The 144,179-nt window shown below is 41.2% G+C and overlaps 1 protein-coding gene across 2 annotated transcripts; it reads left to right on the top strand.

The window, feature by feature from the left end:
- The first annotated feature begins 52,548 nt into the window (after window positions 1-52,548).
- TMEM260 (transmembrane protein 260) lies at window positions 52,549-121,071 on the top strand. Of its 2 annotated transcripts, XM_044232456.1 has the most exons (16): window positions 52,549-52,782; window positions 57,624-57,655; window positions 58,378-58,529; window positions 75,401-75,578; window positions 76,659-76,772; window positions 88,719-88,898; window positions 90,879-90,919; window positions 94,962-95,045; window positions 96,902-97,016; window positions 98,322-98,491; window positions 100,864-101,035; window positions 105,266-105,414; window positions 112,388-112,564; window positions 114,045-114,098; window positions 116,028-116,118; window positions 120,110-121,071. In XM_044232456.1, the coding sequence occupies exons 1-16, from the start codon at window positions 52,623-52,625 to the stop codon at window positions 120,362-120,364; spliced, it is 2,124 nt and encodes a 707-aa protein (XP_044088391.1). In that variant the 5' UTR covers window positions 52,549-52,622; the 3' UTR covers window positions 120,365-121,071. The 2 variants fall into 2 exon arrangements, with proteins under 2 accessions (XP_044088391.1, XP_044088392.1); XM_044232457.1 differs by lacking the exons at window positions 96,902-97,016; window positions 98,322-98,491.
- Window positions 121,072-144,179: the final 23,108 nt, after the last annotated feature.

The following is a 144,179-nucleotide window of genomic DNA, read 5'->3' as shown; positions in this document are numbered from 1 at the left end:
TCTCAACTTAGTGAATTAATAGAGATTTGCGGGTGGCATTAAATACCCAAAGATGATGATGAGTCATTGCTGCAAATGGATTGGCAAATGGGATTAAATGATTTCCAGTGATACAAAAACCAAATGAAATGAAAACATTGAGTTCCGCACAAATGATGACCTTCTCTGCCACTTCTACCATAAAATGAACACTTTTCCCATATTTACAGAGAATCACTAGAGAACAGTGGTTAAGAACATGGTCTTAGGAGACAGACCACATGAGTCTGAATTCTAGTTCTGCAACTTCAAGCTGTCAATCCTCGGGTATGTCAACAAAACACTGTGTACCTTGGTTTCCTCATCTGTAAAATAGGGCAGTGTGTGAGTATTCATGTAAGAGCTTTGAGTAGGGCCCAGCACTATGTGTTAGCTACTTCTATCTGTTACGCATGCCTTCTTTGGTTGTTGGGTAGCTGTGTCTTTGCTCCAGGTCTCTTTGGGATTGTGAGCTGTGGAGGAACTTCATCCTTCAGCCTGCATGCTGTGGTGGTCCTCACAGTGGTATGCTCATATCCCATTATTCCTCACCATCCTTGGAATGTGGAGGAAATCGTGCGTGTTTATGCCGGGGGAGGAAGAACATCTTCTCATCTTACCCCCACTGCTTAGGATGTTCCTGCCTGTGTGAAGGGGGCCAGTGGCCACCTGTTCCTCCCCTCAAGACTCTACCAACAAAGATTTATTGAGCACCTTTTATGGGCCAGCCCTGGTGAGGTGTTAACTGAGACTGATAGGCACGGCAAACAGAGGAAGAAGGCACAAGGGCCATGAGAGCCCCTGGGATGCACCAACTGGGCTTTGGAGGGATCAGCAAAGATGCCATCCAGAAGGTGACATATTTAATTAAATGTTAAAGAATTGATAGGATTCTCCAGATAGACAAGAAGGAATGAGGTAGACAAAATCAAGCACTAAAATGCCCAGAATGTGACTAGTTTGAGGACTAGTAGGTAGGTCATGTCTTATGGATCGTATCCTGGTATTGGGCTAACCATCTGGCAAGGATGTGGCTAGTCCATATGGCCTCTTTCTAGGTAAGAAGACAAAGTTAGTTCAAGCTTGGTGAGTGGGCCAGACTGGATCAGTACCTAATGCTCCCAGGCTAGGCTTCATATGCCTTAGTTCTACAATCTAGCTCCCACAGCTTTGTTACAACATGCTATTGACTTTCTCCTTAAGAACTGCATGTAACTCCACTCTCGAAATACTCTGAAACTGCATCTCAAGTTGGGGTTCTCAGACCACCTACATCAGAATCATATAGAGTGTATTTAAAAATGCAGATTCCAACGAGCGGTCCAAGATGGCAGCATAGGAAAATCCTGAACTCACCTCCTTCTGTGGCATAAAAATAGACACATTGATCAGTGAAAGAGAATAGAGACCCCAGAAATAAATCCATGCATATATGGTCAATTAATTTACAACAAAGTAGGCAAGAACATACAATGGGGAAAGGATGGTCTTCTCAATAAATGGTGTTTGTTAAACTGAACAGCCACATGTGAAAAATGAAACTGAACTATTAACCCTACATCATACATAAAAATGAACTTAATCTGGGTTAAAAACTTGAAGGAAGACCACACACCATAAAACCCCTAGAAGAATTCATAGGTGTTAAGCTCCTTATCATCAATCTTCATGATGATTTTTAAAATCTGTCTCCAAAAGAAATGGAAACAAAAGCAAAAATAAACGAGTGGGATCATATAAAACTAAAAATCTTCTATACAGCCAAGGAAACCATTAACAGAAAGAAAAGGCAACTTATTGAATAGGAGAAAATAATATATGTGATAACAGTATTACCTGATAAGGGGTTAATATCTAAAACACATAAAGAACTTACACAACTCAATAGCAAAACCCAAACAATTTGATTTAAAAATGGGCAGAGGATCTGAATAGATATGTTTTCCAAAGAAGACATACAGATGGTCAATAAGCACATGAAAAGATGCTCAACATCACTCATCAACAGGAAAATACAAATAAAACTACAATGAGATATCATTTCCCATCTGTCAGAATGGCTAATATCAAAAAGACAAGAAATAAAGTGTTGGTGAGGATGTGATGAAAAGGGAACCCTCACGTGCAGTTGCTGGGAATGTAAACTGGGGCAGCCACTATGGGAAACAGTATGGGGTTTTCTTAAAAAATTAAAAATAGAACTACGAACTGGTCCAATTCTACCTCTCGGTATTTATCTGAAGAAAACAAAAACACTAATCCAAAAAGATGCATGCACAGTTATGTTCATTGCAGCATTATTTATAACAGCCAAGATACAGAAACAACCTAAGTGTCCATTGACGAATGAGTGAATAAAGAAAATGTGGTACACACACACACACACACACACAGAAATACTTCTCAGTCCTAAAAAAGAACAAAATATAGGACATCTGGGTGGCTCAGTCCATTAAGTGTCTGCTTTTAGCTCAGTTCATGATCCCAGTGTTTGGGAATCTAGCCCCGAATCGGGCTCCCTGCTCAGTGAGGAGCCTGTTTCTCCCTCTCCCTCTGCCACTCCCTCTGCTTGTGCGCTCTCTATCAAATAAATACAATCTTAGGAAAAAAAAGAAATTTTATTTGTGACACTATAGATGGACCTTGAGGGTATTATGCTAAGTGAAATACATCAGACAGAGAAAGACAAATGCCATATGATTTCATTTATATACAGATTCTAAAAAACAAAACAAATGAACAAACAAAGCTAAACTAAATTCACTGATATAAAGAACAGACTATGGTGGTCAGAGGGAAGGGGGGGTTGGAAGACAAGTGAAATGGGAGAAAGTGATCTACAGGTACAAATGCCCAGTTATAAAATAAGTAAGTCTTGGGGAGGTAATGTACATTATGGTGACTATAGTTAACAGTATCGTACTGCACATTTCAAAAGTTGCTAAGACAGAAAATCTTAAAAATTCTTATCACAAGAAAAAAATTTTTTGTAACTTTGTATGGTGACAGACGGTAACTAGGCTTATGGTGATGATAGTTCCATAGTGTGTATAAACATTGAGTCCTGTTCTACCCTGAAACTAATATAATTTTACATGTCAATTACACCTCCATTAAAATATTGTTTTAAATGCAGATTTCCACCCCTTACCACCTCTGTGAAATCAAATGCACTGAGATGAACGCTAGAAATCTTCATCTGTAATAAGAAAAGGGCCAAGGTCGAAATACACTGTTAAAAGCCTATTTCCTGGTTAATTCTGATGCACTTTACAATAGGAGAACCACTGCCATAGAGCCTCATAGAGAGCCCGGCATATTGTTTATATTCAATAAAACTTGCAGACATAGTGCGTCTGCAGGAGGGGAATGTGGTAGAGACAGGGCAGGGCAGAGGAATGGAAAGGCCCTCCGTAGGACCACGGGCAGCTGCTTCCACTAAAAAGAGGACTGAGGTCCTGTGGTGGGGAGGGACAGGGGTACATGGGCCATTGTGAGTCTTCTCTCCAATGCAGAGTAGGTGAAATCCTTGACTCAGAGACCTCTTCTGCTGCTTGTCCCACCTCCCTTCCCTGCTCTTGCTTTCCACAACAGAGCTTTTCCTCAGGGAAGGCTAACCATCCCTTCACCTTTGTGGCTCCTGAGAGCACATGGCCCCGGTGGCTATAGGCTCAAGCTCTCTTGTGGTTAGCTACACCTCGCTTCCCCAGACTTTCCCCTGCTCTTTGAAAAAAAAAAAAAAAAAAAAAAAAAAAAAAAAATATATATATATATATATATATATATATATATATATATTTCTTCAGACCTCCCCAGACCAGCGGATAAATCAGCCAAATTTTTAATAGGCGACAGATGAATATATCACAAATTCCAGTTGATAGACTAGTAAGCATGGACCTTCCAAAGCCTTGGTTTTCGACCTTGGCTGCATCTTGGAATCGCCTGGGGAGCTTTTTAAAAGAACTGCCTGGTCTCACACCTAGAGATCCTGAGGTATTGGTCTGGAGTACGTCATGAGTTTGGGGGATATAGAGAAGCTTCTCAGGGGATTCTGATGTGCCTCAGAGTTGAGAACAACTGCTCCAGCAACATCATCATTTGAGAAATTCTAGAGTCTTCAAGCATTCTTCCAAGTCAGTCCATTAAAGTGTAGTTGGAAGCAAGGGATCATCAAACCATTTAATTTTAATTTGGTCCTGGGCCAAATTAAAGGAAACTCAACAAAACACACACTCAAGACCTTGCTAAATTGTCTCTAGAAACAGAAGGAGCTAGAGAAAACTGCACTTACTAGGACACGTTTCAGGGACAGAACTGCGACAGGTTGGAAGGAATTCTCTGACAGTATAATGATTCAAACCCCAAAAGGCATGCTCTGAAGGGCAAACAACGGTTACCATGCTGTCTTCTATGAAGAATGGGCTCAGTTAATGATAGGAGTTTCGTTTTGCTGGTTGGGAATTAGAACTTTGGGGTCAGAAGAAAAAAGGAAAAAAAGAGAAATTTGGCACTCAAGCTGAACCGTTGACACCAGCAGCCAGTGTTCCCAAACCTTCCCACCTGAAGCCCTAAGGCTTTTTCTACATATTGAATAAAATTGTAAAGAATATCAGCTTGAATGAGGTCCACGTTATAAAGTCCTCTTATCTCGCTCTTGTACCTGCCTCCCTGTAGAAAACCTCTGGTCCAGGTCCTCTGTCTGCAAAGACAGGGGCGTCCAGCCCAGTTCGTCATTTGGTAATGAAGAGGGAAGGTCAAAAGCATTACTTTATTTTGAGACAACATTTTATTACAGCTATTGTAAAACCTCTAGCCAATTTCAATTTTCTAAACTGTGCAGTTATAACATATTTTTGCCATGACTCATTTTTTTAAAAATCTTACTGATTCTGATACTTAAGCATTTTTTAAATTTTAGTTCCTTTTTTTTTTAAGTTAATTCTTAAACTTTCTTAACAGATCCAAAATGAAAGCACGGGTTACCTAAGAAGGAGTCTTGAGTAGAAAGAAGCATCTTTTTGGCAAGTAGTCCAATGACAAGGCAGTAAAGAGCTAAATTCCCCGGTGGAGGGGCATCAGAGAACTTGTAACTAACCGCCATCTGAAGTCAGCCTGGTACCTGGATGCAACCACACAGCTAATGCATTTTCAATTTCATGACCCATGTGTTTGGGCAGCTGCCAAAGGGGTGTCTTATCCTGTAACTGAATGTAACAGGCACTTTAAACCAAGCCCTGGAGTAGGTCTTTGGCAGGTTTGGTCTCACGCCTCCAGGAACTTATAATCCTCATGGGGAGAGAAGACATTTTCCTATACTAAGCAGTTAGATACAAAACTGTATCTCAACATAGATGTTAGAACAGGTACCTATATTTTAACTCAGTCAGTTCACCTGCAAAATGGGATAATAATACTTAACCACAGGGTTGTTGTTGAGTGAAATAACTCTATGCCATTTGAATAAAATATTTAAGCCCCGAGCATACAGTAACAGCTCAAGAAATGTTATTTCTTTTCCATCTATTCATCAAGGGAAGAGAGAACTTAAAGATCACCAAGACTCGTAGCTTCATTTTTTTTTTTTTTTTTTTAAGATTTATCTACTTATTGGCGGGGAGGCAGAGGGAAAGAGTTTTAAGCTGACTTTGTGCTAAGCGTTGAACATGGACCCCAACGCTGGACTCCATCCCATGACCCTGAGACCAAGACCTGAGCCAAAACCAAGAATTGGGCACTCAATTGACTGAGCCACCCAGGTGCCCCAGTATCTTCGTTTTAACAGTAAAACTCGGAAAGGTAAAATGAACTGCCCAAAGTCTCACAGTTAAAAAGAGGCAGAGCTAATAACCAAGGAAACAAACTGTATTTCTCTTCGAATTTCTCAGAAAGCGGCCAGGGTTCTTCAAAATTCCACATTGCTCCCTAAAAGGAGTGCCCCAGAGCAATAACCTGGGGTCCTTTAAATGACAAAATACAAGTCCCCCATCTAGGTTTAAAGCCACAGTCATCTGTTTTCAGTTGAGAAAGCTGCTAATGGCTCTTACCATGCCTTTCCCAGTTGAAGCACAGAACCAAAACATTTGCAGCCTGAGGATTCCCTCCCACTGCTTGTAGATCAAACACAAACAGAAGCAGTGGGAGGCCGGGCCATCTCTAACTGAGAGAATCAATATCAATGAAACAGACAAAATCCCAAAATCTCAAAATAATGAAAACAAAGATATCCAAGTAATAAAATCTGCTAGAATCACAAAGACAACACAACTCCGATCTCAGCTGGCTCAAAGAAAGTGTCCATTAACAAGGGATTAACACAAGGGAAGTACACAACCAGTCAATAGGAAATGAAAACATTTCACACAGTCTGGTCGCATTTGAGCCCACCCTAGGATTATGGATGAGGGTGTGTTGAGATGGTGGTCCAGACCAGAGAAAGACAGTCTCCAGAAACCATCAGCCAGATGCCAACTTAAACACCCCAAACTGGACTGAAAATTTGGGCTGACAAGCCAGCAGATAAGGCAAAACACTGATTAACTGACCTTAATTAGTCTTGTCCATTGTAATTTTCAAATGAAAATTTGAAAGAAAGTCTCCATTAAAAAGGGGGCGGGGAGGGAAAAAAAAACTCAAAAAACCCCCAAAAACTGGAATAAAATTTTATTAGCTTATTATAAAATAAGTAAAATGGCATTCCCATTCCCAGTATGAAGACAACGTGGGCACTTTTCAATATAAAATATTACAGTTTGGATGAAAAAGAAGGCAAATATCAAAATTAAATATAGCTGACCAGTGCACATAAATTAGTATAATAATTATATTCCTCTAATGGCTGTAACATTTTTAGCAGCCACGCAGTCCATAGAATGGACTCAAAAGTATGTTATTTGTATTATAAAATTCAAACATTTCTGCAAGGGTTAACATTTAAAGTAAAATGAATATTTTTTTTTTTGCTCGTTTTATTTGAGGAAAATGCTCTAACTACATTCACTTGATTGGCATATCTGTAACCAGTATATTGATCTCAGATAAACCAGATCTCATGTATTTGTGAATCATTAGCAATTCCAAGAAGGTTGTCAATTTAAAAAACTGCCTGGCCCCATGAGCACACCAAACTCTGTAGTCTGAACCTAAAAATGTGAGTTGGACCCCTGGAAACTTGTTACAAAGAAAAGCAACAGAAAGGAACAGAGAAGAGGGAATGGCCAAAATTTGAATCATTCACAGATGCTCAACTATAGCAGTTCAGACTATTTTAATAGAAAACGAGCCCAATAATCATCAGTCTCTCATGGCTAAAGGGCCAGAGTTCACACATGACAGATCAGGACATGCCATCACACATTCAATCTGCAATGGGATAGATTATCTGAAAGTGGGACTGCCTCAAAAAGTCTGACTCGCCCCTAAGAGTTTCCCTATGATGGCCTCCAGGGTCACTATTCCAGAAGAAAGTCGTATTTACAACGGATTCTCCCATTTCGTCCAGAGCTCAACCATCCAGGGTCAGTCTCAGCAGCTGCTGTCAGAAAAATCTTTCCTCCACATGTTTTATGTCTACACGTGTAGATATAAGCTCATGGAAATCACTCATCTGTTTCCCAGTTACTAACATATTCCTCATTTCATCTACTAAGCATCCCATGTCTCCTAAGGAGAAAACATTTTTAGCAAAAACGTGAAGCTTAGTCCCCAAAGCTTATTCCTTAAATTCAAAGGATTTGAGTCAGGTCTTTGGGGCTATTAGAAAAGGCTTAGATAGGGGCGCCTGGGTGGCTCAGTGGGTTAAGCTGCTGCCTTCGGCTCAGGTCATGATCTCAGGGTCCTGGGATCGAGTCCCGCGTCGGGCTCTCTGCTTGGCAGGGAGCCTGCTTCCTCATCTCTCTCTCTCTCTGCCTGCCTCTCTGCCTACTTGTGATCTCTCTCTGTCAAATAAATAAATAAAATCTTAAAAAAAAAAAAAGGCTTAGATAGAAGAGACAAGAGAAGTTTGGAATTGTTTTTGTATCTAGCTGTTGGGAACATCTTTTCATGTAGATGCTCTCCTAACCTTTAAACACACACACACACACACCACTTAGCGAAGTGGCAAGGGTTTTGAAACTGGGTCACCCTAGAATCCAGTCTCGAAGTGAAGGACAATATATTTACTTGCCTAATTATTCTCTCCTTATCCTTGCTAAAAGAATCCCACTTTGGGATCTTTATTCAGATAAAAATGCAGTTTCCTGGACTTTGTGCAGACTGAGTAGCTGTGAAACACGTCCCAGCCATGAGATGACTGGATGCGGGTATGAATTCTGGAGAAACTTTTAATTGGGAAAGGTGGCCTCAGCTGGCAGGATTCTTGTCTCCCTGTCCTTTTTCCTTCCTCCTGCTAGAGTTCCAGCAGCCATATGGCAATGATGAATCCAAGGACAAAAGTCAACACACTGAATGGCAGAGTGGAAAGACAAAGAGCCTGGGTCCCTGGGAATTTCAGGCCAATGCAGTGACCCTAGACTGTCTCCCCATGACATCTTGCTGCATGAGCCAAACAAGCCAGTCATCTCATGGCTGGGACGTGTTTCACAGCCAGGCCACCTCTGAATGATAAACTGGTGCCTCTGCTTCATCTCCTTACCTGCAAAACGGGAGTGGAACCTTCACCAAGTGTCAAGATTTGCTGTAAAGCCTGGTTGGTAATTATATAATTCCTAGCCCAATGCTCACAATAATAATTGGATGCTATCATTATCATTATTATTATTATTTTTAAAGATTTTATTTATTTATTTGACAGACAGAGATCACAAGTAGGCAGAGAGGCAGACAGAGAGAGAGGAGGAAGCAGGCTCCCTGCTGAGCAGAGAGCCCGATATGGGACTCGATCCCAGGACTCTAGGATCATGACCTGAGCCGAAGGCAGTGGCTTAACCCACTGAGCCACCCAGGCGCCCCTCATTATTATTTTTTATTAATAAGATTGAAGTGAGTATTTCTTTTTCTTTGGGAAAAGAGTCAAGCTTTCCCTGAGATAAAGACTATCTTCTGGGCAAGGTGCTGGGTAGAATCTGCTGACTGCACTCAGCTTTATAAGGACCCTTACCGTACTTAATAGGCAGCCTATATGCAGTCAATATCCAAAGACTGGGTCCCTCTGTCCTTAGTTTAGGAGATTTTTCTGGCTTATTGCTAATGCATACTAGCTATTTTTAACACTTGGAGAGCAAACTGTTGCTTTCTTTATAATGAAACCAAATCCCTTGGCTGCATTTCATTCCTAAGCAACAATCACACCAGCAAACTGTAAAATTAGCATCTAATAGCTCATTTCAATGAAAAACCAGAAAAACGTTCTTCGGGCACCGCGGGTTTTTGCCTCCAAAGATAGCACTTCTTTTTTATTTCCTGAGTATGTGAAATTGCCCTAATTCTGATTTATTTAGTGTGATATGCATTTGGCTTCCTGGTTTCAATTTTGTGGCCAGAATGATCATTGTTGCTCTTTTTTTTTAAGCCTGTATAAATTAGTTTCATTTGAAGCCTGTTGGTATGTTAGTCCAGCACAATCAATAGAAGGGGCTTAAACATAAATCCCGTGTAATGATTTAGAGCATCCTCTGTGATGTACATCCCAGCATCAAGACACTGGGCTGCAGCCCTTTACCAGGCTTTTCCATTGCTTTGCTTCAACTTGGCTTAATAATATCAGCTAAGCAAATTGAGGATGCTGGTCAGTGGTGGTTGAGATTTGGTTAGGGCCAAACCAAACCAAACCAAACCAAAACACCTGTTTGCTAAGAGGCCCATTTGAGGAGTAATAACCAAAATAAATGGCCAAAATGAATCTTATGGCCTGTTAAGTAGGAGTTTTTCCATACCACAGAGATTTCAGTCCATTATTCAAAGGTATTTCAAATTTCTCAGTTGTCTGGAGAATGCTCTGTACCAGCTCTCTCCAACAGTAGCATAATGTGAACCACTAATGTGAGACATACATGTAATTTTAAGTTTTTTATTAGTCACGTTGAAATAAAAGTAAAAAGACCCAAGTAAAATGAATTGCAGTAGTATATTTTACTTAACCTCCATGTATATCCAAAGTACTATCATTGAACCTACGATCAATAATAAAAATTACTAAGATACTTTTACATTCTTTCTTTGTATGAAATCCTTAAAAATCTGTGATGTGTTTTAGACTTACAGCACGTCTCGGTTCAGAACAGCCGCATTTCAGGTGTTCAATAGGCACACGTGGCCAGGGGCTAACATATTCAATAGCTAAATTTTATATTTAGGTAACATTTTATATGCTGCCTTGACATCCTTGAACCTCATGGGGGCCCCCAAGTCCTAACTGTGAGTTCCCCTGCTTTTGCCACCCAGTGGGAAAGGCTCCCTACCCAGCTGGTTTCCCTAGCAGCCAGCTGTGTTCCACCTGGTCCTTAACCTAACGAGCTTCACGTCTCTGCAAGCCTATGGGATTATTCAAACAAGCCAATCACATCCTCCTCTGGGAAGCGGAAGTTACCTCACCCTCTTGTTACTACAAAGCTAGCCTCCCGCTGTCCCTGCTGCTGCGAGGCTCTGCTTGGCGCCTGGTGTCCCCCTCCCCCAGACTGGGAGTGTATGGGACAAATACACTGCGGCCCATCTCCAGTTCTGTCCAAGGTCACGTATTCAGCTCTCCCTAGAACCTAGGCCAGGGCTCTCTCTCCCACCCCTGAAGCCGAGAAGAGGTGAGCAAAACAACAGCCTGCGTCTATACTTCTTATGAGAGCTTTTGAGTCAATTTTTCAAAAACATCTGGAGGAATCTGGACTCCTTTCTCAGCTTTTTGACTTTACATTGTCGGAAAAACCTTAGTCGTAGCTTTGTAGTATGTTTCCTCACTTTGCTAATATTTTTGGTGTTCCACGGTGCTAATGTTTAACTCAGCTTTGTAGCTGCTTATGCTTGGTCCTGTATTCTTTTTTTTTTTTTTTAAAGATTTTTTATTTATTTGACAGAGAGAAATCACAAGTAGGCAGAGAGGCAAGCAGAGAGAGAGAGGGGAGAAAGAAGGTTCTCTGCGGAGCAGAGAGCCCAACGCGGGGCTCGATCCCAGGACCCTGGGATCATGACCTGAGCCGAAGGCAGAGGCTTTAACCCACTGAGCCACCCAAGCGCCCCGGTCCTGTATTCTTTTGTTGTATGTTCTGATCTTTAGCACTTACGCTGAAGGGACTGATGAAATCATCATCATTAGACAAGAACGTGAATTTCTTTCAGAGATAAACGCCTACTCTGTGGCAAGTAGTTTAGTCTCAAAAGGATGACAAATTCCTGGCAAGCACACTGTCCAGCTCTTCCCCGACCTGAGGCAAGATCACTAAACCAGCTCTCCGGCTCAGAATCCTCTTGACATTGGAGATGAAATCTTATTGTCACCTCTGGTCTAGAAAGCCTGAGCTATCCTTGAGCGTTCAGCATCCCCTATCTATAAACAGCAATCAATGGGCCGCCTCCCCTTCCCCCAACACACTACCTCCAAAGCATCCTTTGAATATATATCCCTCTTCACACACATCACACACCCTTTCATCCAGGTTTCCAGTGTGTCTAAGGGGAGCCATTAGGTTGTGTTCCAATGGGGATCCCTGTCTCCAGGCCTTTACTTCCCTCCATCCTCCACTGTGCAGCCTAGGTGGTCCAAAACTCAGAGTTCTCTTCTTCTCTTCTGCTACCAGGTAACCCCCAAATCCCTTAACCTGATAATCAAGACTGTTAACAATCAGGCCCCAGTCTATCTTTTCATTTTGTTTTTTTAAAGATTCTATTTATTAGAGAGCTAGAGGGAGAGTGAGCATGAGCAGGGGGAGGGGCAGAGGAAGAGGGGCTGAGCAGGGAGCCTCAAGAGAACGCAAGGGAGATCCCAGGACCCCGAGATCATGACCTGAGCCAAAGTGAGACACTTAGTCAACTGAGTCCTACCTTTTCTTTTTAATCTTCTGCCACCTTTTCTTAGTTATTCCTACGCCAGATTATTTCCAGAAAAACCCAGGACCTTCATGCTATGGAATCTTTATGGAAGCTGCTCTCCACTGGGCTTGGACGGTCCCTAATTTCTCCCTGAAGGGAAAAAAAAAAGGTAGAGAGATTAGATTGAACATATTAAAGGAAAACCACTCCTTGGAGTGTGGGACATTGCCTCGTAGAACACAAGTTCTCCCTCATAAGTCAAGCACAGACTACTCTGTCAACCATGTTGGACATGAAAGATAGCCCTGAGTCCTCCGCTGCTCCCAACCGATTTATTCATGTGATTAGCATTATCAGGATAAGTAGCTGTAAAGAAAAATTTTACCTATGAACACATCATAAAATAAAAATTATATTTCACTTCATTATAGTTCATCAAGGCTCAGCTTTGTGAGGACGGCTCCTAGAGCGGAAGCGGGTGGAGAACACCGTCACTGCGTTCACTGCGTTCATTCGGAAGGAGCCATAAATCCTGCCTCTAGCAAATAGTTCAAGTGGTTAGCCTCCCCAGCCTGTTTTTTCTCATCTATAGAATGCAGATAGTAAGTTACCTACCTCCTAGAATTTTCAAAGGTTGAGGGGAGAAACATCTGTATCATGTCCTCACACAAGACATAGAAATAGCACCAGTAGTGGGAATATCACATGCTTATTTTAAATTCTTACATTTATCGTAGTAATTAATCTTAGAGAAAAAAAACTATCTCTGATTGGAAACACACTTCAGTAAAAGCCTGCTGTAGGGTAGAGGACCCCAAAGGTTTTTTGTTTGTTTGTTTGAAGGGGTTGCTTGTTTTTTGTTTTCTTTTGTTTTTTGTTTTGTTTTGTCACAAGAATACGCCGTTTACACCAACCCTGCTGGTGGTAAGAGCCAGAGGCGAGTGGTATCTTGGTATCTCCAGTGCCTGGCACTGAAGGAAAAAGCAGCAGGCTCCCCTAGCGTCGGGCAGGTGACTAAACTTTTCTTAGAGTTTCATCCCCCTTATCAGTTATTTACCCACATTTTTCAGTTTGGAGAATTTTCAGATTTTTTTCCCCCAGAATAACTGGTGTTTTAAACAAAAGATGCCGGAGTGTAGGAAGAGGAAGCTTGCCAGGGTGGAATGGGGACACACGGGAGAGAATGTGCCCAAACTAGATTCCTCCCACTTCACCACCACCTGAGGAGAGTGCCGAGAAATTATCATCTTAACTGACAAAGAGGAAGGAACTGAAAATCTACTGAGTGTCTACCTCACACAGGTGCTTTGCTAGGTGAATGATAGAATAATAAAAACAACATTAGCTATCTTTTGCCATGCACCATACTAATTGTCTTACATTTTTTTCAGTTTACTCGCATGATGATGTTGTCAGCATTTAGGGAGGTATCTCCATTTTACAGAGGAGGAAATAGAAGCTCAGAGAGACTAAGTAATTTGTCCAAAGTCACACAGCAAGTTATTTTAATTCCAGCTAGAACTAGACACTGGATCTGTCTGACTCCAGTATATCTGTATGCTCAAGTCCGTGTACTAACAGTAGCTATCAAAAGGCAAAAATCTCCAAGGGAAAGACTACCATTTCCTACTAACACTCGGCTCTAGTAGAACCTCTCACTCATCGTGGGTGCTCAGGTAATGTTTACAGAATAAATAAAAGTAGAGAAAAGACTGGAGCAAAGTAACCGTGGAGTGTTTCTATATTGCAAAGAAGCAAGCGCGGGAAATAAGAGAAGGGACGCGAGGGAGTCCTTCATAATTCAGAGTGACACCCTGTAACACGGGTGTGTTATTGTTGGTCAGCTACATTTAATGATGCCCATAGTCAGAAAGAAAGTCCGCTGCTGCCACCATCGTTTTGCAAGCCCGGTTGGACTCTTTATACCTGCTGATTTCCATTAGATGCTGTTTAGAAAAATAATTGTGTGACCCTGCCCTGTTGTCATTAAGTAGAAATCATTGGTTTGGCTGCTAAAATGGAACTCTTGAGGACTGCAGAGAGATCACCAATTTTTTTTTTTTTTTAAAGATGTTTTCAATGGAAGGCAGAAGATACTAGATGGCTTCCCATTGCAATCGTCCACACGTGCGAGGCTCACTCTGCTGGAGGCCCTGGGCAGCCCAAGTCACAGAGCCGTCGGTCACAGATTACAGCTGCAAGGGGTGCCTGTGCTTAATCTCATTTTTGAATGAATTAATATTATTAGTTTTGACAAATTAATGGTATTAAATGTGCAAGGTGAGTATGAATTATGTCCATATCCACCTATAACTAAATGTGCCTTGTTCTTGAGTAAGAAAGCTTATTGAATCCATTCAGTGGAATCCCCTCTCCTTTCTGTGTTTGAAAATGTCTTCTTAGAAGCCTTAAAGAGATGGGCTTATGCACCTATGGACACATGTTTAATGATACAAATCTGGACTTGAGCAGGCTGAAAGGGGCTACATAATTGAGTCAGTCAACAGAGGAAGACACAACTTTGTGGTGACTTACTGTACATCCTTCCGAAGGTAATTCTATGTATACTCTGAGAAAATCCTATCTTTTAGAAAAACTCTGAGGCTCCCTGCCCGCCCTTCCGCCATCCAATAAGTCAATACATGCTAAGGTATACCCATTTCCTTGGCATTAAAAAAGAAAAGGAAAAAAAATAGCCATATGTTTCTGTGTATCTTTTCACTTTGAAACCATTTTTTCCCCTAACTTAAGTCTAGATGAAATGCATGCTGTTAAGAGTCCTAGGTCAGCAAAACTAAACATGATGTCTGTGGTTGTAGATGCTAATCAATGAGTCCGAATGATTTTCTTAATTGATGCTTTTCATGATTAATTTATAATGTCTATAGTCTATAATGTCAGATACTGTCAACCTGTTCATTTTCTTGACCTGGACATTGTCACAGCAAATGTCACATGTATTCCCTGTATTAAAGACTCAAGACTTTGTTCAGATAATAGGCAAGAGATTCCTTGATTTCAGGAAATGTTGATTCCGTCCCCCCATACACATACATACACCAACTATGGTAATCCCATTATCCTTTGTAGTGATTAGTGACCCAGTTCTGGCCACAGAGATGTAAGCAGAATAAAGCTTTTGAACCCCAGTGTCAAACATAATACCTGCTACTCAATAACTAATTATTGCACTAGTGAGATATATTCAATCTATATGTTCTCAATAGGTATTTAACAAAAAATGTTTTTTTTTTCTTAAAGATTTTTTCTATTCATTTGAGAGAACACAAGCAGTGGGTAGAGGCAGAAGCAGAGGGAGAGGGAGAAGCAGACATTCCACTGAGCAGGGAGCCCAACATAGGGCTGGATCCCAGGACCCTGAGATCATGACCTGAGCTGAAGGCAGATTCTTAACCATCTGAGCCACCCTGGTACCCCAACAAAAATATTTTGTATACCCATACCTTTAGTAAGTCTTACAGACTTTCTCAGAAAATGTACATATATGTACTCAAGTGACCATATCAGTCCCCCCTCCAGATTCCTCCTGTATCTTCTCACTTAAAATTTCCACCATTTTCCATTTATTAAAGCCTTTTGCCAACATTCCATAGAAGTGTTGTCCCATAGAAATATAATGCAAACCACACATATAGTTTTAAGTTCACTGGTAGCTACATTCAAAAAGTCAAAAGAAACAGATGAAATTAATGTTAATGACTTGTTTAAGCCCAAATGTCCAGTATTATTTCAACACTAAGTATAAAAATTATGGAGATATTTTACTTGCTTGTTTTCATTTTAAGCCTTTGTCTCAGTACATATTTTATACTGTAGCTCATCTCAATTCAGAATGGCTTTCTCTTTCTCAATCTAACTTCTCATCCTACTGACCTGGTTCATTCCACATCATGCTCAATGGTTTGAAATGTTCTCTACTCCAATTTATCAAATTTTCATTCATTTTATATCTTTCAATTTGGTGAGTATGTGTTATTTAGTGTCTACTATAAAAAACAAAATATTTCCTGCCTTTGAGCTGTTTACATGGAGCTCTACTCCAAGCTCAGGATTCCTTCTTTGCTGTTCCCACTGTATTTTATATGCATCTCCCTTAGAGCAATTGTTAGGCTTTCTGCATCTAGGGAAAGGCTAAGGAGACAGAAAACAGTGTCTGCTTACAGAGTGGTTTTGCCTGTGTATTAATGATAAGTAGAATTGTATATCATAGGAGTTTGAATTGAAAGAGACTTCAGAAAGTGCAATGCTTCACTTTATGTGACAACTTGACTGGGTCACAGGGTACCCAAATACTTGGTCAGACATTATTGTAGGCATTCCTGTGAGGGAGTTTTGGATGAGATTAACATTTAAATTGGGAGGTTGAGTGAACCAGACTGCTCACCATAATGTGGGTGGGCCTCGTCTAATCAGTTGAAGGCCTGAATGGAATAAGAGGTGGACCCCTCCTCTGAGTAGAGGAATTCATCCTGCCTGAACACTTTTGATGGAGACATCAGCTTTTTTTCTGCATTCAGACTTGAACTAAAACATTAGCTCTTTCTGGGTCTCAAGCTTGAGGACCTTCAGAATGGAGCCACACCATTTGCTCTCTAACTCGCTGACTCACCCTGCAGATGGTGGGACTCCTTGGTACTTTTCCTCTGGGGAAACCTAATACAGAAAGCTTTTTATCCAACCTCTTCATTTTAGAGTTGAATCAACTAAGGACCAGAGAGGTTGCTGATGGCTCAAGGTCACACAGGAAGTTAGGAATGGATCAGGACCAGAAATAAGTCCTTGAATTCTTATATTAGTGCTCTTGCACACTATACCACACTGGTGTGCACTTGTGTGTGGATGTGCACACGCACGTGCGTGCACACACACACACACACACACACCTTTTTAGAAATGAAAATTACCTACTTAAACGAGAATTTCGTTTTTGTACCCAACAGGAAAGGATATTTGGAACTCAAGTAAATCATGGTGAGAAATCCTTCAGGTTACACGGATAGAATTCATTAGCAGGGTGTACAAATAAGGTTGGTGGTAAGGAGATCGAAGAGATGATAGCGATAGCTTTTCAGTAAGGATGGAAAAGTCTGCCAAGGGTTTTGGCCCTGCCAGCAGATCTGAGTTGATGATTTCATGAACAAATGTGAGATTTGAGGTTTCTGTTTGGCACATTTTCTTGCTACAGTGCATTCCAACCCAGCAGTACCAGAACCTTGAGGATCTAGGGGTCAGGCTCAGCTGGAGTGAGCTGGAGGTCCCAGAACACAGCTGCTGAGGCAGCCTCTCATTGCCAAGATGCAGTGAGAACAACAATAACCAACATTTATGGAGTGCAATGGGCCGGACATTCTTCTAAATCTTCTCTGGAGTTAGCTCATATAATCCAACAGGAATTCTATGAGGAGCCGCTGTCATTATCCCCTTTCTGCACTTGGTGAATCTGAGGTAGGGGGAGGTTGGTAAGTGGTGGGTCCGGATGCAGCTCAGGTGTCCAGCTCCAGAGCCTGTGCCCTTAACACTAACCTACCCCTCCCATGTAGATGCCTGAGCATTTCCTCTGGAAACTCAAGCAGTCGTAAGTTCTACAAGTATCTGGGCTGAGAAATCTTCTGACTTCCTAACGCTGCTTCCTGGATGAGGGCGAGGAGATCTGCTTTAGTCCTAGCTCTGTCACTAATTAGCCACCTGCCTTTGGCAAGTCACACAACCACTTCTAGGCCTCCATTTCCTCATCTACAAATTATGTTGCTAGGTGAATTCTGACCATCACATCTAGCTACGAAGTTCTAGGATCCTAACTGCTTTGAGATTATACTTTGAGACAATCATTATACAGATTCTTATTGCAATCTTTTTAGATATACACAGGAAATACCTGTAATAATATATAGATGACTTGCTAACTTGAGAGTAAAAATCTTCAGAGGGCATATGTCTTATCTTTTGGATGTTATTTTTAACATCATGCACCTTCTAGTATTTTCAAATGGGATCAGGAAAGAAAAAAGGGTTTCTGAAGGAATTTTTTTTTTTTTTTTTTAAAGGAGACAAGGCTGAGACGTGCATTAGGGTAAATGTTCTAAATATACATGGACATGTCATGGATGGGGAAAAGCACAACGGTTTCATTCATAGAGTCCCTTGTACGTAGTTTGCATTAGTCGTTGTCCAGTGAAAGAGCATGGTCTAGGCATACTTGAGACAGGGATTCTGGCTCTTGATCTGGCACCACCAACACCTGTGACCTTGGTTGTCTCCTTGCTTCCCCGACCTCAGAATTCAAAGGGAGCTGTTTCTGTTTAGTTCAACTATTTTCCTTGTGGGTCCAATGGTGACGACATGGGCGGGGCCTCCCCAGAGGGTTCGGTTCTGGGGCCACGCCCCTAGTGCCGACAACCCAAGGCAACTGCACTGAAAGGAAGTCTCACTCTTGGCATCTCTCACAGGCTCCATCAGATATAGGGTTAAAGCTGGGAATTTCAAAGTTGTATCAAAATAATGCTGAGAAAAGAACAGAAGGATGAGTGCCCCTTTCCTTCTCCCTGGCTCGGAGGATAGGATCCAGTACCTGCCCCGTGTATCATACCCAGGAGATAGACTCCAAAGCTCATGTTTTCCTCAGAGTGTAATGCAAGGCTACTGTCTCTGTGACTAGTTACCTTAGAAGCAGGGCTCTCAGAAATAATTCTCAATTTTCACCAAATCCTAGCATCGTCCCTATTACATGTGTGTTTTGATTCACTTGGCCCTTTGGCGAGGAGGCCACATTAGATTCCATCTGGATCTTTCCCAGAAAGTCACTTTAATTCGGTTCTGTTCAGTTCCACATAACCTGCCTCTGGATATGCCTCCTGAGGGAGGAGAGGTCTGGCCCCAGCTCTCTCACTCTGTTCTAGTCCTGTGATCTTGGACAAGCCCCATTCCCTGTGACCCACTCTAGGCCCTTCCCAGGAATGCTCTATTCCAATTCCCAAGCTAATCTTACCATGTTTTGTTGGCTGGAGAACTAGTCCATTAACTGCTTTATGAAACGACTGGACAGGTAAAGAGACAACCATTCCTGTCTGTGACCTGTGTGTGTGTGTGTGTGTGTGTGTGTGTGTGTATGTGTGTGTGTTTCCCAAAACTTCTTCCAAACTTGAGTTCTGTTAACCTTAAACACCTTTTTGGTTCTTCCCTGGAGACCCCTGAGTGTTATTTTTGTACCAGTATATTTGGTACCATACTTACCAACCCTCAAGCAGGCACTAATCCCCCACAGTGATTAGCCCTAACCAATATTTAAGTGCTTAATTTTTTTCTGGTTCTGTTTGTTTTGCCCATGACTCTAATTCATGGGTAGGTTATTACAATGGCGACCATTTAGATTGCTAGAGACCTTATTTTGGGGAGAGGAAAAAAAAAAAACCTAAAATGCTGTTTATGTTGTCATTATTTTTGTTTTAAAATTCTGCCAGGATTTTCTCCCCACACCTTCCTTCATTCTAGGTATTTTAGGGATAACTAACAGTGAACTTGTCGGTGTAAAACTGCCCTGAGCTATTCTTTAAGTTAATTATCACTTCTTTTGGTTCTGTGAATGGCTGTTCAATGACACTGTCAGCAAGTGGAATGAACCAAATTACTTTAATTATGGAGTAATTGCACAGAGTGATGGTAATTAAATCTTGATCAGTTTAAGTGAGTGAATTAATTGCTTTAACTTGGAATGCATACCACAGCAAGAGGAGTTGTTTTGTAGTTTAATTAACACCATCCACTAAAGTCTTATCGAATCTAAAATGTAGACAATTAATGAGTTTGATATTATTCTCACCTTCACAAGAACTAGGACAGAATACATGCTGAGAAAGGTAGAGTATTAGGGGAATGAAAGAAAACTTAATATTCTTGTCCCTTGTATAGATGTATTGGTTGCAGTCTCTACTTTGCCTTCTGGAGAAATGTGCAAATAGAAGTATTTCCATATAATTAGCTTCTGGCCCCATTTCATTTCAATATTCCCTGATCTGTGCAACAGTACACATTTCCAAATTTGTTAATGTTTTTCATTTTCACAGCCTGAATTTATCCATCACTTGCTTCCTTTTCGTTTGGGGGCATCTGGGCCTCGTGCAGGTGTGCTTGGGGTCTTCATAGAATTTGATCATTTATCAGTCATCACTTAGTGGTTTTCTGTTTCCATGCCTTCTATTCCCCGGTGCCGGGAAAGGCTTTATGCCCAGATCTACATCAGCAATACTCAGCCTAGACTCTGAATCTGATCTGCAGAACTTTAAAAAATTGCCAACACCCAAACACCCTCCAGAATTTTGAGGGGGTTGGACCTAGGCATGAATATGTTTTAAAAGCTCTTCTGGTGAGTCTAATGTGCATCACAGGTTGAGAACTGCTGCTTTAAGAAGTCTATGGATCCCACCCCATTAAGCCTGAGAGAAAGATGGTATTGTCATGTATTTCCCTACAGAGCCCTTCTGCTTGTTGGAGTGGTTGGGACCTGGATCCAATCCTCAGACTCTCTCCTCCCATGTCTTAAGAGACAATTCCTCATAAATCTATTACAGCCATACTCTAGAATAAATCAAGCTGATAAGTCCTAGTTTGCAAACTAGAGAAGCAAAGAAGCAAAGATTTATTTGGCAGTCTTGGACATTGTCTTATTAAGCTCCAAATAAGGAAAAGATGGATTGTTCTAAGCCCCAGGACTGTTAATATGTGCACAGTTGGTTTCAGGGTCATTTCTTAAGTGTCAGAGAGTCCTGGTGATTAAATAGGATTAGTTGGGGGGATGGCATTGGCCAGCTCGGCCCTGGTTTGAGTTATAAGTAAATTTCTCAAGGTCATACGTTGCCAGAACTTGAATCTGGTCTTCTCTTATTTCAGTGTCCATAGATGGGTGCCTCTACTTTATAGGATCTGGTTCGGAGTTAATCCAAGACAATGGCAACTTGGCCCAAGAAAATGTACAGTTTTTTGGAAGTGTTCACACACATGAGTTGACAGGTGAGCTGGATTCTGAAAGTAAGATAGTTTTCTATGGGCAGAAAGAGAAAAGGTCCTAAAAGCCAAGGTGCTAAAAGTTACGTGTGTGGGAAACTGCATGTGGTCTTGTTCTGGCTACAGACACACTGTGCAGGGTGGAGGTATGTTAAAGTCAATGGCCCCAAACCATCAATAACTCCTCCTTGGCCAGAAAAGCAACTTTATTTAACTTGTTGTAGCAAGAGAGAACCAGCAGCAGAAGGTCCGTGGAGCCTCTCAGTAATAGAGAGTTGGGAGGGGCTAAGGAATGGATGCAGGATCTTGCTGGGCGGTTCTAAGGAGCATCTGAGAAAAGTGCAGAGTGTTCTGAGAAAGTGTTCCATCTGAAGGGCTATTAAGAGCAGGGGCGATTCGGTAATTGGGCGTTTAATCATTTTATCCAGGGGACAGAAGCATCGCACTGTGACTAGCATCATCCCTGGTAAGATCTTCTCTATTAGCTGGGAAAGGGGGATGGTCAGCCATTCTGTGGTCTGTGAGCTCTGCGAGCCAGTTCGTGTTGTGTTGGGCATGTCACAGGCTAGCTGCCAGGGATGCTTTTTCCTTTTGAAGGGTCCAGGCCCTTGATTGTCATTTAAGGAGCTAAGACTAAAATGTTGAAGTGTTTTGCAAAGTGGAATGACATAGCACAGTCTCTCTTTGGGGGCAACCAAAGGTGGCAAGACTGGATTCAGATGGCCAATAGCAGCAGAGGCAAGAAAATGCCCCAGGAGTGGAAATGCAGAGGAAGGGACAGCTAAGAGATGCCACAGGGCAGACAGGGGACACTTGTGTGACATAAGAATTCAAAAAGAAGGGATGATACCAAGCTACGTGGACAAATCAAGCATGCCTCTTTATCTCCAGTGTTTCACTGGGGAAAACCATGACATTTTAAAGAGTTTCCTTTTCTTTGAAAACTAAAAGTCAGTGTTTACTATGTTCCTGCTGGGCGAATACAAATTCTTTGGCATGTGAAACTTGTCACAGCTCTGGTAATGTCACCATAGTAGGCTTTTCTTAGTCAGGATGCTAAGTTTACAGTGTATTTGTCCTGGTACAAGTCAGAGCAAATACACCAAACAAAGGGACTGCTGGTCCCAAGTTTTTTTTGGGGGGGGGGGAGGTGGTGGAAGATGTAATCTATATGTTGGTCTAAGGCCATGAGTCCTGAATCAGCTGCCAAGAGACTGAGCAGCAAAGAGGAAGGACAGGTGGGGAAAATAGGGTCGGATCACCTGGCTCAGACAGTCTCCACCCTCTCCTCATCCCATTATACCCCAATGGGCAAAAAAGAGTAAATGGACTATTCTGGGAAAACAAGAAATCAGTAGAATGTAGTAGAACTCTGGAGATTAGGAGAACAAGAACAACAAAAAAGAAAATTTTCTTTAGGGTAAGGCAGAAGATTGTCAGCCACTGAACATAAAGGAGAGGAGACCATCTTATTTTTTAGAAATAGTGCTAATCATATCGTTGACCTGCTTTTTTTTAATCCATGAAATCGTCATTTACTGTTAAAAAAAAAATCGATGTACAGAGAACACTCAAGTGATAGAATGGAAAATGAACCAAAGGATGAAATCCATCACCGTAAATCATAGAGCATTACAGCTACTAATGGCCATAAGTTAAAGTGGGAGAAAGGATAGGAAGAGACCCAAAAGTCTTTCCTTTTAGTCTTTTTATTTTTTGGGAAATTGCCACAAGTCACTTAATTTTAATCTGTGGCAGCACATTTATATAAATAGCTTTGCACAGAGTGCTTCTTAACATTTACTTCTACTCCATTTAACATAAATGTTTTGAGGAGCAGACATTGGTTTGAGAGCAATATTTCATAAAACTCAGATGTCTTATTTCCCTAGTACTTCTATAAGCCTATCCTGTGGATTAATCTTTTCTAAAACTGGTTTGTTTGTTTTTTTAAAGCCAAATGAAACCCTCAGAAAGTGAGGATTCTATTAGTTCATGACCTTATGTTTTAGTGGAGAAAGAGTGGCTTTGCAACCCATAAAATGTATTAACGTGGGATAGAAATCTTTATCCTTCTACTTATACTAGGTCCAGTCAACAGGATGGATTAGGCCTTACCTAATCTGTCATTAGTATTAAAACAAACATTTAAAAACATATGTATCCATTACTGGAATATTAGGTATGGGGCTTTATTTCTTGGTATTAAGATATATCCTGACCCCAAAAATATTTAGCAGAAATCATGACTATACGTGAAGTTGGGTTGGAAATACAGATTATGACTTACTTACATCACTTTTTCAAGTAAAGATTGATGGCCACTGAAGAACTGATCAGTGAGGCAGCAGGTTAAAAAGATGGTAACTTGGAGTACCTGGATGGCTCAGTCCATTGAGCACCCGGCTCTTGGTTTCAGCTCAGGTCATGGTCTCATAGGTCTGAGATGGAGCCTGTGATGGGTTCTGTGCTCAGTTGGGGGAGTCTTCTTGAAGATTCTCTCCCTCTACCCCTCCCCCCTCTCTAAAATAAATCTTTAAAAAATAAATCAAAAAAATAAAAAGAAGATACTTTGTCACATATTTTGTTTCTCTACCATTGACGGTCCACCTGCAGTGTTGAAGGACGTCTGCCATGAGCAAACACATCAGTGTTCAGACCACACAATGAAACTGTGCTGTTGTTAGCAAAAAAGGCACGTGAAAGTCTTCAAAAACCATAAGCAGTTCAATTATCAACAAATTGGAAGCGGCATTACATACCGCTACAGATGTGGTTAATTTAAATTATTTTCTGAAAATATAATTGTACATATCGTAAAATGCTATCCGATTACCCAGGTTTTTCCAACACCTAATTATCACTCGTTTCATTAACGCATTTTATTTTGAGCTCCTGCTATTTGTTTTCATTCTGACAAAACCCATGGGGTATAGAGATGCATAGTATATTGTTCCTGATCTCATGGAACTTAACATCTACAGGAAGACTCATTAAAGGTTAAATGGTGGCATACTAAAATAACACAAAATCAATGATTGAAGCCACAATATATTCTCTGCTTGTGGCTGGTGGGAATCATTGTGGGGCTGAAGTAGTCAGTTGAAGCTTTATGAGGAAATGGGTATTAACCTGGCTTGTGAAAGACAGATAAGGGCTACAGAGTGCTAAAAACTCCCAGTTCTTGGGCTAGGGGAGCCTGATTTGTAGTTCTTGCAATTTCCCAAAATACTTCCACCGTGTCTGATTTAAAGCTACGGAGCTAACATCAGGGATCATGAAATGGGAGAGAGATGCTCACAACTGGGTCTTGTGAGCCTGTGTAATGAGTCCAGCACCCTGAGCGGGAGAGTTTTAAGTGGTGAATTCATTCAGTTCAACAAGTGCTTTGAAGAAAGAGAGGGGACGGTGTGGTTTTAGGTCCTCCTAGAGACAAAAATAGCATTTTGTCGGGCGCCTGGGTGGCTCAGTGGGTTAAGCCGCTGCCTTCGGCTCAGGTCATGATCTCAGGGTCCTGGGATCGAGTCCCACATCGGGCTCTCTGCTCAGCAGGGAGCCTGCTTCCTCCTCTCTCTCTCTGCCTGCCTCTCTGCCTACTTGTAATCTCTCTCTGTCAAATAAATAAATAAAATCTTTTAAAAAAAAAAAAATAGCATTTTGTCTTATCTTTTCCCCCTGTCAATCCCAAATTCAAGCTCAGTCCTAATTATAAATCCATTATCTTTGAAAACTGTATTCAGGATCTTTCTTATTAAAGGTGACAATAGTGATCTGGCACCAGCAGGGCCTTGGAGGTGCTGTCCCCAGAGGTGGTGACAGTTTCACCCTGATCTATGTACCCCTTCTTTCTCAGCATCTCTTAGGAGAAGGATGCATATTTCCAAGATGATGGGCCCACATAAGAGGCCCAGATTAGAAGCACAGGCTATGTTTCCAAACAGATCAAAGTTACATATAAACACAGAATTATGAGATTTAAAAACTGGTAGAACTTGGCCGATTTGCTCTCTCTCAGCTATACGTTTGAGATGTTCAGTAGGGACACCAAGTCCTGATCTCATCGCTCAAGAAATGTTAAAATGCCTCTAGTGATTCTGACTTGAATTCACCATGACTGCTAGAACAGGAGCTTTGGAGAAGAAAACAGTAGCAAATCTCCTGTGTGAGATCAGAGCTCTGAGGGGGACATTGTGTGGCAGCTTCCTCAGATATATGCGTGTATCCAAAAAAAAATCAACGTGACTTAAGTATTTCTAGCACTTTTCAAACTGCAGATGTAAGATTGGGAGGAGGGGGAGAAAATGTAACTTGCCCATTCAGTCATTCACTTGTTCAACTATAAAGAGACAAAAATAGACCTCATTCTCTCTGCTTCAATCTTCGCCTCCTTTCTCTTTCTTTTTCCCTTTTATTTTCTCTCCCCACGTCCTTTTTTTTCCTATCTCCCCTCCCAGGAACCTTAATTAATGCACAACCTCCAAGCTTACAAAAAAACAGCTTTGGGGAGAACTGTTCTGCCAGTTCCTGGGATGAGACCGATCCAGGGATCTCCCGTAAGAGTCATCGAAACCCAGAGCAGTCTCCAACTCTTGGCCGCACAGCAAATATTGCAGCAGTTAGAGATAAAGAAATTGTAACCTGGGCCAGACCACAAGGTCCCACAGCCTTCCCTTCTCAGCCCGTAAGATCCCAGACTCCATCGTCTTGGAGAGTTAATGTGTCTTCAGATCCAGATTTGCATCAGCTGAATAAAGCCTTTAACCTCTGTTAGAAAGACGAACTATTTCTTTTTCCCTGACACAAGAAACGCTTATGGAGCATTTCCTGGGGCCCCCACACTTACCTCGTTGCTTTAGGAACATCTGTGAAAAGACCCCTGAGCTCATGGGGTCCACATTCCAACTAACCGCCAAACCACGGGCTGACTGATTCTGGATATGGGACAGCAGGCTTACGTAGGGGAGTCATAAATATAAAGGCTGAGGGCAGAAGTCTAGGATTCTAGACCCACTGTCCACTCCTCAGATATTGTTTATGTCCATAATCCCCTCTCTGTTGTCCCATTTTCATTCTAAATTGGATAATGACCTTTTATCGAACACTGTACTTTCCAGAAAGGACCCCCAAAGTACCAGACTCTTAGTACGGTATGAAGTGGGAGACTTAAAATACAAATCTTAATTTATTTGACAGAAGAAATGGAAGTTCAAACACTTAAGACAAAAAGACTATTGATTTCTCTGAAAGTACATAAGAAGCACCCAGCTCAGTGTTTTGTAAGAATTACTAAGGCAATAAAGGACTACAACCAGGATAGTCTTTTATTGTCTAGAATTCCTCATGCACTGTGATAATAAAAAGTGGACTCACTTTTAGTTGATTTTATTGTGTTTAGACTCTCTTCAGATAGTACACTGCCATTCTGCCCGTACACTGGGCTGAACCACCCTGATCGGTTCCTACCCTTGGGGACACCACTGTTCTTCCTTCAAACATTTTCGTAGATTCATCTCATCTGGAGAGTCTTTTTTTAAAAATATTTTTATTTTATTTATTTGACAGAGATAGAGATCACAAGTAGGCAGAGGCAGGCAGGGGGCCGGGGAGCAGAGAGCCCAATGTGGGGCTCGATCCCAGGACCCCGAGATCATGACCCGAGCTGAAGGCAGAGGCTTAACTCACTGAGCCACCCAGGTGCCCCTAGAGAGTCTTTTTGACCCACCTATGTCAAGCTGACTCCTACTATCTGTTTCTTCCATGACCTCTAGCTGTTACAATCCATTTCTTTTAATTGGCCCTTATTTAAACGCAACCTGGAGTGTGTGAATTACTCCTTCCTGCATATCCTGTATCTTCTCAGACTTAACATAACGAGGGCAGGACTGGGTCTGGCATCCATCACCCACCAAATGATAGGTGCGTAGTAACTTTATCAGTTGGTAGCAAAGAGGATGTGGATGGCTTTGGGCAAACCACCGTCCCCCTAAAGGCCTGGTTCCTTTAGGGGGATTTGCATCAGCGGAGCTCATTGGTGTCCCCGCTGGGCCCAGACTTTGCTTCCCCAGGAGACTCAGCTTCGTATCGTGACACAGTGCAGCCAGCCTACTGGGGACAGAGCTCTCCAGCCAGGCAGCTGCCCTAGCAGGGACATTCCAGGAAGAAAGGGTAGAAGGCTGCTGAAGGGCAAGGTGGGGGCTTATGCAGGAGTCAGAAAGAGAAAAGGAAGGTCAGCCAAATCTTAGTGAGACCTTGAGGCCCAAGCAATACTGCCTGGAACCTGGGTAACAGAATGTGTCTCCAGCAGGACAGGAGTCTGCCCAAGTTTGCCATCAGTCCCCGTGAGGTCTCCAGACGATGGCAGGAGCTCTGTGGGAGAGCAACGGGATGGGGAAAGAACGGCAGCGTCGGGGAAAGAGCCGTGGTGACTGGCAAGGGTGCCACCTATTCATTATAAAAACCCTAACTTTCAGGGGTGCCTGGGTGGCTCAGTCTGTTAAGCATCTGCCTTTGCCTCGGGTCATGATCCCAGCATTCTGGGATCGAGTCCTGAGTCAGGCTCTCTGCTCAGCGAGAAATCTGCCTCTCCCTTTCCCTCTACTGCTGCTCTCTCTCTCAAATAAATACATGTTTTTAAAAGCCCTAACCTTTATTGAAAACCCACCTTCTTGCAAACACTAGGCTAAGGTGCTTTATGTATATTATTTACTTACTCTTCATAATCCTTTGAGGTCGTTGGATCTCATGGATATGATGTGACAGAACCAGGATTTTGATCAAGAACACACGTGAGACACCTCCCAGGAGACATCAGACACGCTCGTGGGGCGAGCTCTCCAGGGGCTGAATATTGGGGTGAATTTTTCTGGTGGCTATTTTATTTATGTGACCCCATTTGCTGTCACTTCTGGTGAAACCCCAGAAAATACAGGTGACGATAAAAAAATAATCATACCAGCTGAAGAGAAAGTAGATAACCCCAAATTACAGATAAACAAAGTCGTCTGTGCTCCAATATCTGGAGGGCTGGGCTGGGCTGGGCTGGAGGGCACTGCACTGCCCTGATGTCCCCAGGGCAGATCACTAACTAGGAAAAAACCCATTAGCACTGAAGGCTGCCAGATTGCTGTCCCCACAGGAACTTGGAGAGAACAAGCCTTGGGGGGACGCATGGGAGGGAAGTGGGAAGTCTTCCCCTTCCCTCCCCACCACCCTTGGGGGAGGCTAATTAGCCCCTGCCAGTTCCTAGGCCAGAAAGAAGTAACTGCTCGTTACACTGAGACCTGTTTCTCAACCTATGCTGGATGCTGGACCCACCTGGGGACTTTAAAAATGGCCCCACTTACTGGCTCAGAGATTGTCATCCCCTGGGCTGAGGTGTGGCCTGGAGGGGCAGATCAGGGTTTTCAAAGCTCCCCCAGGTGATTTTAATGTGCAGCTGTCTCAGTTGAAAACCATCGGGTTAGGGCAAGCCCAGATGAAGCACCTAATATTTATTGAGCCACTACTATTCCCAGGCACTGTGCTGGAGGCTTACGTGGGTCCTTTCTGATCCTTAAAAGCAGCTCGCAGGTAGGTATATGCTCCTCTCACTTTGAGAGGCGGGTATTCTAAGTCTCACAGCTAAATCGAGGTCCCAGAGGCTCTATCCCATCTGCCCTGGCAGGAAAGCACCGCCATTGCAGACTCTGAGACATGGAAAGAGACAAGAGATTATCTTCTCAAACACTCTTTACGAGAGATTATTAAGACAGGAAGAGAGACCTCGGACACCTCCTCCTCCTGCATCCCATGACTGCCTTTGAGCCTGTGTTCTTCCTCACAGCAGATCTGCCGTCACCTCTGAAAAACGTTTGCCTCTGTTCCGGGTCGTACTTCACCTTTCTCGTTCTGATAGTGGTGCACGCCAGGTGCTAGGGGGGTAATCAGGGAGACAGAAGACGCAGTGCCTGTCTTCAGGAACTCTTTTGTTGAGTCGAGCAACAACTATTAAATGAAACCACTTTGGAACAGTAATCTGCGGTGAGGGGGATTACTTGAAAGGCAGAGAATTGCTCTAGCAATGGGTGGTCCTCTAGGGTGCCTGGGGCTCAGTCAGGTAAGCAGCTGACTCTTGGTTTCGGCTCAGGTCATGATCTCAGGGGCGAGAATCGAGCCCCAAGTTGGATTCCACCCTGGGCGTGGAGCCTGCTTAAGATCCTCTCTCTCCCTCTCCTTCTGGCCCTACCCCCCAAATAAACAAATAAATCTTTAAAAAAAAATAAAAGGAAAAAGCAAAGGTGGTCCTCAGACCAACAGCACAAACAACCTACGGGAGCATTTCAGGCAGAAATGCAGAGTCTCAGGCCCCCCAACCCAGACCTAGTGATTCAGAACTGGCATCTTAAAGAGCCCCCAAGTGACACATTTATACAGTAATGTTTGGAAGCAGTGGTCCTGAGCAATATTGGCATTACCTGGGTCCCATGTTGTTGCTTTAGGAACATCTGTTTTATGCCCTTTCTCCTATGACTTTCCCCCGACACACACTTTTTTTTTTTTTTTTTTTTAAAGTGCATCGTTGCAATCTCCCTGCCCTTCTTAAAGTACATGAAACCGAGATGAACAGGGAATGGGGATCCTGTTCATAACGAAGTCTTTTGTCAGGTTTCCCTCCATGGCCCCAGGTGCCCTGGCACAGCTGCTCATATTTAGTGACGTTCTGCACCAGCAATTCTAGCATTTGGGAAGTGAAATTCATTTTTTTCTCTCTCACTGGCTTATGAAAGCCTGGGGCAAAGGAGGTGGGGAAAGGGGAGCTCAGAGGAAATCAGTATTGCAAGTATCAGGTGTAGCAGCGAGGTCAGCCCATTTTTTATCTTAGGGTCCTGGCGTTTTATTGAGGCCTGGCCAATCTATCCCTTTAAATGCAGATGGGAGAATTTCTTTAATAAGGCCACAGACAAAGGTCTGTAGTTCTAAGAGGCTCGACATCTGACTCACAAGTCCTTATATTGAGTTACACCCTCGACGGGGATCGTGTTCTGCTCTCTGTTTAATTACTCTCAGAAATGATCAGTGAGGTCCTCTCAAGCATGGTCTTCAGGCACTTGTAATATTAATTGTTCTATTTAATAAGCAACCCACAGGCCCATTTAACCTTTCATGGATGTATGATTTTCATCTAGTCAAGTAATAAAGCCAATCACTTTCTTAGGTCCTAGATCTCCTCTTTTACAAACAAACCTGTTCTCCTTGTTTTAGCATTAAGACTAAAGACCTCCCTTCGCTACTGAACGGATTCAAAAACAAAATCTACCCAAAGAGAGGAATGAATTTACGGATATTGGGAAATTTTGGAGTTTCCGGATTACAGGTGACTTTGAAACAAGTTGTATTATTCCTGCAAAATTGCAGAATGATGCTATTTAATGTTTGCATTTGGGAAAATTAATCATGAGCTGAAGTCATGGGTCAGAAATATAATTAAACTGATTAGTGTCATAGGATAAAAATAAAAAGCAAGGCCTGTGACAGCTTCCTGCAAAACCCCCCTACCCAGCTCCCCAGAAAGGCTCTTAAAGGAACATTTAAAACACAAGCCTTTGTTCCCTCAATCTATGGTGCTCAGGTCAGGTGGACCCTGCGGCGTGGCTGAAATATTTCAAACAGTCACTCACAAATGTGTCATTTGACCTGCTGTTCTTCCAAAGAGGTATGAAAAATGTGTTTCTTGCTGAGATAACTTGAAATCAAATAAACATAATCTCTTTAATTCTTTCTAAATAGTTCCATATTTTAAGTCTAAGCACAATAGAACACAAAGCTTCTAGCTTAAAAAAAAAGTTTTTTTGTTTTTTTTTTTTTTACGTGTGTGTTGTTGGATTTTTTTTTTTCCTTCTGGTTTGTGTTAGTTAGATTTTAAGAGTATAATTTACACTTCAAACCAAGCGAATATATTTCCTTCGGTTTAGAGATACATACACAAAAGATGGCAACATTTTTACTTGATTAAATGTATACCTGTGCTTTCACCAGACTGCTATCTTCAAGCAAACACAGACATTCTTAGTTATATTAACCATCACTTGTTAAACCAGAGGAAAGTCTAAACCGAGGCTTGCAACAAAATTGAATGATATTTCCTTATGCAAAATTGGTTCTGGTCCATTGTTTTTATTTATATGCAATAATGGCACTCACTCAAGTTTGTAATAACACTGTCATGGCTGAAGGGAGTTTGTTTTAGGTATTATATCTATTATCTGCTTCCTCTCCCTTCTTTAAACAGAATCTCCAAGGCAAAAGTCTGTATGTGGCATGGATTTAAGAAGAAACAAAAAATCAAAAGCTCTCCTAAAACCTCACTGGGTAGGATGCTATTTTAGATTGTTTTAAGATTTTTAAATAATTCTCGTTTGTTTGCCCTTGGCATTGAACATTGAATAACACAGAACGTGCCTTATTCTTAGTGGAGAATTATAAGGCTTGGAGTCCTCGTATAATGTTCTATTCATTTCCTTTGCTGCCTCCAGGCCAGCCTACCTAACCTTTTGCCCAAACAAGGAGTATTTATCTAGAGCTCCCCGTCCACGGATAAATTGAGTGGTTTGGAAGTGTCTACTTTGCATCACCACCACTAGAGTGTGCTCTAGTGCCATCAGATTCGGAAGGTTTGCTTCAGCTGGTTGGCATGGTACATGGTTGAAAGGCCTGGAAAAATTCTTTCCATCTAATTGCGTAAGTGTCCCTTGAAGTGTCTTGGTAAGACTGGATTATGTTCATGGATTTGATTAAGGTAGAACTGAAGACTTTACCTTGAATATGAACACATGACAGTATTAGGCAGAGTGCATTTTTGGATTTGAATGAGCTCCACTTAGCTCCAGTGGGATGGCAAGACATAGTAATTCCCCCTCCAGCCACAAGCTCTATCTTCAGGCAATAACACTGTCAATTTACTTATAAAATCGTGTTGCTGTGGCCCCAGGGCCTGGATGTACAGTGGGGTGACCTGGGAGGAATGGACTCCTGTGTGTCAGTGGTCCTTGTTGCAAATCCCCGGCTGAAGCCCCTGGAAGCACCTTGGCCGCAGGGTCATGACGAGAGCATAGTCTCCTCGGGTGTCAGCGCTGGAGGCCGCACGTGCTCCTCCGTGTGCTTCTAGCCCCTATTAGCAGCAGCTCCCCGGCCTTCAGCACTGTCTTTTGCTTTACTTCTCTCCCTGCCCCGCCACTGGGAAAACCAGATCAGTGAGACTCTCTTCAGCCACTGTGGACCCTCAGTTCCCAGTGAGCCACGGTCCTTTTGCTCTTGGTCCTTTCAGGAACTTCAGACCCAATGTCACCTCCTTCTCCTGGGGTCAGCCACCATTGCTCCCCCATGGTCTGCAAGGTCCTTGTAGCTGGGACTGCTTGTCTCCCTGAGACATCTAAGGCTCTTTGCTCAGGCTTCAGGGACCACCAGCTCTGACCAGAAGTACCCTAAGACCGCTCTCGCGGATGTCCCTGGGTCTGCCTGGACAGAGGGAGCTTCAGCCCAGGTCCAACCCAGAGGCCACCCTCTAGGGACCACAGCCCAGGGAGCCATGTGAGGGGGCCAAGTGTGCCTGGCTTCTTTTGCCCCTAGATGGGCCTGGATGGATCCCAGCACCTGTATGGGATTTTGTGCTTCCCTCTCCATACGAACCCAAGTTAGGTCGGGAACAGACAGTATCCCAGCGCTCTTTTCAGCATGGCAGTGGTGGCGCCTCTCTTCAGCTGATGGTTTCTCTTGTACAACAGGAACATGAGAAGGTAGCTTGGGACGTTTCAGGGACACCTCTTCCCCCTGTGCACAGTAATATCCACAAAGCCCCTTTCAAAGACACACCAAATAAAAGTGGAATCTAAATAAAAACAGTGTCCTTGCTATGTAAGTACAACTTTAAGCCAAGTCATGCGATGAGCGGCCTCTCCAGCTTCCAACCAGAGCCCCATCCATAGGGACGTCCAGGAGCCATCTTTGCTCTGATGTGGTTCCTGGGCCGTGAGTCCTGGAAACCCAGGGCAGTCAGTCCCTCCCGGACTCAGCTCCCTGTGGCAAATGAGCACCCTCTGTCCTGCTGCTGACCCCAAGATTCTATCAGGACCAGAAGCCCCAGGAGGCCCCTTTTGGATACTCCACAGGCTTCTAAGAACATTCATGGAGATTTTGCGTGTGACACCAAAGCCTCCAAGCCGACCCTGACTCTTCCCTTGCTCTCTTGAAATTCCTTCAGCCTCCGTGTTTGTATGACTTGCAGACAATCTTTGATCAGAAAACAAAACAAAACAAAACAAAACGCAGAAACCCAGCCACCAAATTCTTTCTTGGGCAGCGGCACAATCCTGTGTATGGGAAGAGTCTGTGCCCTTTCTCCAAATTCTTCAGTGTGTCAGTTGTGCGATCGAGGGAGTTTGCTCCAACTTCCTAGACCTCATTTTCCTTTTTTCTAAAGGAGAGGTGCTCTGGGAACAAGGCTTAGTGCGGTCTACTTCTAACCCCAAGGTGAAAATCGGCACTGCAGCCTCAGGCAGAGAATGGCGCAAGCTGAGTGTGTAACCAATCAGCTCACCGGCGCGCGGTTCCTGGATCACATTTACCCAAACTGCCTTTCAGAAGGAAGTCATCTGTTCTTCCTTCTTGGATTTCTCTTACTTACTGAACAAGCTGTCATTTCAAAGCAATGAAGGTTTGCCAGACTTGAAAAGAGAAAGAGAATTCTGAGAGTGGCACAAAAATAAATATTTTCCTACCACAACATGGCGTTTGCACCACTGATCATGCCATAATATATTGGCTTTTATTTTTTTTTTTTAAGATTTTATTTATTTATTTGACAGAGAGATCACAAGTAGGCAGAGAGTCAAGCAGAGAGAGAAGGGGAAGCAGGCTCCCTGCTGAGCAGAGAGCCTGATGTGGGGCTCGATCCCACGACACTGAGATCATGACCCGAGCTGAAGGCAGTGGCTTAATCCACTGAGCCACCCAGGCGCCCCAATATATTGGCTTTTAAAAAGCCACTTTGATTCTTTAACTGCAGTTTATTCAATGTGCCATGGGAGAAGTTGGAGATGTAAAGGCAAAAAACCAAAACCAGAACCACGGGGGTTCCTATTTCTGAGCTTCTCTCATGCCACGTGGGGACAGACTCACACAACTAGGAACTGTAGAAAGAGATGGTTCAATACAATCCATTGGGGCGCCTGGGTGGCTCAGTGGGTTAAGCTTCTGCCTTCGGCTCGGGTCATGATCTCAGGGTCCTGGGATTGAGTCCCGCATCAGGCTCTCTGCTTGGCAGGGAGCCTGCTTCCCTCTCTCTCTCTCTCTGCCTGCCTCTCTGCCTACTTGTGATCTCTCTCTGTCAAATAAATAAATAAATAAAAATCGTAAAAAAAAAAAAATCCATTGTGCATAATTATAGTTGCAGTCTATGATGACGAACACCAGCTGATAATCTCAGACCAATACACATACACTAATATTTGAGAGTGTTTCCTCCTAAAGCATTTTACCCTTGCAGCATCATGGCAGGAATAGAATATTGTGGAAGAGCATTGGACTATAAAGCCAAGTTCCGGTTCTGCCATCAACCAGCTGGGTGGCTCAGGTGAGACCCTTAACCTTCCAGGTGTCTGCTTCTCTATCAGTCAAATGAGGAGCTGTAACTTTCCATCAGGGAGCCCCAGAGCACGCCGGTCAACGGCGTCATCTGGGGAGCTCTGAAACGTGCGGCTACCCTGGCTCTACCTGGAATTGCTAATTAGAATCTTTGGGGGTGGGTTCAGGAATCCACACTTTTTAAAAAGTCTGTCACATGTTTCTGATGATCCACCAGTTTAAGAAATGCTTCGTTAGGACGCTGGCCACATCGGGCCTTTCTTTATCCCGCCTCTTTTCTCCCCCTGCTTGAAAAGGTGTCTCTCAGTCTCACCTGGTCTCCCTAAAAAAAACCTGCTGCCTGCTCTGGGATTTCATGACAAACCGCTTTGCATCTGTGGCCTTATTAAACATACCTCTGCTCCTTCGGTGTCCTCTGTTCCCTCTTCCCCTGGGAGCCCCACACTGCCCTTACTGCTTGGGTTCCTGTCCCCCGCAGCTGACTGATCCCCATGGGTGAGGTCACCTATCAGGATGAACCCAGCCCCTCTCTCGCCCCCACCCCCACTCCCCACACATCCACACACCCAAGCTCCAGGGCCAACCCTAGCCCAAGGACAAAGGCCTTCCAAATATGAACTCAAGGATTCAGTGTCCAATCAAGGGGTACATACAAGATGGTTTCCCACTGTGGTTAAAGTGGGGGCCCTGCAATGAAATATGGGGGTCTGAAGACTTGTTCCACCACTTACTGGTTGTGTGACGTAGGCAAGTTACCAAACCTCTCCATAACCCCCCTTCCTCACCTGTAAAATGGGAATACGAATGGCTTCAAGCTCACAGGTTGCTGGGAATATAAAATGAGATCAGGTTTCACAGCTAACCTTTTCTGAATGTTTGTTATGGAGCAGGCAGGACTGTAAGCATTGTATGTGCATTAGTACATTTCGCTGGTGGAGGGCAGTCTCAAACCCGGGCAGGGAAGCTCAAAATCCACAGTCTCAGCCACTGCTCTATAATTTATGTAATAGACTGGTTGAAGTGCCTAGCATACGGTAAGAGTTGAATAAACATTTAAAGAAAATTCAGGATCTGGGCTCTTGCTCTGTACACTGACTATTCCTTTATCTTATAGGTCAACTTCAGCCAGACTCTGCATTATTTTTAAATCCCAGATGCCATCTTCCCACTTTGTCTACTTACCCATTGCCCCCAGGACTCAGCCACCTCCTAAGAGCTTCCTTTTATAAGGCCATCCTTCCTGACCTCGTGTCTTTAACCCCACGTGGTTTCTCTGCTCTTCTGCCATTACTGTGAGAAGGACATGACTGTGCCAGCCCAATGGAAGGTGGGAGACCCACAGAAGGGACTTATGTCACACGGGTCTTCCCGGCCAAGGCCGTCCGAGACCAGTTAGGAGTCAGCGGGTCCTCAGACCTGCGAGCAAATTCAGCCTAGATCAGCAGTCACCATGCGGACTCCCCCATGGGCAAATATAAACCCTTATTTTTGTAGGCCGCTGAGGTTTTGTAGTGTTTTCTTGCACAGCCTTACTGAAGCAATAGAGGACTAGTGCGTAGTTGTTGAGTGATATCACATGGATGCAGTAATAAAGGTAGAATGTGGGGAATCCTACAGGATAAATTATCCAGTTTCTTCTTTTGTCCTGTAGAATTCCCCACATTCTGAAGGGAGAAATGTTACAGATTAAAGAGACTTAAGAAACAGATGAGCCAAAGGCAATATCTGGATCTTAGATGAACCTCATTCAAATAAATCTGCTATTATAAAATATTTATGAGACAACCAGGGAAGTTTAAAACTAATAGGATAGTTGATAATATTAAGAAATTATTGTTAAATTTTAGGTGTTATAATGGTAATATAGTTATTTATTTTTTAAGATTTTATTTATTTGACAGAGATAGAGACAGCAAGAGAGGGAACACAAGCAGAGGGAGTGGGAGAGGGAAAAGCAGGCTTCCCACTGAGCAGGGTGCCTGATATGGGGCTCAATCCCAGGACCCTGGGATCATGACCTGAGCTGAAGGCAAACGCTTAACAACTGAGCCACCCAGGTGCCCCATAGTTATCTTTAAAAAAAAAAAAAAAAGAAAAAGAAACCGTATCTCTGAGAGACACATACTGCAACATTTATGGATGAAATTATATAATGTCTGGAATTTTCTTTAAAAATAATCCAGTGAGGCAAAAAGTAGGGGCGAATAATTGGTGAAATAAGATTAACCATATATCGGTAAGTGCTGAACCTGGGTGCTGGGTACTAGAGATTCATTATACTATTCTCCATAGTTCTGTGTATGTTTGAAAATTTCCATTATAGGAGCACCTGGGTGGCACAATGGGTCAGTTGTCTTACTTTTGGTTTTCGCTTGGGTCTTGATCTAGAGTCATGGGGTTGAGCCCCATGTATTCTTCTTCTTCTTCTTCTTCTTTTTTTTTTTAAAAGATTTTATGTATTTATTTGACAGAGAGAAATCACAAGTAGATGGAGAGGCAGGCAGAGAGAGAGAGAGGGAAGCAGGCTCCCTGCTGAGCAGAGAGCCCGATGCGGGACTCGATCCCAGGACCCTGAGATCATGACCTGAGCCGAAGGCAGCGGCTTAACACATTGAGCCACCCAGGTGCCCTGAGCCCCATGTCTTCTTGAGATTTTCTCCATCCCTCTCCTGCTGCCCCTCTCACTCGTGCTCTCTCTCTCAAATAAATAAGTCAATCTTTAAAAAAATAATAAAGAAAATTTCCATTATAAAAAGTAAGGAAAAAAGGAAAGAAAGAAGGGAGGGAGGGAGAGAGAAAGGAAGAGAAGAAAATGAACAAACTGTTAGGGATGAGTGATGAGTCACAAAATAAGATCAGAACTAAAGACCTGTCACCAGTGTCACTTACTGTAGAACCCCAAGCTTAGCTATTAAGACCTAATTCAAAGCTGTGGATACTTTCATGTTAAAGGGGAAGCAAGTATGATATGGTCTTAGATCTATATGAGGAGAAACTCACAATAGAATATGCAAACAATCATCTCAAGGTCAATGAGGGTCTAATAGAGGCAACAGATCCTAGAAGTGGCAGAATCCATATCCAAGGACATAAAAAATAGAGCAAGTCTCAGGACATTAAGAAAAAAAATAGCAAGCATAAAAAAAGAACTGGAAGTTATGAGGAAAAAATCTTATAATTACAAAAAAGGAATAGGACAATAAAGAATAAGAATTAGAAATCATGAAGTGAAAAATATAGTTGATTATATGTACTATTAAAAAATTCATTAGATGAGCTTGTTAGTATAACTGAAGAAATATTTAGTAAGTTGGAAGAAGGAATTGAGTAAATCTCTCAAAATGCAGCTCAGAGAGATATGAAATGGAGAATATAAAATAGATGTAGAAACAAAGAAAAATCCAATTGGAGTTCCAGAAGAAAAGGAAAGATTTTATAATAAAGAGGCAATCTTTGAAAATATAATTGCTAATAATTTTTCAAAACCTAAATAACAAGGGAGTACCAAGAAGAATATGAAAGCTCTATGTAGAAAGTTCTATGTCTGGCTATATCACAGAAAATTTAAAAATAATAAAGGTGAAGAAAACAAAATCCTAAAACTTGCCATGGGGGGGAAAAAAAGGCAAAATAGGTGAAAGAATGACAATTACATCAATGGATTTCTTGGCAGTAGATGACAAGGGAAAAAAAAATAGAGTAATAAAAGTGCTGAGGGGAAAATGATAAATCTAAAATTCAATACCCAGCTAAATCATCATTCAAAATCAGGGTGAAACAAAAAAGATAAGCTAGATCCACAGAGATTCAAAAATTACTAAAAGATACATTATTAAAAAAAAAAAAATGAACCCAGAAGGAAATGTCATAATGAAAGAAGGCATAATATCAAAAAAGTGTTGTTAAATCTAGATATTGCCTGAAAAAGCATTTTTTTTTTTTTTTACAAAGATTTTATTTACTTGTCAGAGAGGGAGAAAGAGAGAGAGAGAGCCAATGCACAAGCAAGGAGCTGATATGGGACTTGATCCAAGGGCTCTGGGATCATGACCTGAGTCACACAGGCATCCTGAAAGCACGTTATTTAAATATAAGTACTATAATGTGTTTGATTATATTTTTCCCTGTCTCCACATTACTCCTTAGGACCGAAGTTAGCTCTCACCTAGATTACTAGTTTGGTTACTGATAACCACTTTCCCTGCCTCTAGTCTTACTTGTCTTTCTTCTCCATTCTGTAGCCAGAGTGAACTCTCTATAGCATAAATCATAAAGCCCTTTGACAATTTCTTAAGAGTTTTAGGAAAGGGGTCTTAGAATTACATACTGTGAGCAGATAAAATACAACACCAGCCTGAGTTTTGTTTTGGCTGCTCTAGATACTTTTTCCTTCTCCATCCCAGAAAAGAAGTTAGATCTCTGTGTTCACTTGGCTCTGTGTTGGAGAACTAAAAAGAGAGGTTACCAGGAAGAAGACAACTCCAGGTTCAGATTTCACTTGTGACATTTGGGCTTATGAGTGTTGGCCTGTCCCAGAGAGGGAGAGGAAGAACAGAAGAGCTAAGGATTTAAGACCCAGAAATAGCCAAACTAGAGGGGTGAGAGAGATTACCAGAGAAAACAGATCAGATTCTTGAAGGTTTCCAAGCAGGTAGAGACCCAGGTTCACTTATTAGCAACACTTGAGACTAAGCACTGATGGAGAATGCCGATAGTCAGGTAAAGGGAACAAGGATGAGGCTACATACACACAGAGATATCTCTTTTGTATCCAAGGGGAATATTTCTGCAGACCCAAACTTGGCACTGGTGTTGATGACATCTGCCTTCAAGGGAGAATATGGCCTTGGACAATGGGCGCACCAGTAGAGGCCACCATACAGACTAAGCCCAGAGTGCCGTGGCTGTATAAGCCTCAAGACTCTCATATGACCTGGATAAAGTGGAAAGGAACCTCAATAAGCACTGACAACCAAGTGGGATAGAGACTCAAAATAAATTAAGTTTGATTTATTGAAATAAAGTCAACGTGCCCTTATGGTGTACATTAAAATTCCTCTGCATTCCACTTGGGTTACCATCTCTGCATGACATAGCTCCCATCCCCCACCTCTAACCTATCTAGCCTCCCCCTTCACAACCTACCCCGTGCTCTGCACTCTAGGCGCCCAGATCTGTTTGCCTGAGTACACCATGCCCTCTTCAACTCCAGGTGTTTGCACACGCCCCATTCACTCATTCCCCCAGGCAGCCCTTATGTGGCAAACTCCAAACTTTTTCTCCACTTCAGGTCTCAGCTTCTTTAAAGCCACCCATGTGATCCGATAATGTCCTGCATGTCCCCTGTATAGCCCTCATCACACGGGGTTGTAATGGCCAGATTATTTACTGTCTTTCACAATAAGATCTGTAAACTCTGGAAAGACAGAAATAATGCCTACCATGCATCTAATTGTTTACCAATACACAAAGCCTGGAACACAGTAGATAGAATCCCAGTTGATATTTTGGAGGTGAATAATAATAATGTTAGTAATATATAATTACTATTAATATAATAAAATTGTTGTTAGAAACATTTGTTGAAGTCTTTACTCTGTGCCAGCCTGGCTGCTGAGCACTTACCCTAGATTATTATTATTTTTTAAATTCTTATAATACTCGCATTTTATAAATGGGAAAAATAAGGTACAAGAAATTAAGCAACTTGCCCAGCCGGTAAGTGATCATGGTGGGACTGACCTCAGGCAGTCTAACACCAAAGCCCATGGAGTTAACTACTGCTTTTTAGTCCTGAAAAGAGCGGGGACCCTGGTAGGCCAGATACCACATGCTCCCAGCCTCCAGCAAGACTACCATTCTGCTGAGAGGCCCATCTCACTGTTTGTGACCACTTCTGGCAACCCGTGCCTGCTGCCTGCTCGCTCCCCGCCCCCACCTCTACCACTCTTGCAACCTTCCCTCATCTCTACAAACGCATACGCTTGTGTACTACCCTCATGTCTAGGATGTTGCCTTCTAAGGTGAAAATCTACTGAACCCCTCTTCTTTCATGCACACGAGGGAGGAAGTTCTCATTTGTCCCTCAGCATATTTGAATCCAAATGATAATGTGAGGACGGATTTAAAGGATAATGTGATAATGTGATGAATGGTGCCTCAACGGACTCCACTCATTTAGTCAGCTTATTGCAAATCCTGAGCCCAATCTCGTGATTCTGTCAAATGATGCACTCGACAAGGTGTATTCCTACAAGAAAACAAAGCCCTTTTACTGGGTTTGTGGAAAAAACAAAAAACAAAAAACAAAAACCCACACTAGGAATGGCATTAACTGCCAGGTCTCCCATATTCCTTCTCCTGAAGTCTGATGGAAGTCTCTTGTGTTCTTCATCTTGGCTTAACTTGGGCTTCCTTTGGACTCGCTGTTACTATCCTTCCAAGGTGGAGATTCAACTCTCAGCATCCTCACCTTTCCCATCTCGGAGAGACAGGAAGTAGAGACAGATCTTGGCTGTCATCTAGCAGGATGTAAAGCCAGCCCCAGGATCCATGGGGCTCAGACTCCACAGCCACCCCCTCTCCCTACTGTACTTTAGTTCTCATCTTTATTGCAGCTCCCATCCTTCAGAGAACAGCCAGTTTCCTATTGGGCTCTGTTAACTGAGAAGTAAGGGGTTTCTCCCTCACCTGTCCCATTTCATTCCTAAGGTCCAAACAGAAGAAAGATGATCCATCTTATCTTACTGAGGCAGACAAATTTAACAAGACACTCTTCCCATGGGTCATGAAACACTAAGCTGTCTTTTGACTCTCAAAACACTTTGAGTCAACGTTTGCTTTCTTCTAAACCCCAACTACTAGTGTGCTGCTATTTATTTAATGGGAAAGAAAAGTATCAGGCTCAGAAAATCATTAAAATACAGTCTGACAACTATTTTACATTTTTTTCCTCCCTAACTTCCAAGGTTAGATCATCACAAGGAAACTGACAATTTTAAAGGCAACATTCCCAACTTTGGTGTTTAGTGTGGCTGAATGACTAATCATAGAACTTCAAGTCAGGGAGGAGTAAAGAACAGGGTCACAGCTTGACTGGTCAATAGGGTCTTGGGTTATTGATCCTTCAAAGGATCTCCACTGCCTACACTCATAGACCACTGCATACTCCGTGATAGGTAGACTTTATTTATTTATTTTTTTAAAAGATTTTATTCAAATTCTAGTTAGTTAACATACATTATAATATTAGCTTCAGATGTACAATTTGGTAATTCAACACTTACATACAACACTGTGCGTTCATCACAACAATCACATGTCCCAATCCCCATTCCCTATTTAACCCCCCACCCAACCTCCTCTCTGGTCTCCATCAATTTGTTCTCTATAGCACAGAGTCTGTTTTACATTTGTCTCTCTCTTTTTACCCCTATGATCATTTGTTTAGTTTCTTAAATTCTTCATATGAGTGAAACCATATGGTACTTGTCTTTCCCTGACTGACTTGTTTCACTTAGCATAACACTTTGTAGTTCCAACCACATCATTACAAATGGCAAGATTTCATTCCTTTTTGTGGCTGAGTAATATTCCATTGTTTATATGTACCACCTCTTCTTTATTCAGTCATTAGTTGATGGACATTTGGGGTCTTTCCATCATTTGGCTATTGTAGACAATGTTGCTATAAATGTTGGGGTGTGTGTTATCCCTTCAAATTAGTATTTTTGTATCCTTTGGGTAAATACCTAGTAGTGCAATTGCTAGGTTGAATGCACCAGTTTGCATTCCTACCCACAGTGCAAGAGGGTGTCCCTTTCTTCACAGCCTCACCAAGATCTGTGCTGTTACTTTTTGCTATTCTGACAGGGGTGAGGTGATATCGCATTGTAGTTTCAATTATATGTGGAATCATGACTTGTATGCATATAATTGAAAATATTTGATTCATTTTATCAACTATGTTGCATTCATCAACATGTTTCATATCTATATTTCAGTAACTTTTCTTTAGATGTGGAAAGCCTCAGTGCTGGAACCCAGAAATAAGAAAATATACTAAGCTGAGAGTCAGGTGCTAGATTATTATTCCTGTGATTCAGAGCTTGCAAACCCTGTCGCATGGAAGCTCCTTTACTGTATTAACTAAATGCCTCTGATGACTTTGGGTATGCTAGTTTGGGTAACCTGACATGTTGTACAGAAAAAGGGGTAAGAACTTGGAGTTTGCAGAGGCTTCTGGGGAGAGAGGAAGATGAGGAGGAGAGCAAGTAGGAAGCGGAGGTGATGGCTGTTGGTGAAATACTTCTTTCCATTCTACTAGAACCAACTCATTTGGCACAAGTGGATTTCCATGGAAACTGGAGAAAGGGCTGAGTTTAGGCTGATGCAGCATGACAGAAGAGCTAGAGGCAGAGGAGAACATGGTGGCAATGTTTTCCACCCTGAAATATTAGGAAGGGGTTTGGACTTCCACTGACCATGGAATTGGGTGTTTATCCAAGTTAGACAGAATTCCCAGGGAGCAAGGATCTTCCAAGATCACATCTAGGTTGCAAACGAATGCTTTGTTTCTTTCACATATTTTCATTTCTTATATATTAACTTTGAAATGGAAGTAGAAAAGTCTAAGTTTTACTTGCCCTATTTTAAAATCACATCCTTGAGTGTTTCTTCCAAATGTTAGACAATAGTAATGATAGGAAATATTTATTGTGGCTCACAATGAGCCAGATTTTGTTCTTTCTATTATTTTATTTATTATTCAGGCCAAACTTATGAGGATGGCACTATTGTCATTCTCATTTTTTATTTATTATTTTATTTGCCATTCTCATTTTTAATCTGAGAACCATAAAAGTTGATAAACTTGTTGAGATTCACAAGGATAACTACTAGAGCTGGGACTATTCACAAGGATAACTACTGGAGCCATCCTTGCCTCTCACAAGCTGCTCCCTGAACTATTATGAAAATGTTTAATGTCACATATGTGCTATAATTTCTTTCTAAATTAGCTATGTAGTTATACGTCTCTTAAATTTGTTTTGTCATTTAATTTATATCTTCTTAAGTCTGGTTTAGGGAAGGATCTTCCTTAGAGTGGGTGGTTTAGATATAATCTCTTCTGAAAACAATTGGTAAAGTTAGATATCCTCTCTATGACATCTCTACTGCCAATCATCGAATACTATTTGAGTACTTATTATGTAGGTACTATGACAGGCACTGGGATAAATCCACAGTTTTAGTATTCAATATCCATATTCAATCTGATAGGTACATTTTAATATCATCTTTACGTAAATCTTTTACATCTAAATGTAAAAAAATTCATTATTTGACTCTGAATTAGAACAAAGATTTAAACAACTCTAGTCATATTATTCAAGTAGAAGTCCACTGGATTTTAGTACCATAATATCTGTTATGAGACTCTTCTGTGTGGGGCCAGATATTTTTCTTAAATGCGTATTGTGTTAATGGTTTGACTTTTCCAGCCATCCTGTGTCAAATGCATTTTCTTTGGTCAGGCAGAAGAACAAAATAATATTTGCCCCATTTATCTTCTTAATTTTTGTATCAAGGGTCTTATTGGAGGGAATATTAAAGATGGCTATAATTTCTTTCCTATTCTCTCTCTTTTTTTAAGATTTTATTTATTTATTTGACAGGCAGAGATCATAAGTAGGCAGAGAGGCAGGCAGTGGGGGTGGGAAGCAGGACCCCTGCTGAGCAGAGAGCCTGATGCCAGGCTCGATCCCAGGACCCTAGGATCATGACCTGAGCTGAAGGCAGAGGTTTTAACCCACTGAGCCACCCAGGCACCCCCCATTCTCTTTTATAGGTAGAGCCTAACTTCCCTTTCCTTGAATCTGAGCTTGTCTTAGTAACTTGTCTGACCAATGGAATACAGCAAAAGCAACATTCTGGGTCTTCTAAAGCCAAGACATTAAACTAAACAGAATAAAACAAATATACCTGCAGCTTCCATCCTTGCCTCTCATAATTCTTTAGGGAACTTGAGCAGCAATAAGGTCAAGTATCTCGAGAATGCGATGCTGGAGAAGCCCTATGTGGCCACTCAAAGCAAGAGTTTCAGCTGAGCCCAGTATTCCGGCCATCCCCACCCAGGCATCAGACATGTAACGAAGGCAGCTTGGACCTTGCGGACAATCGACCTGCTGAATGCCACCAAGTGACCCCACTCACACCACACAGAACAGGAGAAACTTAGAGCTGAGCCCTGTCCACGTTTCTCACTCATGAGATTGTGAAACATAATAAATGGTTTTGCTATATGCCTCTAAGTTTTAGGGTAGTTTTGTTTTTGCTTTACTTTTTATTTCTTTTAAAAGATTTTATTTATTTATTTGACAGAGACGGACACAGTGAGAGAGGGAACACAAGCAGGGGGAGTGGGAGAGGGAGAACAAGCTTCACACTGAGCGGGGAGACCGATGTGGGGCTTGATCCCAGGACTCTGGGATCATGACCTGAGCCAAATGCTCAGATCTCAGATGCTTAATGATTGAGCCACCCAGGCACTCCTTCTTTGCTTTTTTTTTTTTTTTTTAAAGATTTATTTATTTATTTGAGAGAGAGAGAGTGCTTGTACATGTGAATGGGGGAGAGGGAGAGGATCTCAAGCAGACCCCCTACCACATGTCGAGGCCAGAGGGGAGAAGGGGTTTCGATCGATGACCCTGAGATCATGACCTGAGCAGAAACCAAGCTGAATGGACTGAGCCACCTAGGTGTCCCTAGGGTCGTTTTTAACACAAAAGTAAATCACTGGAACGAAGATTTTCAAAATACTTCATGAACAAGTAATTTCTCTAATATGGTTACAATTATATTTGCAAATCAAAGCAGAATGAGTAAATGAGAAAATTTTCAAAATGTCATTTGAACAAAAACAGCATGAGGACAGACATGTATAGGTCTCCTATATTTCAGGCTCTTCACACACATATAAGCTGCAACTCAAGGCAGCTGTGGTTTTGGCCTTTTTTCATTCTTACTTGTTCCCTTACAAATGTTTTCTTATTCTTTATCAGAGTAATACAATGCACACAGCATAATGTATAATAGTACATGACAACTTATAATGAAAGCAGTGCCCTCCATGCTGCTTCTCCCCTTCCACTAGTCTCCTTTTTCAGAATCAACCACTTTCAGTCTTTTCTGGTTTGGGTCCTTCCTGTGACTACTCCCCCAATAATAGACCTCCAAAGCTACCTGTTGATTTATCAGTTTTAAGACATTTTCTCCTGATGAATGAGGAGGGTAGACAGACAGACAGCATGAGCGTGGGGTTCATCATTACGATCTTCCTCTCCACTTCTCATTTTGAGAGTCGTTAGGGTTCCTTGTCTAATTGTTGCTTTTGTGCCTTTAGATAAAATTCCTATTTTAATGCATTATCTTAGAGTTTTGTTTAAAGAAACTGGTTCATCGAAACTTTGAAGACTGCTGATAGACATCACACTATAAAACCAAGTATTTGTTTTTGCCAACGGTCTAGAGAAATTTATGTTCAAAAGTAAATTGGTCTCAGGAGTGAGTTTAGTATGCTATTACAGTAGATCACCAGAAGGGATTCTGAAAGGAAATTTACTTTCATGCTGAAATCTACTTTTTTTTTAGTATAAAACATTTCCCTATAATCTCTTATATTACACCAAACTAAAAAGATGCAGGGACAATCATGAGTTATCACATGCCAACTCAGGGTAATATTCTGCTTAACATTCATTACAAAACTGTCTGCTAGACAACTGAGCCACAATCTCCTTCCTTCCTGTTTTTTCATGGTGAGATGTATCACATATAGATAGGAGAGAGTGTAAAACATTTATAAATAATTTAAAGGATAATTATAAAGAGAATACCCAAATAGCCACTGCCCAGGTCAAATACAGAAACACAGCACAGTAAAACCCACAGGTACCCCTCCTCATCACAGCCCCCCACCAACCCCCAAGGTAACTACCATTTTCCTGACATCGGTGACAATTTTTATTCTTTAAAGCTTAAAACTTTATGGATAGATCTCCAAGCCATTTAGCTTAGTGAAACTTTAACTTTAAATAACTAGAATCATTCTACCTCTACTATTTTACAATTTTTTCTTTTGCTTGGTATTTTTTATGAGAGGCATCCATACTTTTCCAAAGTGGTTAACTGTAGTTGGTTCAATTCTTTTTGTTGCATAGCATGTTATTGTATAAATATACCGGGATTTATCCTCTGTTCCACTACTGAGGGGTGCTTGGGGTTGTTCTTATTTGAGGCTCTTATGAACAACACTCCTATGAACATTTTTTTTTGTAACTGTCTCTGGCTTCTCTAAGAATTGCTAGGATCCAGCCTCCACATATCTTTGTCTGTCCTAGAAAAACATGTGCTTTTTAAAGTGGTTGTACCAATTTACACTCCTGCTAGCATTTCCATTGTTCTACACACTTGCTGACATTAAACATGGTTGGACTTTTATTTTTGCTAAGTTGGTAGGTGTATAGTATCCCACAGGGGCTCTATTTTGCATTTCTCTGATGATTAATGAAGTTGAACACATTTTCATAGTTTCACTGACAACTCTAGGTCAAATAATATAGATATCTTATAGATTTTTGATACATGCAGCTAAACTGCCTTCTAAAATGTTATACCAAACTACTTCATCACTAACATGCTATAGAGTTTAAGTATCTTCAACAATTGGAAAGATCAAAAATGACGTTTGGTATTTATTTCAAATTCTTTTGGTTACTAGTTCATTTGAGTGTTTAAAATTATTTTTCTAAGGCCCTGTACAAGGACATTTATGTCTTCTTGTACCGTCCTATTGTAGAAGGATTATTGGGTGGTATTCCAGGTATCTGATTTCTAATCTAAAGTCCTGAATCTAAAATTTCACAGGTATTAGTAAGATTAAGACACATCTGACTAGTTTATGTGGGGCTTAGTTATAATAATGACTTCTAAATGACAATTTTTAAAGCAGATTTCAGTGCATTAATGTCGGTGAAGATGCTGCAAATGTTCAGAAAGAATAAAACAAAGGAGAGAGACTCCTGCTTCCACAAAGGTAGAATAGACACACTTTTCTCTATTCCTCTTGCTAAGTATAAGTAAACATTATATATAAGACAATGATAAGACGACTAAAGGTGGAGAGAAGAAGCCAGACCAGATAGGAGCATTAGAAGTTGAAGAACAACATGCTAGTGAGTTCCCTGGGTTTTCTTTTTGCCTCATAGATCCTAGATTGAATGCTAGAGAAGCTGACAAGCCAGAGATGCTGATGGGCACAGACCAAAAAAGCCCCAACAAAAACACACTCTTTCTGGTCAAAGAACAGGGAAAATGTCAAGACAGGTGTGTTAAGAAAATAACATCTCAGGCACCTTGATGGCTCAGTGGGTTAAGCCTCTGCCTTCAGCTCAGGTCATGATCTCAGGGTCCTGGGATCGGGCCCCGCATCAGGCTCTCTGCTCAGCAGGGAGCCTGCTTCCTCCTCTCTCTCTCTCTGCTTGCCTCTCTGCCTACTTGTGATCTCTGTCTGCCAAATACATAAATAAATAAAATAACATCTCTACTAGAGCCAAAAAGCAAAGAAAAAACTGTGGCCCCAGCCCCTACCCAGCAAAGGCTCAGTAGGGACCTAAGCTTCCGTCCTCTCCAGTGTCCCCAAATACCCACCAGGGTGATGTTGGAGAAGACGGAGGAAGGAACCAGAACTATCATCCTGGCTGGGTCATAGTGGGGCCCCTCATCTCCACGGTATCAGTGGAGACCACGTGGGGAGCCCAGACTTCCACCCCTACCCAGCAGTAATGATAGGATGGTATCAGATGGGCCTAAAGGAGAGTCAGGATTTTCACCAGCAGCCCCAAAAAAGGAGGTCACCTCTCTGCCCTGCTTCCTCCTCACTGTGGAGTCAGCAGAAGCCACAGGGGAACAGAAATAAGATGCTCCTACCACCCACCCCCCCGGGCTCCCCCAGCTCGGGGGTATCAGTGGAAGCCTAGTGGAGAGCTGGAATGTCCGTGTCTGCCCAGCTGTACCGAGCCATTCCTTTAGGTGTCTACAGAGGCTAGGTGCTGGCCAAAGGTGCCAGGAGACTTGGATTTCCTTGGGGACCTAAGAGGGTAATGATCTTTTTTTCCCTTTTGTTTTGCTTTCAAGAGTCCCAGAGTCAAATCTGGTCTACCATAGACCTACACATTCATGTATTTACTTTCTCTCAATCTGATATTCTATTTCCGATATTCTTTGGATGAGTCACCTTGGCTTGGCTACATTCTTAAGTTTTTCAATCAAACACTAATCTAGATGTTTTTGTGAAGGTATTTTGTAGCTGTGATTAAAGTCTGTGACAGTTGACTTTATGACAGGGAGATTATCCTAAATAATCTGGGGAGACATGATTCAATCAGTTGAAAGGCCTTCAGAGCAGAGCTGAGGATTCCTGGATGAATGAGAAATTCCACCTGTGGATTGCAGCTTCACCCCCCCTCACCCCTTGCCCAAGACTTCCAGCCTGCCCTTCCTGACGACCTGCCCTACAGATTTCATACTTGCCTAGCCAGCCTCCACAAACACAAGAGACAATTTCCTGCAATAAATTTCATAGCACCCATGTATCTCCTTTTGTTCCTCTGGCTGAATCCTAAGTGGTACTCATATTTTCCTAATTTATAGTATGTATTACAGAAGCTGTCTCTAACCCACTGTGGAATGAACCAGAGTATGTATAATAGGTATATGTTCCTTATATATTTCATTAGTCTCCTCAAGGGTCAAGTTCAACTGTTATGCGTTCCATTAATTTCCCTTCTAAACTCTAATGTTTTCATCCTTCCTCTTCTTTCTTCCTTGGTTCCATCCCCTCAAGCCTCCCGTACATCTTTACTTCATTACCATCTCTCTCCAAATATTCTCTTAGATTATAAAAAACTCATTTGACACTTCAATCCCTATGAATTCCCATACCACTTCTCTCTCTCCCTTCACCTCCACACTTCCATTTCCTCATTTCCTAGCCACTACTGCCTGGTTTCCATATCTACAACCCTACTGAAACTTACCCCTGAACTTTCAAGGTTCAAATACTTCCAACTCACCAAATCCAACGACAGCAGCACCTGCTAGTTGCATTCCGATATCCATTCTCCCCTTCCTCCTTGGTAATAGAATCCTGAAAAACCATCTAGCCTCAAAGGTACATTTCTCAACTGCCTTTTTCCCTAAGAGTGGCCTGTTACCCAACTGTGACCAATGAGATGTAGCATTGTTATGCAATGGCATTTCCATAACCCTCTTTAAAAGGATGGGACACTCCCATTGCTTCGCATCCTTTTTCTTTCTCAAATACAGATGAAATGTCTGGAGCATTAGCATCCATCAGGGGTCAAGAGATGACCTTCAGGACATAAGTTGAGAAGGATGGGGCAGAGAGATAATAAGAAGCTCAGTTTCTTCCTTAAGGACATGAAAGAGTTGCCAAATCAATGTTGGACTGACTATTTCAGACCCACATAAGAAAATAAATGCCGGCATGTTGAAGACACTGTAACGGGAGTCTCTGTTACCAGCTGCTAAATGCAATTCCCTAATGGATACACCAGTGGTCTCTCATTGTGCATATATCCATCCATTACACCAACATTTGTTAAGTACTATTTTGTGCCAGTCATCATTTTAGGCATGGCATACAGTGCAAATAAGACAGGCAAAGTTGGCCAGGTTTGAAATGTTGTTTAGATACATAAATAGGGAAATCGCAGTGCAGTTATTTTCTTTTAAAAGCAGCTGCTTTAAGGAAAGGATGGCAGTGTATAGTTTTGAGATTTATTAGACACATTTGCAACTTAAAATTTCAGTAAAATTATTTTGGGAAAGGACGCAGAAAAAGAAAAGTTAGTCTACAAGTGAGCCCTAGCACACTCCAGTGTTTGGAGGTCTGACAGAAGCAAGGTCGGGGCAGAGAGGCCAGTGGTACAAAGAGCCAAAGCAGTATTGTCTCAGGGAAGCCTGGAGGAGATGGTGCTCCAGGTGGGAGGGAAGCATCAGCGCATGTCCTGAGAGACAGAGCCGTGTGCAGACCGAGAACTGGCCCAACATCATCCTCAAAGGAGATCAACTGTGAGGCTAACAAAACTTCAGTTTCATGGCCTGTCACTAGCAGGGGCTCCTTCCAATGCCTGTTCCTAATTTTGTATCTGCAGTTTTGTATTCTTTTGCTCAGATGATTCTCCAAATTGTATGAACTCAAGCCCCACAAAACCTCAATCTGGCCCTCTTCACGTCCTTCACCCCTCTGTGACAACCTGACCACATAGCCTGCACCGACATCTCTTCTTCCCGAGCTTCTTGGGACACGTTACCCTCTGCCACTGTTCTCTCCTCCACGCCTGCCATTCTGGAAATGAAGATAGGGGCTAATACTTGACCTTAACCTTGTTCTTGATACACTGTGCCTGGGTGAACTTATTCATCCCTCTCATCCCTACAGGAGAAATCCCAAATTCCTACTTCCGACACTGATCTCTCCTACCTATACGTGGGCAAAGAATTATGCCCTTTCAAAAATAATTTGCCATGATAAAAATGTATCTTTTCATAAAGCTCAGGAGCAAAAGATGAAATGGACATGCTTGGCTCAGCATGAATCACTGGCATGCTCTTTCAGGAAAGAAATAGAAAGCAGCCTGTGTTAGCACGATGGAAGTCAGGTTTTTAGAACCCTAATCTGCAAAGTGACGACGGTCACTCATGCCTTATGCTCCTGAGCACTCTGGCCCCCACACAGGGAGAGGGTCACATACAGCAATCAATACTCGCAGTCCGGGGATCACTGGGCGCTAATTTAAAAGCTGCCTACCACACGGCCCCTGACCTCCAGGAACCCCCAGTATGGCAGAGAAAGTATTATGTTAAGTACTTGAGAAAGACAAGGGCCTTGCCGGCACAACCACCTATCTCTGTTGGAATATGTCAGTCTACAGTTGAGACATTGTGTTCCCATCAGAGTCCTTGCGACATGCTCCAGATTGTCACTAATCTTCGGTGTATTTGGAGAAGCATTCCGCAGAGGATGCCCTCTTCCCCTCTCACTTCAGAATAATTACTATAATAAAGGAAAACATAAGCTTAAGAATCTTACTAAGAGCCGTGCTATGTGGTTGTCCGACAGTCCCCGTTCTCTGTACAGAGTACAGTGTCTCCGTTTCACTTGTCATGCTGTGTTAAGGCTCCACCGCAACAGCCCTGTTCATTAAAGCAGGAGACAACTTAACAGGATATGAATCACTAGCATTGATCCAGACTCAAGTTTCTCAACTCACCGGTTGAGTTTTCCTCGTGGCATAAGGGAAACAATAGACCAACGAGCGTACTTTCATCTCTCTGGAAGCAACTCGGCGATTTCATAATTCGCACACGGGATCGTCATGAATGGTAGTGAACAGGCGATGGGTGCGACGTACCCGCCTGCTTCGCGTCCAGCGTGCGCCTGCTTTGCGCGGCTCTGGCGCGGTGCGGGCTCGGGCTCCGGACCGCAGCCCCCCCTCGTGTAGTTCCACCCCACACCAGAGGGGGCAGAGGCGGGCCCGGCGCACCCCGGTTTGCGACCCCGCTCTGTCTCTGGCAGACCCGACCAAGTCAGTGTGAGGTGGGGGGGGAGGCCGTACATCGGCACCCCCGGGCCCGGGCTTCCTTTCTTAAAAGAAGGCTCTTGCTCATGGTGGGAGACTGTAAAACTCATTAGAACCCCATGCGTCCCACCGCGTGGCGCGCTACTCAGGAACCCCCAGCCGGCTCGTGCCAGGCGGGCCTTGCCCTCTCCCCGCGCCCGGCGGAGGAAGGTGCGGTCCGGGGAGGGAGCCGACGTCCGACCCGGAAGCCGCTACGCGGGGTGCGCTCGCCTGTCGCTGGGGAACCCCGGGGCTGCCCGAGTCCTTGGGCCGGTCGCGGCCTCCTTCCCTGGGCCTCAGGGGCGCATGGGTCTCCATGGCGACGTCAGGGGCCCGGCCCGGGGGCGGGCAGCCCGGGTGGGGCCGCGGCGCTCTGGGGGCCTACTCGGCGGCGTGGCCGTGTTCGCCGCCGTGGCCGCCGTGTTCACCCTCACGCTGCCCCCCTCGGTGCCGGGGGGAGACTCGGGTAAAGTATCTCAGGGCCGCCCTCCCGCCCCTCTCCCTGGTGGGTCAGCTCGCGCCCCCCGCTCCGCCCGCTCGTGCTCCTTGCCGGGTTCTGCGTGCCAGGACCACCTTCTGTTTTCCATTCCCGTAACTGGTGTCTGTAGTTCTCCGACTTTGAAGAAGGGACTGGCTGGTTTCGCCTGGTGGGACTTAGCGACCTCTGCACCTGGCCAGGTCCTTTTTCGGGACCCGAGTTTTTGCTTTCCATTCCCTTTTAGCCCACCGATGTCACTTACTGAGTCCTCACTGCGTTCCAGACAAAAGGGGTCACAGTGGTGGGGACCGAGTATCGCGGGGAGTGATGTAGGGCGGCTAGAGACCGTCCACACACTACTGATCCAACAGCAACGCACCGTCGGAGGGAAGGTGGGATCGACGGGGGCGTGGTGCCGAGTGCCTCCTGCAGAATGACCAGTAGGAAAAGGCCTCCCAACGCGGTATTTTAGCGGAAACTGCATGTTGAAAAGGAACGGGCCACGCCGAGTATTTGAGGGAGAACCTTTAAGAGTGGAAGCCAGTTGTGGCTTAAAGCAAGCTGCTTCTGTTAAAAAGAAAAGTGCGGACCACTGAGATCACATCAGCAGTTGTTACCTATTTGTTACAGGATCGGTACACGTTTGGGATGAGGAGCGAGAGCCGGGGTTCGTTTTTGGTTTTGTCTTGCTGGCAGGTTAAGTGCCCATCCCGTAATGCCGGTAGTGCTGTAACTTCTCGAGGGGAATCTATAGGTTGAAAGAATGGAGTGGACTAGTTATGTCTTGCTTCATAACAAGATGACCCCAAAGTTAGTGGCTTAAAACAGCAGATGTTTGTTATGTCACCTTTCCTGTGCATCAGGAATCTCGGCACCGGTTACTGGGTGCCTTTCCTCAGGACAGGGTTGTAGTCATGTGGTCTTCCCAGGGCTCATCTTGCGGGGGGGGGATTCAAGCTTCTCACCTCAGTCCCGTTCTTTGCAACGTGGGTCCCTCGGGAAGCCGACTGTTGTGAAGAGAAAGAGATGGCACCTTCATCTCACACGTCTGTCATTTCCTGAGCCGAGTCATGGAAGTGATTGATAGACCACTGCCCGGTTTTATTCTTGGCAGTTCGTTGGTAAATCCAGCCCACGCTCATGGGGGAGAGGATTATATAGCTAGAACTCCAGGAGTTGGGGGTCACTGGGGCCATCTTCCCCGGGCTAACTTCTAACTGAGGCTTCTTGATGTTCCTTTTATAAATCATTGCCATTATTCTTTCTTTCAAATCCTACTGAACAAATAGGAAATGTGTTTCATTAGTATAGTTGGGAATGGAGTTACTATGTTTCCAAGGCTTGCATTAAATAATAGAAATACCTATAGTTTTGAGAGTTTTGACAATGGAGAGCACTACTTAAAGATTGAGTAGTTCTGTACCTTGAGGGAAAGAAAGAAAAAGGGAGGAAGGAAGGAGGAAAACATTGACAGTTGCTTACCATGGTTCTTCCAGCCTGAAGTTTTGGGTGAGATGAATAAAAATAATTAACACTTACTGAGCACTTACTATAGGCCAGGCACAATTCCAGGTGCTTTACATGTATTGTTGTTTTAATCCAGTTCTTAACCTTCTGTGAGGTAGGTACTATCAGTATCTTCCATCCAAAACTGAGGCTAAGCTGTGTCCAGAATCACACAGCTAGAAAGCAGGGGCAGTGGAGGAAAGAACTCCAGTAGATTGACTTTAGAACATACACTCTCTTAACCTCTCTTCTAAGTTCTTTATTAAATCTGTCATCCCATATATAGTGTTATTTTAAATCTATGATTGGTGTCTTTATTAATACTGTTATTTTTTCCCAGTAGAATAAAGTTACTTTTTTACATTAAGTTACCAGACTCTCTAGGTATTTTGATTTGTTTAGTTTGATACTAAATAGTGGTTACATCTAATATTTTGGTGTTCTTTGTTAGGAATGATAAACTTTTCCAAGGATTGCCAGTAAAATTTGTATAATGGTATCTTTGATAATCTTGTTTATATGTTGAAGGTACTGTCCTCCTTGAATGTTGTGTTTTTTTTTAAATCAATAAACAGAACACATCTCAAAACCAATATAAAGTATGTATTTTTCTTCTTGATGAGTCTTAAATTATGCTCCATAAATCTATCACATTGGATAGCCTTGCCAAAATTATTTTTTACATTGTTTGATGCACAGTTTACGGGTGGGAATACTCATGATCCTTTGGAGGAGAGTATAGGAATCTCGCCTCCTCATCTTGTATACTTGGAAAAAATAAAGTAGCCTATTTATGTGTTTATATATTTTAAGGATACTGTCTAACAGACTTGATAGATGAGAATATAGTTATGTAATTAATATTAGAAAAAGTATAACACAGAGGGAGCTGGTTTTTGTAAAGGTGAAGCATCCGCTAACAATTCTGAGCTTGCCACCTACTTGCATCTCAGACAGAAAAACTGTAATTCTCAAACTTGAACGTACCTCGGAATTGCCTGGCAAACTTGACCCTCAGTGCCAGAGGGTCTTAATATAGGTAGGTTTGGTCAAGGAATCTTCATTTTTAAAAAGAATCCAGGTTATTCTGGTGCAGGTTGTAATAAGGACTTATCTTTGAGGAAGCCGTAGGTTAAGGGGTGGGAGCAACCATATCCAGGAGGCTCTTTTCCCCTTCCTAGTCACATTCTCTTTCCTCTTTATCATACTCAATTTTAAGAATAATGTTTCCCCTTTAGCTTTTTTCAGGGATATATTTATATCCCTGAACTGTAGCTATCTTTCCTGTTTAGATTTTAGTTTAACATTTGGTAAGAGGAGGTGATGGAAGTTTGTCACATTCCTGATTTTTACACCTACAGAACTTCGATTTTTTAATGATAAGAAGTTAGAAAGTAGGGTATTTTTCTTAATGTTAAGTGCAATTCTAAATACATTTTACGTGGAGGAGAATAAACGTTGACTTTGAAAATTTGAACTTAACTGTGTTTCCTCATACCAACAGAAATACCAAAAAGCTGATTAAAGCAGTTTGGGACTGAAGACAAGCTAATCCATCCTGAATAAAATGTCTTTGACAGTAGTTCCAAAGGGAAGTTAGTTTAAATATTTTTAGACCGTAAACTATTTCTTTAAAGAAGTCTGTTAAGATACCAAAAGTGCTTTTGGTTTCCAAAATGCTCTTGAACATGTCCAGAAAACTTGAGGGTATCCTTGAGTTATCTAACTGACTTAGATAAGTAGTATCTGTCTTTGGGTGCCCTTATGGGGCTTCCATGACACAAGCAGTCATTCATCCTAAGATAGGGGTGTCTGAGTAGCAAGGATGACAATATGATTTGTCTTAACTGTCAACCTCTGTATGCAGGACTTGAATTAGTTTCTTTGTGGGACCAGAGGAGGGAGAGGTGGTGGTGTCTTCGACAGGCCTCTGAAACGGATAGGATAATATTTTCAACTTAGAAAAGACAGACATGAAAACAACCAACTAGAATATAAAGCAGTCTAAATGAGTGCTAAATAGAGAAGTTAGAGCAGGTTCTATGGAGGAGGAAGAAGTGATTAATTCTAGTGGGGGAGGCTGGGGAGGGGTGTGTATAAGGAAAGGTGTCACTGAGAAGGTGGCAATTGAACTAGGCTTTGAAGGATTTAGGAGAGAATACTGGGTGAGAAAATGAGTGATAAGAGGTGCAAAAGAACCATTCCAGAGTAATCAGATTTGACTGAAGCAAACATAGGTTTCACTGATCTATGCCTTAAAAAGGGACCCTGGAGCCTTTAGAGGGCTAGCATGCTGAGGAATGTGAGCTTCATTTAGGAAGCAGAGAGCAGCCATTGAGAAATTTTGGATTAGTGGTACAATCCAACCTGTTTCGGGGAGATGGCGTGGCAACAGGTGATTTTGTAGGAAGATGAAATAGAAAACTGGCCAAAGCTCTTGCTGTTCTCCAGGCCAGAGGGTAAAGATCTACATTGTGGCTGGGACCTAGAAATTAAAGAAGAGCACTGATAACCCATCGAAGGGCAGAAAATGGACATTAATACATTAACTAATAAATACTAGTAACTCTCAAAAGCCCATGAACATTGATTTCTTAACATTGTCCTGTACTGCAGTGTACAGGAATGAGTCATAAATAGCCCTTGTGCTCTGGATACTTAAAATACTAACAAATAGACATTGAATTACTGCATTGTAATTTTACAAATAATCACGGATGGTGAGGAATTACAAGGACTATGTAAATAGTATGATTTAGTGGTTTGCAAAAATGTATGGTAGTCAGAGCTTACCAAAATAACCTGGAGCTAATAAGTGCTTGGCAATTATTTAAAGATATCAGAGATAATTAATGTAGAGAAGATATTCAAATGCCAGTTTAGGGCCGAATGGTACATGTTATGGAGTGTCCACGCCTCAGAGGTCTGCACATTTTACATTATCATAAAGTTGCATCTTTGTAGACATTTTTATACTAAATTCTTGAGGATCATTACAGCATATTACACTAACATTCTGTGAGAAGTTTCTATGTTTTTGCAAGTGTGCACCACTTTTAGGAAGGAAAATAAGCACTTTTTAAAAACCAGAATTCACCTGTTTCCATTGACCAGTTACTAAAGACTATCAAAGATCATTTGTTCAGTAAGACCTAAGGGAGAAAATATCCTTAGACTATTTCATGCTGTTAAATCTCTACAGATTTACAGTTTTATCCAGTCAAATTAATGCAAAACCCCAGTGCAAGCATTTGGATTTTGAAAACTTTGGAGGAGTGTCATTTTCTAATAGTAATTATTGGTTTTACATTATTTTTTCACAGGGGAACTGATCACAGCCGCACATGAGCTTGGAGTAAGTATTAGTTTTATTGTTTAATCAATGCTCTCATTAACAGTTTTAGGAATTAAGAAAGTTTAATTAAGCATGGAGTAAAGTAGATTAATTTATTTTCAAACCCCAGTTTTTAGTAACTTATAAGTACAGTACGTGACAATTTACTTTAAGTTTTAAATCCAATTAAACTAAATTATAAAGCAAAGCCTTTACTATATATACAGTAGCTAGCTTATTATCACCCCAAATTTTGTATAAGCTATGGAGAATAAAATAAATCGGGTTAACAGTTTTAATAAGTTTATTATTTAATAAACTTTATTATGGTTCATGATCCCTTTAGGCAAGACCTTAGGACTGTCAGCATGCTGGTAATCCGATAGCGGTGTGGTCTTTCAACTTTCTAACCAATACGAAATTTCAGAACCTGCTTTTTTTCAATAGCCTTTTAAATGACCCTAATGTACTGTGAACCCAGAGAACAAACTGCTTAAGAACTGACAATGAAATATGTCACCCTTTCTCTAGGTGACACACCATGTGGTAGACGCTGCCAAATCCGCTAAAGAAAATATTTATTTGTATTGGCACAAAAGGATTACAATAGAAAACCACTATTCAAACATGTTGTTCTTGCCTCTGAGTCTTTATACTTGCCTGAGCAAAGGGCTACTTTGCAATTAAAGGCAGTGTGACTCTTGCGGAGGTGAAAACCTTCTAACTTGCTGATTTTTCCATAGGTTGCCCATCCTCCTGGCTATCCTTTGTTCACGCTGGTGGCTAAACTGGCAATCATACTCCTTCCTTTTGGTTCAGTTGCCTACCGTGTCAATCTCCTGTGTGGCTTCTTTGGAGCAGTAGCCGCGTCATTACTTTTTTTCACCGTTTTCAGGTAAAGTAGTTGATGAGTTAATATTAATCTTGGCTAATTGGAGACCGAGCGTTCTGATGGCCTAGGTACATACATTAAATGAAACCCCAAAAACAAGACTCTTTCATTGCTTGAATAGTTTTTTCCTAATCACTGCTGTGAATTCACTTTCTTAATTTCCAGTAATTTCATACGTACTTGACCCCTCAGATGATTACATAGTTGGATGTGCTTCCTGCAATGGAGTCAGGGTGTCACCAGTTCATTATCACAGTTCTAGAGTTAGGCAAAACTAAAAGGTTTGTCATTTTATGAAGATGCAGATGGGCCAGTTTAATTCAACAGTATGAAGTTCCTGTTTTGGGAAATGGTAAATATCATTTAATTACTCACACTGTTGCTGATGGGCAGCTGCTTACCTGGTCCAGAGTTAATGCCTAATTATATTGTATTCTAAATATATGCATCTTGTATACTCTTTGAAATGAGGCTGTTAACTAAGGAAATCAGTTTGGGATATGGTTTGGGTAAGGTTTCACTTTGTTCCCTTATAGCTGTAGGGGAAGTATGCAAATTAGACCCCACTTATTTCATTGATGGAAGATTTTCTTAGTTTGGAAGGCTACCTTGCTTTTACAAAAATGGGTCATTAACTTAGGACGTTGGTAAATTATCTTTGTCTTTGCTGCTCCTGTCTCCTTCATTCTTAACCAGTCTAACCTATGCCTAAGGAGAGTACAGTAAAAAATACAAGTTATGCTTTTTGCAAAGGGAGAACTAAATTAAAACACTTTTTCAAAAACTACTGCAGTTTTTATTATAAAAACAATTTTTTGTATGCAAATATAATATAATTTGAATAGACAATTTCAAATGCCATTTTTGGAGACTAATGTTTTATTTGCATTAGTCGTAAAATTGCCCTTTGACTAAATTCTTTCTAAATTTCCTTTTAAATTATTTATAAAAGGGTAAAAGTTAACATAATTTTAACCCTAAAGCTTACTTTTAAATTTAATTGTGGAAAGCTTTCAGATTCAAATATTGTAACTGTTCATCATTTACTACATTTGTATCTATATTATTTAATTCATCTTTATTTCAGTCTTACAGGTTTTCAGTGATAGCCAATCTTTCAGTATGAAATGATGAAAATAATATCTCTGCTTGGGTTGATAGTATTATGAATACTTTCTTTTTCTAAGTAATTAGAATAATCTTTAGAATTGTTTCTCCTGAATCGTATAATTAATAATCTGTTGTTATTTCTATGGAGAGAAAAACTGATCTTTAAAAATTTTGAATATATAGGTTGAAATGTAGAACTGCTTGTCTTGTATTGAATGTGTGAATTGATAATCTTCACAAGACATTTACGGCAAAGGCATTTAAAGAAAATTAATACTTGTATTTATTTTGGTAGTTCATCTGTAATTTATTTTTTTTATCTGTGTTTTAGAAGATCATTTCTATAACATATTTAAATGCTATAGGGCTATCAAAAGCTCTTATGCAAATAATTTGTTTTCTGAGAAAACTTTTCCATGCTTTTCAATATATTAATTGGTGATACCATTCTACATGAAAACCACTGTAAAAATCATACATAAAAATCATGATTTTACAGAATCCAAATAACTTTGGACAATAATTTTCCTTTGAGTTGTCTATATTTTAAAGTAGCTTTTATTATCCTCCATGATTGTAATGGGTTTTAGATTAGCACATTTAACCTGCGACCCCCGTTTTTTAAATACAGTCTTAATGGTAAATTTGTATGTTTGCTGGCATAGGCTTTAAATCAAAAACCCTTAATATGACTAAACTGAATATATGAGTGATTTAAGAATGTTTGAGTAATATTGTGCTTGGGAAAGTTGCTTTCTTTCAGAAAAGGGATCTCACAATATTATCTCTTACATACATTTTAATATGAAAATACTTCATTATTTTGAGTACAAATCATTGACAAGGTACACGTCCTCTGGGAACAACCCAGTTCAAGTGGCAAATCTGTTTTGTCAAACAATAGACACCCTTCAGGAAAGAGCAAGCCATCTCTATGGTAATAGGACTAACAGTAGCCTATTGATTGAGTGGAAGAAGACATTATACAATGTCAGCTGGCTTGTTACAATTTCATTTGTTGTATGACCTGAACTTAACCTTTAAAACCTTTCTTCTGTGAATATAAACCCAACAGCAGGACACAGTACCTGTGCAGCCGTTACAGTGACAGCTTTTTTCCAGTCCAGCGTATAGTAAATGTATTCCTTTACAGGTTGCCTCCTTTATTAGAATTTGTTGAGGAGACATTTTACTACTTTATTCATTGACAGGCCAAATCATCATTCCATTTGGTTGTGGAATATTGGAGGGTTTTGATCCAGGAAACAGTTTGATTCTTTCTCTCCCCCATCACTTCAGAGAACATTACTGTACACGTAGGATTAGCGCTGACTGGTGCGCAGTAAATTAATTCTTTTAACAGGTTTAGGTTTTTTTCAGGTAATTGTTCCCATGGCATTCACTATATTTAGCTCTTGGGGTGGACATAAAGACCTTCTGTACCCTTTAAACAAAGATTGTATTTTAAAAGCAAATTTCTGTTTAAATGTGTTGATGTAAAAAGCTCCATTTTTTTCAGTAAACATGACTTAGATTGAAAGAACAATTTATTCGTTGCTTCCAATTACTATGTAATTTTTGCCTTCCTTGCATCTTTCTCTTGCTTTTAAGAGCCATAAGATGTCATTAACACTGCATTTTTTGTCAGTCTTTCCTAATGGTTGACAAGAACTCATGTGTATTTGCTTCGCCCTAATGTAGGAAAGCATAGGAGTAAAACAGCACTTTGAAAGCTGTATGCATCGCTATACTTTATTGAATTAAAAATAGTCAGATTATGGCATTTATTTATATATTGTCTCCTTCAGGGGTATTTTTCAGCATTCACAATGTGAAGGGAGTTTAATACATTTTCATTTATATGAAATAGTATTCATTTTATTAACGTGTACATCTGTGTTTTTAAGACTACCTAACACAAGGATTTGTAGGAACAGGGATTTTTCTCTTTTAAGGCCATTGAAGTAAATGATTTTTTAAGTTTGATGGTACGATACTTTAAGTGTCATTTTGAAATTCACAAATCTTAATAATACGAAATTTTAAAAGTTATAGGTCAGATAAGTCACTGATATGAATGTGATTTAGCATTGCTTAGTACTTGAATTTCAAACTTCTTTTCTAAGCAGCCTCAGACTAAGTCCTATCTACTTAATAAGGGAGGAGCACTGAAATTACTGTCTCGAAACATCAACATGCTTCCATTTCTTATGCTCTGGTATCACTAAAAGAGAATGGAGGATGTTGATAGCATTTTATAAAAAGTCTTTACCTCAGGGAGGATTTAAATTGCTTATGATCTCAGATGAGGGCATATCTTGTATCATTTATTTTGGTAGGTCGAGGGCAGGAAATCTATTCTCAGTAGGCTTGAGAGTCCAAACTATTATGGGCCAAATGGAAGTATGGAAGAATTCATTAACAATGTTTGTTGCGAATCGAAAGTAGAACTATTTTAGTTTTTATAACCAAAATTCAGTGTTTACTTAAATTAAGACAAAGTTACTAACCATTGAATAAACAGTTTTTCAGGTATTTTTTTCTAGAAGTTACTGTTCTAAGAAACTTGCCTTAAAAAACTTTCTAATACCGTTAACATTGTACAGGAAGAAATCAGATCTCTTAATGTCCACCAGGTTACCTAGAATATATGAATGTTAATGATAATTGAAGGTATATTGAAACTATGCCTGCTCACGACAAAAAACCGACAACCAATTTCAGTGATATTTAAATATCTTCTGGCAGATAATTTTGTGCCAGTATTTTACTTATGGGGTAAGTATGAGCTTTACTTTATTTTTTATAAGTTACATAGTTCTAAACATTACGCTGCTGCTAAAAATTAATTTGATTAAACTTTTGGAAGAGGAATATTTGATTCAGAGCGCTGTGTCTGTGATTCTTAGAGCTCCAGCTAAGATTCCATTCAATAAAGAATAGGAAATTAAAATGCCATACCTTAGAGAATGTAGAATCTCCTGCTTAAGGGACATTTGGATTTTCCAGCTCAAAGAGTATTTTAGATTATTGCCATAGAGAATAATGTCAAGCTCTTCCTAATTTCAGAGGTAACTATGAATAAGTAACAAATAGTCACCAAGTTTTTGTAGTTGAAGAAGAATGGAAAGTACTGGAGCATTAATTTCCATTCAGGAGAATATCTGTCTTGATCCCTGGTTAATTGATCACATATTTCTCTCAAACTTGTCTTAAAATTGCATTGACTCAGACTGGTTAAGCATATTAAGAGCTTGGTTCATTTGCATTTTCTTCTAAGTAGAGGGACATATTAGGCTCAAATAGCAGCACTTCATTCTGAAGGGGGGAGAAAAGCAGGGCAAAAACTCTTTTTTAAGACTGTAGAGTCTTTTCTGACAGCTAGTCAGAGTTAGAATTAGTTCAAGGAAATGTTAATAATGCACTGCCTGGCCTAATCCCTTTGATATCACCAGGTATCCTCCTGTTCATGGGTTAATTGCTTTAAAAGCGAAGGCAATATTCTGAGCGGTGGGCCGCTTCACCTTTTCACAGCTGTTACCATTGAGTGACAACTAAATCCCATGTGTAAGATGAGGAAGAGCTCAATCTCCAATTGGGAGAAAATTTATGTAAACCACAATCCCTTCAGAATGTGCGGAAGTCATAGACTTTCTTGATTTACTCTGCTTTTCCCAGAAAGCTCTATTGTTCACTTTCCTAAGTCCCATCAACCCTTTGTAGCAGAATATCACAGCGGCAGCAGATAGCTTGAAATATATAAATGCTATCATAGCTCTGATTAATAGCAGTGCTTATGAGTCAAGTCTGATAACAGTGCAGCTCTCCACTCAATTTCAGATACTGCTAATGGAATCTGTCTTCTCCAATTGTAATATGAGAAGGCCTAATTTGCCATGGAGCTTGGAGCTGTCACCAGTAGGGGATTGTGGGGTCAGATGGGAGCTGCCAGGTTTTTGCCCTGCAGCTTGTATCTCTCACTTTGAATAGAGCAGCCCCCTGCCTGCCAGTTAGCTGATAGGCCGCTGTGGGGTTTATGCCACTGTATACAATAGGAAAGGGCTACATAGGCTGACTTTATAATTGTGAAGCTAGCTCATATTTCCACAGCTACTGTGCTGCATAATTTCTAATAAGTGGTTTTAACAAATGTCAGATTATGAAAAGTTTCCTCAATTACAAAAACTTATAAAACATTCAAATGGCTAAATCTGTTTCCTGCCGAGATTTTGCCACCGGAACTAGGCATCAGTCATTACGGCTATAATATTTCTTCAAATTACAAATAAAATTCTAGATCGTAACTCACCTAGATGGGCTGCCTTGCAGAGCCATAAAAACAGCGGTCTTAAGGAACTGATGCACCAGGACCTGCTTCATAACTTTGCCTGATAAGACTACTTAATATTAAGTCTCTGCTGTTTATCGAGTTGGCTAGTGTTGCTGATGGAAACTGTTCATACCCTCATTCTGCTGATTTTAGTTATTTGGATCTTTTAAGTTTACCGCACCTACATTTAGTATTTTAGTGTTTTAAAAAAGTATGCAGCACCTTATAAGTTTTGAGTGAAAAGGGACTTAGTGTGATGACAAGCCAGGGGCCGGGGCCTCTGTGAAGAATATGCTGGGATATACTTTTTAACCATTCAGGTTAGCCGCTGAACACAGAGTAACACTATCAAGCTTGAGGAACAAGGTTATTTGAGGTCTTCTGTGTTTTTAAACATTTCGAGCAAGATATGAAAGTTTGTAATTTGGGAGTTATTTTAAACCAGCCTGTGCTTTCAGAAGAATTCCCTCTCCTTATACGAGTTATTTGGCATACCTGAGAACTTAGTAGAAAAGTAAAGTGTATGATGGTGAAAAAAGCCCAGCGTTTTTTTCTTTTGGATCATCAGGTAGAAGTTAATGAGATAATATAAGGTATCGTTCTAAACCTTTATGATTTATTGGTTAGTGCATAAATCTGAATTTTAATGGGAATTGTGTGATTATATCTTATTTTCAGATGCTATTCATAATCTTACTCCCTCCCCATCAGTTGTGGGGTTTTTTTTGTGGGTGGTTTTGTGTGTGTGTGTGTGTGTGTGTGTGTGTATGTGTGTGTGTAACTCTACAGTTTTTTCTCCAATTTTATTTAGTGGTTTAAAATCAGGAATAACACTTTGTACTTTAGTGTACTGGTAGTTGGTATTTATGTAGTTGAAAATTCAGGCCAGAACCTGAATTGAATCTCATGAAATAGAACAAACCTTGGGAGGATTTTATCTGGAGTGAAAGTAAATTTTCATAAAACGTGGGAAAAGGGATTATTTGCAAGTTTATTAAAGGTAGAAGTAAGTGTTTTATATCTTTTTAGGTGCAGTGGTGGCGGCTTCCACGATGTTATTTTAATATACCATGCCCTAAATGATTGACTTATGTTAATTAGGTCCAAGCTTTAAAATGAACAGGAAAGTTTAGGTTCTACTGTGTATTACATGGTCACTGGCTATAATTTGCCCACAGAGTGCCTGGAACATATTAGATGCTCATTATGTTTTTGCTGCCACTAGGTTGAGTGAACTAGCATGGAAAGAGAGGCTCAGCAGTAGCTAGCTTCCCAGTTTGACCTTTTTCCCAGTACACAGAAGAGATGAATATATGGGTGTTGATTATGTGATTGAGCCAGAAGGTAACATTTATATATTTTCATAAACAGGACCAGAAAGATAAGCACTCAGGAGGATGGGGGTGGTAGATTTGCTGTACATTGTGTCCTGCTTTACCTTACTTCTCCCCTCTAATCCATTACCTTTTTTTTTTTAGTGAGTTGACACTAATAGTCATTTATTTAATGATCAGTCTTGGAGGCTGCATTGTGGCCTGCCTACTCGATTCTACAGCCTTCCAGCAGGAGTTTGCGGTGTAGAAGGAGGGTGGTGTACCCTCCACGTTGGGTCCTTCGCATGCAAGGAACACTGAAGACAAACACATCCATGAATTTTATGAGGCACATCAAATGTGTGTTCTGAAAGAATTTCAGTTTTCTGTTATTTGCCTTTTGATTGAGGGTTAGACAAACATGTGACTACACATGAAAATCAAATACCACGTAGTAGAAAGAAAAATATACCTTATCATCAATAGCAAACCTGTGTCAATGGTGTAAATTGTAACCTCCTGATTTATCCATTGTGTCAACAGATGAAGAGTATTCCATCAGTGAGAAAACTCCTGCACAATCAGTACCTTTCCTAGGAATCTTATCTAGGTTTCATGGATTTCGTGGACCAAAAAGAAGGCAGTTATGTATTAACCATAGAATTCTGAGCTTCACGTTTGTTAGGATGATCTTAATCCTCACCCTATATTCGTTAACTCAGTGGAGAATTTTTGTTATTTGTGTCATCTGGGTGAGATTTTAAATACTTGACCACCCTTCCCGTACCGTCTGTCATACTCTTGGTGTATCTCTCCCTGTTGAGTAACCACTGCTTTACTAGAATGGGAACTACATGATGTCAGTGTTAACTCAAGCAAAGAGCAATTAGGAAGATTTATTTACTGCAAAAATACTGGAAAACATATTATGTGTCACATAAGAGTGTTTATTTATATAAAATAAACTTCAGTGACTTTTAGGTTATTTGATGTTATCAATCATCTGTATGATTGCTTTACACTGTTAAGATGAGCCCTTATATTTATATTTACTCTTTCACAGTGTAAAAACTTGATTTTGATTGTTAGTAGTAACATGTAGCTCTCTTTTACAATGTAGTGGTTGTGTTATTAAAATTATCACAGTCGGGGCACCTGGGTGGCTCAGTGGGTTAAAGCCTCTGCCTTCGGCTCAGGTCATGATCCCAGGGTCCTGGGATCGAGCCCTGCATCTGGCTCTCTGCTCAGCAGGGAGCCTGCTTCCACCTCTCTCTCTCTGCCTGCCTCTCTGCCTACTTGTGATCTCTGTCTGTCAAATAAATAAATAAAATCTTAAAAAAATAAAATAAAATTATCACAGTAATGGTGGTGTAAGTATGCAGTCATTTCTTCATATAGCCTTGTAAGATGTTACCTCCTAGAAATCAGGTTAGATTCTAAACGTATGTATTTCAGTTGAAGAAATGTCTTTTTTGATCTCTTTCTATGGGGCTTTATGAGAATCAAATTGAGAATGGGAAATACTTTTTCTTACATTGTATCTAATTCATCATAAGTTGTCCTTAAGTTAAAATGGAAAATAGTGGAGACTATTTTGCAATTTATTCTTGAGTTCTGATGAGAAGACTTCTTATTTTTATTTACAACCTCATTCGACTTTCTCTCTTCTTTTTTGTTGAAGTCATTTCATCGATGTCGGTAGAAAAATCTGTATCTTTTAATTTAGGGAGCTCATTTTAAGATGCCACTTTATCACGTTAAATGTAGATAATTAAATTCCCTAACTCCTTAGTTGTTTTGTAAAATAATAAGCATGTTTATTCAAAAGAATAAAATGAAAATGAAAAGTAGGACTCTTTGATTGTCAACTGAAATCACAGTGGTGTTTTTGGTTATGTCAGTTTCATCTGGAAAAAAAAAATCAGACCAAGTCAATGAGTATAGATGATTGTTGTTTTGCCTTATTTTGGTGCTACTTATATTTTTAGCCCGTCTGTACATCTCACCTTATGGATGATACCAAACAGCTCATTTTGTGGGTTCAGAACAACAGTTTCATTCAAAACCCATGCTTTAGGAATAAAATAACATAAATAAATAAATAAACACTGGGAATAATGTCAGATTGGCTATTCTTTCCATATGTTTTTAAAAGAAAGATTACTTAGCCAGAAATTTAGACTACCGATTCATTTAACAGTATTGCATGCAGTAAAGTATATGAATAGTGTTTCCTTCTACTGACATAATTTAACTCTGCATCTCCTCACCTCCCCCCCCCCCAAATTATAAATATTTGTTACAGCCTCTTCAGGGGAAAAAAAAAATTGTGGAGCATGTGTTCTCGTTAGAGTTATTCGCCAAAAGAGGTTACAACTAACTTGGCTAAACATTCACTCTGCAGATAACACCCTTTCCAGAGAGGGATCCTGTTTGGCCAGTCTCATAAACTAACAAAGGCCCCAGCAATCAGAATGGATGATGGATTCATTGGAGGCTCTAGGTTTTCTGTGGATTTGTACAAAAATACTTTTTGAAGATACACATACACAGATAATAAAAGGATTTGTTCAGAATTCTTGTTTGCTTAACAAGTTTAAAAATTAGATTTACCTTCAGCCATATTCACCAGTGTGATTTTTACAGCATCACTTAGGTAAATCATCTGCACATTTAATGTCTTCTGTCTCAGACTTGCAGTGACTTATTGAATTGGGTGGTTCATTAATATTTGGCTCAGTAAGACATAAGATGAAAAATTTGAGGTGTTTTGTTTGAAGTTTCAGAAAAACATGAGAGAACCTAAAGGACTTTATTTACATGTCAGTATGCAAAAAACAATAGGTATGAATAACTATAAACCTGTATTTTCTCATTTCCTTTCAAATATTTTATAGATAAGGAATAAAGTAATATAAAAATTAATTTAAATAAATTATTATTTCTGTGCTCTTGTCAAAAGAATATTTAAACACTTGAATTAAAGTACGGGGTGGAGGGAAGCCTGGGTGGCTAAGTTGGTTAAGCCTCCAACTCTTGGCTCAGATCCTGACCTCTGTGGTAAGATTGAGCCCTACCCTCAGGCTTCACAATTAGCCAGGAGTCTGCTTGAGACTCTCTCTCTCCTTCCACTCCCTCTCCCGCACTCTCTATTTCTTAATCTCAAATCTTAAAAAAAAAAAAGTATGGGGTGGAGAAATTATTATTCCTTAGTTTCTGTAAGATCTATCCATATGGACATCACTTTATTTTTTAAAAAATCAATGTAACAAAAATTGATGTTATAACAAAATCAAAATGAACCCTTTAATTTTCCCCTCAATTTCTTTTGTTACTAAGCCACCACTTTTATAATAGTAAAGCACAGCACCAATAAAGGACTTGGTTGTTAACATTTATCCCAATACCAAACCATCATTTCTTTCAAATTTTTTTTTTGCAATTTAAAAAATAAAGAATAAATTCTAAATAATAGCATAAATAACTTTTTTTTAAAGATTTTATTTATTTGACAGAGATCACAAGTAGGCAGAGAGGCAGACAGAAAGAGAGAGAGAGAGGAGGAGGCAGGCTCCCCACTGAGCAGAGAGCCAGATGTGGGGCTCGATGTAGGACCCTGATATCATAACCTGAGCTGAAGGCAGAGGCTTTAACCCACTGAGCCACCCAGGCATCTCCATAAATAACTTTATAATAAAGCATTATTTGGAAATGCTTGGATATAGGTTGAGATAATTAAATACTTTAGTTATTTCAAGAGCATTAAAAACTAAAAATAGAGTATGTCTGAAATATGTAGGTGGAAAAACATTTAGCTTCCCAAAAATCAAAAGGCTTTTATAGGGACACACACACATAAACATGTGAAGTGAAACAGACTTATTTTTAATATGCACAAATATACTGAAGTGGCTATATCAGTAGTCCAAAAATAATTCTCTTGACTTTGCCATTCATTATTTAGAGGATTTTAAGTTCCCTAAATCTGTTTTCCTTACTTTGTTTAGGTTAGGTTACAGTTAAAAATTTCTATTCCTTAGGTTTGCAAAGTTTTAGAAATACAGAAAAACCTGTCTATTCAGTATCCATTTAATATATTTAATAGACTCTGGAGAAGGGGAATACCCTGGTCTTAGTGAAAATACTTTAGGAAAAACTTCTTGTGGGGCAGCCAAGTTGCTCAGTCAGTTGAGCATCTGCCTTTGGCTCAGGTCATGATCCTGGAGTACTGGGATCGAGCCCTGCATTGGTTCCTTGCTCAGCAGGGAGTCTGCTTCTCCCTCCACCCCTCTCCCTGCTCATGGGCGCGGGTGATCTCCCTCTCTCTCTCATAAATAAGTAAAATCTTAAAAACAAAACAAAACAAAAACAACAAAAAAAACAAAACTTCTTGGAAAGGTATGCCTATGCTGAGTTGGTAAGAGTCCGTGGGAATCAGCCACATAAAGGCAAAACAGCATTCCTCTTCTGCAAAAAAAAATGCAGAGATGGAGGAGAAAGAGCTTGTAAGTACAGGAACTTAAAACTCATTTAGTGTTGTCAGAACACCAACTATGAGATGGGTTATGTCAAAAAATGAAGCTGCCAGTGGACAGATCATAAAAGATCTTCTCTGTTGTAATGAGCTTGTAATATGCTTCTTTTTCTTTTTAAGATTTTATTTATTTGAGAGAAAGAGTATGTGTGTGAGGGGAAGGAGGGGGAAGAGAATCTGAAGCGGACTCTGCAACTGAGCACAGAGCCCTACACGGGGCTTGATCTCACGACCTCGAGATCATGACCTGAGCTGAAACCGAAAGTCAGAAGCTTAACCAACTGATCACCCTGGTGTACCTTTGTGTGTTTTATAATCAAAGAGGAGTCCTTATGGGGTTGGAGGCAGAAAAAGGCAAGATCAAATATGTTTTAGGTCCTTCACTCTGGTGGCAATTGTGGGCCTAGGGCTGGAGGCAGACCACATACAAAGCTGTTGAATTGGGGTGAGCCTGACAGCTGAAGTAGGGCAGTGATGGTATGCATGGAGAGGAGGATGAGTTTTTAAAATGTTTATGAGGTAAAACTGGCAGGATGTGGTATGTATGATGGGGAGAAGGGGACGGAAGCTTTGATGATGACTCTTAGGTTTCTTGGGTAACTAAACTAGGTGGATACTGGAACAGGAATCATTTGGGGAAGAGGATGAGAAATTACCTTTGCACATGTTGATACTAAGGGTCCGTTGGACACTGAGAGTTGGAGTGGCTTTGTGGTGAGGTGTAGAGCAGTCCATTGGAGATGTGTCCCTTTAAGACTTAAGGGGGAGGTAGCGCAAGACAGAGATTTGGTTATCCCAGTTTGTGCTTGGCAGGTGACATCAGGATAGCGGATAAGGCCACCCAGGTGGAGTATGTAAGAGTAAGAGGACTTGCGTCAGAGTGAAAGCTTGGGAACGCCAGCTTTAAAGGAGATGATGGAAGAAGAGGAACCATTCAGAGAAAACAAAGATGGAAGATCCAAAACCCCAGAGGGAACACCTGAGGGACGTGGAGACCAGTCCAGCTCAGTAGAGTGTGCTCGGGGCTGGGATCAATCCAACAGCGAGGTCCTGGGAGCCTGTTCCATGTGGGCAGTTAGATGGCAGCTGGGTGCTATTTTAATAGAATGCTAGGGTGATTACAGAGCATAGAAGCGACAGATGTGGACAGCAGGAAGCTAATTCTGAGCCTCGCCATGATCCTGAACTGTCTTGGTGAAGTCATCTTTGACTTCAGCTGGTCTTTATCATTTATCTCTGTCTTATTAGGGTGAAAGGAAGCAAGCTCAGATAATGTGATATGCCTTGCGCAGTAGAGTGAGATTGCCTACCTACAGAGTCAGTGAATGAATTGAAGACCTCAGGAGTCTTCAGAAAGTCCTCATGGCTTGGGACAACTGGGTGGCTCAGTTGGTGAACTAACAAAGTCTCTTGACTTTGGCTCAGGTTGTGATCTCAGGGTCTTGGGATTGAGCCCCACTTTGGGCTCCTCGTTCAGCCGGGAGTCTGCTTCTCCCTCACCCTCTGCCCCTCCCCTCTGCTTATGCTCTCTCGGTCTCTCTCAAATAAATAAATAAAATCTTAAATAAATCTCAAATAAATAAAATCTTAAAAAAAAAAAGAAAAGTCCTCATGCTGACCCCTGCTGATGTCATCCTTTGCTTGTTAGCAGATGAGACTCTGCTCTCTGCTGACGTGGGCCCTCACCCCTCCCTGATAGCATGCATACAGTGTCATGGCCCTGGGCCACACACCTGTCTTCCTACAAGCACTCACCCTGCATACTTACTAGTGTATGCTGTACTGCTTGTCTTTGGGACAAATACTTAGTTTTACTGAAAATCTTACGATTTTGAAAACAGCTTTATTAAACTATTTTCCATCACAGGCAGCCCTCAACAACAGTCTTGTTTAACTGAAGCCAGTTCCATCCTTTAACGGTTCCAGTGATATTAAGGGTCAACCCACTTTGTACTACCTGGCCTGACTTTAGCTTTCAGTTCACTCTTCTCCCCAGTGCCTCTGCACTTCTCTTCCATTTGACTGAGACCTAGACCCCTTTGCTCTTCCTTTTAATGCCTTCATCAGCACCCTGCTGCTTTGCTTTCTTCCCTATCCAGCCTGCGCCCTCTGGCTTATTTCATACTCCCTTCCCTCTTGTTCTTCTGTCCTACCTGGCTCTCCCCAGCCTTTCCCAGCCAGCTCTGGCTGCTTCAGACCTTCCACAACTGTGCTGACAGATCCCGCCCCTCATTAGCCTTTGCTGAGCCATTACTGCTGCCTACAGATCCTTGTAGGTATCCTTCAACTTGGGAGTTTTTCCGCAACGGGTGTTTTGCATTTTCCTTGTTTTCGTAGTCCCCTCCATGGCCCATAAATGTTAATTGATTCTGACTCTTAGCATAAAGCAAACTTAAAGGCAGTATGTTAAAATACATATGTTTCAATGGACAGTCACAGTTTAGTAAAGTTCAATGAAGTTCATACGAACTTAGCTTATATACAGTAGCCCCATGAAAACTCCACATCGAATAGTAAGATGATGAAGCCTCCGAAGTGTTTCCTTTTTTAAAAAATTTATTTATTTGACAGAGAAATCACAAATAGGCAGAAGTAGGCAGAGAGAGAGGGAGAGGCAGGCTCCCTGCTGAGCAGAGAGCCCGATGTGGGGCTCGATCCCAAGACCCCAGGATCATGACCTGAGCTGAAGGCAGAGGCTCAACCCACTGAGCCACTCAGGTGTCCCTTCAAAATGTTTTCTATACTACATATCCTATATATGGATGCACACACAACTTTATGTTCTCGGACATACTACTCTCTTCTGTTTTTCACAAAGCTATGACCTCCTCAGCATTTATTTTCAGAATTTGCTTATACAGTTTCAAGTTGCCTCAAAACCTTAATAGAAACTGCAAAGAGGGAAGGCAATGTGTTTTAGCCAGGGCTCTTAGGTGCAAGCAAAGGACTCTGGCTGTGTTTAGCAGGAGAGAAATATAGGAAAAGGAAATTGAGAAGAACTCTACAATACAGAGGACAATCTAATTTTTAAGCAGGGAATGGATATGAATAAATTTCTTCAAGGAAGACCTATAGACAGCCAATAAACCCTTGAAAAGATGCTCCATATCACTGGTCACAAACAGTATGTGTGTGTTGTGGTGTTTTTAACCATTTAAGAGTAAGCTGCATAGATGCTATCCTTTACCTTTAAACGCTTCATGGTATGTTTCTTAAAAACAACACATTTTCTTATATATCCACAGTGTAGTTCTCAAAGTCAGGCTATTATCACTGATACAACATTGTTATCTATGGAAGTGATTCAGATTTTGAAAGTTGTTCCAGTAATACTCTGTTTAGCAGAAGAGAATTCGAGATCATGCCTTTTATTCTGTTGTCATTTCCCTTTAGCCTCTTTCATATAGACTCATGGTCTTTTGCTTTTTGTTTTTGTCTTTCAAGACCTTGACATTTTCTTTGATCTATATCGGCCAGTTATTTTGTAGAATGTTCTTCAATTGAGTTTGTAGGTTCAGGTAATACATTTTGGCAAGAATACCATAGAAATGATGCTCTGTTCTTTTCACTGGAATAGATCAGGAAGTATATGAAGTTTGTCCCATTACTGGTCTTTAACTTTGATCATGTGGTTAAGATTGTATCTGCCAAGTTTGCCCCTGTAGAGTTACCATTTTTCCCTCTGTAATTAATCTATTTACAGGGAGATACCTTTAGACTACATACATATTTCTGTAAAACTTTTACTCACTAATATTGGTATCCATTATTACCATAATGGCTGCCAAATTCCATTGTTTCTTCTACAGTTATTAGTTGTTGACTTTCTGTGGACTTTCTCTTACCCTGTTTATTTATTTATATCACTTTAGATTCATAGATTATTTATTCTTTGGGTTATAATCTATTACTGTAACTATTGTTGTTCAGATTATCCCTGACTTGACCCATTTAAGCTGGATCCATGTCCTTTTTGTCATGTCCTCTTTTGAACCCTCCCTTACTTTTTGGTACAAGAGATTTCGGATTCATTTTGTACTTGACCTGCCCCAGATCTGGAGTCAGCCATTTTTCCAAGGAAGCTAATTTATGTTTTAAGTAGAGGAAGGAATCTTGTATCTTATGCTGACTTTCCAAAGTAGTATTGGCAGGTGAAACATAGAAATTCCTTTAAAAATGTTACTCATCCTTTAAGATTAATTCATTCACTCATGAAGTTTCCTTTCTGTGGTTGGAGTGAAAGACTTCCCATATAAATGAAACTTAGTTCCAGTTCACATTTTAAAAACAAAGTTGAAGTAATTATTAAAGGTAACTACATGCTACACCTGTTCCAAGATGTGCTAGAAACCTGGGAATTAGAAAGAAATTTGAGAAAAGAGTAAGGCTTGAATAAGTAGAAGGAATCTGAGAAGACATTCGGTTCATGGGTACACCATGAGCAAAGGTGTGGCGCTGGGAATAGGCATGTCTTCTCAGGGAATTTTGAGGAACCTAACTGGGTGATGGAGATAATAATATTGGTGATTAGTGGCTAGGTACCATTTATTGGGAACTTTAACTTTTTTTTTCTGTGATGCTTGATTAAAAGGCATAGAATGACTCCACAGCTTTTTATCCAAAACAATATGTTTTAGTTTAAAAGTGGTGATTTAGGGCCATATATTATCATTAACTATCAGACATGGTAATACTTGCTGAATCATAACACTTGTTACCTATTTGGTAATAGATATTTAATCATTTTAGATATATGGGGAAATAGGAAGTTATTTTGCTTTGATATGCTCTATCCACCCCATTACTAGTTTCACATCAAATCTTGGAATTGAGATCCAGATTCCTGATTGATTTGATTGATTTGATTGATTTGAAATGTCTGGCTCTCACTGGCGTTGGGGTTGATAAATTTATTTCCAAGTGTGGCTTTTGATTCTTTTTGTGCTATTGAAGTTCACAGTCCCATCCCTATCCTGAAAAAAATACGTCATTTTCAACTACAGCTCTGTGTAAAGAAGAAATCACTAGAAACTAAGGACTTAGCTTTCAAGATCTTAAAATCATCAGATATTGTGACAAAGACATCTTTGCCATATGCTGGGAGATAAACTTTAGTACGGGCGTGTGGAAAGTGCCTAGGCCCAAACATTCCACAGGAAGTGAGAATGAGTATTCCTGAGTAGATGTTTTGCCATTTCATTAATTCTTACAATTCAGCGTAGCTCCATCTTAACCAGACTATCCTTCTAATTTGTGGGTAACAGGTTTGTTATCTCTCTAGCTACTGTCTCTTCAGGCTTTCTGAACTGGCTGGAATCCTAGAGGTTCCATCTAAGAGCTAAACCTCCTTCAGTCCATAGGAGACTGAATGAATTTTGTTCATTTGTTTGTTAATAAGTTAATATATGGACTTCCTAATTAAAATCTGTTGGAAGAAATTATTATACGAAGTCATGTATTAATCGTATAATGTGTTGGGATAGTGCTGGGCGACTGTCATAATTTCTCCTGCTACAGTTTATAAAAAGGGAAAGAAAGTCGGTTCTTTTTGTTGGGAAAGAAGATTTCACGTTATCTGTATTTGCAGGCTTTCTGGCTCACATGCTGGAGGAATTCTTGCTGCGGGGGTGTTTTCGTTTTCTCGTCTAACATGGCAGTGGTCCATTGCAGCCGAGGTTTTTAGCTTAAACAATCTGTTTGTGGGGCTGCTTATGGCTCTTACTGTACATTTTGAGGAGGCAGCAACTGCAAAAGAAAGATCAAAGGTAACCTATTTTGATCAAAGTGAAATCACTTTTTGTTTTAATTTTTAGACAGATGCTGTATTTCTTTTTAACTTTGGGTGCTGTTTATCTGTCCTGATTACTGTTAAGGTAATCTGGGCGCATTGAGAGAGAAAATATTCTGAGTTCTTTTACTGTGCCATGATAGCCTTTATAAAGCATGGGGCTTTTTTTTTTTTTTTCCCCTCTTCTCCCAGAGTTCAGAAGTTTCGTGCATGTGTGGGTATGTGTGTGTTAGTAAGATGCCAGATTTTATTTAGATTGACCACCTTAAATCATATACCATTATGGTACATTGACTTACTCTCTAATTGCAAAAAAAGTCCAAATTTGTACTTTATTTTTTAATTATCAAATGTATAAACGAAGTAGTTTGGAAGAGGTTCCAGTGAATTATAAGGCAAACACTAATATCAAGATCATTAGAATTGTGAGGGAACCCTGTCTTCTAAGAGCTTACAGTCTGTACAATGGGAGGTATCAAACCATCTTAATAAAGATGGCCTTTTGTTGTTAAAGAATATACAAATGGAAGAACACCATGGTTCCCGTAGATGGATCTATGCTGCTATTAAAGTTCATTTTTGGTCTAAAGTAAACTCTTCTGATTATGAAAATCGCACATGTTCAAAGAGAGCAAAAACAGCATCCGTAACCTGGTTTTTAAATCGAAAGTGTTCTATTTTATTTATGTAATTTAATAGGAGAAAAAGTAAAATGGAACGAATGCCCGAGTTTTAGTTATAGACTTTAATAGGAATTACACAATATCCTATTATTGGTAGGACTTACCTAGATATCACGCAGGACTTTCTAAAACTTACTTTGAAGACAGTCATATTAGGTCACATTGCAATGATGTGATGAGAATGGACAATATTATAAAAAAAAATAGCAGTGCTAAATATTAGTGTCTGTGGAAGCGAGACTGTGTCTGAAGTTGACTTGAGCCTGACCTATGGTACAAATGCTTGGTTCTCATATAAAGAATAACTTTTTACTATTGTGCTTACTTAAGAGTTTTAGATAAATTTTTAACTTGGATTTTTTTTTTTTTTTCAGATAGCTAAAATTGGTGCTTTCTGCTGTGGCCTTAGCTTATGTAATCAGCATACAATAGTACTCTATATTTTGTGCATAATACCATGGATTCTCTTCCGACTTTTAAAAGAGAAGGTAGGTTTTTGGATGTTTTTAATGAAAATTCACAATATTTTGTTAAGGCCTGATATTTATGGCATAAAATGTGGGGTTTTCATTTTTTTTTAAGTTTTATATAAAGTGTAAATGACCCGAGGCTCTAACAACATTGACTGAAAAAAAAATAGGATTTACAAAAATTATGCAGTATTGATTGCAGTGACAGCTGGTCTGATTCATAATTTTCTTACTGATTCTGAGCAGCACCTTGATAATAATAGGCTAAAAGGAGTGAAAACGAAATAACGGATTTCCTTGATTGTGTTATTGTATGTCCTAAAACAAAGGATAGTGTATGAATGAGAGTTTATTCATTTATCCCACTGTCTGTTGAGGGTCCGATCAATGCCGATCTAGATGCTAGAGATTGAGCTCTCCCGACTAAACAGACATCATCACTGCTGTCATGAACCAAGTAACAAAATCTCTGGAAAATCACAACCCTGTTTTCTCCTAACAGATTTCTCTAGAATAAAAATGATTATAGTTTTCCTTTTCCCTCTAAAGAAAAAATGATTATTGATTGAAATGGTGGTGCAAAGCAATGTAAGAAAATTACTATACTGTGTAAGTCATTATGAGATGGACCGAAGAAGCAGGGAGCTGAGTTAGACATGAGGTTTTGGAAAGACAGAAGCCCTTTATTCTGTCAGTCTTGCTCCGAGAGGTTAAAACAATCTTAAATACAAAGCCAGTACTGGAGTCATTTTACTTATTATTTCTTTGTATTGTTTGTATTATTATACCTCAGCTGCATGTGTTTGTTTCTCGTTTCATTCTTTGCTGCTATAGACAGAACTATATTAGAAAACACAGGTTTAGTAAAATTATTATACAGAAATAGGGAAATTACGACAAAACTTCAGGTGATTGTATTTACTGTACTCGAATATATTTTGTTTTTAGCTTCTGGCAACAAAACATAAAGGATAATTTGGAGGTTATAAAATTATTACTACATGTTAGAAAAAATGGAAATAACAATTGACAGGGAAGATCAGCTTTTTCTTGGAACTGAGTACTGTGAAGTCAGTCATGTCCAACCTTACATGAAGAATACCCAGCAGCATAACAGGTCGTGTCTAACAGTGGTTTTGTAGAATATACAGAAAGTTCTTTATCTGGTCTTTTATTATATAAACCCTTGATTTTAAATAATGGAGATATAACTTAAACAGTGTAATTCAGTGAAGACTTTCCCATAGAATGCAAACCTAAAGAGGCCCAAATACTTTTCTTGTGGATTGATGGATGGGTAGATGGGGATGCATTAACATCCTGCTGTGAGTTATCTTAGCTGGGCTTTTTAATTTTTTTTTATTCAGTCTTCATTTTTTTCTCTCCTTTTTTTTTTTTTGCCAGCTTATTGATATACAGTTGACATATAACATTGTATAAGTTTAAGGTGTACAACATGACGGTTTGATATATGGAGAGATGGTAAAATGATCACTACAGTGAGATTAGTTAACACATCTATTGCCTCACATAGGTACGCTTGTGTGTATTGAGAACTTCTAAGATCTACTCTCTTAGCATCTTTCAAATATCTGGTACAGTATGGTAGTCCCCATACTGTACATTACATTCCCCAGAACTTATTCGTGTTATAACTGGAAGTTTGCAGACTTTGACCACCTTTTACCCATTTCCCTCACTCCCTACTCCACGCCTCTAGTGATCACCAATCAGCTCTGTGTTTCTGGGAGTTCCATTTTTTTCAGTTCCACTGTAGGTAAGGTCATACAGTATTTGTCTTTCTCTATCTGACTCATTTCATTTAGCATAATACCCTCAAGTTTTATCCATGTTGTTGCAAATGGCAGGATTTTCTTTTTGTGTCTGAATAACACTCCAGTGTGTGTGTGTGTGTGTGTGTGTATGTGTGTGTGTGTGTCTGTTTTCTATGTCTTCTCTTAGGAGTTTGATGGTTTCAGGTCTTAAAATCATGTCTAATCCATTTTGAGTTAATTTTTTTATGCAGTGTAAGACAGTGGTCTATTTTCATTCTTTTGCATGGGACTGTCCAGTTTTTCTAACACCATGTTTTGTTTTCCGCTTGAATATTTTTGCCTCTTTGCCATAAATTAATTAACCATATAAGCATGGGTTTATTTCTGGGCTCTTATGTTCCAGTGATTTATGTATCTGTTTGTTTGTTTGTTTTTTAAGATTTTATTTATTTATTTGACAGACAGAGATCACAAGTAGGCAGAGAGGCAGGCAGAGAGAGAGAGGAGGAAGCAGGCTCCCCACTGAGCAGAGAGCCCGATGCAGGACTCGATCCCAGGACCCTAGGATCATGACCTGAGCTGAAGGCAGAGGCTTTAACCCACTGAGCCACCCAGGCGCCCCTATGTATCTGTTTTATTATTTATTATAAATAAATATATTTAAATATAAATAAATATATTATCTGTTTATCTATTTATTATTCATGCCAGTATCATACTGCCTTGAATACTGTAGCTTTGTAGGATAGTTTGAAATCAGGAAGCATGGTGCCTGCAACTTTGTTGTTCTTTTTTAAAATCGCTTGGACTATTTGGGATCCTTTGTAGTTTCATACAAATGGATTGTTTGTTCTATCTCTAAGATGACTGTGGAATTTTGTTAGAGATTGCATTGAATCTATAGATTGCTTTGGCTGTTTTAACAATACTAATTCTAACAATCCATGAGCATGGAATATTTTTCCATTTATTTATATCTTCTTCAATTTCTATAATCAGTGTCTTATAGCTTTCAGTGTACAGGTCTTTCACTTCCTTGGTTAAATTTATTTATAGCTATTTTATTCTTTCTGATGTACTTATAAACAGAATTGGTTTAATTTCTCTCTGATAGTTCATTGCTAGTGTGTAAAAAAGTCAACAGCACCTGGGTGGCTCCAGTGGGTTAAAGCCTCTGCCTTCAGCTCAGATCATGATCTCAGGGTCCTGGGATTGAGCCCTGCATCAGACTCTCTGCTCAGTGGGGAGCCTGCTTCCTCCTCTCTGTCTACTTGTGATCTCTGTCAAATAAATAAAATCTTAAAAAAAAAAAAAAAAAGCAACAGATTTTTTTTTTATATATATCAATTTTGTACCCAACAACTTTACTGGATTCAGTTCGTCGTTTGAACAGTTTTTTTGTTTTTTTTTTTTTTGGTGGAATCTTTAGGGTTTTCATTATATAAATTCATGTCATTTACAAATAGTGAAAATTTTGCTTCTTCCTTTCCAGTTGTATGCTTTTTATATTTTTTTTCTGCTCCGGCCAGGACTTCCAATACTATGTTGAGTGAGTGGGCATCCTTGTCTTATTCCTGATCTTAGAGGAAAAGCAGCTTTTAGCTTCTCACTGTTGAATATGATGTTAGCTGTGGGCTTGTCACATATGGCCTTTTAATGGCCATATACCTAAATTCGTTGAGAGTTTTTAATCATTATCTGCATTTACTGAGATGATCATGTGATTTTTATCTTTCATTCTGTTAATGTGTATCATATTGATTAATTTGCTGATGTTGAACCACCTTGCATCCCTGGAATTAACTCCACTTAATCATGGTGTATAGTCCTTTTAATGTATTGATGTATTGTCAAATTCATTTACTAATATTTTTTGAGGATTTTTGCATTTATGTTCACCAAGGATATGAAGGATATGGCCTGTAATTTTTTAAAAATTTTTATTTATTTATTTTTATTATTTATTATTTATTTATTTTGGGGTCCTTTTCTGTTTTTTTTTTAAGATTTTATTTATTTATTTGACAGAGAGAGATCACAAGTAGGCAGAGAGGCAGGCAGAGAGAGAGAGAGGAGGAAGCAGGCTCCCTGCTGAGCAGAGAGCCCGATGCGGGGCTCCATCCCAGAACCCTGGGATCATGACCTGAGCCGGAGGCAGAGGCTTTAACCCACTGAGCCACCCAGGCACCCCTCCATTGTCTTTTAAGTCTCTACTTCATTTCTTTTCACTCTGATCTTTATTATTTCCTTTTTTCTACTAATTCGGGCTTTGTCTGTTCATATTTTTCTAGTTCCTTTAGGTGTAAATTAGATTGTTAATTTGAGATTTTTCTTTTTAACTCTCTCTACAGACTTGCCTCTTAGAACTGGTTTTGCTGTATCCCATTGATTTGGTGTGTTGTATTTATTTTCTTTTTCTTTTTCTTTTTTCTTTTTCTTTTTTTTTTTTTTTTTTTTAGTGTGTTGTATTTCCATTTTCATTTGTCTCGAGGTATTTTTTAATTTCTTTTTTGATGTCTTCATTGATCCATTGTCCATTGGTTGTTCAGTAGTATCTTGTTTCATCTTCACATATTTGTGATCTTTTCCTGTTTTCCTCTTGTAATTGATTTCTAGTTTCATATTGTGTTTAGAAAAGAAGCTTGATAGGATTTCAGTCTTTAATTTACTAAGACATGTTTTGTGGCCTAATGTATGATCTGTCCTGGATTGTTCCATGTGCACCTAAAAGAAAGAAGAAAGTGTATTCTGCTGCTTTTGGATAGAATGTTTATAGATACATAAGTATATGTATCTATCTATCTATATATATATATCTCCATTATTCCATCTAATTTCTTGTTTAAGGTTGATGTTTCCTTATTATTTTCTGTCTGGCTGATCTATCCATTGATAAAAGTGAGATATTAAAGTCCCCTAATATTATTTTTATTCCTGTCATTTTCTTCCTTTAGGCCAGTTTGTATTAGCTTTATGCATTTAGGTGTTTCTCCATTGGGTACATAAATATTGATAAATGTTATATCTTTTGCTGGATTGACCTCTTTATCATTATGTAATACTTGTCTTTGTTATTATAGTCTTCTTTTAAAATCTATTTTGTCTGATGTCACGATAGTTAGCCATGCTTTCTTTTGGTTTCCATTTGCTTGAAACATCTTTCCATCCTTCATTTTCAGTCCATGTATATACTTATATCTGAAGTGAGTCTCTTGCAGGCAGCAGATAAATGGTATTAGTTCAGCCACTTTCTGCCTTTTGATTAGAGAATTTAGCCTATTTACATTTAAAGAAATTGATGGCTATGTATTTATTGCCATTTTATTGATTCTTTTAATCTGTTTTGTAATTCCTCACTGTTTCTTTCTTCTCTTGATTTCTTACCTTGCAGTTTGATTATTTTCTGTAGTGTTACACTTAGAGTCCTTTCTCATTATCGTTTGTCCATCTTTACGGTTACCATAAGGCTCGTATATAATGGTCTGTGTATATATATATAACAAGCTATTTTAAGTTGATAACAAGTTATGTTTGAGTGCATTCTAAAACTATATTTTTATTCCTCTTGCCCTGTGGTTTATTGATGTCATACTTTACATCTTTTTATTTTGTGTATCTCAAACTAATTACTATATCTGTAGTTATTTTTACTACTTTTATCTTTTAACCTTCGTACTAGCTTTCTTTCTTTTTTTTTTTTTCTTAAGATTTATTTGTGTGTGTGAGAGAGAGAGAGAGAGAGAAGTGGAGGGTCAGAGGGAGAAGCAGACTCCCTGCTGAGCAGGGAGCCTGATGAGGGCCTCTATTCTGTGACTCCAAGATCATGACCTGAGCGGAAGGCAGTCACTTAACCAACTGAGCCACCCAGACGCCCCACCTTCATACTAGCTTTATAAGTGATTAAACCACAACTGTATGTTTATCTTTACCAGGGATATTTTTTTAATTTTTTTCTTTTTATTTTATTTTTTTTTAAAGATTATTTATTTATTTATTTGACAGAGAGTGAGAGATCACAAGTAGGCAGAGAGGCAGGCAGAGAAAGAGAGGAGGAAGCAGGCTCCCTGCTGAGCAGAGAGCCCGATGTGGGACTCGATCCCAGGACCCTGAGATCATGACCTGAGCCGAAGGCAGCGGCTTAACCCACTGAGCCACCCAGGCGCCTTAATGCACTTTCCTTTTAGCTTAAAAAATTCCTTTAACATTTCTTATAAGGCTAGTTTAGTGTCAGTGAATTCCTTTAGTTTTTGCTTATCTGGAAAGCTCTTTATCTCTCTGAGTGATAACTTTGCTAGGTAGAGTATTCTTGTTTGGAAGTTTTTTCCTTTCAGTGCTTTGGATATATTCTCTTCTGACCTGCAGAGTTTCTGCTGATAGCCTTATGGGGATTTCCTTTTATGTAACAAGTTGTTTTTTCTCTTGTTTCTATCCTTAACTTTTGACATTTTAATTATGTATCTTGGAGTGGGTCTCTTTGGGTTCCTCTTCTTTGGAATTCTGGGCTTCTTGGATCTGGTTGTCTGTTTCCTTACCCAGGTAAGGGAAGTTTTTGGCAATTGTTTCTTCAAATAAGCTTTCTGCCCCATTCTCTCTTCTATTTCTGGAACTCCTATAATACACGTTATTCTGCTTGATATTGTCCCATAAATTTCTTAAGCTGTCTTCAGTTTTTAATTTTTTTTCTTTCTGTTGCTTGGTTTGGATGAGTGTCATTGCCCTGTGTTTTAGTTCATTTGATTCTGTCTGCTCCATTTAGTCTGCTGTTGAACTCCTCTAGTGTATTTTTCAGTTTAGTTATTGTATTCTTCAGTTCTGTGACTTCTGTTTGGTACTGTCTTATGTTTTCTCTGTCTTCATTGAAGCTCTTGCTGTGTTCCTCCATTCTTCTGTGGTGAGCATCTTTCTGACCATTACTTTTAACTCTTGTCAGGCAAATTGCTTATCTCAGTTTCATTAAGATTTTTTTCCCAGGGTTTTATCTTGTTCTTTTGTTTGAAATAAACTCCTCTGTCTCTTCATTTTGCTTGATTCTCTGTGGCTGTTCCTAGGTATTAGGTAAAATAGCTGTCTCTCCCAGTCTTGCAGGAGTGGCCCCACATAGGAGGTGAACCTCACTGTTTAACTTTGCTCTAGCTCTTGCCTGTCTCTCAAACCTTTATGATTGCTTAAGCAGCCTGAGTTTCTCTTGGTAGGTTCCAGTTCTTCTGTCAAGACCTGTGAGGGTTCCAGAAGGAGGGATTTCAGTCAGCACCTAGTTTCAGGCTGATCGGAAACTAGCCCCTCAGTCAGCATCTTCAAGGTATGCAAATATACACAGTCATGGGAGACTGCAGTCATAGACCCTGCTAGCTTCCAGACCAGGTGATCTGGAGGATCTCCCCTTAGGGACTGTTGCAAATTCAGGGTTCCTGAGGAATGTTTGAGCTTCTTTCTGAGAAGTGCCAGCAGGCTGCGGTGAGGCCAGCTGAGAGCTCAAAGATGGTATCCTTCCCCCTGTGTTCACTGAGAGCACTTCTGTAGCCCTTCCATGTGTGGTAAACCTGAAACCTACCCTCAGGCTGAAATTTTTTCATGGGAAAACCAGGGGTGGTTTTAGTCTGTTGTCAGTGCAGTCCCTTGGAGATGGTAGCCTGCCAAGAACTGTCTATCCAGTTGTTTTAGATGCATAGGACTCAAAAATGCAGTTCCCCTTGGCCACCAGATCCAGGCACTTCAGGGGTATCTCCCGTGTAGACTGTGACCCTGGCTGACTTTGGTGGAGCCCTGGTGGAGTGGTATGTGAGGTCGGGCATTTGCGTGGCTGGAGTTGGCAGAGCTGCGATGGAGTGGCACACAGGACTGGGCGCACTCACTGGCACTAGCAAGATAGAGGAAGAACGCCAGAAATGGCACCCTCCAGCATCTCTGTCCCCAGAGAGAGTTCTACCAGGCTTCTGCCCTTACAACAGACATTTTAAGATTAGCAAATGAATCTTCTTCACTTACAGTCTAGCACTTTCCAGACTGCTGCTTCTGTACCAGGTTCTGCGGCGAGTGAGTCTGTCTGTGAGTCCTTAAGAGCACAGTCCCTGTCCCCTACAGCACTATAATTTTCCTGAACATTTGACCTGTAGGCTTTCAAAGCCAGACATTTGGTGGGAGATCATCTCTCTGGTGCAGGACCCAAAGGTTGGGGTGCCTTATTTGGAGGCATAAACCTCTTGCTCCTCAGGGAGAAGTCCTTTATTTATAAGACCCCCTCCTGACTGTGGGTTGCAGCATTGGGGTGGGGCTTCGGTGAGACCGTGTCTGTACTTCGTCCACACATGTTCACGTGGCCCTTTTATTCTTGGTTGTGGAGGCTCTTGTTCAGATAGTCTCCATGTCTTTGTAGATTTGTTGTGTCTGGGGGAGGGAGTTCAGAATCTTTCTACCCTGCCATCTTGAACTCTTGATGACAATAGGTTGACAATGTGCTTTGACATAGGAAGTGTCACGCCTCCAGCTTCAGTCCTCTTTTGCAAGATTAGTTTGGCTATTTGGGGTCTTTTTTGCTCCCATACAAATTTTAGGATTTGATTTTCTATTTCTGTTAGAAATGCCACTGGAGGCTTGATAGGGGTTTCATTGAGTCTATAGATGGCTTTGCATAATACGGACATTTAAAAATAGTGATTCTTCCAGTTCGTGAACAAGGGGTATCTTTCCATTTATTTGTATCTTCGTCATTTTCTTTCATTAGTGCCTTTGTGTTTTCAGTGTACGGATTTTTCACCTCCTTGGTTAAATTTATTATTACATATTTTATTGGTTTTGATGTTATTGTAAATGAGATCATTTTCCTTTTTTTCAGAGTTTATAGTTATATTGTTAGTGTGTGGAAACATGACTAATTTTGGCATTAATAAAATTAATTACTGAATTCCTTTACTAATCTAACAGGTTTTTGGTAGAGTCTAGGATTTTCTCTATATAAGATCATGTCATCTGCAAATAGAGACAGTTTTACTTCTTCTTTTCTGATTTGGATGCCTTTTATTTTTCTTGCCTGAATACTCTGACTAGGATTTCTAGGACTGTGTTGAACAGGACTTGGGCGGGCACCCTTGTCTTATTCCTGATCTTGGGAGGGAAGTTTTCAGTCTTTTACCATTAAGTATGATAGCTATGAACTTGTCACATGTGGACTTTATTATGTTAAAGTATGCCCCAGATCAAGTAAATCAGAATTAGTTGAGGGTGGGATCAGCTCCTGGCTCAGCTCTACAGACAGACTCGGGGCTTGGCTAGGATCTCTGCTTGGCCCAGCTGCAAGCGGGAACCCCGTCCTCCAGATCTGAGCGCTGGTTGCTGAAAACCCTGCTCGCCTTCTGTCCGCATGATCCACAGTAGTTGAGCCCAGCTGACTCCTTTCCACCATGGTAGTCAAGAGGTGAGAACCGAATGAGCCTCTTGGGAAGTGTGCTGCCGTGCTGGGGGAGCTGGATGTCTGCCTTGGACTCCTTTGCCACTAGAAAAACCATTACCCCTGGGGGAGGGCTGTTAGTGCCGAGCTGGGCTGGTGTGGGAGAGGAGTGATTCCGTGATGTCTTGTCTGTAGATAGTCACTAACTGGTCTTTCTGTGAGGAAGACTGAAGTCAGGAATGATCTGTGTTGCCGTCCTGATGTCCTTACTCCTAGACAGGCTTCTGACATCAGAGCAGGTGCATTCGGATAACAGAGAGGTGCAATTGGCTGACTGACAAGAATTTAAAAAGTAAATATTTTGCGTTAGTTAATGGAAAGAAGATCCATGTGCTTTGTATCAAACACGGAAGACTCAGAGTGGACGAGTTAGGAGGCTGGTCTGAGGGCCTGTTTATTTTGTGCTTAGGTCAGCAGCTGATGAATGATGAAATGTGGGCAGGTATGACTCTTCAAAGGACATTTCATGTTCGCTAAATAGCAGAGGCTAAAAAATAAGGCCTACCAATGAAGTGACAGGGTTGGATCTCTCTGGTCAGATGACTTGAGGCAGAGTAAGAAGTCCTGAGTCGGGGGCACCTGGGTGGTTCAGTGGGTTAAGACTCTGCCCTTGGTTTCGGGGTCCTGGGATTGAGCCCCTCATTGGGCTCCTTGTTCAGCGGGGAGCCTGCTTCTCCCTCTCCCACTCCCCCTGCTTGTGTTCCCTCTCTCACTGTGTCTCTCTCTGTCAAATAAAGAAAATCTTTAAAAAAAAAAAAAAAAAAAAGGGAGGAAAAAGGGGCACCTGGGTGGCTCAGTGGGTTAAAGCCTCTGCCTTCAGCTCAGGTCATGATCCCAGCCAGGGTCCTGGGATCGAGCCCCGCATCGGGCTCTCTGCTCAGCGGGGAGCCTGCTTCCCCCCTCTCTCTGCCTGCCTCTCTGTCTACTTGTGATCTCTGTCTGTCAAATAAATAAATAAAATCTTACATACATACATATATCTTTATATATATGTATATTTACGCTGACCCCACTCCAGAATAGTTCCCATTTAATTGGTCTGGGGTGAGGCCCAGACATTTTTATTTTTAAAAAGCTCTGCAGGTGATTCTCATGTATGTACAGCTCAGACTCAGAGCCACTCTCCTTCAGTCTCTGAGAAAGCTCTCATGTAATCTTCTCTCTGTTGATTTCTCGTACAAAAGGAAAATCTCCGGCAGGTGCATCATGCCACTCTAAATCATACTTTAGAACATTCAGAGAATGTCAAAATGTGAACATTTGCTTTTTTCAAAACTACTTTTAAGAAGAGCAAAGCCATATTCCTCGATCAGTTATTTCTTATACTCCCTTCATGCCATTATTTTTATGCATCTCATTACCCCTTTAGAAATAACAAGTGAAATCAGTCCTATAGCAAAAACACTCCACTTTCAATGAAGAGTGTTTATTTGAAAATGTTAATATAAGTCAACTGCTTGTTCTCTCAGGTGAATGTGAACCTTGGTTCTTGTATCATATGAATTTTCCCTTGTATACGTATGAATTTTCCCTTTTTTATAAAGGAAAAGTAAGCAATTTCCAGTTATCATATTTGTAAGAGATCCCTTTTCCCAATTACTAAAGCAACCACTATTTGAAATTGTGGGGGTTTTTTTTGTTGTTTTTTTTTGTTTTGTTTTGTTTTTTGACAGACAGAGATCACAAGTAGCAGAGAGGCAGACAGAGAGAAGGGGAAGCAGGTTCCTTGCCGAGCAGAGAGCCCGACGTGGGGCTCTATCCCAGGACCCCAGGATCATGACCCGAGCCGAAGGCAGAGGCTTTAACCCACTGAGCCACCCAGGTGCCCCAGCAACCACTATTTGAATTTTTTAGTATGCTGGTATTTTTGTGGATGTAATCTTTGTAAGACTCTATCAATATTGTCCTTTGTTTTAGAAGAATGCAGATGAGGGGGTGTCTACGTGGCTCAGTCGGTTAAGTGTCCAGCTCTTGATTTCAGCTTAGATCATGATCTCAGGGTCATGTGATCGAGCCCCGTTTAGGGCTGTGCACTCAGCGGGTAGTCTGCTTGTCTCTCTCCCTCTTCCCCTTCCCCTGTTCTCTCTCTCTCTCTCTCTGAAATAAATTATAAAGCTTAAAACACATACGCAGATGAGAGATACATTCTCTTATGAGGCAACATTGTTACACACAACAAATTTCCGTTGGTATTCCCTCTTGTATGTACACTGAGGGAAAAGAGCATTTGGATGAACTGGGGGGTTAAGTAAAAGCTAGCTTCATTTGTGACAAATACTTCCATGAAATATCCTAAACCCTTGCAGAAAGAATCCTACCGTCAGTGTGTAATCATAATAGAGAATATTTGAAATCTTCTGGTGTCGGTGAGGAAGGGAATTGTATTGGAACAATATCTGGGGTATGTTCAGAATCAGCCAAACAATCACTTGCAAGCGTGTTATCCCAGACTTATAATGCTGCATGTATGACATGGTTTTAAATGTAAATATGATACTCCGGAGTCTTCCCTAATATTATTTGCTTCACTTTGATTTCCCCTGCCATGCAAAGGAGTTCAGGCTGATGCAATTTTCTAGTAATCCACAGCACTCAGAAGGTTTAACATAGTATTCTGTGGTGACTTAATAGAAATTGAGAGATCAGCTCTGAGTAAACATTTTGATGTTTTCCTTGATGTGTTCTTGAAGTTCCAGGGTGAATGGACTAAAAATAAACATTGTTATATGATATGCTTTGCTGCAGGAACTCTCCCTGGGCTCTCTGTTGAAGTTCAGTGTCTACTTTTCTGCTGGTTTATTGCCTTACGCCTACCTTCCTATCTCATCCTACCTCAATCAAGCTCGGTGGACCTGGGGAGACCAGACCACGTTGCTAGGATTTATGACGCATTTTCTCAGGGAAGAATACGGAACATTCAGTCTGGTAAATTTATATTTAAAGCCCTTTTCAGGAAGCTTCAGTGTTCTGCCTGGGCCTTGACTGAAGGAAAACAATGCCTATCAATGACAGTACAGAATTTTCATTTCCATTATTTGTGTAACAAACTTGCTCCTTGGAATGTGGCCTTTAGCGTACATTAGGAAAAGCTTGGAATTATTTAACCTGACATCATAATGTTGTATGTCCTGAATATGTTTTTCAGGATAACAAACATTAAAAAGACTCTGCTGCCAGCATTTGAAGAATTTCATTCTTCTTAGCATTGGGTACCATTTTGGTCCCTTGGTCTGTGATTTAAAATATTTGGAAAAGATTAGAAGGAAAAAAAAAAAAACTCTCGAAATTTTTAATGTACCTTGACCAAAACACTTTCTTTTTTCATATTTGACAAATAGTGTTTATGATAGTATTTAGTATAATACTTGTGTGTAAATACTTTATAAGATATAATTTCACTGTGTTTTTTTAAAGTTACAAAGGCCTTGCTTTCCCTGAAACATAAATTAGGGAAAAAACATTGTGGTTAGAGTAAAGGTTATCTGAAAAATAAAAGGACAAACACTATATATATATATATATATATATATATATATATTACTTTAATAAAAACATTGGATCTTTCTCTCATGGTTGTGCTTTTTGTCTTGGGCAAGAAGGCAGATCTCTGAAGACTACATATTATATGATACCGCTGATACAAAATTCTAAACCAGGCAAAACAATCTATTGCTCAAGGATACATAGGGAAGAAGTAGAACTATGTATTTTTAGGAAGTAGGGAGTAATTAACACGAAAATCAAGGTAATAATTATCACTAGGGGGTGAGAAAAGCGAGGCCTGTGAATGCTTTGTGAGATACTCCACAAAGTGAAGTGTTCACGCATTTCTGGTTCTTAAATGAATGGTGGCTCTATAGATTTTTTAAAACTCTATCCCTGGGACACCTGGGTGGCTCAGTCAGTTAAGCTGCTGCCTTAGGCTCAGGTCACGATCCCAGAGTCCTGGGATCGAGTCAGCCCCAGTCCTTGGGCTCCTTGCTCAGCGGGGAGCCTGCTTCTCTCTCTCTCTCTCTCTCTCTCTGCCTTGTGCCACTCTGCTTGCTTATGCTTGCTCGCTTGCTCGCTCTCTCTCTGACAAATAAATAAAATCTTAAAATAAAACAAAACACCTCTTTATCCCTTAAATGCACGTTATATGTGTTGTTTGTATGGAGGAGCTATTTCATAATAAAATAACTTAATGAAAGGATAATTATTAATTACTTTTTGACTTAGAGAGTCTGATACTTTAAATTTATACTCTGGCTTACTTATATTGGTTATTCCATTACAATATTGCTTGAGGGCCATTCCAGATTTGAAACCTATATAATTCAGACATAATTGTGAAATTATAGACTAACATGTGATAATGAGCTCTAATCAAAGGGCCTTAAAGATGCTCTATAACAAAAGTGTCAAGTCAGTTAATTCATCAGTGTGTTAAATCGTTCCTACTAGAATGATAGTTGGACTGATTTTTAGCCTGTCGTTATTTCTGCAGTTCTTCCTCAAGGATGTGTGCGTTTAGTTTCTAGTGACTTCTCTTCAAAAACTCAGCAAGGCTCTGAAGCAAAGACTGAATGAAGAGAGATGTTGCATTGTCTACTTGGAACATGTATATTCTTTTTTTTTTTTTTAAAGATTTTATTTATTTATTTGACAGACAAGAGATCACAAGTAGGCAGAGAGAGAGAGAGAGAGAGGAGGAAGCAGGCTCCCTGCCGAGCAGAGAACCCCATACGGGGCTCGATCCCAGCACCCTGGGATCATGACCCGAGCCAGAGGCAAAGGCTTTAACCCACTGTGCCACCCAGGCACCCCAGGAAACATGTATATTCTAAATCCAGATAGTTAAAATGCAATAGCTTAACACAGCTGCAGCTGAAGGCTTACGCAAATAAACTTCTCTTTTATGTTTAGGCCAAATCGGAAACAGGATCCAGTATGTCTAAAATTTTGCTGTGAGTATGAAATACTTGAAACTGGTTTTAAGTGAATTCTCTGTTAGTTCCTAGACGAAGTGATTTTGGGGGCTTCTGGACTTGTCTTTTGTGAAGCAGTGTGTGTGAGAAGTGGCTCTCGTGGGTATGTTCACTAGTTGTGTGGACTGTCAAACATTCTAGCATTTCCTTCCATAAAAGAAAGCTGAGAATGAGTGATAAATAGAACAGTTAGTAGTAGACTGTCAACACTAGATTGTTTCCACTTCCACGTGGATATGAAATGACCCAGTGCACTGTTGCTTTACACATCATTTATCCTTTGTTCTGGTTTCTTCTCTTTTTTTCAGGGAGATTTTATAAAATTGTATTTAGCAATTTGATTGTTTTCTTTTTTAGGATTGAGCTGGGTTCTTAAATTCTTTAGAGTTTCATTTGTTTAATGTGTCTTAAGACTTTTTCTTTAGGCTGTCCTTAAGATCTATTTTTTTTTTTAAGATTTTATTTATTTATTTGACAGAGAGAGATCACAAGTAGGCAGAGAGGCAGGCAGAGAGAGAGGAGGAAGCAGGCTCCCTGCTGAGCAGAGAGCCCGATGCGGGACTCGATCCCAGGACCCTGAGATCATGACCTGAGCCGAAGGCAGCGGCTTAACCCACTGAGCCACCCAGGTGCCCTAAGATCTATTTTTGACTTAAATTAATATCCAACCTTTTTAGAGCCAGTTAAGTAAATATATTTCATCTGTATCACCTACTAGGGTTCTTTGAAAAATGGGTTAATAATTGCTTTAAAATCTACACAGATTGGGATGCCTGGGTGGCTCAGTTGATTGGACGACTGCCTTTGGCTCAGGTCATGATCCCGGAGTCCCGGGATGGAGTTCCGCATCAGGCTCCCAGCTCCATGGGGAGTCTTCTTCTCCCTCTGACCTTCTCCTCGCTCATGCTCTCTCTCTCACTGTCTCTCTCTCAAATAAATAAATAAAATCTTTAAAAAAAAAAATCCACACAGATTAAGATAACCTAAAAAATATCCAAACCAGTCCTGTACTATTTTTATAATATTTTCAATATAAAATTATGGAAGAGTAGTCTTCTATAACACTAAAGTGGTCTCCTAACTGATTATTAACCTGTGGAAACCGTTGGAAAACCATTTTTAAAATATGGGGAGAAACAATGAATTTTGGAACACTGAAAAAAAATTTTTTAAAAATCATGAAAAAAAATTAAATGTGGGGAGCATATTTCAACCTTGTATGTGAGGCAATTCATAGATACTCAGTTTCCCTCTTGTTAACTTGCTAGCTTGTTTGCTTCCTTCCATCTGTCCTCCTTTCCTTTTTAAATGTCCCTTTCCCCTGCTCTCAAAATGTGATACATAATAGAAAGTTTATTATTATTATTTCATTATAGAAAGTTTAGAAAACCCAGGTAGGCGAAGGTAAGAAAATTAAAATTACTATAATTCCAACGTATAGAGATAACCACTGTTGTTAACCCATTAACATTTTTGTCTGTGTCCTTTCAATATTTTTATTTTTAAAAATGAGATCATAATGTGCACACTGTTTTATTAGCCCACTCATTTTCATTTTTTACTGTATCTTGAAAATATTTTCCTGCCACCAATTATTTTTATATAACCTTTTGTTGGTTCTCACAACTGATTTTAAATATATTTTTTTAATGTCCGACTGAAACCTTTATGGCTCCTTTTTCTTTTTGATTGGGGAAAGGTAGCAAGAAGCTCAGTTACAAAGACAGCTTCACCAATGTCTGTGGGTTTTTATGGTATTCTGCTTTGCTTCAGGCCGGAAGACTCACTGCCTATTCTTTTCAGCCTACCGTGTAGGGTTGTGATCTCATTTGAGATTGGCAGTATATTTTGCCTTAATAAATCCCACATGAGGGGCGCCTGGGTGGCTCAGTGGGTTAACCCTCTGCCTTCGGCTCAGGTCATGATCTCAGGGTCCTGGGATCGAGCCCCACATGGGGCTCTGCTCAACAAGGAGCCTGCTTCCCCCCTCTCTCTCTCTGGCTGCCTCTCTGCCTACTTGTGATCTCTCTCTCTGTGTCAAATAAATAAATAAAATATTTTAAAAAAATAAAAAATAAATCCCACTGAACTCCAGAGAACTCTCAAGAGTACTGCTAGACTATCCATCCAAGTTTTATTAGTCGCACATAAAACTCATCTATTGGGGATCAGAAAAGCCTCCTTTATATTGAAGAAATAGCAGTTAGGTGATATGCCTAGAAAAAAGCCTTGACAAAAGTGATGAGCACTCACACTATTTGTTCAAACATTATTTGTTCGAACCAAATCAGAATGTAGATTGGAGGCATAATCCTAGCACTCTCTGACTGAGTGAGAGAATGTCTAGTCTTTAATTGTTTCAGGTGGACAAGAGAGTTGAGAAAAGCAACTCATAATTAACTTACTAGAAAATCCTTCAAAATGATGGGACCTAATCATCTCTCCTCTTCCAGTCAAGCAAATTAAATTCTTTCCCCATGCATATCTCTAAGTTGCAATCCTGTACAAGGAAATTATGGAATCTAACCCTAGGCAGTGACCATGTTTTAGAGCTTACATTTAAGCAACAGATCTCCAAGAATTAATTTTGAGACTGACTTCATTTCTTTTGAAGAATGGTTTGAAATGGGCCTCATGCTGGAATCAATTTTTCAAGTGTGTTTGAAAATGAGTAAGAATATCTTCTCATAGTAGATGAGTCTCCATTAGTAAAATACACATTGTGTGGTTTCCATAATTATGGCATCACATTTTCTCCAGTAAAATTGCCAGCAGGGAGAAGAAAGTTCTTTGAGATAGTGTATAGAGTCATTTTTTAAAAAATTGGAGACTGCTAGAGCTATTTCAGAACTCAGATAACACTTGGGAAACGCTTATTAGTTAATGGAAGAATTTAGTTTAATTATAGGAAAAAAATACATTTCTTATGGCTTAAACATTTTTGAACCAAATAATACAGAAAAGAAGGAAGCCTTTTTTTTTTTTTTTTTTTTTTTTTTTTTGAGGACGAGAGAGCTCATGCCTACACACAGTGGGGAGGAAGGGCAGAAGGAGAGGGAGAGAGAGAATCTCAAGCAGGCTGTATTCCAGCATGGAGCCTGAGGTAGGGCTCGATCTCACAACCCTGAGATCATGACCTGAGCCAGAATCAGGAGTTGGACGCTTAACTGACTGAGCTACCCAGGTGCCCCTGGACAACAAGGAAGCCTTTTAAAGAAGAAGAATGATTGGAGATCACCTCTCTTGTCTTTTTTTTTCTTTAATGATCGGATCTCCAGAAAATTATTTGCATTAATTTTATTTTCTTTCTTTCTTTTCATTATTTATTTATTTATTTATTTTAGAGGAGGAGAGTTGGTGGGATAGAGGGGCAGAGAGAGAGGGAGAGTGAGAATCCCAAGCAAGCTCAATCTATGACCATAATATCATGACCTGAGCCAAAATCAAGAGATAATGCTCAACCAGCTAAGCCACCTGGGCACCCCGCATTAATTTTCTTTTCACTTGCTAAATCACAGGAGGCCGTGTCTACACTGTTGACCAAAGTTCAGAAATTCATTTCACATGACTTCTTACCAAACCAGTTGGGGATCTGGATTGGTTTTTTATTATTATTATTATATTGGTTTATTATTATATTATTATACTGGTATATTATTATTATATTGGTTTTTATTATTATTATTTTACTATATTATCAATATAGCATACCAGTATTACAAATACAGAAGAATTACTTGCTCTAATCCTATCCCAAATATTATAAATTGGAACCAAGTATTATAATTAAAAAACATCTTAGAACCATTTAACTCTTTCTTATGGTACTTTTTCTCCCAAATTTGAAAGAAGACAAAATAATTTAACATCTGCCTCCAGCCCTCAAAACTATTCAGTGCAAAAAAACAAACAAACAAAAAAACTACTCAGTGCATAATCAGATGTGTTTTACAAAGAATGTTATATTTGAAACTAACCAACTTCATTTTCTACCCATAATAAATTAGATTGTTTTTTACAGTTCTCAATTAACAAGTATGAGGACCCAACTCTCACTCAACATTCAAGGCCTCGCAGTTTGGGCAAACATATGTTTAGCAAGAAAGTAAGTAATATAATTTATTTTCCTGTTCTTTTTCCCATATTCATGAAGTCAATTCATATTTCAATATGCCCTTGAAGAACATTGCCAGTATTATTTTATATTCCAAATAAATGACTTGAATAATTTCTGTTACAGCAAATATATATTACCTTCTTCCTGGTTTTTTTTTTCTGATAACAAATTAATGATTTTGGAAGATTGAGCAGTAGATTACAATCTAAGTAACCAACTCATTTGATATCTTAAACTTCTGGTTTGATCCCGTACTGTGCCTGTAGCTACTCATTATTGTTGCATTGCAAAAGAAGTAAACAACTATTTGAATTCCTCTGAAGAAAAAAGTAACCTCTGATGATAAAAGAAAACCTAAAAAATAACAGCACTCTGAACCTCCATTATTTTTGTCCATTTACTTTCTAACATGAGTGTTTTATGTAAATTTGTATATGTACACACATCTGTATTTCTGTTTCCTTGACACTTAACATTATATTGTGAGCATTTGCCCTTATGGTAAAAAGACTTAAGGTCATTTAAATGTCTGTATAAAATTCCCTTCTCCGACCTAGGAGAATTAACTTAAGTGTTTTTCTATTTGGGAATCTTCATATTGCTTCCACTTCTAATATAAGTAATGTTAAAGCATTTTTTTAAAAATATTTTATTTATTTATTTGACAGAGATCACAAGCAGGCAGAGAGGCAGGCAGAGAGAGAGGGGGAAGTAGGGTCCCCGCTGAGCAGGGAGCCCGATGCGGGTCTTGATCCCAGGGCCCTGAGATCATGACCTGAGCTGAAGGCAGAGGTTTAACCCACTGAGCCACCCAGGCACCCCTATGTTAAAGCATTTTTTTTTTTTTTTAGATTTTATTTATTTATTTGAGAGAGAGACAGTGAGAGAGAGCATGAGCGAGGAGAAGGTCAGAGAGAGCCCGTGGAGCTGGGAGCCCGATGTGGGACTCGATCCCGGGACTCCAAGATCATGACCTGAGCCGAAGGCAGTCGTCCAACCAACTGAGCCACCCAGGCGTCCCATGTTAAAGCATTTTTATAGTTTAATCTTTATCCACATTTCTGGTTTTGCCTAAAGATTTATGCCCACATGTCAAATTACTGTGTCAGTGAGTGTGATTTTTTTTTTTTTTTAAGATTTTATTTATTTGAGAAAGGGTGCAAGTGGGAGGGGAGAGGAGCAAAGGAAGAGAGAGAATCAGACTCCTCTCTGAGTGGGGAACCTGATGTGGGGCTCGATCCCAGGACCCTGAGATCATGACCTGAGCCAAAGGCAGATGCTTAACTGGCTGAGCCACCCAGGTGCCCCAACTGTGATTATTTTTAAGGCTCTTGATATATGTTATCAAATTAATTTTTCTCAAGGATTGTACTCATATACGTGCTCATTCGGTTGCATTCGTTGCATCCAATACTGAGATTTGCTGTTTTAAAATCGTTATGATTTTGAAGCATGAAATTATTCTTTTGTTTTGCATATGTTTAATTACATCTTTTTTAATTAACATGTGATATATTATTTGTTTCAGGGGTACAGATCTGTTTAATTACATTTTAAATTTAACGAGATTGATCATTTGCATTTCTTCTCTGAACTTGAACTTTGTATGTCTTGCTGCATAGTTCCAAGTGTAGTTGTCTGTAATATGTAATACAGTGTGTAGTTGATTCTTATATTTCAGTTATTTATTCCAGCTCAAATTTTTTTAAACTGAGATCTTTCTTTGTCCACAGTTAAGTATGGGAAGTTTTATAGCTCTAATTCTTTCCTGTAGTTTAAAACTATGTAATATTTTTGATACTCATGCATATAAATAATTTTGGACATATTTAATTTTTTTATAGGGACAGACAAAATCCATCATTGGTATGGCTTTTTACTGGAATGTTTTGCATTTATTCATTGTTCTTTGCTTGGAGAGCGAACTTAGATATATCAAAGCCACTTTTCATGGGTGTGGTAAGTTTTACTTAGATATCTCCTTTGTCCAGAAAGTTGGTGGAGAGTGTACAAATTTATCTTTATGAATCTTGTAGAGGAGCAGCTGATCTCAGAAACAGCTAATTTTTATAGATCGAAAGTCAAATTCTTGAACCAAATAAGACTGAGGCTTTTTTTTAGGGGGGGAAAAATGCAGCAATTAGTTAACACAATAGTTAGGTAGAAAAATAAAGGTAATGTAGTTTTAAGTTAGTTATTTTATGTGTGTGCTTGCAGATATAAGTACTCCTAAAGATCTCCTGGAATTAAAAAAAAAAACAAAAGCAAAAACAAAAAAACCAGCAAAGAAAGAAAGGTTGTAGCTGGGGGCTCTTATGCACACACTCCCATGGTTTTTACCTCATCGGTCTCAGTGCTGTGCAAAAGAGCCTCCACGTTTCTGTTTTCCCCGGCTGCCATTTCTGAGATTGGAGTAATTCTCCTCTTTGTAGTAGAAACTATGAATGGAGACAGCTCCTTTTCAGTGACTCAAGCCAACTCTTTTCTATGTGTGTGTTCAAGAGGCCTCGTAAATAATATCCTTCTTGATCATCTGAGTTCTGAGTCAGTTGAGAAACAAGATAAACCCGGACAACTACAACGAGTGAATCCCCTTTATACTGGGAACACTGAGATGGAAGAAGATAGTTTCTATCTGTGAGCAGGGGGCTTCCTCTTACTGCATTCCAGAATGGACGGACTTACCCCCGCCAACCCTACCGCCCTGCCCTGTCACAGGCACCCCTCACCTGCCCGGCGGGGGCCACGCGGAAAGGGTCTGTCCTGGACACATGTGTCCTGTGGGCAGATCACTTCCCAGAGGAAGAGTGGGGGTGGGGGGTAAAGGGCAGGGCCATGAAGGCCCACTCCCAGCTGGCAGACTCCCCTTCAGCTCAGTGCTTACAGTCTCACAGGGAGAAGTGAGGGCTCTTCTACTAGGGGCGCTTCCCCACTTGGGAGGAGACCTCAGAAGTAAAGCAAAAAAAAGCCTTTCTCCATCTCCTCCACTTCTCAAGTGCCAGGAGTTCAAGGTGCATGCCATAGAATTGAAACGAATATGTAGATCCAAAAAAGGGAGCTTCGTGTGTCCAACTGGAAAGGAGAAATGCTTGGAAAATTGAAAAATAAAGCGACAAGGAATTGCACTGGGGAAGTCCGCAAACAAGACCTGAGTGACCGCGGGCATAAGCAGCTCGGGGTACATAGTGTATTTGTTAAATCTACAATACCTGGCCGATTGCCGTAACCAGTCAGCCAGATGTCCTGTCTGCATGTCTCTGGCAGGTGGAGAGGTTCTGGATGCAGAGCAACGCGGTGGTGGCCGTCCTCGCGGGCCTGGGTTTGGCGGCGCTGGCTTCCGAGAGTAACCGAGTACTGAATGTCAGGGGGCTTCAGTGTCTGGAGTGGCTTTCAGCAGCTCTTTTTATAATTTACCAAATATATTCTAATTTCAGGTAACACGTGCTTATTTTTATGGAAGGAGCACTCAAGCAAGAGACACATAGATATTTAGAGTCTTGGGCTTTATTTCCATTTCACCTCTTCCAGTTCTCAGAGCGAGACAGCGGAGTCTAAAGGCAGTGCTGCTTAAACTTCTGAGCAGAATCTCGGCGTGCGTGCTGTGCGGTGTCAGGGCACTGCAGACAAGGGCTTGGGTGGGTCCCGTAACTAGTCGTACATTTTCCTCTGACGAACCCTAGAGATGCTTGGTTGGATCTGGAGGATATAATAAAAGTCCATGATCTAAAATACCACTTTGATGGAGAGTAAAGACATTGGGGCCTTTTTTATGTCCTAAAGTAACTCCCTTTTATGCTTCGAAGATTTCATCTTTTGAGTAACACCCGGTCCTTATCTAGTTCACTCTGTAGGAGTGAATATTAATTATTTTGAAATAAAGTTCTAAAAGTTTCTTAGCTCTTAGGCATTCAGAGATAGATATATATAGATAGATAGATAGATATATCTATATATATTCAAAATCTGTTGAATAACATTGACAGTGAATATCTCAGTCTGGTATAAAACATATCCAAATTTTAGATCAAAGTTCATTCATTTCCAGTAGTATTTGAGTAAACATTACAACAATGGAAGATGCCACTGGAGTTTTATTGTAGTGAGATTTGATTGGTATTTTATTTTATTTTTAAGATTTTATTTATTTATTTGACAGAGATCACAAGTAGGGAGAGAGTCAGGCAAAGAGAGAGGAGGAAGGAGCGCTCAATCTCAGGACCCTGGGATCATGACCTGAGCCGAAGGCAGAGGCTTTAACGCACTGAGGCACCCAGGCGCCCCTTGATTGGCATCAGTTTCCCCTGCCTTTTTTTTTTTTTTTAAAGATTTATTTATTTATTTATTTGAGGAAGAGAGAGAGCACAAGTGGGAGGAGGGGCAGAGGGAGAAGGAGAGAGAAAATTCCAAGCAGACTCTGCTCTCAATGGGGAACCTGATGCAGGGGCTTGATCTCATGGCCTTGAGGTCATCACCTGAGCAGAAACCAAGATTCAGATACTTAACCTACCGAGCCACCTAGGCGCTTGAATTTCCACTTTCAACTTAACTTTAAAAATTGATGTTCTTTATAATACCAGGGTAGAGCCAGTGTTAGGACTCCTGCGTCACTAGGAGGTCTGGTAGAGAGGGGATGCATGTCCCGGATACAATTCCATAGCTTGCTCAACAAGGGCTTACAAAGCTCGCTGTGTTTCCCAAGTTTGCTTTGTCCCAGTCTTTTCCTGACTTGGGTCTTTAGGGCAACTCAGGTTCAACACCACGGCTACTAACACAAGCTAGGCAGTTTTATTTTGTTTTAATTCTTGCATTTGTCCCAGGGGTATGGAATAGATAGCAACTTTGCTAGCGGGCAAAATGGGAACCATCATCCTGCAAAGTAGAGAATCACAGCGGGGAGCGGGGAGTGGTTGCATCAACTACAAAGGCGAGGGTGAATATTTTGTTTCTAGCAATGTTCATTTGCTACGTAATGCTAGCCCAGTGATTTAACTTTAGGCTGTGTTTCTTAGAACCATTACATGTGACACACCTGATAATAAAACGAAGGACAATGCTTATTCCATTTTTTTGATGCTTTTGCTCTCTGGTTGAGTTTTTCTTTTTTCATGGGAAGCCCTCAGAATTCACGCCAGTTCTCTTTGAAGTTACAGTGTCCACTCTATCACTGAAAGGAGTTATACTGCTGCTGTTGGCAGTAGCAAAAAATACCTGGAGAACAGTAAACAATTCCACCAGCTATTCCTTACCTTCCTTCTCATTGGACTTCTTCGCAAATGATTTTTCTGTCTAGAAGGGAGAGAGGACCACAGGGAGCCTGTGGCTTGGAGAAGTGATGGAAAGGATCACGTTTGCATGCAAGAGAGTTAAACCAATACTACACAAAGTTATGCTGGAAACTGCCAGATTTCCTTTTGCATTTCTGAAAATTTCTTTGGTCTAACTGGAATTGACTTGAAATTACCTTAATTTCCAAGTGAAATCAGAAGCCTTACTTCTTTTTAGTGAAAAAGACTTAGTCTTGAGCACTAACCAATTCCCTTTTTATAGAAATGATTATAAATCCCAGCAGTAAAGCAATACACTAATTTTTATTTAGTTGCACAATTAGTTCCTTCTCTTTTTCTTCCAGGTCACAGCATTCTTTTTTCAAATATATGCATCTTCTTAGAAGATACAAATTAGACTACTTTGAAACACTACGTGTAGAGTGTGTGATGGGAAAGAAATGTAGCAGGAAATAAACCCGCTCTTGTACAAACTGTAGCAGTGTGTTGCTATTTTAATGTTTCATTATCCTTTTATTTAGCATTTGTGACCAAAGGACCAACTACGTGATTGATAAATTTGCAAAGAACCTTCTAGCCTCTATGCCCCGTGATGCAATTATCTTACTCCGAGGAGATTTGCCAGGGAATTCTCTCCGTTACATGCATTATTGTGAGGGACTGAGACCAGATATTTCACTAGTGGATCAGGAAGTAAGTATATAAAGAAGATACTTAGAATATAGTAACAGTAATCACTTTAAAACAAGTATTTTTTAAACTAATTTTTAATGGTAGATGTGTGTAGTTTTCACAATTACTCTTAGGTAGAATATATATCATGTTCTTTTGTTTACTTTCACTAATTGTATATGCATATGAATTGCTTCCTTCTCATCTAAACTGAATGTTTTAAGAATTGATGTTTTTTGTGTTAGAATCAAATAATAATTAGGTCTCTAGTTCACATGACAAACCATGAAAGTACTGTATTGTAAATTTATTTTTTTCATTTTATTTTATTTTATTTCTTTTCAGTGTTCCAGCATTCATTGTTTATGCACCACACCCAGTGCTCCATGCAATACGTGCCCTCCATAATACCCAGCACCAGGCTCACCCAGCCCCTCACCCCTTCCCCTCCAAAACCCTCAGTTTGTCTCTCAGGAGTCCACAGTCTCTCTTGTTTCATCTCCCCCTCCGATTTACCCCAATTCACTTCTCCTCTCCATCTCCCAGTGTCCTGTGTGTTATTCTTTAGGCTCCACAAGTAAGTGAAACCATATGATAATTGACTCTCTCTGCTTGACTTATTTCACTCAGCATAATCTCCTCCAGTCCCGTCCATGTTGATAGAAAAGTTGGGTATTCATCCTTTCCGATGGAGGCATAATACTACATTGTATATATGGACCTTATCTTCTTTATCCATTCATCTGCTGAAGGGCACCTTGGTTCTTTCCACAGTAAATTTATTTTTAAATAGTTCCTTGATTGGGATGACTGGGTGGCTCAGTTGTTGGGTATCTGCCTTTGGCTCAGGTCATGATCCCAGGGTCCTGAGATCAAGCCCCGCCTCCCTCTCCCACTCCCCCTGCTTGTGTTCCCTCTCTAGCTGTCTCTCTCTTTGTCAAATAAATAAATAAAATTTTTAAAAAAATAGTTCTTTGACATTCAGCCAACCCAGCCATTCAAATTAACACTGCCTACTGGTCCCAAAATTAAAGTACGTTAGGTTGAATATAAAATAAGTTAGGGCACCTGGGTGGCTCAGTGGGTTAAGCCGCTGCCTTCCGCTCAGGTCATGATCTCAGGGTCCTGGGATCGAGTCCCGCATTGGGCTCTCTGCTCAGCAGGGAGCCTGCTTCCTCCTCTTTCTCTCTGCCTGCCTCTCTGCCTACTTGTGATCTCTCTCTGTCAAATAAATAAATAAAATCTTTAAAAAAAAAAAGGAATATAAAATAAGTTATACTGTAGGGACGCCTGGGTGGCTCAGTGGGTTAAGCCACTGTCTTCGGCTCAGGTCATGATCCCAGGGTCCTGGGATCAAGTCCCTCATGAGCTCCTTGATCGGCAGGGAGCCCGCTTCTCTTTCCGCCTCTGCCTGCCTCTCTGCCTGCTTGTATGCTCTTTCTCTCTCTCCTTCTCTCTGACAAATAAATAAATAAAATATTTTTTAAAATAAAATAAAACTGCAGATGAGTAAACATTTCACTCAAAATAGAAATAATTAACCACAGTTCTGCTATAGGATTTGTGTGTAAACTTTTGGCCTTATGACAGAAATACGTTTGGAGAGGACTTGTGAAGATTTTCAAGTCTATTAAAACAGTCTTCTGGAACTGAAGAAATGTATTTAAGCTTTATATAAGATTTATAATTTAAACCGTAAATACCTAAAAGGGAATAAATCTATCTCTGGTGTTTTTAGACCAGTCATCAGGGAAAGAGAAATTCCTCATCTTGATACTAATCTTAATACTATGATTAGTTTGATTGAGCAAATTATTAGGCATAATATTTATTAAATTTTATTGAATGAATGAATAATTTGAACTTTTTGAAGAAAACTATATAAACAGATTTGCAAATATAGGGAAATTTTCACATTACACATTTTTGTAAGCAGTTTGCATTTATATCATCTACGCAAGTTGATTATTTTGATCTTCAGTGTAGATTCTGACAAAAGCTAGGCTGTTAGTTCATAATATGGTATCCCACCATTTCAGCAACCATCGTTGAGAAGCCTGGATTTCAAAGTTAATTAGACCTAAATTCAAGTCCTCATTCTGTCACTTCCAGGATGTGTGACACGGGGCTAATGATTTTTTTTTTCCTCTCAGCGCTTCTGTTTCCTGATCTATAAAATGGAAATGATCATCATATAAGTTAGGGTGCTTTTGAATGCAAGAAACAAAATACCTGAGAGTAGCTTAAACTATGCAGTTTTTAATCTCACATAAGAAGTAGTCTGAAGATAGGAGGTTTTAGGATGAATAATATAAGCAGTTCAGTGATGTCAGCGTCCTGGGGCCACTTCTCTCCATCCATCTTGAACCGATGAGTGCCGGTTCCAAACATCACGTCCTAAAATGGAGCAAAGTGCCTCTCCCTTACCCTCCCTTCCTCTCCCTCTCTATCCTTCTCTCTCTCCCCCTGCACCTTCCTCTCTCTCTACTGAGAATAACGTGTGCCCCAGAAGCCCCTAGCAGACCTTCCCTCGGGTCCCCCTAACCAGTAGTGGGTCATATGCCCATTCCTAAACTACTTTCTAGCCGAGGAGAAAGACTAGACCCAAGCATTTAGCTTCACTTGGATAACCTGATCCAAGTCAGGATTGTGTGAGGGAGAAGAGGGCTTTAGCTGTTGAGTGGGCAATCAGCGGTGTCTAATGTAATTATTCTCACAGAATAAGGTTGCCTTGAGAATTATATGAGAACTGTTGAGGTCAAAGCATGTAGAAAGTATAGAATTAATGTTAGTATCCCCAAGAACTGAAACTGTTGGGTAATAAAACCCAATTCAATAAATATATTTTGAGGGGCACCTGGGAGGCTCAGTGGGTTAAGCCTCTGCCTTCAGCTCCAGGTCATGATCTCAGGGGCCTGGATCCAGCCCTGCATCAGGCTCTCTGCTCAGCAGGGAACCTGCTTCCCCCCACTCTCTCTCTGCCTGCCTCTCTGCCTGCTTGTGATCTCTGTCAAATAAATAAATAAAATCTTTAAAAAATAAAATAAATATATTTTGAGTTTTTATAACATATACCTAGATTAAAAGTAATTTGTCATTTCTAGTTAACTTACTTGTATAAAGCAAGTAAAACATAAACAGTTGTTCAAAAGAGGATATCTAAACTATAACAAAGCTTTGAAAGTATAAATAGTCTTTTCTTTAAAAATAAATCTGTACATATAAAAGTATAGATAAGTATAGAATTAAGAGAAAGTGATTTTTCCTGATATCAATGATTTATTTCAATCAAAAGAACATGTGGAGGGTCACCTGGGTGGCTGAGTCGGTTAAGCGTCTGCCTTCGTTCGGCTCAGGTCATGATCCCAGAGTTCTGGGATCAAGCCCTGTGTCGGGCTCCCTGCTCAGGGGGAAGCCTTCTTCTCCCTCTCCCACTCTCCTTGCTTGTGTTCCCTCTTTCACTGTATCTCTCTCTGTCAAATAAATAAATAAAATCCCCAAAGAACATGTGATGATATGTAGTCAATTTGGTTGTACTAGTAAAGTCACATAATTTAGCCAAAAGGGGTTTTGTCTTTGAGGTCTAGATGATCATGCATTGAGCATCTCAAGGGCAGGGATTTTATCTTCTTCACTGTAGGTGAGCAATACTTGTTTCTTGAGTACAGGCATGAATGAAAGAATAAATGACCCATCTCTGTATCTCTGGTCTGGCCACCCTAAACATTTCATTTCAGCAAATAGAATTTGAGAACCAGTCAGTGCCAGGCCCTGTGCTAGGTGGAGAGACACAGAGCCGAAGACAGTCCCTTCCCTCTAGAAGCTCACAGGTGAGCGAGGAGTAGGGTCAGAGCTGTGACAGAGGCAAAGTGCTGTAGGAGCAATCATTCTGCTGTGGAACCTGGGAGTGGGGGGTGCATCACAGAGGAAGTGGTACTTGAGCTTGGCCTGAAAGTTGGGTACACATCCTCTAGCTAGGAGAATGGGGTAAGATCATTCTGGGTAGTCCGACAGATGCACGGAGGTGAGATCAAACCAGGTGCTTATGTTACCAATAATAGTCACAGCTTAAGAAATGAAATCCAAGGTTTAAGTCATTAGAGGAGAAGTCAGTGCCACATATGTGAGTTGTGGTATTAATGTTTAATGAATATATCTGTATCTTTGAACTTTTCCACTATACTTTATAAACTTGATTCTTTTTTAACAAATATATCAAAAATATAACATCATTTGTTATTTTTCTGATAGATGATGACTTATGAGTGGTATTTACCCAAGATGGCAAAGCATTTACCTGGTGTCAACTTTCCTGGAGACCGGTGGAATCCTGTGGAAGGAGTATTACCTAGTGGAATGGTCACGTTTAATCTTTATCATTTTCTTGAAATAAATAAACAGTAAGCATTCTTTTAATATAATAGCTTTTCTAAAATCTTAAGCTTTCCTAAAATTGTTTATGTATCAGCTGTGCCTCATCCAAAAGACCAATTTTCTACATCTATTTTCCTGTCACCGGTGAGATTAGCTTTGTAATTAAATTGAATATCTGTGCATAAATGAGGCCAGGCAGAAATAAATGTTATTGTTCTGGGTAAAGGAAAAATAAAGACAGATTAACAAGAATAGCAAATAAGATCTTAGTACAATTCAGAGAAATTGGAGATGTGCCTGTCTACTTGAAATCATTGCAGGTGGATCGCAAGCAATTATAGCTTTCCCCGATCAACATCATGGCCCCCTTTTAAGTGTAAAGCAAATGTTTTCCAGGAATAATCATTATATAAAAATAGCCTAAGGATTTTTCTTTTTTTTATAAAGGATAAGGCATTTTTGTAAATAAGAAAAACATCTACAGTTATGCTGGCTGAGATAACATATGGGAATTGTGAATTCTATACTTAAGAATATAAAATTATTCATAGTTAAGGTCAAGAATGAATAACTCCTTCAGTGGTACAGTGTTGAACATTTTTCCTAGCCACCAAGTGTTTGGGATTGTCCAGGGTGTGAAGAAGACTTATTGGGTAGTTTCTGTTCTCTTATCAAGGAAACTTGAGAAATTATCTCTAAATTTCCAAGTTAAATTATCCCTTACTAAGAATATGATATGTGATGTTCAGAGCCTGAGTTTACTGTGGCTCATGAAGCAGTAAGTAATTGGTATCAATGTGTTATGAGAGTAACATTTAATTGTTCTATTTTGGAATGAAATAACAGCCATTAACATCCATAAAGAGGAATTTTTCGGGATGAATTTTATTTAATGCAACCCCACAAACTTTTATTGAATCTGCTATGTTCCAGCTCATGTTAGGCCTTGGGCAGTAAAGTGAGATGAGTTCCAGATTCAAAGAGACCACAGTCTAGTTGCATCTATACATGGGTATGCAGGTAACTGTCAGTAATATAATGGGATACGCTCTACACCGGCCAGGCTTTGTGTTTACTGAATGGGTGATTTAACTGGGAGTTGGATGAAGAAGCAATTAATTCTGCCTGGTGGCGTTCCTTCCGCATTTACTTAATAAGCACTGAGTGGCCAAGATGCCCCAAAAACTGTACAAGCTACGGACGCTTGGGCACGGCCCCTGCTCTTGCCGGCTTTCAGGGAGGGTTTCAGGCTGTGCGTGAGGTCTGAAGCAGATAAATTACACGGTCATCTGGGAAGCATGGTAGTGTTGGTATGGACAAAATGTTGGGGACTTAAAGACAAGCTAGGAGTTAGCCAAGCAGGCGGGAGAAGGCTGGTTCAAGGGAAGTGCTTGTGTAAAGTCCTGGAAAGGGCTGGCTGAGCTCTAGGGAAAGTGGGGATGGCCCAGTAAGTGTGGAGCACAGGGCTTAGACAGCTAGGTGAAGGGATGAGTCTAAAGGGAGGGTGGAGTCCAGGTGGTCAAGGGTGTTACCCCATAGCGATGGATGAGGCCTGGCCTCATTATGGAAATGCTGTATGCTCCTTGGAAACTCTAAAAAATACAGATAGGTAAGTGTAAGAGCAGTAACCTCTGTCTTTAAGACAGATGTCATAGTCTTAACATCTTGGTAAACTTTTTGGAATTCGATTCAGTTTTACCATCAATTATGTTCACACAAACGTACCATTCTCACACAGTCATAGTATACTAGCTGGGATCATATTTAGTTGACTGCTCAGTTTCTTTTCACCTGGTATCATGTCAGACACATTTCCCCATGTACTCTAAAAAAATGCCTTGATTACTGTCATTTATTGACTGTTTAATATTCTTATATAGATGCATGATGACTTAACAAATATTCTGTTTTTGGACACTTTTGTTGTTTCTGGACTTTGGCTATTATAATATAACATGGTGATGAACTTTCTGGGCCATCAATTTTTGTTAGTATTTTTGACTAACCAGGGCCTCATGATTAATGGTGCATATTGGTAACATTTTAAAATAAAATTTTTACTTTAAAAAGTAGCATTGTTCATTATAGAAGAAGAAATTATTTTTTAGGGGCACCTGGGTGGCTCGGTCGGCTGGGCAGCTGCCTTCGGCTCAGGTCGTGATCCTGGAGTCCCGGGATCAGGTTCCGCATCGGGCTCCCAGCTCCATGGGTAGTCTGCTTCTTCCCTCTGACTTTCTCCTCTCTCATGCTCTTTCTCACTGTCTCTCTCTCAAATAAATGAACAAAATCTTTAAGAAAAAAAAATTATTTTTTTAAACTAGAAAAAACAGTTCTATCGCTCAGAAATACAAATAAATCAAAAATGCATATTTTCTACATAGTTGAAAGCATAATGCAGAAGAATCCTTTTTTAATAAATACCATAAAACCATTTTTAAATTAATTTATTTATTTTCAGCATAACAGTATTCATTATTTTTTCACCACACCCAGTGCTCCATGCAATCCATAAAACCATTTTTAATGCTTTTTACACACTCTGAATATTTTTAGTAGGTACATGTACTATATTTTAATAATAGAGGAATGGAACTATTAGTAGATATTTAACATGGCCTAATTTTTAACTATGGTAAAATTATAGACTATATTAAATGACTGTGTGTATAGCTTTTCTTTGGAGGGGGTGGAAGTTTGAATTTTTAGGATAGATTGTCAGAAATGAAATTACTAAGTCAGAGGACATGAACAATCAAGAGGCACTTGATAGAGACTTTTTCCCCCAAGCATTGCGCCATCAGTATCATATGAAAGCTCTCTAAATGGGTACTTTTTACAAGGAAGGAAGCTAATATTAACATTTACTATTTTATTTTATTTTAACATGCAGTAAAATTCTATCCTTTTTTTTTTTTTTGACGTAGAGTTCTATGAATTTCAACACGTGTGTACACTTGTGTAAACTCCCACAACAAACAGGATACAGAACAGAGCCATAACCTCAGAAATTCCCTTGTGCTGCTCCTGTGTGGTCACACTGTCCCCAAGGCCTTCACCCCCACCACCATTGGCCTGTTCTCCATTGCTGTCATTATACCTTTTCCAGAATGTCATGTAATGGATTCATGAAGTATGTAACCTTTGAACGCTGATGTATCACACTGAGCATAATGCCTTTGACATCCATCCAAGTTGTGTGTACCAATAGTCTGTTCTTTGTCATTGCTGAGTAGTGTTCCACGGTAGAAGTATATCACAGTGTCTTTATCCATTCACTTGTTGAAAGGCATTTGGGCTGTTTGCAGTTTGGGGATAGAGCTGCTATAAACATTCCTGGACAGGTTTGTGTGTGAATGTGGATGGGATTATTGGATTGTTTCTCTAACTATTGAGTTTTAAGAGTTCTTTATGTATTCTAGGTATAAATTCTTTGTCAAATAATATGATTCATATAGTTTGTAGCTTGACTTTTTATTCTCTTCGAGGTGTCTTTTGCAGATAACAGTTTTTTATTTCAAAGAAATGCAATTATCATTTTTTTCTTTTACAGATTATACTTTTCTCTTTTTTTGGATCATGCTTTTTGGTGTCACATCTAAGAACTTGTTGCCTAATGCTGGGTCACAAAGATTTTCTCATGTTTTCTTTTAGGAGTTTAATAGTTTTATTTTACATTTCAGATCAATGATCTACTTTGAGTGACTTTTCATAAGGGTGGGCAGGGGATTGAGACAGGTTTCTTGGGGGTTTTATATTGTTACTTCTTTTTGGCATATAAATGTCAGATTGTCCTCATATTTGCTGAAAATGCCATTGAAGGGCATTTACATCTTCTCTGTTTTTACAAAAAAAGAATTCTTCTGGGTTTTTTGTTTTAATTTGATTAGTGTTTTCATAGTATTTTTTTATTTTTAATTATAAAATTAATTTTTAATTATTTTTTGAGATTTTTACAGTGTCTTTTGGTAGATTTTTTTAAAAGCAGTTGATCTTGGGAATCACAGTATATGTACCGAACTCTTCACAGTCTACTCAGGATTAATATTTTGCTACTTCAGGTGGAATATAGAAAATTTACTGCCATTTAAGTCCCTTTAACCTCCCCACTTTTGGTTGTGTTGTCATGTATCTTATATCAGACCCGTGATAATTTTTGTTTTTAACTGTCATATGTACATTTTCAAATTTAAGAGAAAAAATAGTCCAAGATATTTATGCAGCTATTTACCAGATATGTTGCCTTTCTTTTGATTCTGATTGTCCAGTTGCCCTTTTGTATCATTTCTCTTTCATCAGAAGATATTCCTGTAGCGTTTCTTTTAGGACAAGATGGTTAACAGTGAACTCTCTTAGTTTTCCTTTACCTGAAAATGTCTTTACTTCTTCCTCATTTTTGAAGAATTCTGGATATGAAGTTCTGAGTTGTTAGTGGGGGGTTTTTTGGTTCCCCCGCTTCCCTCACCAGCATTTCAGAAATGTTATTTTGCATTCTTTTGACCTACATGGTTTCTATTTGGGAAATCCACAGTCATTCAAATTGTTATTCTCTGTGCAATGTATTGTTTTTCTCTGGCTGCTTTGAAGATTATTTGTCTTCAGTTTTTAGCGGTTTGATTATGGTCTGTTGGCATGGATTTGAGTCTAATCTGTTTGGGGTTCACTGAGCTTCTTAAATCTGTAAGAAGGTGTCTTTCACAAAATTTGAGAGCTTTTTAGACATTCTTTCTTTACTTTCTATGCTTTACATTTTTTCTCTTCTCCATCTGGGATTCTGATGATATGAACATCAGACCACAGATACCTGAGACTGTACATTTTTTTTTTTTTTAGTCTTATTGCACTTGGTTTAAATTGTATTATTTCTCTTGATCTGTCTTCAAGTGCCCTACCTGCCAGTTCCCACTTTCTCTCTTTCTCTCTCTTTCTTATCCTCTCTCTCTCTCTCTTCAGACAACATTAAGCCCATCTGGTGAATTTTTAATTTACATCATTGTATTTTTCAGGTCTGTAATTTCCATTTGGTTCCATTTCATATCTTCTATTTCTTTGTTGAGATTTTCTGTTTTTCCATTCATTTCAAGAGTACTTGCCTTTACTTGTTGGTGCATGCTTATAACAGGTGTTTTAAAGGCTTTGTCTGACGATTCTAATATCTGTGTCATCTTGGAAATGACATCTATTGTTTGCATATTCCAATGTGAGTTAAGATTTTCCTGGTTCTTCGTATGCTAAATAATTTTGGGTTGTATCCTAGACATTTTGAATATTTGGGCCTTATTTAAATCCTAAAGAGAATGTTGATTTTGTTTGTTTAGCAGCAGGTAAATCTCAGGCTGCAAGTTCTGACCTGCCTTCTGAGGCCTATAGTTCCAGTGCTGGTTCTGTTTTCAATGTATGTGGAGGGCTATCTAAATCCGTCCCTGTGTATGCTGCCCATTACCCAGTCTGGGACCTGGGTGGCCATCTGACCAGTGGCTCATTTCTCAAAGTCTGTTAACAGTCAGATCCACACATACGGAGCTCAGAGATAAGCCAGGAGTTCATACACAACTTTATGGGATTGCTGTCTTGACCTCCCTCCTTTCTGTCTTGACCCTGGCCCTTCCCCCACCTTGGAGCCTTCTTTCCAGTTCTCTGGTCAGAAAACTGGGACTTTAATTTCCCTCTTCTGCCATGCACTTTCTGTGACTGTCTATGTCTGGGACCAGGCTGCCAGAGAACACAGGGAGGTAAAGAGCAGTGAAGGTTTGCTCCCAGCTTTTGCAACCACAGCTCCTCTGATTAGAGAGACATGTTCCTTTCCCTCTAAATTTTGGGAACCAGAAGGGGAAAGATGGCGAACTCACCACAGGCTTGGTGGAACTTAGAATTCTAGTGTCTCCAAGTCCTCCCATTCCACACATTCTGTCCACGAAGTCTAGTGTGCAGTGGGAGGGACAGGGGAGAGTGTGCTTACTCCGTCTTCCCCAGAACCAGAATTCTCATCTTCGAACACTGTATTTTGTATCAGTTACCTCATTTAATCTTAAATAGCTCTGAAAGGGTTATACCCATTTCACAGATGAGGAGACTAGACAAGGTAGTGAAGTAATGTTCTCCAAATCATAAGGGTCATAAATGGTGGGGAAAAGCCTTAAAATCTATGCCAAAAGTATCTCATTTCAAAGTTCATGAAGTTTTTCCACTTTCAAGTACTTTCTTCTAATATGCTCCCCCGCCCCTCACCATACTTAGTAATAGCTACTCAGGCATACACCATGAATTGGAATGGAGCTATTCAGTTACAGTGAGTTTGAACCAAGCTTATTTAAACCATTTCTATTCCTGATTTTTGCAGGATTCAAAGCTCCTCATACTTTATTCAGTTTAACTAATTTTATTCAGCAAATAATTGTTAAGCATTGTGCTATGTGTGACTCAGAGTTAATTTAGAGATAGAGAGCCTATCCTCAGGTGCTTCTGGGCTACTCGGGGAGATTTGTGAATGCAAACAATAAGTACAATACAGCAATGATAAAAGAGACAAAAAATGAAGGACAGTAGGAATTGAGGAAGGAGACATCTAAGTAGGGAAGTAAATGCAGCTGTATATTTCCACCTGTAAAATGAAAAAAAAAAAAAAAGGTGTCAAAGTGTCTGTTTACTGTGAGACAGGACCACAGAAATGGACACTAACAATGTTTGTCCCCACGTGATTTCTTAATAATGTTATGAACAGATCAGTTTTATCATTTATGTGTGTTAACTTACCCCAGCTCCCCCAGACAGCTTTTTTACACTAATGTAAATTCTAAACAGCCCATATGGGAAAGATTTAAATAAACCAGAATGTTTACACATGGTTTTAACCATGTGTAATGGTTAAATGGTTTTTAACTATTAATGGTTTTTAATGGTTTTTAATGGTTTAAGGAGTCAAAAATCACCCTTCATAAATTATATTTATTAACATTTAGAACTTTGAGTTAAAATGTATGTATATTTTTCTGTTTTCAATAGAAAAAAAACATTTGTTTGCATAGGAATTCATGAAGGTGACCCAACTTGGAAAAAGAACTATTCACTGTGGCCTTGGGGCTCTTGTGACAAATTAGTTCCTTCAGATATTGTATTCAACCCTGAGGAGTGGATTAAACTTACAAGAAATATCTATAACTGGACCGAAGAATATGGAAGGTATGAATGGCAGCTGTGTTTTTCATCAGATCATAGCAGTTTTGTGTGCTTAAAAAACCTACTAAATATTGAGATGCCCATGCACTTTTTAAATTTTTTTAAATTAGTTCTTAATATTGTTATTTGCTGCCCATGCGAATCCTAATAGAGAACGTGTATTTCTTGTCCTCATGTTTAAAGAACAGTAGGGAGATTGGAGGGTAAGGGGGGCTGTGGCTCCCTGACAATTTGGGGCACAGCGTCTTCCACTTCCAGCTCTCATGACGCCATATTGTCTGTCATTCTCTGTCTTGCACCCTCAAAATGGAAGACATCCATTTTAAGGAGTAGAGCTTTGCAAGATACTCTGTGTCCTGTGAGAGTTTGCACAATGCATGAACTTTACTCTGTTTGTTGTTCTTTAGGAATGGCATGTAACTTCTCTCTGGGGGAGATTGGCCCTTGATGAGTAACTTGTTCTTCACAGTTGTTCGTCATTAGCCTCGTTATGTTTTTTGGGGAATGATCTGTCTTCCTGTAAGCATCTCTACAGAACGGACTCTCTCACATGGAAATTGAGTCACCATCGATAGGAATGTGCCTCCCTTGCATATTTTTAAGTTATGAATTATTTAAAGATTTGATAACTATTGCTTATAATTCAGGAACAGGCAAGATGATATGAAAAATGCTACAAAGGGGTTTTGGATCCATTTATGAGCAATCAGACCACATTGCACCAACTAGAGATGGATAAGGAGGTCTCTATCAAAGCACTCAGTGACCATCATGAGGAAAAGTTAGAAAATAATCTATTCTGGGGCACCTGGCTGGTTCAGTCATTGGGGCATATAACTCTTGATCCCAAGGTTGTGAATTTGAGCCCCATGTTGGATATGGAACTCACTTTTTTAAAAAAAGAAAGAATATAACCTTTTCTGCAAACAGCTGGCCAAAGGACAAGTACCCAACACCACTTATGTCCATTCCATCAAAAAAGACACATAATAAGAAAGTTTAATTAAGAGAAAGAAAAATTCAGCAGATGGTTTAGCAAGTGTCCAGTGAGCAGCATCCTGGCTCCAGCAATGATGGTAGCAAAGCCAGGAGTCCCTTCTCTCAGGCTTATCGCCCTGCTTCTCAGCTCTTTGGTTCTTGGCTGCATCCGTAGAGCGACCCAGGCCTCGCCCCGTCCCTGTTGCCCAGCTAGCACTTCTTAAGGAACAGCTGGCTCTTCCGTGCCTCCAGCCTCTTCCCACTAATCCTTAGTCCGCTCCCATGGGGCTCTGGGGCTCATTATGCAGATTAAGAACACATTTACCAAACTTTCAAATTCCTAGCGATCAGATTTTTCTAGGAGAAGTTTATTATTTCCATCCCTATCAGTACTTCAAGATCCAACCTATTGTATTTGCCCTGTGAAATTATAAAACAAAGATTACATGTCCGTAGCAATAAATGTAGCCAGCAGAAAAATGTCACTGTTTTCTTCTAACTGCAGGTTTGATCCATCTTCTTGGGAATCTGTGGCCAACGAAGAGATGTGGCAAGCAAGGTGACTAGCCCACACTTACGTGTTTGCAGTTGGTTTGGGATTCAGTGGTGATAACAAAACAGCATTTGTGAGCATTTTGTTTGAGGCATGGTGCTGATCGCTGTACTTTCATGATCTCATTTTGCCCTCGTAACAACCTATAAAGAGGTTGCTATTATCCCCATTTTACAAAAGGACAAACCAGAGGTTTTACAAAACAGAGGTTTTTGTCCAGAGCCAAATCGCAACATGTGATAGAGTCTGGAACTCCGCTCTGCCTGACTCAGGACTCTGGGCTGCTCCAAGGCTCTCCTGCCTCAACTAAACCAAAGTATAATTGATTGAGGGGAAGTTGGTAAGGCCCTGAATCCCTGGGTAATATGCTAATTATTTAAGCTCTGAGCCAGTACTTCCTAGAGGCCAGACACCATGCCGGGTTTGGAAGCCACACCTGTGAATACAACAGGGTTCTGACCCTCAAGGAGCTCACAGTCCAGTGGAGCAGACGGACTTGTTGAGTGCTGACATGCTGTTGTTCCTCTATGGAGCCCTTCACAGGGACGTTCTGGATGCCGCTGGTTCCTGTCGTTATTTTAAATATTCAGAATACCAGGGCGCCTGGGTGGTGCAATCAATTAGGCATCTGACTCGTGGTTTCAGCTGGGATGGTGATCTCAGGGTGGTGGGATCGAGCCCTAGGTGGGATTCCACCCTCAGTAGGGAATCTGGCTCTCTCCCTCTCCGTCTGCCCCTCCCCACCACTATCTCTCTCTCAGATAAGTAAACCTTTTAAGAAATAAATAAAATACTCAAGATATCTAACACTCACAGACTTTGGCCTAAATACAATATTAAAGTCCTCGGGGTCCCTGGGTGGCTCAATGGTTAAGCCTCTGCCTTTGGCTTAGGTCATGGTCTCAGGGTCCTGGGATCAAGCCCTGAATTGGACTCCCTGCTCAGCTGGGAGCCTATTTCCCTTCTCTCTCTGCCTGCCTCTCTGCCTACTTGTGATCTCTGTCTGTCAAATAAATAAATAAAATCTTTTTTAAAAAGAATTTTTAAAAATATATTAAAAAAATAAAGTCCTCAGTGGAATACCGACAGGGATATCAAGTACATGGGAAGCATTCCTTCAGCAAAGGAAGGGGGCCCTGTCTGAGCCAGAGACTGTGCTTTGCACTGAGGATTGAGTTATGATATTAAGGATTTACATAAGTTTAAAGAGGGTTTTTTTTTTAAAGTCAAGAAATGGAGCTTCAAAATAGCAATTACAAAAATAGTCATACTGCGGTTTAGGCAGCAGTGTTTTTGGAAAAAGTTGGAAGATGGTCTGTTTGCAAGTGATCAGCCTAGTTGTAGGGACAAACACTTGCTTTGAAGAACTGATCAAAGATGCACCGTATGGTTTGCACAATACTTCACTATGACTGAAGGTGGGAAAGCTGGGGAGGAAATCACATAAAAGAAGAAAGCAGGTCATGATCCAGGCAGGTATTGACTTCATGGGTTTGCCAAAGACAGTGTGGATGAAACACATGGTCCAAGAGTCTGACTGCCTTTGAAGAACGAATCACACATGGCATGGGCCCTTGCGATGGGCACTTCGGGGCCGGGCTGACGAACTCACTGCCCCTGTGCCCCTCTTCCCAGCTGCTCTCCCGTGACAGTGATGTACATCTGGGGGAGAATCAATGTATAATCGTGATGAAGAATTTAAGCTTTTTCCTCAAAGCTTTGGCAAGCATTGTGAATGCCGCATGTTGGCAGCGGGGAAAGAAGTTGTTGTTGGTTCTGAGTAAACGTCTGTGACTATGAGAGGAAAAAGTATTCAGTAAAGGGTTTTGTATATTCTCTATCAGTGGGAAGTCAGACAGATGTAGCTTTAAATGTGAAACTTGACAACAGGGTTTTAATGAAGGTTCCTCTCCCTCCCCAAACCCTGACTCCCAGGATGAAAACACCGTTCTTCATCTTTAACCTGGCAGAAACTGCGAACATACCTTCAAGTGTGAAGGCTCAACTCTACACCCACGCGTACAACGTATGTTACACTTTTATGTCCCTAAATATGTTTGGAGGGAAGGTGGTGGTGATTGGAATGGAGAGTTTTTAGTAAAGTTTTTACTTTGTCGTGTCTAGTTTTATTTGATTTGTAAAGCGGTATAAATGGAAAACTACTCGTGTATCACAAATTATGTCTGAAGTAAATGGTGCAGTTGGCCGATGATCCCCCATCCCCAAAGATGTCCGTGTCTTCCTGTGAATGGATGGACCGGCTTACCTGACCGAGGGGACTTTGTACATGTGATTAAGGGTCTTGTGGTGGGAAGATGGTCCTGGATCGTCCAGGTGGACACAGTGTAATCACATGGCCCTTCTAAGAAGGAGGTGAGAAGGTCTGAGGCAGAAAAGGAGAGGTGATAATACAAGTGGAGGGCGGACGGAAAGATTCGAAGGCATCGGGTGGCTGGCCGGGAAGGTGGAGGAAGGGGCCACAAGTCGGGGAGGGCAGGTAGCCTCTGGAAACTACCACGGGCAAAGAAATAGATTCTAGAGCTTCGAGAAAGAACACAGCCCTGCTGGTTTTGGAGAAAACAACAACAACAACAACTTGATTTTATGTATTTTAACCTCCAGAAGTGGAAGATAATACACACATGTTGTTTCAAGCCACTGTGTTGGTGGTGATTTGTTATAACAGCAACAGGAAATACATAGGAAGCAATTGGAACAAGACCCAGCCCCCCGCCAGACAAGTTCTGACAGGTGGCCCTCCATGCAAGCGTCCTGCCCCTCACAGCACTTGAAGCAATAGGTTTGTGGCTGGTTGGGACTTCGTGAGAAAGATAAAGGGTTTTGGAGACTGGCTCTGTGCCGGGACTGTGGCTCCAGGAGGCCAAACTAGCCATCGAGGATGGGGGTCCTTGCTGGTGCGGAACAGGAGGACAGGACTTGCTGTTCCCCAGTCTTAATGAGTCCCTGCTTTTCTGTGATTCATAGCCCTGGGCTCTTGAGACACCGTCAGAGACTGTCTCGGAGCCTACTGTCTAGCAAACAGATGTCCTGGCAAGGGCCAGTGAGACCCAAGCCCTGGAGCCATGTGTGTGAGCAGCCGAGGTGTCTGTGCTACCTCCAGGCTGCTGTGAGGCTGCCCACCCGGCACCAGTTCAGTGCTCGGTCCAAATTGCATGGTGTCCCGTCAGCATGACTCGTTTGACTCCTAAATATTGTGATCATGGGCTCATTGTTTATTTGTGTCCTCATTTACTCACAGAGCTTTTCTTGAGCGCCTAGCCTGTACCCAGTATTGTGGCAAAGATAACCAAGCATTGTCCCTGCTACCCCAAGAGGTAGCAGCCTACAGAGGGAGACAAAAGATAGAGTCCTCAGTTACATTCAGTCTTGCAAGGGACACGCAGGGTTTACAGAGATGCTGTGGGGACAGCAAGCTGTACATGCGTCTCCAGTCCTGGAGCGGGGCTGGTGAGGAAGTGGGGGGAGCCTTCGGAGGAGACGTCCCTGGAGTGTCACCTTGAAAAGGTCAGAAGGAACTGGCCAGACACACGTCAGGTCAGAGTTGTGAGAGGGTAGGTGAGTGAGGACAGTCCACAGGGACAGAGGCAGAACCCTCCGAGGCACCACTCAGGGACAGCAAGGGATGGATTATAGGAGATGACAAGTTAGAGTTCCATCTGGCAGTAGCAAGGTCCAGGTTCAAGGCCAGCTCCACCGTTAAGCTCACCTTTCCAGGCCTCGATTTCTTCTAAAAATGAAGTGGGCTTTAAGCTTTATCAATTATCTCACGTGTCCTTCTCAGGCCATATCCTGTTCATCTCTAATACCCTGTGATTGTGTGAAAAACAAGCAGTATTTAGTGAGGAGAAATCTGAGACTTAACTGTTATTTCATATTCTTATCATTGACCCATCCCATGGTCAATGGCTAGGCCATTCCTGAAGCTAATTCACAGATATATTTTCCCTTTGGGCCTGTAAACTTTACTCTTTTCAGTGGACACAAATCGGTAGGTCTCTTCTGTGTGTATGTCTCCAGATGTGTGACCTTGTTTGCAAGCCAAATAAGGTCAAATACGTGATGGGTCCACACAAATCCACCTCCTGGCACTGGTGTTTCAAGAACATTTTTACTAGGTATAGGACATTTTTGTTGTTTTTTATAGTATTCCACTCAATAGCGTATACAGAACTTTAAGTTTGGGGGACCTAAAGTTCAGGAATAGTGGGGGAGCAGGGAATAGTAGTTATCTTTAGGAATACATTTGATAAATGGGTGTCCCCAGTAAATAGAATAGAGTCTCCCAAGATAAATGTCACAGTAACCCATAGAGGAGGAAATATAATTCCACGGGACGAGAAGTGACCAGCTTCTTAAGATACAGCACATGTGGCTTCATGAGCCACCCCGAATAAGTCGATGGTGTGTCAGTAACAGTGTTCTAGAAACGGGCAGTATGATTGTTCCATAGCTAGAGAATACGTAACGGGGAACACACGACTGAGCCTCTTGTTCTCTTGAGCCACTGGAACAGTGCTCACTGAAGGGCTGGCCTCTGTTTTCAACTCCAGAACCTTGGTAGGTCTTTGAGCACTCGGGAAGGTAAAGAAGCTGCACAGTTCTGAGCTTGTGCTCTGTGCCGGCCAGTGTGCCGTGAGCTTCACACGCGTCCCTCCCCCTTCGAAGGGATGCTTGGGAAGAGAAGCAACAGTAGAGTCAACAGACCGTGAGGAAAGGTAGAGAAATACTGGATATCTGACCAAGAGAATGGAGGCTAGCTTCATAGCTATGATGTCCATCCAAGTTCAAGGTGACTGTTTCCTTTGTTCTGGAGGGAAAGAAGCGAAGGGGAAAACTGCTTTAAAAGCCAGCTTAAAGACCAAAGCTTATTAAATACCAAAATGACACATCGAACATGAATTCTGAGATTTTTCCTGTGGATGCAATTTAAAAGTAGGTTAGGTAGGGATGCATTTATCTGCCCTGGAGTGGAAGTTGGGGCAATAGCTAGTATATTGGGTCCCTTTCCACTGAATGACGTGATGGATACCATTCTAACAGCGGAAGCCTCTGTCCCTGGAGAAAGCATCATTCCTTGTTCCTCGTTCTGTGTGTTCACCGCATCTGTGGCCAACTTCGTGTTCCTGCAGATCCAGCTCCAACTTGCCAATCTCCCAGAAGGCTGTGGAATTTCCAAATAAGCAAGTCTAGTATTCCAATGTGCAGATTTGGATCTACTTTATTTGTTAAATTTTAATGTTCCTCCCTGGAAAACTCAATATCAAAGGCTCAAACTCTGTCCAAATTCCTATGATCTCTGATGTTGCAAAACAAAATTCCTGATTTCTGTGGGCAAAATTTTAACTCTCGAAATTGTAATTATAGGATGCCCTAAAGATTTTTGGTATCTCGCTCTAAGGATGTCTCTTAAATTCTCCTACGCCCAGCCTATTCAATGATGGATTTGTTGGAGCTGGTTTATTGTTGCCATTGTTACTACTGTTGTTTCTAACAAGAGAGAAATTTATGTGAAAGGGAGGGTCAAAATTTAAATTCCTTCCAGTTCTTTTTCTATGCAGTTTTCTTTTCTTTCTTTCTTTTTTTTTTTCTATGCAGTTTTCTAAAGAAAGCTATTTTTTTTCCTCCAACAGCTAAATTTAGAGTTTCAATCTTTCTGCCTGTTGAGTAAATAGCTTTCCATGAATTAGAGCTAAATCCCTTTCCCAGAACATCTTTCTGGAGGAAGAGCATTTTGTCCTGACACAGTGCGTCTTGGGTTCCCTCTGCAACATCCGAAAAACCCCAGAAGCAGTTTCAGATGAAGCACATTTGCCTCCTGCCACCGTAATACTTACAGTCACATTCTTGCATTTTCTGCATGGCCTGGCAATGATTCGATTTTTACTATAGGCTGCTTGGATTTTTCCTCTTGTATGATTAATTACTCTGTGTTTTCTGTGTTTTGAAAAAAAGTCAAGGAATAACGATGGCAAACCAATATCTTTGCTGTTTTTCAGCTTTATAAGGAGATCGTCTCTTTACAAAAGGAACACCCAGTGAATTGGCACAAGAACTACGCCATCGCCTGTGAGCGGATGTTACGTCTTCAGGAAAGAGGTGTAGACCCCGAAGTCTTGTTATCGGAAACCATCAGACACTTCCGTCTCTACACCCAGAAAGCGCGGAATGATCCACAGCTGCCTGATCTTTTCGTTGCTCTAAAGCACCTAAGAAAAGAACTGCAAAGTCTGAGAAATAGGAAAAATGTCTAAGGCAGCAGGATGTGAAAAAGTTGCTCATTGTTCAGCTTTTGGAATTCCAAAGTCCAAAAGGTTTTCCTCTAAGAAAAAAAAGATCTAAAAAAATTTTTTACAAATTCAAGACAGTCATCTCCCAGATCTGGCACAACTGTCCTGTTTCGTTGGGTATTTAAGTGATTGTGATGTGCTATGTATGCAAATTCTGTGTACCCCGTGTCAATTAGCATATCAGTGAGAATCTTCCTGAAAACCTTCCTACTTCCTCAGTCTCTTGCCTAATGACTTTGCTTGATTAGATGCTAGAAGAGAATGGGCTATTTTCACTTACTTTAAATATCGATTGTGAGTCTGTTATTGGGATCAGTGTTGAAAATTGCTTATTGCTTACTGGGATCAGTTTTGAAGATTAAATTCATAAAATAGTAATACCAGACCAAAGACACATTTTTTGTTTCCCAAAAGCGATTTTTTTTTTTTAAAGAGCTAACTTTGCTCTGCTTCAAGTTAAAAATCCTTTTTTTTTTTTTTCCCCTGAGTAGCTATGGTTGTTACATAATCTCACACTTCAAGCTAAACACCAACCCAGTGAACATTCTGAAAAAAGTTGGGAGTTTTATTGTCTTTGACAATTCTCTGAAATGATTAAAAAATAAAGCTAATTTGTTTGCTTTCTTTCGGTTGCATAAAGTGGCAAATAAAAAGGATTTTGTATTTCCTTAGTTAATTTTATATTTATGTTTTACTTCTGTTTGGGCTCGTAAATCCGGGCCCAATAATTAGTAGGCTCCTGCTGCCAAAATGCAAAAAAAAAAGAGAAAAAAGGCGGGGATCAGGGGGGCGGGGGGATGGGGAAGTGGTTCAATAAATTCATTTCTGTTACAAGCATCTTTTATACATATTACTAAAGAGAACATAGTAAGAAATGCAAATAATAGTTCTTTATTTTATTATGACAGTTAATTAATAGCAACCTGTTTTAATGAATAAAGTCACTCCGAGTCCTTCAGCATTTCCTAAGTAGAGGCCAGAATCTGTAGGGATTCTTTTCCCCCCAATTGTATAGCTCCTAGACTCCAAGCGCTATATAGGCCCCTGTATAGAAATGCTCACTAATGAAGAGGGAGGGCTAGAAGCTTGTCTGCATTCAAAGATCACTGGTGAGTCATTCAGCAAGAAAAGGCCCCTTACCAGGAATAGTCACAGTTCCGTGGCATTGTACTAGCAAAAGGGTCTGATCAAAGGTCTCCCGTGGAGCTTGCATGGTTCCCTTTCATACTACGACCATAATTAAAACCACTAATTCTCTTTTAAAATGCTGCAGGATGCCATGTAGGCATCTGTCTGGAGTGTCCTTTGTGATGTCATAAGCTGTTAAGGACCAGTGCCGAGGGCTTTTGAGTGAAATGCCAGTCATGAAGGTGCTTCAAGACAAGGGTGCCTCTCAAAGCTTGACAGGGCCTTGACTGCACAATTCGAGCTGAATTTGCCCCTTGTCAGCTGCCAGTAAATAAATCTCAAAGGGGGAAAAGCTGAAGTTTCATTACCTGATCCATGGGGCTTTGTTGGTTTTGGCATCACACGGGGGAAGCTCTTGCCCCTCCATTCTCTGGATTTGAAGATGTCCATTGGAGCCTGCAGTGCCTGGACAGGGTTCAGAGCGGAACCTTTTGAAGAGTGTCAATAGTTGTAACAGTTCAGCTGTTAGGAAGACAAATAAATGGAGGAGCTCATTAATCCGCTTTTGGCTCTCGGTGCCTTTTGCCCTTTTATCACAGCCTTATTAGGCTCCTACTCATCTTGAACCAGAAAAAAATGAATTGGAGTTGTTGAGTACTAATTGGCAAAGACTTTTCATCATGGGCCAAGAACTTTCACTGACTTGAAAGTAACTTCTCCACAGGGAAGGACCAAAAACCTGGTTTACCTTAAAACAAAAACCTGTTGGATGCGGCGTGGTGGAAAAATGGACGGAAGCCCTGAGAAATCGTCTAAGTTTATCCGTTTGAAAGAAATCGTGTGCGATTCGGATTTCCACTTTTCTTCAAGAGGAAAAGTACGATCAAATTCAAATGAACTTTCCCCGGCCAGGCATTGTTTTTCTCGGTTCAGGAAAGAGATGGCGGGCACCAGTGAGGTGAGGGAGTATCTGGAGATCCGTGGGCATCTGTTCACACGTGGCGTCGGAAGGACCTCACGGAAAGCAACATTGCCTGTTGGTGGCCTTAAGGATGGCAAATGGTGGCCTCTTTCTGAGGATATCTGCCTAGTACGTCTGTGTCTCTGCGGAGGCGCTCCGGACGTCCGTCTGGATGGACGTCCGGTTCCGACTGTGGTCATACAGTGCATAGATTCTTCTGCCTGGTATTTTGTGTGGCAGTGGCTTTGGACCGCTCTCTCTTGAAGAAAGCAATGATATCTATGCGATGGCCCAAAGTAGATAGGGTCATAATTATTCAAATTGCTAAAAACCCTCAGTACCTGCAAAAAACAGCAAGCTGAGCTGAGACTTGGGCACGTCGGGCTTGTTCCCAGATCAACTCTTCTGAAGCATTCTCTCCCTTCTCTTGTGCGCGGTTAAACAAGTTGCTTTCTATTTCTTGCTCTTCCTTTTCCTTGGCTGGTGCACAAGCACCACAAGACCTGACAGAAGGGGGTCTCCTTTAGTCTCACCCCCCGACATGGAAGAGCATGCGAAGGAGGTGACTTCTCATGCAGGATTTGGCCAGGATTTTCCTAGCAATGTCCCCGGAGTGCCACAAGTTGGCAGGACGACAGGAACCCCACAAGGCCAACTTCTGCCTGGACTTTGGCCTGAGAGGCCTTCATGGGCCATTCTTAAGGCCATCAGTAGGCAATCTTGCTTTCTGTGGGAGCCAGCAAAATCACCTGCCTCTCCTGGCGCTGCGGTGCCCTCCTGCCCAGCCCCGAGGCTGGCGCCCGGCCGAGGGTATGCAGGGCAGGACACAGTAGCTCCGTGCCCTCTAACCGCCCCCACCCCCAGCCCCATGCCCACTGATGAGAGCTGGGCTCCCTTCTTATTGTTGAATCCTCTTTTCTTTGTGTTTTTCAGAGGCCCCATTCTTTTAAAAAAATGCTTTTGTCCTATGACCCATAATAAAGCCAAAATAGAAGGGCATCAATTTCTAGTGTACTTTCTTGAGATCGTCTAATAGACAGTGTGAAGTGTTATCTCTGTCCATCTTCCTAGTATCTCCTAATGATAGAACATTGTTTCCTTAGCCTTTCTGATATCTAAATAAAGCCCATTTTGATTGGGTGTTACAATGATTTTTTGATACCCAGCTGATTTCTTCAAGTCATCAGGCTAGGACATATGAAGACTGGTTTTTAAATTTATATTTTAAAAGTTAAACAATGGGAATCCTTAATCATAGTTCCCATCAGTATCCCTTGGAATTTAGAAATGTTAATACTTTAGTATTCAGAAAGAAGAGTTTTAATACCAAAGATTGAAGAAAAAATGGATCCTGTTAGAGCAAATCCTTTTACTCTGTTTTAATGCTAGTATATTTTGTAAATGCACCAACATAGAGTATTACTTGTCTTCTCAGTGGCTCCAAGTCCTGTGGTTAGGTAAAGAAAAGAAATTGCAGCCAAGGAAAAGATTCACACTGCTTTATTCATCCTTTTATTTTGTTGTGGATGCAGAATCATTCTAGAGCTTATACTCACAAACAAATAAGGAACGTTTCCAGGGATTCTGGGAACATCTAAAGGCCAAGATCTTGGCACAGTGTTACCGAGCAAACAGGGAGCTACAGCTTTAGCAGTGATCATATTCGATGAAGACGTCATTGTCAGTACCCTCGAAAGGTCTGTTTGATTTGGATCAGCATAGGACAGTGCAAAAAAAGCCTCAGGAATAACACAATGTGCTTACCTGGATATAGGAAAGCAAACTAATAGGAATATATCTTGAGAAAGGGATTTTTCTGAAAAAAATTCTGATTTGCTCTTCAACACTGTAATGTACATCTGGTGGAAAGGGTATATACGGAAAGGTTAGCTTAGGTCATAGTGCAAAAAGAAAAAAGTTGGGGGTGGAGAAGTGCGTAGAGGTTCCCAAACTATAGATAATAAAAATAATAAAAAATAAAAAATAATTGCGGAATACCACAGTTATTGACCTATAAATGGAAATTTCTGGATCTTTTCCTCAGATCCCAGGTGTTACTGGTTAGGGTTAATTTTCAGTGACATAGGTATTGTGGTGATTTCAGAAAAGTCGAGTTGATAAGGTAGAGAAACTTGCAAGGTGCGGATCAAACACAAAGGCAGATAACTGGCCCGAGTTTCCATCCCAGGGATGGAGCTTCTCCAGTTCCCCAGTAGTCTTGCCTTGTCCATAATTGCTATTAGGTGAGGAGGATGTTAAATAGCATTCTAATGAAAGGTAAATAGAAATCCAAATCTGAGATTTAACCTTCTCATAACTTCAATTGTTATAAACCTGTTTCAGTAATACCAGGGGACAGAAATATAATAGGTGGAGTAGAATCTCTCTATATTCTAGATTACAAACTGATAAATGGATATTATGTCCTGTTTTTGAAAATATGCACACCACAATCATCATCTATGTAGAAGTGTTACCTAAAAAGAGGTAATTTTGTAATGGAACCTGGTAAAGAAGATATTTTGAGATTTTTCTCATCTCAGTGAAATAATCTCAGGATGGTGGAACCATTGGAAATACCCGTCCTACCTGTGCTTGTTGTTTGTTGCCTGTGCAGTGCAAGCCACTGAACCCAAAAAAGAACACTGCTTGGGAAGTGAGACCCAGTTTTCTCATCGTGGGCTAATGGTGGGATGGGACCTACATGGATCACCTGGTACCCTAGATCCTTGAGTATTGTTCGAGACCCAAGAAATCCCAGGGATACCCTGGCATGCCAAGATGCGAACTCAAACACTGCACCAGAGGACCGTCTGGGATCTGAGGACTGGATAAAAGATGCAAGGACTAGAATCTTCTTGCAGTATTGCCCCTCAAAATAGGTTCCGGAAGTGGAAGGAAAACATATAACTCTACCTTTTATTAACAGTGCTTTTAAAAGTTACTATACAAAAAGCAAAGGCTCTTTTAAAATACTCGAGCGAGGGTGCCTGGCTGGCTGGCTCAGTTGGTTAATCATCGGACTTCAGCTCAGGTCATGATCTTGGGGGTGGAGGGATTGAGCCCCGCATTGGGCTCCCTGCTCCATGGGGAGTCTGCTTGTCCCTCTGACTTTCCCCATACTTGTGCTCTCTTGCCCTCTCTCAAATAAATAAATAAATAAACTCTTTAAAAAAAATACTCTTAGCAAAAGCTACAGAAACTTTAAAAGGGGTTGTTTATCAATGGAAGATGATTCATTTATCAAAACACCAGGGTTCGTTCCTATGACTGAAGAGTTAAAATTGACAGTCTAACAGGTGAGAGGAAGTTTCAGAAAGTTTTATTTATAAAAGAATGAAAACCCAAAGTTCAACTATGCAGCACTTAAAACGGGAAAGTTCACTGATGGAAAGCACTTGTACTTAGCAGTTGTTTTTAGTACTGCGTCATAATTTGTTTGCTACACTTAGAATACATTCCTCCAATATTTCTTCCGCTGTGCATCTACCTAGTGTTTATGTTTTTCTTTCAGTGATCAGAATTTATTTTTTAAGATTTTTTAAAATTTATTTACTTGAGAGGGAGGGAGCAGGAGACAGCACAGAGGGAGAGGGAGAAGCAGATTCCCCATTGAGCGGGCTGCCCCACACTATAGGAAACTCGATGGATCCCAGGTCTCCAGGATCACCACCTGAGCCGAAGGCAGACACTTACCCCACCGAGCCACCCAAGAGCCCGTCAGTGACTAGAATTCTACCCCGTCACCTGCATTCCCCTTGAGGCCATTCCTCAGCATACAGGGCTGTGCCTGGTTATGGTGTTTGTCAGCCTGGTCATGGCATCAATTTAGTGGAAACTGGGACCATCTTTTTCTTAATGAAATAGAATAAAACTATGATGATGCATCCAAGGTAACAAGGGTCCATGTTCCTTCATGAAACTTATAGTTTCATTCCTTACATATGGGTGTGTGGTTACTTGTGTAATAGATGTATCAGGCTATGTATTGAGAGAGTGTGTGTGTGTGTGTGTGTGTGTGTGTAAAAAGCACTTGCATATACATATATACATGTATGTGAACTAGGTCATAATATAAAATGTATTTTTTATTGTGGTTCACAGAAAAGAATACCTTGGAAAGCCACTGGCTGAGGGGGATTTATCCAACTTTGTTGGACGTGAATGCCAAAAAGTTAGTAAGGGATCATCTAGTATAACCAGCACGGCAAATTCAGTTTCGTGAATGAGGAAACGGGCCTGCACTCAGTAAGTGACTTGATTGACTTCACACAGCCAGGTTGTAACAGAGCTGGGACCAGAGCATGAACTGTTTGGCTCAGTAAATGTGATTTCCATCACAGCTAAATAAAACCAGCTACACTGCACTGTCCACTTTGTGTCACGTTAAAGATCCCAAATAATGCGACCATCTGAAAATGATGACAGACTTTTCTAGATGTTAATGGTATCTAAAACTGAGAACTATGTTGTAGGATATTGTTTAAAAGTCCATACACTGACCTGCTTTCTTCCCCTTCTCCAAACCTCTGGGATATAATTTCTTTTTTTTTTTTTTCCCTCCCCTTTTAGACAGAGCCTGTGTCCTTAGCCTTTGGCAGAGAATTTTCCTACCCATTCTGGGTTTAGGAACATGTATCCAAATTAAAACACTGTAAGTGTGATAAGAAAATGTCACTTTGAAATCTTGGAGCTTGTTAGTATAGATTATATTCCAGCTGAATCAACTACTGGAAGCTCCATTCGAAAAATGTTGCACTAATTTATATATTCCTTAACCCTTCTGAGCAGGGTTCATAACATAATAGTATTTCTGTGTTTTGCAGAAGGAAATGTGTCCCAGCTCCACTGGAATGTTCACTGAGTTGGGGAATTCTACTTCTGTTCTCAGAAACCAAGGCCATCTAGAGCTAGTGTTCATGATTGTTCTGTTTGCTTCAGCCACTCTATTAAAATTGTTTTAAGTGTCCAAAAAGGCAGATTCCTCTTCAGAGACCTAAATGTCTGGTTTCCTAGTTGTGAACATTACCAGTCCAGTGTTTAGGTAATAGTGATTTCTTTCCACATTTGGCTCTTGAGTCATATGTGTGATTTGTAAAAAAAATGTAGAACAGTGGTAATGTCAGTAACTATGATGGTTGTTGATAAAGCAACTAATTCCATTTAGTGGCCATTAAATGGCTTCTGTGATCTGAAATCCCCCTAAATGTCCTATGTTTCCTGGCAGAGCTAGAAGTAGTTTGACCCTTCATCTTTGGGAAGCAAGTATGTCTGGTGTAATCCTGGAGACAAAGACCACACAAGGCACACTGCAGAACTCTGGGCTAAAGGTAAAGGATCTATTTTGCAGGGTTAGCATTTATGTGACAGTACTTTTCTCCTCCTCCACATCCCCCGTGGACAGTCAGCTGATCTCAGGTCCTGAATCTGTTGACTGTTATGAGCCAATAACAAGGTGATGTGTGAACAAAGCAGAATGTGTGAACCTACGGAAGAATCAAGCAAAACTAGAACCTGGTTTTAGAGTGATTTCTTGAAATTTTAGTAAGATGGAGATTCCATGTTCCTTTTTTATTATAGTGCATGACTGTTACAAGATTAAAGAAATACCCTAACAAAAACCTTCATCTCATTCCTGAAAGTGCCCATCACAGAGCGCAGTCTCCCGCAGGAACTCACAATGGCCCCCCGCGAAGGGCAGGGCCCCTCCCGTGCAGAGTCCCCGGGTGGACAAGAGCACGAAAGGACGTGTGCCTGCCCGGCTCATTTTATCCCTACAAGAGCAAAGAGCAGGAACTTAGTCCTTCCCAACTCTTCCATTCACTCTCCCAGGTTCCAGGCTGTTCCAGAAAGCACGGGCCTTTTGTGGATTGCACCAGAAGTGCTATATAGTATCATGATCAGACCTAGACTCCCAGCTCTGCCGTTTACTAGCTGGATGACGTGGAGCAAGTGTCTCTTGTGCCCTGATTTCCTTTTCTGTAGAGTGGAGATAGGAGAGATTCACTGAAGATACGTCGGTAAGGATGGAGGGGTTGCTCTGTATAAAGTACTCATGGGCTGTATACCAGCTGCTCACAGGGCCAGCTGTTTCCATGAACATGCCAGTAAAACCAGCTCCCATCCATTTTATACACCGAAGTAAAACAAGTCTAAAGAGCCCCCTGATGCCTGCTGCCTTGCCTCTCTCTTCTTTATTTTAAAAAGGCCTCCCTTTTTATCTGGAAAACTTAAAGAGTTCAATTTAGATGATAAATGGTTAATTATTAATTGAATGATAAATAACTTATTTACTTAACTTATATGGAAAACTGGCAGTTATAAGAGAGTAACCAAGAAGCACTGAGCAGACGAAGAATCGGAAGCCGTCCCATTCATAAGGAAAGCATCCGAGCACACGCACAAGGACGAGCCATCCCATGTGACCCCAGTACTGTGACGGTCCTTCCCTCTTCCTGTTGGCTTCCCCAAAGCAGGGTCCACCTGGAAGGTAGCTTCAATATCACTACCATTTGCCTTCTCTCCTCAGACTTAGATTTTGCTATTTCTCCATTGGATCTGGATCTGATTCTACCTTCCCCCAAACAGCCTGGATTCTGTTGGTCCCGGAAACCTCTCCTGCTCTCCGGAATGGTCTCCTTGACACAGATTCCCAGAGCACTTAGAGGACTGGCACGGGGCAGAAGGCTTGGAGTCATGAACTCGGGACTTCTGCTGAGCTTCTGAAACCACACTTGGGCCAGAGTCATGGGTGTCCCGGTGGGGATAAGTGGGGTGCCCGCCAGTATGTTCTGCAGATGAGTACTCACCCACTCACCTATTTTTTTCTTCATTCATTTCATCAAAACCTTTTCTGAGTCCCTACAATGTGCCAGGCCTGGGTACTAGGTCTTCGGAGGGAGAGGGGGAACTAGACAGACAAGGGCCTGTCCCCTGTGGAGCTTCTGTCTGTAAAAGGGGAGAAAGCCAAAATGCAAACCTTACAGATCTGCCCAAGGGTCCTTTTCACCACCGCTGCTACCCTCTCCCCCCACCGAGGTAACCGGCCTGTGTCTTCACTGTTACAAATGCTGATGGGAAACTTGACCACCACTCCCTCACATGAATGAACAAGCTCCCACGCAGGCAGAGGTGTGCATCTCATCCTCCGGTGTTCTAGAGCCCTGCTGAGCCCACAGAGGGCTGCGCTGGACCCACTGCCATGTGGTCCTCCTCTGCCCACGCCGCCTCTTCCACACCATCATCCACCATCCTCTGCCTTCCCTGGCCACCCCTTGTCCTGCAGAGCTCAGAGGCACCGGATTGAAAAATAGCGTGAGTGCTGGGGTGCCTGGCTGAGTCGGTAGCGTGCGACACTGCTGAGTCGGTAGCGTGCGACACTGCTGAGTCGGCAGTGTGCGACACTTGATCTCGGGGCTATGGGTTGGAGCCCCAGGTAGGGTGTCTCTACTTCAAAAAACAAAACCAAACCAAACCCACAGTGCTGTCTGCCAATAGCAAAGAAATGTTCTCACTTCTCCCTTCGTCACCCATAGTAACGAGAAAGGAGGAGGCAGGTGTGAGAAGCCTGTCACGTGCTCTTAGGCTCGTGCTGACCTCCCCTGGGACCCAGCACCCTGGTTGCAGAGGCGGGCTGGTTCATTCAGGCCTTCCACACATGCCCTTGCTTTACTCCACTGCAGGCGAGGACCAGGTCCCACTTCTACAGAGCGGTGAGGACAAATCAGCACTTCTGTAATATTCTTGCCCAAAATGTCTAACCTCACCTTCCTTGTGAGAAAACATCACACAAACCCAAAGAGAGGGACACTTCACCAGTACTCTTCAAAAGGTCATGAAAGGCAAGGAAACACAGAGAATGTCCTAGATTAAAGGAGACCAAGGAGACAGGACAACTAAGTGCAATATGGGATCCTGGCTCGGCTTCAAAACAGAAGAATGGTATCAGTGGGAACACTGGTGAAATTCGAATGGAAGTCTGTATAGTGTAGTCAACACCACTGTACTAAGAGTTTCTTGGTTTGGATCATTGCACTCTCATGGACAATCCTGAATTAGGGAAAGTTCGCTGAAGGGTATTCAAGAGCTCCCGGAACTATTTTTGCAACTTTTCTGTAATTCTAAAATTATTTCATAATAAAACTTTTTTAAAAAACTACTTTAATGGCAAAGTACTCCTCTTCCCTTTTGCTCTTTGTCATTCTGTGTTGCCTGTTTTAAGCCTCAAGATGATTAGTAGTTACAACAGTGGTCTTTACTACTTGGGCACACCACAGATGACAAGAGACAAGTTCCTTAAGGCCAGAGGCCACAGGCCTGCCGCCAGCCCTGCCATCAGGGTAGGTGGCCCTCGTTGGCCCTGGACCTGAGCTCCCTCCTAGCGGCCACCCACTGGGAACTGGGTGAAGACTGGGCATCTCAGGGAGCCTTTGGCTGTGTCTCCAGCATCTTAGGGAGATTCAGCAGGGGTCTGTGAGATTAAGTTCCCTGCAAGCCACTGGACTCACACCCAGTTTAAAGACAGCAGGATCTGGTCTCGGATTATTCCTGTGGCCCCGGTTTCTCTCTTCAGGCAGTCACTACAGGAGAAGAGGGAGTGAAGGAGAAGCCCCCTTAATACCCTAATTCTTTCCGAAGATGATTCAGGTTTTTGTAGCTTCATTAGCATTTGCAGATAGAAATACATTTTAAGTGGCATTATGCTAAGTAATTATTCTTACAGGATGTGAAATTAAACACATTTTACTCAGCATGAAATTATTCCTGCCACGTACTGTGTTTGGTGACAGCTTGAGAGTTTGGACAGAGGGTTGCAGGAAGGGGAGAAGCAATCTACGTATTGAAAAAGAAATCCACCCCAAAATATTCCACCAAAGGTAAGTCCTTGTAGCGAAATAATTTTGGCTGGATGGAATATTAAACCTGCTACTATAAATTTCACGCCTTGCATTCCTAAAGCAGATGCAGTGTGATGATGCCAAAAATTAATTGGAAATAATGCGACTTGCCTTGTGTACTCTATCCAGTAGAGGGCATAGCAGATAAGCGTTGTGTGCGTTGGTGACTTAGCGACTGATAAGGCTTGTTTGTAATTGCTTCTGTAAAGATATGTAGCAACATGCTTGGATGCTTATTTACATTTAGGAATGTGGTTCAGAATAGGAGGTTTAGATTTATAACTTTGTTTTTGTCTGTCAATACATGGGAGACTTTTGGTCGTTGTGAGCATTATATTTACCAATGGGCAATGTTAAATTGCTGGATTTAATTGTTACAGTACAGTGAATTATTCTATTATTTCTTACTTTTTTTATCCTAAGGAAAATTCAAACTTTCCAGGCTTTAGGGCAGGATAAAATGGCTCTGAGCATGTCAGCGTCTCAAGAGCACATTATTTTCTTATTGGATTGTATTAACTTTACAGATGGAAATTTGAAGGAGAATTAGAAGGCTTAGGGATGGGAAATTTGGAGAAGAAAAGAATAATGTCTTAAGATTTCTGGAGGGGTTAACTGGTAAGTCATTTTGAAAGCTGCTGATGCTAATTCTCATAGCAAGAGACATAGCGGACCCTAAAATTATCAGGAACGAGGCACAGAATCGCTAAGAAGGAAGAGAATCTCGTGTCACACTCAGAATTGCCAAAGGATTATTCAGGTTTCCTCTTCTCTTCGCCCTGTTCTCACTACCTGTTATAACTGGCACAGATTTTTCTTGGGTAAACTAATGGGCAACATTCCACAATGGGGGCAGAGGGTGTTCGGCAGCCCCTCTTACTTTAAAACCCAAGCAGCCTTCTGCCTCACATGCACATACTGCGACCCGAAAGCACAATGACATGACATATATAAACACACTCACCACAAGCACCATACCCTGCAGCTGAAGGGAAAGCATCACAGAAGCTGACACAACATGGCGCTAACCGGAAGGGCGTGGACCCACCTCCTGCAGGCGGATCAGCGATCTCCGGAAGGGTGGCCAAGAGCCGGCAAGTGCCCACATCCTGCCCAACGGCGTGATCGGACCCATCCACGACCCGGCCCCAGCCGGTGATTCTGGAATCCTGGTTGCCCCCCACCACAGACTCTTCTCCTTCTGGAGCTCTTCCCTACCATTTTGGAGGTTTCCACACCGCACTCCCACCACCCCCAGAGCAGAGGCGCTCCACGGGGAAAATGGGCTGAGGAAGAAACCCATCGGAGAGCGGGTCCTTGGAGGGGGAACCAGGAGCGTGGGCTTAAGGGTGGCGGGAAACTTGATGTGTATCCTTTTTCGCTGTGAATTTTGTACCTTGAGCAAGTATTGCCTAATCTTAAAATTGTAGCGAAGTGGAACCAACATCTACAGATGTGGAGAGACTTGCCCATTCCTAGGCCTGTGCTTGTTGTCAGCCTCTCCCCCTACCTTGGGAACTACTTTCTCCTTTTTGTGCTTTTCATATAGGAATACTGGCCCCTTCTCCCAGGCATGTGCTCTTCCGCAGATCTTGCCATCATGTCTCCCTTGAAACTTTGGTGTATCATTTACATCACAAGGTTTCTTTGCAAATGGAGTCCCCTGTGTGTGTGCATACGTGTGTGCGTGCGTGTGTGTGTGTGTATCTTGTGCGAAAAGATGGTGACACTGAAGGATTCCTGCAGGAGAGGAGGGAAGGACAGAGAGACAACAGGGAGATAAGAGGAAGAGGGCACTGGTCATTAGAAAGGTTGTGGCAGAAGAATTAGACCTGCAGGCTCATCAATTTATGGTTGAGTTTTAGGACAAGTCCAAGTTAATGTGAAGGTTAGTGTCTCCAGAGCTCTCTGCCTCCCATCTATGCCTCAAAATCCTATTGGTGGTGCTGTCACAAAAGGTCCTAGGCACACCCCAAATTTTAAGAGCCTTAATTTGGCTCCTCTGTAGCTGCAGCTGCCAATAAAAGACCTAAATCTTCCCTTTCAGATAGCTGCTTCTCCCGCCTTGAGATCTTTCTAATCAGAAACTATATTTAATATTGCAAATAAGTACTTCCATGGTATATGGGTCAGGTCCTGTTGCAAAGGACAGTATCCATACCAGGTAGGAAGGCAAGAAAGGGACCATGACAAGGCACTAAATGGCTCTCAGTATTGGAGGGAGGTTTGAAGAGATAGGCTCATTAACCTTCCAGAATGACCTCAGCACTGCTCTGTACCACCTAACTACTGTCAGAGCTAAACACAGCCTTCTGCAACCGGGAAGCTCTGTCAAAATTGGAAGCGACTGCTGCTGCCTTCAACTCTAGAACCTCAGCATCACTGTCATCCTCAGGATGCCACCATGGTCAGGAGATCCCTGCACCTGCTCCATCCAGAGCCACACAAGGGCCCACTGGAATCCCTGCCAGCAAATCGCCGGCCCACCACACTCGCAAAGCTAGTGATCAGACACAGGGAAACTGAATCTACATGACTGAGCTTGCCAGCAAAATGAACAGAAATGAGAGCTATGTCTCGGTCCTGCCTTGCAAATCCCATGGAGTGCATCTGAGTGGGCTGAGCCATGCTCACATCTGAAACTCCAGCTGCAAGGGCATCTGGGAAATGCAGTTTTCATTACCCAGGCTCTACAGTACAGAAAGCCTTCTAGAAGGTAGTGGAGTAAATGTGGAACATTAACACAGTGTATTTGCTATACTTCAAACAATTACAGAGATGAAAACGTGCTTTTTTTAAAAAAAAGAAGTTTATTTATAAACTATAGACAAGAATAGTTTTTTTAAACAAAAAAATGTGCATTTAAAAATGGACAAATTAGTAATATAGGATTGTTCCACCTGGAATTTACAGGTACTGAGTCAACACAGAAAGGGCAAGGGAGGGCGGGTATTACTTTATTTCCTCTGTCGTAGCAGTAGAGGAATTAGCAAAGATCAGTGTATTGTGTCTCTTCCTCCGATTAGGACCTGGTTAGAACACAGCAGAAGGAGAAGAGGCAGGTGATTTTACCTACTAATGACATGGAAGCTGGTGGGAACTTTCTTGCTGTGAAGACTAGAAGTGAGAAAAGGAACAACTACATCACTAATGGAATGGGGAAAGATACAAAGTGGTCATGGCCATTTTTAGGAACTGGGGGTGCTTGCATGAGCAAGGAATCAACATGCTTCCCGAGAGGACAGAGAGCCTGCCCACAGGAAAGCAACACAAAACAGAAATGGGAGCCCCTTCTACTTTCCATTGTCACTTGAGAAGCCATGTTAGGACAACACGGATGTGAGCGGAAGTCCATGCTTGGGAGGTTCCTGGAAGGCAGTGTGGGAAGTGCCCCTCACGTGTCAGAACTGGGACGGTGCTACAGGAAAAGAACAGCTTAAAGAAGGAATTTCTGGGAACCTGAAATCAAATGACCAAGAGACTACAGTACCTACACTGTCCCAAGCCTTCAGAAGCTAGAGGGTCACTTCTAAAGAAAAGCATAACCTACAACTGAATAAAAGAGACCAACGATTGCAGAAGAGACAGGAAGTGGATGGGAGCAGCCAGACACAGCAGAGATTATCCTGGGGTGGGGGGAACCTCACAAAGCTTCTTGCAATTTAAGATGGATAGTTACAAGTCTGACTGAGAACCAGAGCATGAATAGGCAATAGTGTCCCGACGGCCATGCAGAGTGGCGTTCCCTGATGTCACCAGTGCAATGGCATTGTGCCGGGAGGGGAAGCAGGATCAACTGTTCTAAAGCTCTGAGTTAGGGAGCCCGGGTGGCACAGTCAGTTAAGTATCTGCCTTCAGCTCCAGTCATGATGTTACAGAGTCCACTTCTCTCTCTGCCCCTCCCCCTGCTCATGCTCCCCCCGCCCAAATAAATAAAATCTTTAGAGGGAAAAAAAGCTCTGAGTTACTTATGACCTTCAGCATAGACATGAACTGTTTTCCTTATTTGACAGATGTAGGGTTTTTTGTTTGGGGGGAGGTTTGAGCACCTGCTATATGTCAAATAATATGAAAACAAAGGTATGGTCCATTAAGGGGTTAATAGTTTTAGAGAGCCATGGGTCGGCAGAAAAGCAATTACATTACAACACGGTAACTGCTCTAGTAAGGGAAGCATAGAGGATTATGCAGAACCCATAGCCAGACTCAAAGTGGGGGCTGTCCTGGGGAGCAGGCTAGTCTGAGAGGGAAGAGGGGAGAGGGGACTGGGAGAACTAGCAGGAGGAGGAGGGGAAGGGCTCGTGCAGCAGGAGCAAGAGAGTATTGCCAGAAGAGGAAAGAGCAAGTGTAGAGCCTTGGAGGGAAAAGAAAGAATGGTAACTTTAAGGAGCCTAAAAGAATTCTGGCTGGTTGAGAGGTGGAATTGGAAGTGGAAGAGGCAAGAAAGGAAGCCGGAAGGCAGTGTGATGGGCCGGCTCATATGGGGTCTTAGGAGCCACATTCAAGAGTTTGGATTATATCTCTAGGGCAAAGGGACTCTCTGGGAAGTTGCAGAAGCGGTGGGATGCTTTGTGAGTTTGGTGACAGCAGTGGAGGGACTAGCCTGGGAACAGAGCCAGGGCATGCAGAAGAGAAGCCCATGGGAGGTGGCTGCCATCAAGCAGGGGTGCCGGCCTGATGGGGCTGGGTCGCCGTGGGCATGAAGGAAATGGGCCCGTCCTGGAGACCCGCAAGCTCCCCCAGCCACCCCCATGCATGTGGTCTCTCACCCTCAACACAAACCAGCTTGCTTCTCTCCTCTCAACTCCTGCCCCCTTCCCTTACCTCTTAGCTGTCTCCTATGTTTTTGAGAAAACAGAAGCCATTAGAAAGGGGCTCTTTCTCCCTCACCATCAGTCCCACTGACTTCTGTGCCCTTCTTCCCCTTTTGTCCTCCGGAGACCTCATCGCATCACATACCAACGCCATGCTGACCTGAAATTCTGTGCTGGCTGCCTTCTCAAGGACTCCTGTGCTGTGGGCCTCCGCTGCATCACTGGCGTCTCATTCCCTCTCTGTCTCTGTCTCTCTTTTCCTTTCTCTTCTTTCTGGGATCCAGCCCTGCCTTTCTCTCCAAGCTCCCTCTTTTGGGTCCTTTCACATTTCAGCCTCACCGGCTTCAACTGTTCCAAGCCCTTTCCTCCCTGAGGGCCTGTGTGAAGACTGCTCCAGCTGCCTGCAAAAGATCTTGTCATTTGCAACAGGTTGAATAGTGGCTCCCAAATAATCAGGTTCACCCAGAACCTCAGAACCTCAGAACGTGACTGTCTTTGGAAGTAGGATCCTTGTAAATGTAATTAAGATGAGGCCATACTGGACTCAGGAGGGTTCTACATCCAGTGACAGGGATCCTTTTTTTTTTTTTTTTTAGATTTTTTTTTAGATTTAGAGATCGCAAGTAGGCAGAGAGGCAGGTGTTGGAGGGCGGGGGTTGGGAGGCTCCCTGCTGAGCAGAGAGCCTGATGCCGGGCTTGATCCCAGGACCCTGGGATCATGACCTGAGCCTAAGGCAGAGGCTTAACTCACTGAGCCACCCAGGCACCTGACAAGGGTACCTACAAGAAGAGGAGTGAACACACAAAGGTATGGACCCAGAGCAAAGGTGGCCATGTGATGATGGAGGCAGACATTGGAGCAGTGTGTCTCCAAGCCAAGGAGCCAAGGAGTGCCTCACAGCTAGGAGGCGGCAAGGGAAGATTCTTCCCAAGCGCATTCAGAGGGAGCATGGCCCTGCTGACATCTTGATTTCTGACTTCCAGCCTCCAGAACTCTAAGAAAAAAATTCTCTTGTCTTTAGGCACCCCACATGTGGTCACTTGCTATGATAGCCCTAGGAAATGAAGACCCCATTGTCACAAGACCCAGCCCTTCTCAGACCTGTGTCTTCCTCTGGAGGGCCTCCCTGGCCACCTTACTGAAGATTTCTCTCGTGTTTTCTTCTTTGTTGAAACTAGTTCATTTTCTTCATAGCCCTTATTGTGAGAGGAAATCATTTTTTGTTTGTTTTTATTGTCTCTTTCCCACGCTAAGCACCGAGAGGGCAGGGATCGTGTCTGTTCACCTCGCTGATATTGGTCTGAAACCTGGTGGGTCTTCAGTAGTATTTGGTGAATGGGGAAATAATGAATGCAAGGACGGATGAGGTATTCAGACGCTACGAATGGACAGGACTCGTGACTGGCTGGATGTGAGGGAAAGGGGCAGGGACTCTGGGTTTTGGCTGGAGTCAGAAATCTGGGTGCCCTTCATTGTGTCACAGAACATGGGAGTGAGAACAAGTTTGGGAAAAGGTAATGAGTTCAATTTTGAGTCTGAGGTTCCTATAAAGTACTCAAAAGTAGAACCCAATTAATCGGTATCCCTATTTCTGTCTGCCCCCCCACCCCTCCCTTCACCCCATCCCCATGTATTTTTAATACAACAGCCAGCATGAGCTTTTATTTACTTATTTATTTTTTAAGATTTTACTTATTTATTTGAGAGAGAGAGAGAGAGCGCACGAATGAGGGGTAGAGGTAGAGGGACAGGGAGAAATAGACTTCCCGCTGAGCCGGGAGCCTGATCCCGGAACCCTGGGGACCATGACCTGAGCCGAAGGCAGACACTTAACCGACTGAGCCATCTAGGCGCCCCTAGGGTGAGCCTTTAAAAACCTGCACGGATGACATCCCTCCTCTGCTCACCACTTTCCAGCGGCTCTAACATACTATTTGTCTTTCTTGTTTATTTCTTGTCTGACTTCCCCTGCTCTAGTAAAACAGATGCTCCGTGAGGGCAGGGCTATTCATCTGTTTCGTTCACTACTCTATATCCAGCATTTACAACAGTGTCTGGCAGCCAGGAGTCCTCAAGAAAAAGTTTGTTGAATGAATGAATGAGAGTCCATGAGGAGTCCGGGTTTATGAGTCTGGCCCTCAGGAGTGAGTTCTGGGCTGAAGGGGAGGGTTGGAGGCCATGGGCGGATAGGTGATACACGAAGCCTCCAGAGTGCATATGATCTCCCATGGGCAGGGTGGAGAATCGGAGAAAAAGAGGACCCAGGACGGAGCCCCAAGGAACATGAAAGAAGGGCAGAGAAACTAGGGCCCTGGAAGGAGACGAGGAGGCAGCAGCCCATGAGGCATCACACGACTGAGGGGAGAGAACTGGGCGGGGAGAAAGTGGGCCACAGTCAAGTGTGGCAGAGAGGAAGCAGTCCAAGATAGGTGGCTTTAGGAGCCGGCAGAGGCAACTCTCCGATTTCAGGGCAGAGGGATGAGGCAGGGAAGTTGAGCAGCCGGGATGGACCACTTTCCAGAAAATCAGACTGAGTAGGAGAAACAGGCAGATTCCTGGAGGAGGGCTAGGGGTCAAGAGGGAGGTTTTAACGTCACGTTTGGAGAGAGCAGAGCCGGCTTGAGTGCTGATGAGGAGGCAGCTAAGAGAAACATGTGCACACCGCTGAGAGACTGAGGTGCCTGACACAGCAGGGAGAACAGGTAGAGAGAGGGACTCATCCTTCTGTGCAGGAGGAGCCGCAGGAAAATGGGCAGCAGCTTATGACAGCAAGGATTTGTTTCTTGCTTACGCATCTGCGATTAGGTTGGAGTTCTGCTGATCTCCGAACTGGATACCGCTGGCTTCGGTCCCAGGCTGTTCAAAGTACCTCTCGTTTTTCTGGGACCAGCATGAGAGCATGTTCCTCTCATTGGAATGGCCGAAGTCAACAGAGAAAGTCCAACCACACAAGCGCGTCTCTAGCCTTTGCTGACATCCCATATGCTAACATTCCATGGGTGAAAGGGAATCACTTGGCCAAACTCAACGTCAACTCAACTCAACTCAATGTGGGGGACGTATGTTCTGCCCTCATGGCAAGACTGTGAGTGGGTGGGAGTGGGTGAAGAATGGAGGCAAAGATGTAGCCTACCAGAGGTGCTAGCATCACCATTTTTATTACCACCACCCCATCGGGGCTGCCTGTGGTACATCACTATAGCTCCCAACCAGCCTCTGAGAGATCCTGCAAAACACCAAGCTTGGCCTCCTCACATGGCACAGTCACTTTCTAAACCCTGCCTGTAAGAGAAAGCCCAAAGTCCTCTGCCAGGTATCCAAGGCCTCCAAACCTAGCTCTTAAAAGGCCTTCCCATCTCTAGGATGAGCTCTCCACTCTAGCATCTAATTCTACTCCCCTGCCTGCCTCCCCTCCCCCTTCTCAACCCCTTCATCACTTACCTCATGTTCCCTCCTCCATGGTGAGGCTTCCATGATTTCACCCCAAACCAGTCTTCTGAACTCCTATAATTAAATGTCAGTTGAGTTTGTGATCCTCTTTTAAAACGTGATTATATAGGACCTTAAACATAGTGACTTGAATTAGGAATACCTTTTGTTTATATATTTACTGGACAAACTTGTTTCTCTCAGAGGCCACCTGTCAGCCAACTAACGGGGTTGGCCCCACATGGCTGGCCACTAAGTGGAAACCTGGCAGTTTTGCCCCTGAGGGGTTTCCAACTGAGGATTAGAAACAGGTGGGTCAACAGGGCAACCACAGCATAATAAATGCTGCCCTGGGGATGAGCCTGGACCGTCATGGGAGTCCACGGGAGAGCGCCATAATGGATTTAGAGAAAATGGAAGGCTTTCTAGAGAACTGCAAGAGCCGAATGATAAGGGGCTAACCAAGACTAACAAGAGTAAGGTGTCCTGGGTGGGGAGAGCAGCATGGGCAAAGGAAAGGTGATTGAGAGCATGTGGTGTGTCTGGGCAATAAGTAGGCCTGTGTGCCTCATAAGTGGGCGTGGGGACTGAGTCATAGGGAGATGGGGTGGCATGGTAGGTTGAGGCCATCTGCTGAAGGCTCTTGTGTGCCTTCACAACCCTTAGGAGTTGGAACTTTGTAGGGGAAGTGAGGACGGCTTGAGGCCAGAGAAACAGATGTTGAAGGAGTGGAAGGGCCTCCCTTTGACAGTTGTGCTCAGGATCACCGGAGCTAGGATTCAGCTCCCCACATGACAACCAGGTGCCAAAGTATAGTGAGAGCCCTGTGCCATTGCACGGCCTGCTTCCCCCATTAGAATGCTTCAGCCCAGACCTGAATGGGGGTCTTGGAGATGACAGAGCAGTTTCCCATTCGCAGACAGCCCCTGGATTCCTTGTCCGAACCACCTCCCAGTGGACCAAATAGTGACTCCCCAGCTGCCACAGGCTCTCTTCACGCCTGCCCCCGCCAGCCAGGGAGTGGAGTAGCCTCTGAGGCCCTGTTAACTTAGAATTGACCTCCACTTTATCCTTGATTTGAAGGGGCTCTTCTCTATGAACTGAAGTTGGCTTTCTTGTACACTTATCATGGTTTTGCTTCCTGGAGCCGCATTAGGTGAATCCACGGCTCCTCTTCTAATAGCACTTTCCATAGTTTATCAAACACAAGGCCTCCCTCAGTCTTCTCCAGGTTAGACACAACTAATCTCTTCACACACACACACACACCGCCCCCCTCTCAAAAAATTGGTCTCTACAGGTTCATACTGCTCATTGTGGTCACTTCTGGGGCCATGGAGTTAAAGGTCAATTTTCCTCAGGAAAGGCGGCTTCAAGAAATGAGTCCAAAGCCATAGGTACGAGCTGAGCAGCACAGAAGCTAGGTGGGGGTGAATAAGCCCCTCCTTTTGCTGATGCTGCTTCAGATCAGCAACCCTCAGCTGGACCCACAAGCCATGATCATTACCACTATTTAATTCTTATTGAAATAACAGGGAGCCAGGGGCACTTGGGTGGCTCAGTGTGTTAAGCCACTGCCTGCTTGTAATCTCTCTCTGTCAAATAAATAAATAAAATCTTAATAAATAAATAAATGAGAGCCAGTTTCCATTCCAAACAAAATGGACTTATTTTATAGCACCCTTTTGGAGTTTCCTGATTTAGAAAACTGGGAGGTATCTTGGCATCAAATAAAGAAAATTCATGAGTTTCAGAGTTGAAGAGAATTGGGTTTGAATCCAGACTCTGGCACCTATTATCTTTGTGACCTTAGGCAAGCGGTGACCTCCAATGAACCTCAGTTTTCTCATCTCTAAAATGGCAATATTGATATCTAGCCCCCAGGACTGTGTGGACATTAAATTATATAATACATAACAGGTTCTTAGTAAATGTCAGCCTCTTTCCCTTGAGCCGTGCTACTCACTGAGCCTTTGCTTCTTTGAGGACAGCTCTGAGACACAGGGAATGCGCCCTGCCCTGGGCAGGAGGAGCCTTGGATTCTGGTCCTGACTCCTTCATCATAGCATGAGAGCTATGAATTCTGTTTGACATGGTCCATATGGCTAATGTGCACATCAGCTACAGGGTAGATGGAAGTGTCTTTGAAAAGATAAGCACTTAATAAATATTAGAAAATAAAATATTATTTATTTTTATTTGGCCAGCAGATATTTAAAGTGCATCTGTTGAGGGCCAGACACTACACTAGGCAGAGAGGTTGCCGTAGTGTGAAATTTCACAATGCCCTCCTCTGCCACACTGAGGTTTTGAGGAGACTGAGTCCAGTGCCTCTATTTATTCATGGGGTTGGAGAATCTCTTCAGTCCTTCCCTTACAGACCTTACTAGATTTAGCTCGGGTTTTTGGGCAGACCCATCTCCAGTCTGAAATGAACTCCCTACCAGGCTACTTTCTGGGCCATCTGTGATGAAGCCACAAGCAAATGTTAGGAATTTTGTTCTTCTAAAGACCTGAGTTTGAATAGCACCTCCACCATCTTACCTACATTCCTGAATTTCCCTGAGCCTCAAATTGCTACCCTGTAGAATGGGCACACTACTCACATGGAACTGCACACATGGGTAAAATACCAAGGTGCACAATTGCTGAATTGTATGGCAAGACTTTGTTTAGCTTTGTAAGAAACTGCCAAACTGTGTTCCAAAGTGGCTGTACCATTTTGCATTCCCACCAGTAATGAACGAGAGTTCCTGTTGCTCCACATCCTTGCCAGCATTTTATGTTGTCAGTGATTAGCCACTCTAATAGGTGCGTTAGTGGTAGCTCATTTTAATTTGTAATTCTCTGTTGGTATATGATGTTGATCATCTTTTCATGTGCTTATTTGCCTTTCATACACCTTCTTTGGTGAGGTGTCTGTTCAGAACTTTTGCCCATTTTTTAGTCAAGTTGTTTTTTTTGTTGTTGTTGAGTTTTAAGAGCTCTTTGTATAGTTTGGGTACAAGTCCTTGCAAATTTCTCCCAGTCTGCAGCTTGACTTCTCATTCTCTTAACAATGTCTTTGGCAGAGTGGAGGTTTTTAATTTCAATAAAGTTTAACTTAGCAATTTCTTCTTTCATAGTCATGCTTTTGGTATTGTATCTAAAAAGTCATCACCCAATCCAAGGTCACCTTGGTTTTCTCCTGTGTTATCTTCTACAAGTTTCACGGTTTTGCATTTTACACTTAGGACCATAATCTATTTTGAGTTAATTTTTGTGAATGGTGTAAAGTGTCTAGATTCATTTTTTTGCATGTAGATATCCATTTGTTCCTGCATCATTTATTGAAAAGACTATCTTTTCTCCAGTAAATTGCTTCTGCTTTGTCAAAGAAGAATTGATAATATTTGTATGAATCTATTTCTGTGGGTCCATTCTGTTCCATTGATCTACTTGCCTCATCTTTTGCCAATACCATACTGTCTCAATTTACTATAGCTTTATGGTAAATTTAGAAGTCAAGTAGTACCAGTCCTCTAACTTCATTCTTCTTCAATATTGTGTTGGCTTTTCTGGGTCTTTTGCCTTTCATAGAAACTGTATAATCAGTTTGTTAATATTCACAAATTAACTTGCTGGGATTTTGATTGGAATTGCATTAAGTCTATAGATAAGGTTGGGAAGAACTGACAGCTTAACAATATTGAGTCTTCCTATCCATGAGCATAGACTGTCTTTCCATTGATTTAGATCTTATTTGATTTCTTTTATTGGAGTTGTTTTAAGTTCCCTTCTTCTAGATCTTGTGCATATTTATTAAATGTATACCTAAATATTTCATTTTTTGTGCTAATGCAAAGATTGTTTACATTATACTATACTAGAAAGGAAGTGAAATCAGTTGCTAAGGAGGAGAATGGTATTGTACATTTATTTTTAACAAGATTATTCTGCTAACAGCGTGGAAGACAGATTTGATTTGAGTAAACTTGGAAGACCAAGATAGGAAGACCACTTCGGAGGATTTTTTTTTTTTTAACATGTACAAGTAGAATAAAGACCTAAACTGAGGAAGTGGCAAAAGGTATGGGAAATGGTTAGTCTAGCTCAAGAAATAAGGCAAATAGTAAGGATCCTCTTTTCTGGAGGAAGCCAAGCAGACAGACCTTCCAACAGCCTTGATCACTATTCACCTAATCTTGATAACCCAGGGAGGGGACACTGAAAGACCAAATTGGCAGTGTTAGCTGCTTACCTCAACATCCATTTATCCCCTGCCTCTTTTCCTGCCTAACACAATACTAATTTTGCTCAAGCACCCTCCTTTCCCACCTGACCAAGTACTACAGGGGAAGCCAACTCTAACCCAAACTTGAGGGGTGGTGTAATTGGTCAAAGGGTGACCTCACCCACATCACCAGGACTGGACCAGAAATGGGCATGGGGGCCAGTTCTGGCCCATGAGACAAAAGAGAAAGTCTGCTGAACGGGGTGGGTACAGAGGGTAAAAAACATTTCCTCCATCCTAAGTGAAAGCCACAGGAAGAAATAGTCTCTTGATTTG

This window comes from Neovison vison, chromosome 13 (genome assembly GCF_020171115.1).
Source record: "Neovison vison isolate M4711 chromosome 13, ASM_NN_V1, whole genome shotgun sequence".
Classification (NCBI taxonomy): Eukaryota; Metazoa; Chordata; class Mammalia; order Carnivora; family Mustelidae; genus Neogale; species Neogale vison.
The sequence above is the reverse complement of the archived record's forward strand: the minus strand, read 5'-3'. Positions and strand labels throughout refer to the sequence as shown.

Coding starts and splice junctions, on each gene's coding strand:
- TMEM260 (XM_044232456.1), top strand. CDS start 52,623: ATGGGTCTCCATGGCGACGTCAGGGGCCCGGCCCGGGGGCGGGCAGCC. Junction 57,656..58,377: donor CAGCCGCACATGAGCTTGGA/GTAAGTATTAGT, acceptor ATTTTTCCATAG/GTTGCCCATCCTCCTGGCTA. Junction 76,773..88,718: donor TCCGACTTTTAAAAGAGAAG/GTAGGTTTTTGG, acceptor GCTTTGCTGCAG/GAACTCTCCCTGGGCTCTCT.